We start from the raw sequence: 139636 nt of genomic DNA on the forward strand, positions 1-139636 counted from the left end.
ATATATTTAATATAATATACATAAAATATTATATATTTATATATAAATATATATATTTTTTATTTTCTAGGCTGTTTGTTGGATGAGTTGCAGATGCCCATCCAATGAAGCCTCAAAATGGAATGCTTCCTTGTTGGTATTTGATAAGATGGCTGGATCCAATTAAAATAGTCTTTCAATGAGCACTGCTAGTTTTAAAAATCTTTAGTTGTTCATGTTTTTTTCTGCAAGCTTTTTCCTTTTCTATTTTTTTTTAAATTTATATTTATTTTCCCCTTTTTTGCCCTTGTATATTTTATTGTTGTTATTGATGTCATCGTTGTTGGATAGGACAGAGAGAAATGGAGAGAGGAGGGGAAGACAGAGAGGGGGAGAGAAAGACAGACACCTGCAGACCTGCTTCACCGCCTGTGAAGCGACTCCCCTGCAGGTGGGGAGCCGGGGGCTCGAACTGGGATTCTTACGCCGGTCCTTGCGCTTCTCACCACCTGTGCTTAGCCCGCTCCACTACCACCCAGCTCCCTCTTTTTCTATTTTGACAATAATCTTTTGTTATTAATAGTTTGTTCCAGGATGGTAGGGTTACAATGTAGAGCTCCACACTACACCCACCACCCAAGTTGTGTGTGTCTACCCTCTCACCTCCCAAAGATCACCTCCAGAGTTCTCACAAGTCTTACGGTTTGCTCGCTATTTTTGGATTTTTTTTTTTTTTTTTTTTTTTTTTTTTACTAGTTCATGTGTATCAGATCTCTAGATTCCACATAGGTGGCGTGAGACCATCTGGTAGCTGTCTTTCATCTCTTTACTTATTTCGCTAAGCCTCATCACCTCCAATTCCACCCGTTTGATCCCAAAGGACACGATATCATCTTTAGGTGGTTTGTAAAAATTACAATCAGGGGAGTCGGGCCGTAGCGCAGCGGGTTAAGCTCACGTGGTGCAAAGCACAAGGACCTGAGTAAGGATCCCAGTTTGAGTCCCCAGCTCACCACCTGCAGGCAGGTCGCTTAACAAACGGTGAAGCAAACTGGGGAATGTTCTGCATGTACAAACGATTGTATTTACTGTTGACTGTAAAACATTAATTCCCCAATAAAGAAAGAAATTTAAAAAAAAACACAGTGAACCAGGTCTGCAGGTGTCTGTCTTTCTCTCTCCTTTTCTGTCTTCCCCTCCTGTCTCCATTTCTCTCTGTCCTATCCGACAATGAACGACATAAACAATAACAACAATAACCACAACAAGGGCAACAAAAGGGAGGGAAATGGTCTCCAGGAGCAGTGGATTCATGATGCAGGCACCAAGCCCCAGCAATCACCCTGGAGGCAAAAAAAAAAAAAAAAGGAAAAGAAATTACAATCAGAAGACAATAGTTGGGGCTTGGGTGGTAGCATGCCCACTTGAACGCACATGCTGCCAGGCACAAAGACCTGGGTTCAACCTCCCTCTCCCCATCTGCAGGGGAGAAGCCTCATGAGAGTAAAGCAGGTCTGTAGATGTCTCCCTAGTTCTCTCCCTCTCTACCTGCCCCCCTCCTGCTCAATTTCTCTCTGCCTCTAGCCACTAAATATATAAATTACTTTTGAAAAGAAGACTCTAGTTGACGGAGGATTCACCCATCAGAGCCTATCAGTGAGTGAGACCTCACCAACCCCTGCACCCCCTCAGCTGTGTCTCACTGATATGTGCCCTGTGGTGCAGGTACTAAAATAGAATGTGTTTAATAAGGGAGCACCTGGATTTGAACCATGGACCTCATGATCTGCAGTCAAATGCTCTGCCCTTAAGCTATACCCCCTGGAATGTTGCCTGATTAACACCTTTCACCTGTGGATTGACACTCAGCTCCACAACCTGAGCTCTGTGTTCTCTGGAAGATTCCAGAACATCTCATGGGGGAGACTCTTTCCTCAACCATGTCACCTTGCCAGCATGGGCTGGGGACCTGGGAGCACCCACGCAGCAGAAAGGGAGAGAAGTTTCTGAAGGAACCCCAGAGTCTTTCTCACTGTCTTCCTGTTTAGTCTAAAGCTTCTAAAGAGTCCCCACCCCACCCCACCCCTTCGTACCTCAGCCCTGAGAACCCCATCTTCCTGCTGGAGCAGCCAGGCCAGGCTTGGACCTGTGAGGGGGCAGCCCGTGGGGATGGGGGTGGGTTGAGGGGGCAGGAAGGGGCTCCCCCAGCAAACCTCTGTGTCTCCGGAGAGCTGGTCTTGTCAATTGTCCCCCTCTCCCCCCCACCATCCCATCTCTCAGCCTGTCTCCTGTCCCAGTGCCAGCTGCTGTGGGCAGGAGGGGGAGGTGGTGACTAAAGGTGGTGGCTGGCGTCTGTTTCTGGGCATCTGCTGACTCCATGGCTTCCTCACCTGACGCCTAACATGTGAAAAGGAAGCCGAATTTTGCCTCAGGGACAAAAAGGAAGCCGAATTTTGCCTTCTTTTTGAAGAGGCAATGCAGGTGCAGGTGCAGTGTCTATAGAGAAATAAACAAAACACATTAGTAGGGAGTCGGGCGGGTAGCGCAGCGGGTTAAGTGCACGTGGCACAAAGTGCAAGGACCGGCGGAAGGATCCGGGTTCGAGCCCCCGGCTCCCCACCTGCAGGGGCGTCGCTTCACAGGCGGTGAAGCAGGTCTGTAGGCGTCTGTCTTTCTCTCCCCCTCTCTGTCTTCCCCTCCTCTCTCCATTTCTCTGTCTTATCCAATGACGACGACATCAATAACTACAACAATAAAACAACAAGGGCAACAAAAGGGAATAAATAAATAAATATTTTTTAAAAAGCTGTGGTCTGGTGGGGGGCAGTGAATAAAGTATCGGACTCTCAAGCATGAATTCCTGAGTTCAGTCCCCCGCAGCACAGGAGTGATGCCTGGTTCTCTCATAATAAATAAACAAAAATGTTGGAAGGAAGGGAGGAAGGGAGGAAGGGAGGAAGAAAACTTTGGAACTGGGGAATATTTGCTTCACAACACAATATCACACCTGGCCTTTCTTCTTCCTTGTTTTATGCCTGTCTCTTATATGGAATCCTCTCTGTTTACAATTTTTCTTTCTTTTTTTGTTGCATAAAGAAATAAATGTTACCCCTTTGTGGGTCCCCATAGGACCTTGCCCTCAACTTGGATCCAAAACGGTAGAGAATGTTCCATCCTCCAAAGGGAGGCTGGACAACATACTCTATGCTACACCTGAGGAAGATGGGTCAATATTGGGGCAGCTTGAAATGTTCCTACTCATGACAGTCAACAATATTTATCAGATTTCAGGCTCAGGAAAAAAAAAAAACTAGTATAGTCATGGGCCCTTTGGAATATAACTAAAATAGGCCTACTAACTATCTGCAAAACAGAAACCTGAAATCTGATATATAGGTGGATCCAAGTTATTGTCTGGGAAGATGATGTCATGGCTGGAAAAAAGACCAGAAATCTGGATCAGGGAAGAGAGTAGCTCCCTAATATGGGAAAGGGGTATCAATATTGTTGACTGTAAACCCCATCGATTTGCTGTGATCTGGGGCCCATATTCAGCTTAGGAGCCTATGTGACCTCTGCATCCCCGTAGATCTGAGCTCACATTCCACTTCCCCAGAGCCCCACCCCACTAGGGAAAGAGAGAGACAGGCTGGGAGTATGGATCCACCTGCCAACACCCATGTTCAGTGGGGAAGCAATTACAGAAGCCAGACCTTCCACCTTCTGCATCCCACAATGACCCTGGGTCCATACTCCCAGAGGGATAAAGAATAGGAAAGCTATCAGGGGAGGGGATGGGATACAGATTTCTGGTGGTGGGAATTGTGTGAAGTTGTACCCCTCTTATCCTATAGTCAATGTTTCCTTTTTATAAATGAATTTTTTTTTTTTAAATAAAGAAACTTTCTATAAAAATGTTTTACTTTACGAGTGACAGAGAGAAGCAGAAAATCACTGTGGTTCATGGATGCTGGGGATACAACTTGGGACCTCATGCTCGAGAGTCCACTGCTCCAACCACTACGTCACCTCCTAGGCTACTGCCCCTAGTTTTTCATTTCCTAACTTTTGGACACTTTAAAAACTCTGTTCACAAATTAATTGCTAAGCTCAGGCCTAGCCTACCTCCCCTCCTCAGCCAGCTCCATCTCCTGGCACCCTGGGGCCTGGGGCAGGACCTCTCTGGGGTGAACTTGTGGAGGAATGAATTGTTGGTCTGAGCAGAAAGGAAGGAGAAATTGCTTTGTGCTCTAGGAGCTATGGGTGTGACAGTGACGCTGAAAGGTGCTTGTTAGACACACAGAGCAGGCAAGGGGGCATAGCTCAGGGGCAGAGCATTTGACTGCAGATCAAGAGGTCCCTGGTTCAAATCCGGGTGCCCCCTGTCACATTGATTTTCCTACTCACAGAGGCTGTTGCTCTAATCTCAGTTTCCTCCCTTCCCTTACCCTCAACCCCTCCCTGACAGGGGGCTTCCTGTCAGCCCAGCACAGCTGCAGGCTGAGGAGGGGGTAAGGCAGGTACCCCCACACCTCCCTGAAGTAACACTCTGGGAAACAGTCTTCCCTTCACATCTAGAATTGTTCCTCCTCTATCTGGCCACCAGGCAGAAGGCAGGATTCTGACCAGAGAGTTGCAAAGATAGCAGACCTCCCCCCGACACACACACATACACACACCTACCAGAGACAGACCCCAGACTCCAGGGAGAATGCCTGAGCAGAGAAAGGAAACTTCATAAAGGAAAGAAATAAAGAAATGCTGAACAGCACTGGTCTCTGGAAGACACCATGATGGTCGTGTTCAATGATGGACACACAGGATGGCCCCAAACACAGCTGTGGGGCAGACAGAGCTGGGATGAGGCTGTCTTGTTGTGAGAAGTTTTTAGAAGCTCTGCTGAAGCTGCTTCTCCACTTGGCTGCAGACAAGCTACCTGGGAGCTACCGTAGACCTGGGCTCAGCCCTGCCATTCTGGTTTAAATGGTGTGGGCGGGGCCTGGGAATGGGAGCTTTTAAAGCCTCTGCCAGTGATGTGAACTTCTATTTGGAGTTAACTATGCGTTAAGTCTTCATCATCTTATGGTTGAAAAAATAGAAAGGTCCAATCTTGATGTCTACTAAGGTAAAAGTAAAAACAGAACACTAATTGGGAGATCAAATGAACAATAAACAGGGGGCACCCGGATTTGAACCGGGGACCTCTTGATCTGCAGTCAAATGCTCTGCCCCTCCTTGTGTCGTCTGGCTTCATTAACATCTCCATGTGTGTGGACATACCCACACTCCCAGGCCTGACCTTTCTAGGACCTTCCTGACCCCTCCCACCTGCAGGGCCACCTCCCAATAGCCCAGGTCCCGTTGTAAAGAGGGGGCATTTCAAACTCCATCACAGGGTAGTGCTGCGACAATGACTCCGCTATCACACACCTTCCCCAGGAGCCGGGAACAGTGGGACCCTGGCAGCCTGGCAGATGATTCAACACATCACGACCAAGCCTTGGGACACAGTCTTAAGACACCCTCCCCTTTCCCCCTCAGGAGCCCATTGAGGGGGCTGGATGGTGGCACACCTGGTTGCACGCACCTATTACAATGCACAATGACCTGGGTTCAAGCCCCTGGTCCCCACCTGTAGAGGAAAAGTTTCATGAGGTGAAGCAGGGCTGCAGGTGTCTCTGTCTTTCTCCCTCTCTATCAGCCTCTCCCTTCTTGATTTCTGGCTGTCTCTATCCAATAAATAAATAAATATAAAGAAATAAAAAGAGCCCAGGGGCTGGGTGGTGGTGCACTTGGGTGAGCGCATCTGTTACAATGCTCAAGGACCGGATTCGAGCCCCTAGTCCCCACCTACAGGAGGAAAACTTTTCCAGCGGTGAAGCAGGGCTGCAGGTGTCTCTGTCTTTCTCCCTCTCTATCAGCCTCTCCCCCTCTTGATTTCTGGCTGTCTCTATCCAATAAATAAATAAATATAAAGAAATAAAAAGAGCCCAGGGGCTGGGTGGTGGTGCACTTGGGTGAGCGCATCTGTTACAATGCTCAAGGACCGGATTCGAGCCCCTAGTCCCCACCTACAGGAGGAAAACTTTTCCAGCGGTGAAGCAGGGCTGTAGGGGTCTCTGTGTCTCTCTCCCTTATCACTCCTTTCCCTCTCAATTTCTGGCTGTCTCTATTCAATAAATAAAATAATAAAATAAAGGTAGTTAAGTGGTCCGGGAGGTGGCACAGTAGATAAAGCACTGGACTCTCAAGCATGAGATCCTGAGTTCAATCCCCAGCAGCAGCACATGTACCAGAGTGATGTCTGGTTCCTTCTCTCTCTCCTATCTGTGGGGAATTGTGAGGCTGAGGCCACCTATGGAAAAACGGATGCCTGAAAGCACAGTCACCTGTCAGTCTCCCCCACCTCGGGGTCGAGCAGGGGAGGGCCTTGGCTTTTCAGGTTCAGTCCCCCTGTCAGTCTCCCCCGCCCACCCACATCCTTTCTATGTTAGCACAACAGTTCACTTCCTTGTTTTCAAACCTGTTGGTCTACTTACCCAACGGTTACTGGAAAAGACCCTGACCATTTCCTGTTTCCCGCTCTCCTGACCATATATGGTGTAAACAAGTAACTGTCTCTGAAGACCCCTAGCGGCCCCCTCCTCCCTTAACATTCCTGACTATGTAAGGCTAGGCCATAGCTGCCCTGTTCTTCCCCCTACCCCAAACTATAAAAACCCTTGCTTGCCTTACAACAAACGTGCTGTTCATAGGCAAATAGCGTCCTGGGGTGATCCTTGGCTTCGTCTCTTGCCGAGACCCCCAGGGAAAGACCCCCAGCTCGTACTCACCCCTGCTGCCCTGGGTCCTACCCCTTCAGCCCCTTCTCTGGTGCACAACAGAGTGGGTCAGCTGACTCGGTCGGACTGAGAAGTGGAGTCCTCGTCAGGACCCTGACACTATCTTTCTCATTAATAAATAAATAAAAAATATTTTTAAAAGGTAGTTAAAATATGCATTTAAAGAGAACCCATTGATAGCTGCTGATCAATAACTTGAAACCCCAGTACAACTGCGTTCTTCAAACACAGCTGCGTCTCCTGGCTAACCTCACGCACTGCCAGACACCCTCTTGAAGGCAGCTTCTCTGCTGTGTCTTCTGAACTTTTAAAACATGTTATTAGCGATTCAACTTCCGGAGGCGGAGCTACGAGCAGCAGATTGCTTTCTCTCTCCTCTCCTCTCCTCTCCTCTCCTCTCCTCTCCTCTCCTCTCCTCTCCTCTCCCGGATCAACTAGGAATACCAAAGGAGACCACCTGGGACCGAAACAAGACAGGACTAGAATGACCACAGGAACCCAGTAAATCACCCGTGAGTACAAACACGTGTGGCTGGTGACAGAGAGGAGAGAGGGGCCTAAGGAGAGATTAAGTGACTGCTTAAGGGAGGAGAGGACTCCCCAGAGACTCACCAAGTGCAACTCTGAGTCTCCATTGCTACTACCCTCAGAATCTGGAGCAGCAACAGGGAGGGACACCAGGGAACAGAGATCTAACCAGGAAACTCAGGAGAAGACCTATACCTCGGTGGCATAGCTGAGGGGCTGTGAAAGTCTTTTTGCATAACCACTGGATTATCTCTGCCACACCCTGGTTTATCTCTTGGTCAGGAGTCAGTGATTAAGCTGAAGCCTATTGATAGTTTAAAAGCCCTCAGGCTCCCATAGCCTACAGGGAAGAAAAAAAAAAAGAGGCTTTTAAACCACTGAGCTCCAACTCAAAGATTTAAATACTATTGAAACAACTGTTAACTTCCGCCACTGTGAACCCTTTAATTAACTTACTCAGACACAAGTCAATCCAGGCAATAGTGATCAATAATTTGAAAAGTACTGATAAAGGGAACTCATAACATAATATATAAAATGGTTAAAACAACAAGAAGAAATATTGGAGAATCGAACCAGGACAAGAGCCCAGCTAAAAGTCCTCCAGAGGGTGAAGCACAAAATAACGAGTTCAACATCCAAACATTAGCTAAGGAAATAATAATAGGAGTGAGTAAAGAATTTGAAAAAATTATAATCAGAAATACAGGAACAACAAATGAGAATATGGAAGAAAATACTAATTATCTCATGGTTATTAGAGAGCTAAAAGCTGAAATCGCTGAGCTAAGAATGCAACTAGCTGAACAAGCTAAAACAGTATCAGAGCAGGGCAACAAAATATATGAACTCCAGAAAACAGTAGAGGGCAGAGGGAATAGAATCTATGAGGCTGAAGACAGAATTAGCAAGATTGAGGATGAATTAGAGACAACTAAAAAAGAAATAAGAGATCTCAAAAAGAGATTAAAAGATGCTGAAATCAACAACAGAGTCTTATGGGATGACTTCAAAAGAAACAATATATGCATTATTGGCATACCAGAGGAAGAAAGAGAAGGAGAGGAAGAAAGCATTCTCCAGGCCATAATAGCTGAAAACTTCTCTAGTCTAGACAACATCAAAGACATAAAGATTCAAGAAGCCCAGAGGGTCCCAAACACAATTAACCCAGACCTAAAGACACCAAGACATATCATACATAGAATGGAAAGGAATAAGGATAAAGAAAGGATCCTGAAGGCTGCAAGAGAAAAACAAAGAGTCACCTACAAAGGAAAACCCATAAGATTAGCAGCAGACTTCTCCATACAAACACTACAGACCAGAGGAGTATGGCAAGATATCTATCAAGTGCTCAGTGAGAAAGGCTTTCAACCAAGAATACTATATCCTGCTAGACTGTCATTCAGACAAGATGGAGGCATCAAAACCTTCTCAGACAAGCAACAGTTGAAGGAATCAACTATCACCAAGCCTGCCCTGAAAGAAGTTCTGAAAGGTCTCCTATAAACAATCAGACCACCATAAATAGGACATATATCAGAACATTCTAAACTCTACAAGAATGGCATTAAAATATCTTCAATCTTTGATATCAATAAATGTGAATGGCCTGAATTCACCTATTAAAAGACACAGAGTAGGAAGATGGATCAGAAAACACAACCCAACAATATGCTGTCTACAGGAAACCCACCTAACTCAACAAGACAAACACAGACTTAAAGTGAAAGGATGGAAAACTATCATACAAGCCAATGGCCCACAAAAAAGGGCAGGAACAGCTATTCTCATATCTGACATGATAGACTTTAAAATAGATAAGATTAAAAAAGATAGGAATGGACACTACTTAATGCTCAGAGGATCAGTCAATCAAGAGGACTTAACAATTATTAACATCTATGCACCCAATGTGAAGCCATCTAAATATATCAAACTTCTACTGAAAGAGCTACAGCAATATATTAACAGTAACACAATCACAGTAGGGGACTTCAACACCCCACTCTCTCAACTTGACAGATCATCCAGGCAGAAAATCAATAAAGACATAAGGGAGCTAAATGAAGAGATAGATAAACTAGAACTAGTGGACATTTTCAGAGTCATTCATCCCAAGAAACTGGAATACACATTTTACTCAAATCCACATGGGTCATTCTCAAGGACAGACCATATGTTAGGCCACAAAGACAGCATCAGCCAATTCAAGAGCATTGAAATCATCCCAAGCATCTTCTCAGACCACAGTGGAATTAAACTAACACTTAAGAATCAACAAAAGATTAGTAACAGTGCCAAAATGTGGAAGCTCAACAGTACACTTCTTAACAATTTCTGGGTCAAAGAGGAAATAAAGAAAGAAATCAAAATGTTTCAAGAGTTCAATGAAAATGAAGACACAAGCTATCAAAATATTTGGGACACAGCTAAAGCAGTCCTAAGAGGGAAGTTCATAGCTATACAAGCACACATTAGGAAACAAGAAAAAGCACAAATAAACAACCTGATTGCACATCTTAAAGACCTAGAAGAAGAACAACAAAGGAATCCTAAAGCAACGAGAAGGTCAGAAATCACTAAAGTTAGGGCAGAAATAAATAACATTGAGAATAGGAAAACCATACAATAGATCAACGAAAGTAAATGTTGGTTCTTCGAAAGAGTAAACAAAATTGACAAACCTTTAGCCAGACTCACAAAATAAAAAAGGGAGAAGACCCAAATAAATCGGATAGTAAATGAAAGAGGAGATAACACAACAGACACTGCAGAAATTCAACATATCATGTGAGGCTTCTATGAACAACAATATGCCACCAAGCTAGAGAACCTGGAAGAAATGGACGATTTCCTAGACACCTACCAACTTCCAAAACTAAGTAAAGAGGAAGTGGATAACATGAACAGGCCCATCACAGCCAATGAAATTGAAAAAGTTATCAAAAATCTCCCCCAAAATAAAAGTCCTGGACCAGATGGTTTTACAAATGAATTCTACAAAACCTTCAAAGGAGAACTATTACCTCTACTTTTAAAAATCTTCCAGAAGATTGAAGACACTGGAATACTCCCTACCAGCTTCTATGAATCCAACATCACCCTGATACCAAAAGCAGACAGGGACACAACCAAAAAAGAAAACTACAGTCCAATATCTCTGATGAACATAGATGTGAAAATACTGAACAAAATTCTAGCCAATCGGATACAGCAGTATATCAAAAGATTGTTCATCATGACCAAGTGGGGTTTATCCCAGGCATGCAAGGTTGGTTTAATATACATGAATCAATCAATGTGATCCACCACATCAACGAAAGCAAGACCAAAAACCACATGGTCATATCAATAGATGCAGAGAAAGCCTTTGACAAAATACAACATCCCTTTATGATCAAAACACTACAAAAAATGGGAATAGATGGAAAATTCCTGAAGATAGTGGAGTCTATCTACAGCAAACCTACAGCCAACATCATACTCAATGGTGAAAAACTGGAAGCATTTCCACTCAGATCAGGTACTAGACAAGGCTGCCCACTGTCACCATTACTATTCAACATAGTGTTGGAAGTTCTTGCCATAGCAATCAGGCAGGAGCAAGGAATTAAAGGCATACAGATTGGAAGAGAAGAAGTCAAACTCTCCTTATTTGCAGATGACATGATAATATACATAGAAAAACCTAAAGAATACAGCAAGAAGCTTTTGGAAATCATCAGGCAATACAGTAAGGTATCAGGCTATAAAATTAACATTCAAAAGTCAGTGGCATTCCTCTATGCAAACACTAAGTTAGAAGAAATTGAAATCCAGAAATCAATTCCTTTTACTATAGCAACAAAAACAATGAAATATCTAGGAGTAAATCTAACCAAGGAAGTGAAAGACTTGTATACTGAAAATTATGAGTCACTACTCAAAGAAATTGAAAAAGACACAAAGAAGTGGAAAGATATTCCATGTTCATGGGTTGGAAGAATTAACATCATCAAAATGAATATATTACCCAGAGCCATCTACAAATTTAATGCTATCCCCATCAAGATCCCAAGCACATTTTTTAGGAGAATAGAACAAATGCTACAAATGTTTATCTGGAACCAGGAAAGACCTAGAATTGCCAAAACAATCTTGAGAACAAAGAACAGAGCTGGAGGCATCACACTCCCAGATCTCAAACTATATTATAGGGCCGCTGTCATCAAAACTGCTTGGTACTGGAACATGAATAGACACACTGACCAGTGGAATAGAATTGAGAGTCCAGAAGTGAGTCCCCACACCTATGGACAACTAATCTTTGACAAAGGGGCCCAGACTATTACATGGGGAAAGCAGAGTCTCTTCAACAAATGGTGTTGGAAACAATGGGTTGAAACATGCAGAAGAATGAAACTGAATCACTGTATTTCACCAAATACAAAAGTAAATTCCAAGTGGATCAAGGACTTGGATTTTAGACCACAAACTATCCAATACTTAGAGGAAAATATTGGCAGAACTCTTTTCTGCATAAATTTTAAAGACATTTTCAATGAAACGAATCCAATTACAAAGAAGACTAAGGTAAGTATAAACCTATGGGACTACATCAAATTAAAAAGCTTCTTCACAGCAAAAGAAACCACTACCCAAACCAAGAGACCCCTCACAGAATGGGAGAAGATCTTTACATGCCATACATCAGATAAGAGTTTAATAACCAACATATTTAAAGAGCTTGCCAGACTCAACAACAAGACAACAAATAACCCCATCCAAAAATGGGGGGAGAACATGGACAGAATATTCACCACAGAAGAGATCCAAAAGGCCCAGAAACACATGAAAAAATGCTCCAAGTCTCTGATTGTCAGAGAAATGCAAATCAAGACAAGAATGAGATATCACTTCACTCCTGTGAGAATGTCATACATCAGAAAAGGTAACAGGAGCAAATGCTGGAGAGGGTGTGGGGTCAAAGGAACCCTCCTACACTGCTGTTGGGAATGTCAATTGGTCCAACTTCTGTGGAGAACAGTCTGGAGAACTCTCAGAAGGCTAGAAATGGACCTACCCTATGATCCTGCAATTCCTCTCCTGGGGATATATCCTAAGGAACCCAACACATCCATCCAAAATGATCTGTGTACGCATATGTTTTTGGCAGCACAATTTGTAATAGCCAAAACCTGGAAACAACCCAGGTGTCCAACAACAGATGAGTGGCTGAGCAAGTTGTGGTCTATATACACAATGGAATACTACTCAGCTGTAAAAAATGGTGACTTCACCGTTTTCAGCCAATCTTGGATGGACCTTGAAAAAATCATGTTGAGTGAAATAAGGCAGAAACTGAAGGATGAATATGGGATGATCTCACTCTCAGGCAGAAGTTGAAAAACAAGATCAGAAAAGAAAACACAAGTAGAACCTGAAATGGAATTGGCGTATTGCACCAAAGTAAAAGACTCTGGGGTGGGTTGGTGGGTGGGGAGTATACAGGTCCATGAAGGATGCTAAATGACACAGTGGGGGTTGTATTGTTAAATGGGAAACTGGGGAATGTTATGCATGTACAAACTATTGTATTTAATGTTGAATGTAGAACATTAATTCCCCAATAAAGAAATAAATTTTTTTAAAAAACATGTTAATAGCAGTGAACAGGAGTATCAGGTTGTATCGGTCTAGTTCCAAACCACTCACACTGCCAAAGTTCTGTGCTCCCAGGATAACCACCATGGTTCTCCCAAGGGCTTAGAGATGGGTGGACTTTTTTTTTGGAAAGTTCTTGTGTTTCAATTCTCTGTATTTCTCATGAATGAAACCACTTGGTCGTTGTCTCACTTCTTTATGTCACTAAGGATAGTCCCCATCAGCTCAATTCGTTTTATTCCCAAGGACACAGTACCATCTTTTAAAATTGCTTACTAGTACTGTAGTGAGTATATGTCCCATAACTTTTTTTTTCTTCCCTCCAGGGTTAATGCTGGGCATTTGTCCAGTGGACACTCAAACACTAATTCAAAGGGACACTGCACCCCTGTGTGCGCCGCCCCGTCACAACCACCAGAGAGACTGGCAAAGTCATCTCCTCTGGACCTGCATTCAGACTTCAAAGAAGCTGGGCAGAAGGACGGGAATGGGTCAACGCATTCTCCCCCCGTTATTGCTACAAACAATTATACAGTCACAATTGATTAATAATGCTTTGGCAGTGCCTGGTGGGAATGGAGAGTCAGAAGCACCCCCTCTCCCTTACACAGGAGCATATTTGAAAGTTACATTATAAAAGTGGAGAAGGTGGGTCAGCATAGACAGACAAAACAAGTCATGTTATAACTTGCCCCTCATAGAAACAATACAGAGATTGAGGCCTCCCAGGTACAAGTTGACATATTGAAACAAAAAAAGATTAATAGTTAAACTGTACCAGACCTAGATGAGCAGTGGTCCACGACAAGGCAAAGATCTGTACGCCCCCATAGAAGATTAATGGTAGAGATAGCCCTCAGCAAAAGTCTAAAACAATTCAGGGTATGACCTCCCCTGGGAACAGAACAATACAAAGTATTGTACCCATTCTTTACAGTTATAGGGGAATAACATGTAGCTTGCCAAAGCCACAAGACTATTGTTACTTCTTTATGAGCTGGTTGCTTAGACAACCTGAATGTAACCTGAAAAAGGTATAAAAGCTAATGCAGTTTCACTATTAAAACGAGTCCAGATTCACCCTCCAATAGAGTGTGGTGTCTATCTGTTCTCCCTCGCCGACTCCTGACCCACCTGGGAGGTTGCCTTCAAGACCCCTGACCCTCCTGCTGCTCATCCACTGAGTGGTCCGCAGCACCTGTGTTCACAGCTGCATTATTCACAACAACCAAAGAGTGGAAGCAGCCTAGATGCCCATCATCAGCTGACTGGATAAAGGTGTTATGGGATATGTACTCCATGGAATACTACTCTGACATGAAAAAGATGATGTTGTGTCTTTTGGGACAAAATAGATGGAACTGGAGGTGATGAGGCTTAGTGAAGTTAGTAAAGAGATGAAAGACAACTACCAGATGGTTTGTTTCGCGCCTATGTGGAATCTAGAAGTCTGATTTACATGAACTTGTCGCCTCCAAAAAACAAACAAACAAAATAGAGGGAAGCAAATTGTAGGACTTGTGAAAACTCTGGTGGTGATCTTTGGGAGGTGAACATGTGGGAATACAGAGCTTTGGTGGTGGGTGTGGTGTACAAACTATACACTGTAACCTTACAAGCTTGTAACAAGCTATTAACAAAATAACAAAGTTCTCCGAATAATCCATTTGTATGCAGGGAAGAGATGTCAGGAAAAAGGTAATAAAAGGATAAGGTAATATACATTTTAAAAATAGAGGTGAGGCAGCTTCCCAGAAAGTGAACCAAATCACATGATAATTAATATTAAGAGAAGAGAAAAAAAAGATCAAATTCAAAGTAGAACCCTGGAGTCGCAAAAACCGTAATGGAAGTTCCAGATCAGGAACACAAGGAAGAAGATCTGCACGGGAAAAGGTCCCTCATGCAAGAGCGCGTCTCCTGGTTAGGACCCGACACCACAAATAAAGGGCTACCCGTAGTGCAGTGGGTTAAGTGCACATGACATGAAGCACAAGGACCGGCACAAGGATCCTGGTTCAAACCCTGCCCCCCACTCCCCACCTGCAGGGGAGTCGCTTCACAGGTGGTGAAGCAGGTCTGCAGGTGTCTGTCTTTCTCTCCCCCTCTCTGGCTTCCCCCCTCTCTCCATTTCTCTCTGTCCTATCCAACAGCAACGACAACAATAATAATAATAACAAAAGCAACAACAACAACAACAACAACAACAACAAATGGGGGAAAATGGCCTCCAGGAGCAGTGGATTCAAAGTGAAGGCACCAAGCCCCAACAATAACCCTGGGGGCAAAAAAAAAATAAAGTGATTCCTCCCAAGTGCACCATCTTGTAAACACAGAACGCCTGAGCTGTCTGGCAACTCTTTCAAGTTTCCAGAGTCAATGAAGGTGGCGGCCTGCTCAGGAGAGGGAATGCTGGGTGTTTTGAATTTTGACAGCAATGCCAGGCACTAGAAGGCCACAAGAAATACCCTTCACCTGAGGTCTCTTTGTGGAGGTTGCTGTGGGTAGATTTATTGGTCCAACCTACTCTCTAGAAGGAAGTAGAAACTTATAATGTGCTCTGCTTATGGGTGTGACGGTGATGCTGAAAGGTGCTTATTAGACACACAGAGCAGGTGAGGGGGCATAGCTCAGGGGCAGAGCATTTGACTGCAGATCAAGAGGTCCCCGGTTCAAATCCGGGTGCCCCCTTATTCAAGGGTGTTCTTTTTAGCATCAACACCAAAGGAGCTCTTCCAGCTCAGTTCCTGATTGAGGGGAGTGGTAGCTGGTGAGGGAGGTGGGGCTGCAAAGGAGCTGGGCTGGGTCATCTGCTGTGGGGAGCCTCAGAACTGCAGATGAGGGGTAGCTGGGTTTTGTAGCTCAGGTGACAGATGTGTGTGGGATCCAGAACATCTGGGGGGTGATCTCTAATGTGAACCTCCTTCCTGCAGCCCTGTCTGTGTGGTCTGAACTGGGGTTGAATGGGTTTACTTATTTATTTAAGATGTTATTTATTTGTTAATGAGAAAGATAGGAGGAGGAGAGAGAAAGAATCAGACATCACTCTGGTACATGTGCTGCTGATTGAACTCAGGACCTCATGCTTGAGCGTTCAATGGTTTATCCACTGCTCCACCGCCTGGACTACTTATTTTTCTAAACTTTATTTTATTTGATAGAATAGAGAGAAATCAAGGGGGGGAGAGACTGGGAAGAAAAGATAGGGGCCAGGTGGTGGTGCATCTAGTTAAGTGTGCATATTACACTGTGCAAGGTCCTACGGTCAAGCCCCCGGTCCCCACCTGCAGGGGGAAAGCTTCACGAGTGGTGAAGCAGGGTTGCAGGTGTCTCTTGGTCTCCCCACCCCTCTCAATTTCTCTCTGTCTCTAACCAATAATAAATAAGTAAAAATATATATAAAAGAGATAGAGAGATAAAAGGAGATAGTTACAGAGAGACACCTGAGATGTGCTTCACCGCTGGGTCATTGTGCATGGTAATAGATGCAGTTAACCAAGTGCCACCACCTGGCCCCCATTTATTTATTATTTGACGGAGAGAAATTGAGAGGAAAGGGGAAAGATGAGTTGGGAAGAGGAAGAGGGAGGGAGAGAGGAGAGCTGCTGTGTCACGTCTCTGCTCCTGGAGCATTCCCTCTGTGGACCAGGGGCTTAAACCCCAGTCCTTGCACATGGTGACATGTGTGCTCAACAGGCTATGCCACCTCCCAGGTTCTTAATTTTTAAATATTCTTGAGGGGTTGGGTGGGAATACACTAGATTGAACACATGTTACCATGCACAAGGATCCAGGTTCAAGCACCTAACCCCCAGCTGCAGGAGAAAAGCTACGTGAGCAGAAGAGCAGTGCTGCAGGTCTCCTCTCTCTCTCTCTCTCTCATTCTCTCTTTCTCTCTCTCTCTCTGTCCCCTATCTTCCCTTTACCTCTCAAATTCTCTGTCTTTATCCAAAATAAGTAAGTAAATAAAATACTTGAAACAGGAAAATTGATTTCTAGTAAAGATACAATATTAAAAAGAAGAGCTTAATTTTATTTAGCAAATAAGGATGAAGACAGAGAGACAGGATCCTGACTATCCTTGGCAGATGACCTTACCAGCGTGTCCTGGAAGCCCACCTCCCCAGAGCCCTGCCTTACTATGGTAAGATAGAAACAGGCTGGGGGTGTGGATCCACCTGCCAACACCCATGTCCAGTGGAGAAGCAATGACAGAAGCCAGAACTCCCACCTTCTGCGCCCCAAACAGAATTTTGGTCCACACTCCCAGAGGGGGTAAAGAATAGGAAACTTTCTGATGAAAGGAATGGGGCATGAAACTCCAGTGGAAGGAACTGTCTGGAATTGCAGCCCTGTTATCTTACAATCTTGTTAGTTCTTATTAAACCATTATTTAAAAAAAGTTAGAAAGAAAGGGAGGCAGGGAGTGTGGGCAGGAGAGAACCAGAGAATGAAAGTATCACTCTGGTACATGTTGAGCCAGGATTTGAACTCAGAACCTCACAGTGTCCTGGGCTCTACAGCTGAGCCATTTCCCTAAGCAAGAGAAACCTTATTGTACATTAATTCTCTCTTCCACCCACAGCACAGACTGGGCCTCCCTCAATGTCCACTGCTCTGGGGCATCTGAACATCTTTCTAGGACAAGTGCTGAGACTCTTGATGTCTTCACCTTGACTTGGGGGGCGGAACCAGAGGCAGCAGGTGGCCAGCTGGGAGGAAGCTGGGGGTGGGTGCTGCCTGCAGTGGACTGTCCTCCTGGGCAAGGACAGGCTGCTCAGGGCTCTCCAGGACCACAGTGCTGTGGCTGGTCCTGAGGGGTCCTGAGGGTTTCCCGCAGTGAAATGCCAAGACGCCGGTGTATTCCTTCAAGATGGTCTGAGACAAAGCAAGTGCCCCCATCCCACCAACTGAGAAGTTAATGTTACAATAATTCAAGAAGATTTTGCATCAGGCCCAAGGACAACCTCCTCCAGCCGGAATTAATAAATTTACTTACAGTCATGCTCATCAGAAAGAAATTGGAAAAACTCTTGTCACAATGAAGGCATTAAATGAAGTCATAGCCAAGACTTGGAGTCCAGGGAGGTGGGGTTTCCACCCAGGACAGAGGTGAGAAGCGTATCTTTGTGAGGCCTAGGGGGACAGTGGAATGGTTCTGCAGAAGACTCTCCTGCCTGTGGTTTTGAGGTCCCTGGTTTAATTTCCAGCACTACCATCAGCCAGACCTGAGCAATGCTCTGGTCTTTCTCTCTGTCTTTCTCATTAAAATTATATATATATATATATATATATATATATATATATGCATATATTTGCTTGTGAGGGTACTGCAGACTCCCAGAAAACCAGACCAGAGGAGCAGGGAGTTGAGTGGCTTCTGGAAAACAAGAGAGTTACTTATCTGAGAGCAGCTGGGAAAAAAAAAAGTAATTTTAAATATTTATTTATTTATTTATTACCTTTTGTTGCCCTTGTTTTATTGCTGTAGTTATTATTGTTGTCCTTGTTGTTGGATATAGGACAGAGAGAAATGGAGAGAGGAGGGGAAGACAGAGAGGGGGAGAGAGAGACAGACACCTGCAGACCTGTTTTACCACCTGTGAAGTGACTCCCCTGCAGGTGGGGAGCCGGGGGCTCGAACAGGGATCCTTATGCTGGTCCTTGCACTTTGCGCCACGTGAGCTTAACCCACTGTGCTACCACCCAATTCCCCAAAAATCATTTTAAAAGTTAGTGTGTGAAGTACAGTTTCAGCTACACATAGACACTAACAGATGAAACACAGGACAACTGTGAACTTCAGGACAAAAAAAAAAAGTTCCACCAAACATCATCTCTGCCATATGTACTATAAACCAGATAAGAAAAACAAGTCATTGTATGTAAAAAAAATTTTCATGTCCGAGGCTTCAAGGTCCCAGCTTCAATCTCTGGCATCACTGTCAGCCAGAGCTGAGCAGAGCTCTGGTCTCTCTCTCTCTGTGTGTGTGCGTGTATTTCTCTCATAAAAATAAAACAAAATGTTTAAAAAATAAATTGAAGGATGCTGGGCTCTTATAGTTAAATATGACACAGTGAGTGCTGCCCAAAGTAGCTGAAGGCTTGGAGGTAAGCAGCCCAGAGGGGTGGTCAGTGTGGGCTGCCTCTGACTGGGACAAGGGAGGCACAAAGGGCTAAGTTTTTATATAAGATTTTAAAAAGTCTTGAGTTAAAGTGTTTGCATAAAATACACATATTTACCAGAGCTTTGCTCAGCTCTGGTTTATGGAGCTGTTGGGAATCAGACCTGGGACCTTTGGTGCCTAAGGTTTGAAAGTCTTTTTGCATCACCATTGTGTTATTACCCCAGCCCTACAAGATATATGTACGTGTGTATGTGTGTATTTCTTTTAAAAATATTTATTTGTGAGGTAGGGGTATACAGCATAATGGTTGTGCAAAAAGATTCTCATGATTAAAGCTCCAGTGTCCTAGGTTCAGTCCCCCACAACACTATGAACCAGAGCTGAGCAGTGCTCTGGTTAAAAATATATCATTGAATAGAGACAGAGGGACACTGAGAGGGAAGGGGAAGGGGAGGCAGAGAGGCAGGGAGAGAGACACCTGCAGCACTTTCACCACTTGTGAAGCCTTTCCCCTACAAGTGGGGGCCAGGGGCTTGAACTCGGGCCCCTGAACATTGTAATACTTGTGTTCAAGTGGGTGTGCTACCACCCAGCCCCTTCTCTCTTCCCCCGCTCCTTTTTTTTTAATGAAAGCACTGCTCGGCTCTGGCTTGTGGTAGTGAAGGGGTATTTAACCTGGCCTGCAGCCTACAAGATATATATATATATATATATATATATATATATATATATATATATATATATATATATAATTTATTTATTTACTTTGGATAGAGACAGAGAGAAATTGAAAGAGAAGGGGAAAACACACACACACACACACACATACACACACACACACACACACACACACACACACACACACACTGCTTCATCACTTAAGAAGCTTCCTGCCCCCCGACCCCCTTCAGGTGGGGGCCAGGGGCTTGACCTTGGGTGCTGTAACACAGGTCCCCTCCTAGGTGCATTACCTCTAGGCCCCTCCTCGACATACTGATATAAAGAAAATAGCACGACATTGAGAGCATCTATGCATGAGGGTCCGGGATGCGGTGAGGGGGTGGACAGTAGCTCAGTACAGAGCATTTCCCTGTAGCTCGGAGTCTCTGGCTGAGTTCAGGCCCTGCAAAGCCGCTATCTCCCCGTCTAGGGCAGGAGGTGAAGTTCATCAGTCCCAGCAAGCCCCAAACTCAACTCGAGATGCTCAGGCTGACGATGCTCAGGCTGGGCAGGTAGGCAGGTGTTCAGATCCACTGCTGTATGTTCCTGGAAAGAGCTTGCTTGACAATTCTGCTCAACCTGTGGTTTAGTTCTGCATAACAGGATGAAGCAGATGAGTGAATGCTGAGGAAAATATCAGTCGCCCCAGCCTGCCCCTGCCTGCTGATGTCACCACAGACTAAGGAAAAGGGGGGGGTGCAGACATGTGACTGGGAGGTTAGGGGACCCTGGGCACTGAGGTAGAACCTCTCTGGGGTGAGGGGACAAGTTGCTGATGTGACTAACTTTCTAGAAGAAAGTAGAAATTGCCAAGTGATTTAGGAGCTGTGGGTGTGACTGTGATGCTGAAAGGTGCTTATTAGACATATGTAGCAGGTAAGGGGGTATAGCTCAGGGGCAGAGCATTTGACTGCAGATCAAGAGGTCTCTGGTTCAAATCCAGGTGCCCCCTATAACATAGTTTTCCTTTTTTTAAAAAAATTTTTTTGATTTATTTATTATTAGATACAGAGAAATTGAGAGGAGGGGGAGGTAGAGTGAGAGTCAGAAAGACACACCTGCTGCCCTGCTTCACCACTCATGAAGCTTCCCCCTTGCAGGTGGGGACCAGGGGCTTGAACCTGGGTCTTTGAGCACTGTAGTTTGTGTGCTTAACTAGGTGCGCCGCCGCCTGGGCCTTGTAACATTTTTTTTTCTTTTTATTAGCAATTCAATATCAATTTACAAAATTATATGTCAACAGGGGTATAATTCCACATCATTCCCATCACCAGTCCCTCCATTGCAAATTACTGCAGTTGTCCCAAGGCTGCAGACATGGGTTAACTATCTACTCTACAACTATCTGTCCGCATTTGTACATAATCGCCCCCTGTTTATTCCAGGTCCAGCCCTCTCTTCCCCTCTAAGCCACACATAACCCTATTACTACATCCAAATGTCCCTCCTTTTTTTCCTCCTCCTCTCTCTCTCTCTCACTCTCGGTCCTGATAGAGCTGGAATTCAGAGCCTTCTTATCCTGTTCCTCCTATCACTTCTTCCTCACTAGGAGTATGGATCAAAATTGTTTTTGGGGGGAGCAGAAGGTGGGAGTTTTGGCTTCTGTAATTGTTTCTCCACTGGACATGGGTGTTGGCGGGTGGATCCACACAGGGAGATTTCAGGACTCATTGGTCAAGTTGTCTGCCCAGGAAAGTCAGGGTGGAATCATGGTCACGTCCGCAACTTGGTATCTGGAAGGTGGCAGGACATAAAGTGAGATGAACAGGAACCACAAAGTAGGAACAGAGAAGATGAGAATAGGAATCTTAGGGTAGAAGAAAGCTTGGAAGTCCATTTTAGGTAGTAACATATTCTTTTCTTTTCTTTTCTTTTCTTTTCTTTTCTTTTCTTTTCTTTTCCCCAGAGCACTGCTCAGCTCTGGCTTATGGTGGTACAGGGGATTGAACCTGGGACTTTGGAGTCTCAGGCACGAGAGTCTCTTTGCATAACCATTATGCTATCCCCACCCATACCTTAATTTTTCTAGGCAGAAAGTGTTGTTCCTTTTCCAGTTTTGCTTCTCCCACAGCAATGAAGCTGCTCCCTGAAGCTGGATGCTACACGCAGCCTCGCGCTGTACCGGCTTGTGTCTTTAGGCTCTTTCCACCCGTTGTGTCCCTGAGTCCTCCCCGACTCTGGGGATCCGGAATTACTTGCCATCTAAGCATCATCTTTTCTTCTCTGCCATCATCTTCCAGGACCTGAACACCCCTACCCCAGAGTCTTTTACTTTGGCGCAGGATATCAAGTCCAGTCCAAGTTCTACCTTTCTACCTTCCTCCCTCCCTTCCTCCCTTCCTCCCTTCCTCCCTTCCTCCCTTCCTTCCTTCCTTCCTCCCTCCCTCCCTCCTTCCCTCCCTCCCTCCCTTCCTTCATTCCTTCCTTCCTTCTTTCCCTCCAGGGTTATCGCTGGGGTTCAGTGCCTGCACTACAAATCCACTGCTCCTGGAGACTATTTTTTTCCACTTTGGTGCCCTTGTTGTTGCGCTTGTTGTAGTTGTTATTGTTGCCATAGATGTCGTTGTTGTTGGATAGGACCGAGAGAAATCAAGAGTGGAGAGGAAGACAGAGAGGAGGAGAGAAAGATAGACAACTGCAGACCCATTTTACTGCTTGCAAAGTGACCCCCTGCAGGTGGGGAGCTGGGGGCTAGAACAGTGATCCATACACAGGTCTTTGCACTTAGAGCCATGTGCGCTTAACCCCCTGAGCTACCACCCAGCTCCCTCATGCTACCTTTTTACCCTTACTGTTCTTATTTCTAAACTACTGTTTATGACTGAACTCATCCCATCTTCATCCTTCTCTTTCTGGCTGATCTCACTTCATAGGATTTCTTCAAGCTCCATCCAAGATGAGAAAAAGAAGGTGAAATCATCATTCTTCATAGCTGAGTAGTATTCCACTGTGTATCTAGACCACAGCTTACTCAGCCATTCACCTGTTGTTGGACATCTGGGTTACTTCCAGGTTTTTGGCTATTATGAAGCGTGCTGCTATAAACAAGTATATGCAGTTCTTTCTGGATGGGTGTGTTTGGTTCCTTAGGATATATTCCCAGGAGTGGAATTGCAGGGGCATAGGGAGGCTCGTTTCTAAGCTGAGAATTCTCCAGACTGCTCTCCACAGGGGTTGGACCCATTTACATTCCCAGCAGCAGTGCAGGAGGGTTCCTTTGTCACTGTGTATCTAGACCACAGCTTTCTCAACCACTCATCTGTTGTTGGACACCTGAGTTGCTTCCAAGTTTTGAGTATTACAAATTGTGCTGCTAAGAACAGAGGTGTACACAGATCTATTTGTATGGGTGTGTTCAGCTCCTGAGGATCTATCCCCAGGAGAGGAGCTGCAGTAGACTTCATGTTTTCACCTCTACTGCAACCTTAGAGAGAAAGCCAGGACTCCGATGCTGAGATCCACTGGCCTTCTTATGTTCTTTTCTTTTGTTATTGAGAGAGGAGGGGGAGATAGAGAGGGAGAGAGAAAGGTAGACACACCTTCGGACCTGCTTTACCACTTGTGAAGTGACCGGTGAAGTGAGGGGACCAGGTGTAGTGATGCCCCTGCAGGCAGGGAGCGGCTGAAGTGGGGGCTAGAACTGGGATCCTTGCATGGGTCCTTGCTCTCCGTACTGTGTGCGTTTCACCCAGTGCGCCACCACCCGGTTCCCTTCTGCTGGCCTTTATAACACCAGACTAGTGAGCTGTAGATTCAGGGGATTTCCAAGAACTGACAGTGGGGGAATCGTGGGAGGAACCGCCCCCACACCCCTTTCCAAAGAACAGCTGCAGAGAGTGACAGCAGATCTGGAGGCCAGGGACAGATGCCAGTGTCAGGCTCTCCAAGAACACAGAGGTTTGCTGGGGGAGCCCCTTCCTGCCCCCCACAGGCTGCCCCCTCACAGGTCAAAGCCTGGCCTGGCTGCTCCAGCAGGGAGATGGGATTCTCAGAGCTGCTACCGCAGACTCAGCTCCAGGAGCTGGGTGACATCATGTGGATCAGACTCATTTCTGTCCTCACTGAGGGGCACAGGTGAAGGGCTGGGACAAACAGGAAGGCAGCAAGAAAGACGTGGGGCATCCCCTAGAGCCTCGTGCCCCCCCTTCTGCTCTGAGGAGCCCTCTCTGGGGCTGGGCTGAGCTGCAGGCTGAGGGCAGGGGTCTCCCAGGAGACATTCTGGAAGCTTCCAAGAGCAGCCCTGGAGGAGTCATGACTCAGGCTGTGGAGCTGAGAGTTGAAACACAGGTGAAAGGTGCTAATGAGGTGACACTGGCATCCCAGGGGGCATAGCTCAGGGGCAGAGCATTTGACTGCAGATCAAGAGGTCCCCGGTTCAAATCCGGGTGCCCCCTCATTGATGTACATTTTGGTGCCTCATTTATCCATTGTGGTGATGGTGATGGTGGTGGTGAGATCCCACCAATGCATTTCTAGGGGCACTCTAGCCCCTCTCAGGTATACATAGTCCCTGGAAGCTGTGCCTTTATGAGTGTGGGGTACACCACCCCCAGCCCATCGTTGGACAGTCATTTCCAAGGGCTCCAGGACCCCGTGCTCGTGCACACTGCAGGGCAGGGCACACACAGTAGGCCTCAGGGCCTCTAGGCTGGGTCTGTCTTCATCTCTCTTCAGCACAGATGAGGAAGCAGACAGACAGACCCATTCTGAAAGCCCCCCACCCCGCAGGAGAGTGTCAGAGGCCACTGGCTGAGGCTTTCACCCCAGAATGAAGTAAAGGGGCTGCAGGTGTGTGAGGGGGATGTTTAGGGGCCTGGGGACCAGGACAAGACCTCCAGGTGAGACTGTGTGGGAGGCCCCTTTGTTCTACAGAAACTTGCTCTGCACTGTGGGAGCCGTGGGTGTGATGGTGACGCTGAAAGGTGCTTATTAGACACACAGAGCAGGTGAGGGGGCATAGCTCAGGGGCAGAGCATTTGACTGCAGATCAAGAGGTCCCCGGTTCAAATCCGGGTGCCCCCTCACTGATGTGCATTTTGGTCCCTCATTTTTCCCCTTGAGCCTCTCTGTGCCTGAGGGGTGGGAGGAGGGTCATTCACTGAGTGAGGGCACAGTGGAGCATCTCCCAGGGCAGCACCAAGCTACAAGACGCTCCTTCAGGAGTGTGGGCTCCATGACCCCTCATGGCAGGTGGTCCAGGGCTCCGGGACCCGGGTAGCTCACACTGCAAAGTGCACATGGAGGGTCTCAGAGCCTCTCAGCCGGAGTCCCCCACCCGTCCAGGCCCACGTCCCCACCTTCTTCTGCCTAAGGGACCCAGTCTGGCTGGTCCAGGGCCTCAGTCTGGGCTGTGTTTCTGACCACCATTCTGCACTGGAAGGGGAGGTGTGGGTGGGGCTGAGCTGATGAGAGGCTGCTGACAGAACCAGCAGCAGATAGAGGGGACTCCAGAGCCCCCCAGCCTGTGGCGACCACACCCTCTGGCTCTGCAGGTTCAGGGGGCCTCAGCCCCAAGTCAAGGTCCTGGGTGGAGCCTCATCTCACCCACAGGAATGTCTGGGAGAGACCTGGAAACAGGGCTGGGGGCAGCATCCTGGTTCTGCAAAACACTCTCACACATGAGGCTCTGAGGTCCCAGGTTCAATCCCATGAACCATCATGAGCCAGAGCTGAGCAGTGCTCTAGTAGCTTTCTCTGTAAACTAAAACACGTGTGTGCTTACATTTTTAAAAAGAAAGAAAATAAAAATCAGGGGAAAGGAATGTAAAGCAACACTCCCCGGGAAAGCTGAGAGGTGGTGTCAGTGGTGGACACACAAAGGTCACCAGAGCCCAGGTGCTGGGCAGACTGGGCTGGACTGGGCAGCCGGGTCTGAAGCATGTGGTCTAAAAGGCAGAGGGAGGCCTGTTCTGAGTACAAATCTGAGTTTCGACTCCAACGCAGACGTAGAACCACAGGAAAGTCTCTTCTCAGTAGGAGGCACCATGACTCATACACACACACAGATAATCACGACGTGGGGAAACACGTGCATCTCTCCGGCGGGAAAGCTTAAAGTCACCGGCATTCTCCACAGAAAGCAGCTGGAGGACACTATCTAAAATAAGGAGTGAGCAAGGAAACCTTCAGGATTTGGAATCCCATAGAGCCAGGCTCCCCAAAAGGAGAGCAGGTGGAGAATGTTCCAGGATGTGCAGGCTTCTCATGCCACCACTGGCTGTGAAGGGAGGGGAGTGACCCTGCAGCAAGAGGTAGAATGTTTGGAGGTAGGGCTGTAGCGCAGTGGGTTAAGCACAGGTGGCGCAAACCGCAAGGATCGGCGTAAGGATCTCGGTTCAAGCCCCCGGCTCCCCACCTTCAGAGGAGTCGCTTCACAGGTGGTGAAGCAGGTCTGCAGGTGTCTTTCTCTCCCCCTCTCTATCTTCCCCTCCTCTCTTTATTTCTCTCTGTCCTATCTAACAATGATGACATCAATAACAATAGTAACTACAACAACAATGAAAAACAACAAGGGCAACCAAAAAAAAAGGGAAAAACAAAGAAATGGAGTGTTCGTGATCTGACAGTGGGACGCAGTCAAGAGAGGTTGTGGGAACTGCCAGGCGTTCAAAGTGCTCAGCAGTGAACACACAGGTGATCACTCACTTCAGACAAATCCACAAGCTCAGCAGAACTTTGTCCTTCTACTTAGTGTAATGAGTGAGCAATAGTAAAATACTAAACCTAGGATGATTTAACCCAAAGCTGACAGGGGCCGTCAGGCGTATCACACACGGAGCCACGGAACTAGTTAGTTGAGTCTCAGTGACTCTGCGGATCTCTTGTTGTTTTACGGGTGGGGTGGGGGTGTCACCGCGGTGGTGAGTCTGACGTGGAAGTCTATATGCCTTTTGCTGTTGTCAACCACAGCGGAGTCGCTCATACAGACACATGTCAGAAGAAGAAAGCCGGCTAGTTGATGCCGAGTCCCGACCACACGCTGGCACCACACAAGATCCCGTGCGATTTGAGAACAGAGCCAAATGGACGAGAAGTGGGAGCCTCTGGCTGGCCGCAGAGATTTCTAAGCACTGAAGGATTTCATTTGACTGAAATTAGTCCATGCGAAGGGTGCTGGGTGGTGGTGCACCTGGTGAACAGGATGCACTACAGCGCGAAGGTCCCAGGTTCAAGACCCCCTGATGAAGTCCAGAGCCCTGGGCAACCCTCACTTTGTGTTGTCACCACAATTATTCCAAAATGGCTCTTGACCCAGGTACCATCATTTCCCCAAAAGGGCCAGCTCCCCACCCCACCCGGGGTTCATTGTCAGAGCAGAGACCCACAGGTGTTGGAATGGGGGTGGCAGGCTGTCTGCAGCCTCCCCTTTGGTTCTGCAAACAGGGGAAGCACACAAGTGTGTCCTCAGTGCCCGCCCTCAGGACAATGTCACAGCCTCTGAGGTCTGCTGCTGTTACCTCAACAGATGAAAAGTGGAGATACAGGCATGTGGGGAGAGAGTTACGGGACCCCAAGGACAGGGGCAGGGTCTCCCGAGAGGACCTTGGAGGAATCATCTGATAGTCTGATCAGTTTTCTAGAAATAAACAAAAACTTACTCTGTGCTTCCACAGGTGTGGGTGTGATGATGAAGCAGAGAGGTGCTTACTAGACACTTAGAGCAAGTGAGGGGGCATAGCTCAGGGGGAGAGCCTTTGACTGCAGATCAAGAGGTCCCTGGTTCCAATCCAGGTGTCCCATACTTGATAAACTTTTTGTATCTACTTTATTCCAGGCAGCTCAGCGGGGTCCTGAGTGACAGGTGGGAACCCTCCATCACTGGGCTTGAAGGGATGAGCTAGAATCCCTCTGGGGCTGGACAAGGGCACAGAGCTGCCTCCTTCGGCAGCAGGGGGCTCAATGCCCATCTCTATCACCTCCCAGAAGGCCCAGAGGACCCCAGGCTACAGTGTCCACCTCAGGGCAATGCTCACAGCACCTCTTGACAACCCAGTGGGGGGCAGTTCCTCCTCAGGTCAAAGCCCACCAAACAGTGTCATGTATGTGACCTGACCCTTCACTCAGAATGGAAGATGTTTAGACTTTGTGGGGGCAGGGCTTGTGAACAAACCACTTCTAAGACTTTGGGAGAACTATGGTGGGGATTGTGGGCAGGTGACCAGGTGAACCAGGTCTGCTGGTGTCGATCTTTCTCTCTTCCTCTCTATCTCCCCCTTCTCTCTGTGTTTTCCAATAAAATGGAAAATATAGCACCTGGAGCAGTGAATGTGTAGTGCCAGCATTGATCTCCAGAGAGATTAGCCTAGAAGGAAAAAGAAGAAGGAGAGGGAGAGGGAAATGGAGAGGGAGAGGGAGAGGGAGAGGAAGAAGGAGAAGGAGAAGGAGAAGGAGAAGGAGAAGGAGAAGGAGAAGGAGGAGAAGGAGAAGAAGAAGAAGAAGAAGAAGAAGAAGAAGAAGAAGAAGAAGAAGAAGAAGAAGAAGAAGAAGAAGAAGAAGAAGAAGAAAGAAGAAGAGTAGCTCCTTGATACTTGATGCCAGATAATTGAGACATAGCTTAGCATAAGATGTTGCTGTCATGTGAAACCATAGAGGTGAATGAGTGAGAAAAAAGGTCCAACATGGCCACCTGGTCCTGCAGGAGGGAGACACAGTGAGGTCATCACTGAGACTTCAGCAATATCTGACTGCTACATCATCACATGGGCTACTTTGAGAAACACTGCCGGTCGCCTGATGCCAGGCTAGCTTCGTGGGCGGGAGAGAGATGACCAGTGACTCATGGCTGAGCCGGGATGCAATGCCATGCTGGCTTTATTCATCTGCATTTAGACTCTCCAGGAAGGAAGTGGCAGGGTGTAAAAACAGGGTGTGATGTAGAGGGGACAGAGTGGAAAAAGAGCGGGAACCAGTGGGGATTAAAACAATGAAAACAATGATTATGTAAATAGACTGCAGCGTTAAGCAATACAAGCAAACGTAACATGATGATTAAAACAGAAGGTCTTATAAGCAGAATTAGAAGCAGACCAACAAAATACAAACTGACATGACCGCAAAAACATCCATCATCCATGAGAGCAGAGGTATGATCCAAGTAGAGCTTGGCACGGCATCAGAGCCCAGTGGCCGGAATCCAGACCCTTCAAGGCCTTTGCATGCCATGGGCACCGTCAACATCCCCAGTGACCCCAGCCAGCCAGCCAGGCTCAAAGACAGACGCACAGACTGAGGAGACAGGCTGGAGCAAGGACAGCTTGAGTTTGGAGAGAGCTTGGCGGATTCTTCAGTCTGCATTTTTCTCTTGCATAAAACAGACAAACAGATACACACAAGTCATTCCTGAAGTCCACCACGGGGCAGGCCAGTGTCCCTACCTGGGGGCTGCTGCCAATCCCAGACTGAAAACAGAGAGGGGTGGGGTGGGAGAGATACAGGAGTGTGAGGGGAAGGGCTAGAAGGCCAGGGCCCAGGTGCAGGGCCTTTGTGCAGTGAGCTTGAGGAGGAGTCACTTGGTGGGTCTGATCTACTTCCTAGAGGTGGTAGAACTTGCTCTGTGCCCTAGGAGCTGTGTGTGACGGTGACGCTGAAAGGTGCTTATTAGACACACAGAGCAGGGGAGGGGGCATAGCTCAGGGGCAGAGCATTTGACTGCAGATCAAGAGGTCCCCGGTTCAAATCCGGGTGCCCCCTGTCATGTCTGTTTTCCTGCTCACAGAGGTGTTGCTCCTGGTCCAGTTTCCTTTCTCCATGACAGTGAGGCCCCTCCCTCCCGGGACAACACTTGGTATTTTCTTCTCTGTGTCTCATGACTTCAACTCTATTAATCCTCAAGGGGACAGAAAAGGCTTTGCTGCTGGATTGTGCTGGCCTCTCTGAGTCCCCCTATCAGTGACACAGAGACACCCCTGCCCCATGAGCACGCAGTGGTCACCATGCTCGCCCCTTCCTCAAGGGCAGCTGGCTCAGAGGTGGGTGTTCTGACCTGTGGTGGTTCTCAGCACCAGGCTCTCCATGGAGACAGGCTTCCTTGGGGAAGCGCGTCCCCTGCCCAGCGCTCGCCCATCGCCCAGGAGCTCAAGTCCTGGAGGCCACAGTCAGGCCCGGCTCCTGCAGGCCAGGAAGGAGTTCTCACCGTCCACACACACCCAGCTCCTGGAGCTCAGGGGTGTGTGTGCACTGAGTCCTTGTCTGTCTTCCCCCAGTGCTGCTATCTGCGGGGCTGAGCTCAGGGGAAGGGTTTTGACTGGAGACCAAGAGGCTCCTGGTTCAGATCCTGGTACTTGCTCTTATGCTGCATTTTGGTACCTAACTTTTCAAAAAATATTTGAAATGAATTTTAGTGGAAGAGGAAGATACAGAGAGAGAAGGAGACAGCAGAACACAGGGTCCGGGAGGTGATGCGGTGGATAAAGCACCGGGCTCTCAAGCAGGAGGGTCTTAGCTTGGTCCCTGGCAGCCTGTGTGCCAGAGAGACGTCTGGCTCCTTTTCTTTCTCCTCCTGTCTTTCTCCTCAATCAATAAATATTTCTTAATGAGAGAAAGAGAGAGAGAGGGCCGGGAGGTAGCACAGTGGGTTAAGCTCACATGGTGTGACGCACAAGACCCCGGCTCCCCACCTGTGGGGGGGTCACCTCACAAGCAATGAAGCAGGTCTGCAGGTGTCTGTCCTTCTCTCCCCTTCTCTGTCTTCCCCTCCTCTCTCCATTTCTCTCTGTCCTATCCAACAACAACAACAACAGCAATAAAAACAAAAATGGCAACAAAATAAAATAAATTGGCCTCTGGGAATAGTGGATTCCTCCTGCAGGAGCAGTGGGTTCACAGTGTAGGCACAGAGCCCCAGGAATAGCCCTAGAGGTAAGACAGAGAGAGAAAGAGAGAGAAAGAGAGGGAGAGGGAGAGGGAGAGGGAGAGGGAGAGGGAGAGGGAGAGGGAGAGGGAGAGGGAGAGGGAGAGGGAGAGGGAGAGAAACACAGAGCATCACTCCAGCAGCAGATCTCCACTGCAGGCTGGGGAACATTCTTGAGCCATCTCTGGGCTACAAAGCATCAAGCAGAGGAACCTCAGGAAGTTTGGGGTCACCTACTCTCCCCAACACCTGCACCACCTTGCTGAGGGACCCAGAGGATGTGTGGCTGGACACTCACCTCACTGACTAGCACACTGACTAGCAGCAGGGCTCAGGCCCACTCCGTGGAGGGTCCTTCCTTCCCCCTCAGACACACTTTCTGCCCACCTCCCACCCTCATGGCCAGCCCTGTAGGGTGACGACAGAGCTCCTGCAGCCCCTGTGCCCAGCCCTGTGTGTGAGGACAGAGCTCCCGCAGCCCCTGTGCCCAGCCCTGTGTGTGAGGACAGAGCTCCCGCAGCCCCTGTGCCCAGCCCTGTGTGTGAGGACAGAGCTCCCGCAGCCCCTGTGCCCAGCCCTGTGTGTGAGGACAGAGCTCCCGCAGCCCCTGTGCCCAGCCCTGTGTGTGAGGACAGAGCTCCTGCAGCCCCTGTGCCCAGCCCTGTGTGTGAGGACAGAGCTCCCGCAGCCCCTGTGCCCAGCCCTGTGTGTGAGGACAGAGCTCCCGCAGCCCCTGTGCCCAGCCCTGTGTGTGAGGACAGAGCTCCCGCAGCCCCTGTGCCCAGCCCTGTGTGTGGGGACAGAGTTCCTGCAGCCCCTGTGCCCAGCCCTGTGTGTGAGGACAGAGCTCCTGCAGTCCCCGTGACCAACCCTGTGTGTGAGGACACAGCTCCTGCAGCCCCTGTGCCCAGCCCTGTGTGTGAGGACAGAGCTCCTGCAGCCCCTGTGCCCAGCCCTGTGTGTGGGGACAGAGTTCCTGCAGCCCCTGCAGTGGTGAGGCACCTCAGTGTCCCCCGCCTGCCCAGAGGAGGGTCTGCCTGGCTTATCTGCCAGATTCCAGGGGTGAGCTCGCTGTCACCCTGCAGCTGTCTCTTATCTAGCTCTGTAGGTCTGTGGGGAGAACCTCAGGCAGCTTCCGATGTGCCAGGGCTTAAAAATCCCCCCAGACTTGCCGTTAAGAAGAAGCAACTTCTCTGTCACACAAGGGGGCAACTAGGGCACAATGCAGGTTTGGACGCAGGAACACACGCAAGGGAGAGAATGTTTCCTTCTGGGTCCGCGTCTCCAGAGCATCGAGGCCAGAGGGGCAGGGCGGCCACTTGGCAATCAGCCCTGCTATCTAGGTCACCTGACACTCTGTCTGTGGGAAACTGCTCTGTAGATTCATTTAATGGCCTCTTCAAAGCAGCTGGGACTCTGAGGTGCTCACAGAAAATGAAGCAGTGGAAACATGCAGCCATCACTAATCAGGAAAAGCAGGAAGTTCCTGACCATCCTTAGCTCATCCCTCTCACCTGATAATAGTAAAATCTAAGACCCAGGAATGACTTCCCTTAGAGGCGAGGTGTGCGAACACTATTCTAACAGCAGTCCTCATGGTAAAGGTCAGCCAATGGGTGCCTAAAGCTGAGTCAGTTACGTAGAGGAGACATTAAAATTATTTTATTTATTTTATATTTATTTTATCTTATTTTAATCAGATGCCATTCAGCTCTGACTGATGGTGGTTTAGGGATTAGACCTTGGACATGTGGAGCCTTAGGCATGAAAAGGTTTGTTTGGTTATTTGATTTGCGGTTGTCATTTATTTATGTGTTGATTTATTTACCAGCACTGATCAACTGTGGCTAGGGGTGGTCCTGGATTGAATCTGGAGCTCTGAGCCCAAGCATGAGAGTCTCTCTGCATACCCATTATACTATCTCCCCAGCTTTACATTTTAAATCACAGAGGCAAATAGACTGAAAGAAACAACTAAGTTCTAACCACTGCACAACAGGAGGGAGGAACAAACAATTGAGCCTTTTGTCATCAAATTGAAAAGTAGTATTTGGCCTTAATAAGTGTACAGGATCCCTGGATAAGAAGCCAGCAAGCAAGCACCACCAACAAAGGAATAATCCCGGAGGTCCCAAACATCTGCACACGGGTGTGTGTGTGTGTGTGTGTGTGTGTGTGTGTGTGTGTGTGTGTGTGGCTGAGAGAGGAGATGTCACTGCAGCTCAGGGACCCTGGGAGAGCCAGCCCTGGGCAGCCTGTCACAGTGTGGCCTCCATGAGCCTTTCCTTTTCAGAAAGACCCAGACCCGGGTCAGGACAGGCCCATGACTGCCCATCATTCCTGCTCCCACCTCTGCCCTGGGGCTGACTGACAGGCGCACAGATGACAATTGGTGTCACTTGTGCTGGGAAAGTGTTCACAAGGGCTCTTTAAGATTCTGCTTTTTTGTGCTGAGTAATAAGAGAAGTCAGGTGAGCAAACACTTCTGGTCACCTGGTAGTGTCAGTGCCCCCCGAGGCTGTGCTGCTGTGACCACACTGAGGCAGGGGGTGCAGACATGTGAGGGGGCCGACTGGAGCAGAGCCTCTGGGGTGGGACTGGAGCAGAGCCTCTGGGGTGGGAGTCGGTCTTCCAGCTCCCTAGGTGATGCTAAAAGGTGCATGTCAGACACACAGAGCAGGTGAGGGGGCATAGCTCAGGGGCAGAGCATTTAACTGCAGATCAAGTGGTCCCTGGTTCAAATCCGGGTGCCCCCTATCATGTCATGCCTGTTTTTTGATTTTTTGCTCACAGAGGTGTTGCTCTGAATACAGCTATGGCTTGTGAGGTGGATACAAGGGGATACAAGGTGTGTACCTTTCCCAGGATAATTACAGGCACTAGAAAGACACAGACCATTTCTTTTCAGTAGGAGGGGAATCAGAAACATGTTAATATATACAGACCTTAAGAAATGTTTGCACGGGAGTTGGGCCTTAACGCAGTGGGTTAAGCACAGGTGGAGTAAAGCACAAAGACCGGCATGAAGATCTGGTTCGAGCCCCCGGCTCCCCACCTCCAGGGGAGTCCCTTCATAGGTGGTGAAGCAGCTCTGCAGGTGTCTGTCTTTCTCTCCCCCTCTCTGTCTTTCCCTCCTCTCTCCATTCCTTCTGTCCTATCTAACAATGATGATATCAACGACAACAACTATAATAACTACAACAATAAAACAACAAGGACAATAAAAGGGAAAATGAATAAATATTTTAAAATGTTGGTCCCTGTTCAGGTGTCAATATGCTGGGCTAGCTTCACTGTGGGGAGTGAGATGACCAGGGACTCATGGCTGAGCTGGGAACGCAGTTCAATCTTTATTGATGAGCAGGAATGCAGTGCAATCAGTCTAATCTCTATTCATTAGAAAATCCTGTCCTTTATATCTCTTGAGGTGGAAGTGTCAGGGAGAGGAAGTACGTAGGATAGGGGGTGGGGAGAAGGAAAAAAAGCATGAGAACCAGTGGGGATTAAATGGTGGAAAACAGGGTGTGACTAGAAGAGGGGGCAGAGCGAAAACAGAGTGTGAACCATTGGGGACTAAGCCAGTGCCCTGCAGGCAGGGCGGGTGTCAGGTAAAACAGTGATTATGTAAATAGACCACAGCGTTAAGCAATGCAAGTGAACCTAACGTGATGATCAAAACAGAAGGGGTCTCAGGAGCAGAATTAGAAGTAGACCAACAACAACAAAAAAGGTATGTTTGCACATCGGGGAGTTCTGGCACATATACACAAGGAAGTGCTAGCTAGGCAGCTCTAAAACTGGTGAGATTGAAGCATGGCTATGGAGTAGGTGTCGTTTCAGATCTCACTTCTGATAAGCTAGAAAAAATAAGGGAGACAAAGTCACCTGAAACTTCACAAAATACAATACACACTCAACTAATCCACAGCCACCATGTTGCAGACGCTACTGTGATGCCATCTGACTTCCCTGGGCAGACACCCTCACCCATGTGTCCTGGAACTTCCCCTCCCCAGAGCTCTGCCCCACTAGGGAAAGACAGAGACAGGCTGGGGGTGTGGATCCACCTGCCAACACCCATGTCCAGCGGAGAAGCAAGAACTCCCACCTGCTGCTCCTCATAAAGATCTTTGCTCCATTCTTGCAGAAGGGTACATTTTAGGGAAAGGTAACTAGATGGTTCAGAACTGAATTCCACGTGGACCGAGAGAAAGAAGAAGTGAAAAAGAAGATTGGGGGGTGTGGGACACCCACTCAGAGTCTCTGTGAGGGTGTAAGAGTCTTCCCAGGACAACTGGACCAGAGAAGCAGGAGACACACGGCCCCTGAGCAACTGAACAGAGAAATCTACACTTTCTGATAATTTTCATGTTATGGAAAGTTTTGGGAAAGCTTTTCTAGAGTTGTTAAAGTCTGCAGAAGACCTGGCTAATTAAAAAAATGGCAGGTAAAACATAGGTGATCACTAAATTGAGGAAAAATGTAAGAATTGTTACTCCTGCTTCCTACTGTTAGCTGATAATAATGAAAAAGGAAGCAAAAATGATTATCTCACAGTTGACATGGGCAAAGACATACTAATTAAAATCCTTTTTTGGTAAATTATTTAAGTTTTTTCATCTTTATTTATTTATTGCATGGAGAGCCAGAAATTGAGAGGAAATGGGGTTATAGAGAGGGAGAGACACAGAGACACCACTCGTGAAGCTTTCCCCCTGCAGGTGGGGACCAGGGACTCGAACCTGGGTCCCTGCACACTATAATGTGTACATGTAACCAGGAGGGCCACCACCCAGTCCCTAATTATTGTCATTATGATAAAATAAGCTAGATGATGTCTAGCTCTGACCAAGGTAGACACTGCAAAATAGGAGAGTCTGATGTCACCTGAAATCACGAGGATTCATGCATGAGGTCATGGCAGTAGCAGCTTCCTGGCAGAAGGGAGACACGGATTTGAGCTTTTGTTTGAAGATGTAAATATAATATGACTTAAAATTAACTATATGTAGTATTTAGATTAAAATATATTGGGACACCAAAACGTCCATCTAGCTCAGAACAGAGCTTTGCTCTGTAGCTCACAGCTTCCCATCTGCATTCAAAGCCCGACTCAGTCCTTTTTTCCCTCAAAATTTAGTTACTGGGTCCGCACAATGGTGCACCCAGTTAAGCACACATAGTACTAAGTGCAAGGACCCACGCAAGGACCCAGGTGCAAGCCCCTGCTCCCCACCTGCCTGGCCGATGCTTCACAAGAGGAGACGCAGGTCTGCAGGTGTCTATCATTCTCCCTGTCTATCTCCCCCTCCTCTCTCAAATCTCCTTGCCTTGTCCAATAAAACAGCCTCCAGGAACAGTGGATTTGTAGTGCTGCCATCCAGCCCCAGCGAGAACCCTGAAAGGGGAAACTATTTCCTTACTAGTGAGAGACTGAGAGAAGCAGATTATTTCTCTGGGCACACAAATGCCAGGGGTCCCGTTTGGGACCTCCTGCTTGGGAGTGCAAATGCATTAACCACTGCACCACTTCCTGAGCCACTGAGCCACTTCCTCGGGCAATGTCCCCTGCCCCTCCAACTCCCAGGAAGACTGTTGGAGAGGCCTGGAAGAAAGAGGAGACGCATCACTTCCTTGCAGCCCCTCACTGCATCGCGGCGTTTGAAGAACAGGTGTGCAGGCTGATCAGACAGTCAGAGTCCACATGCCTTGAGGGTGGCAGCCACTCTCCAGCCTGCCCTCTTGTGCCTCATAACAGAGGGAAGCAGACAGTAAGCCCCAAGCCCAGCAGCATAAGTCAGAGCCGCTCTGGATAGCTGCCACCTTGAGCTGAGAAAAAGGCGGCGCTGGCAGGTGGTGGGGAGGGTTGGGAGACACTGAGCCCTGGGGCAGGAGCCCTGAGGGGACTTGGTAGCAGAAGCAGTTGCTGGTCTGACCAGCTCTCTAGGAGGAATCAGACTTGCCCCGTGCTCTGGGGGCTGCGGGTGCCACTGTGATGCTGAAAGGTGCTCCTTAGGCATGTGGGACAGGTGTGGGGGCATAGCTCAGGGGCAGAGCATTTGACTGCAGATCAAGAGGTCCCCGGTTCAAATCCGGGTGCCCCCTGTGTTGTGGGTTTTTGCATTCACAGCAGCTGCTGTTCTTGTTTCAGCTTTCTTTCTTCCGTGACATTTCCCATGTTCCTTGAAAGGAGACTATTTGAAACCCTGTCTAGCTGGCTGGCTGGTTGGCTGACCACACCATTCTTTTATTTATTTAGTTTTTATTAGCGATTTGAGATTGATTTACAAAATTACATGTCAACAGGGGTATAATTCCACACCATTCCCACCACCAGAGTTCTGAGTCCCACCTCCCTCCACTGCAAGCCACCAAGTTCTCCCAAGGTAGTAGGCATGGATCGACTGTCATCTCTACAGTTCTCTGTCTGCTGTGGGGCAGGCCCGCCCCCTGCTCTGCTCCATCCTCCATTGCTGACACTATGGTCTAGTCACACAATCACTGTTTTGCCTGAGACCCGCCTGCCTGCAGGGTATTTAGTAATCCCACAGGTTGAAACAGCTGCTAAGGGAGTCTCTACTTAGCTGCTCTTTTCTTTTCTTTTCTTTTCTCCACCCCCTTTCCTGGCCATTTCCTTTTCCAGCTTGCCACTTCTGGTGCTGATAGATAAAAGCGTTGTCTCTGATCAGTAAAGACACAATGAGTTCCTGCTCTGCCACGAGTTCCTGCATCTGGACCTGCCCCTTCTTCTTAGATGTGGTGACTTCAACTCTCTTCACTTACTACATGGAAGGAGGCTGCTGGAGCGGAATTCTTTTTCATTTTATTTTATTTTATTATTCCCTTTTGTTGCCCTTGTTTTTTTTTTTTTTTATTGTTGTCGTCGTTGTTGGATAGGACAGAGAGAAATGGAGAGAGGAGGGGAAGACAGAGAGGGGGAGAGAAAGACAGACACCTGCAGACCTGCTTCACCACCTGTGAAGCAGCCCCCCTGCAGGTGGGGAGCCAGGGGCTCGAACTGGGATCCTTATGCAGGTCCTTGTGCTTTGTACCACATGTGCTTAACCCGCTGTGCTACCGCCGACTCCCTAGTGTGGAATTGTAATGGTGTTCCCATGCTGACAGAGCTCTGTGAACACACATGCATGGTATTTATTCATCTATTTCTCTTCTTTCTTTCTTTCTTTCTTTCTTTCTTTCTTTCTTTCTTTCTTTTTCTTTTGCCACCAACATTACCCCTGGGGTTAGAGCCAGCAGTATGAAGCCATGGCTGCTGGAATTGATGCTTTTCCTCTCCCCTAAACCCCTTTCTCTTTGATGGGACAGAGAGAAATTGAAGAGGGGAGAGAGAGATAGAGAGGGAGAAAGAGAGATGCCTATAGACCTGCTTCACTGTTCCTGAAGCTCCCTCCCTGCAGGTGGGGAGCAAGGGCTCACACCTGGGTCCTCCAGCATGGTAAAGTGTGTGCTTAACTGAGTTCACCTCTGCCCAGCCTACACGCTCACCTGAAGTCCCAGCCTCTGCTCTCTCCCAGCAGAACAGCTGGCGCAGAGCAGTGACCGTCAGCCTGTGGGGACAGAGGACAGTGCCAGGCTCTCCAAGAGGCAGAAGTTTCTCTAGTGAACAGCTTTGTTTGGGAACCAAGTCCATCACCCCCTGCTCCAGCCTCAAATCTGTGTCCAGCCAGGTGGCAGCAATAGAAGCAACAAGCATTCTCTGTGCTGCTCCCTAAGCTGCCCTGGGCCCCATGAGGCCCTGCGGATTACAAGCCACTTTGGCATCACTGAGTGTAGACCCGGAGAGGCTCGGGGTGCAGGCAGAATGTGGTGGAGAACTAGAGGGCTGGCCAGCTCTGGGTTCAACTCAGAAAGGGCCTTGGAGTGCCTCTCTCCATGCTGAGCATGAAGCTGGAGGGCTGAGGGCAGCTGTTCCCTCGTGATGTTCCAGAAACTTCCAGAGAGCAGTCCTGACAGAGCAGAGCTCATGGCGTGAGTCGTGTTGCATCACACTGCTGAAAGGTGAAAGGTACTAGCTAGGTGGCACAGATATGCCAGGGGGCATAGCTCAGGGGCAGAGCATTTGACTGCAGATCAAGAGGTCCCTGGTTCAAATCCAGGTGCCCCCTCTTATTGTGCATTTTTGGAACCTGCCTCACGGTGTGCAGCAGCTGGACCTTCAGTGATGAGCAGGAAACTTCCTGTCACTGTGTTTGTGGGGACAGTCCAGGTGCCCTGCACTGATGCATAAGCCCCTTATGAGAAGGGACCGGCCTTCTGCACATCACCGTGCGATCGCTCTGAATCCCAGAGTCCCCGACCTCCAGTCCCACCTCCTGCACAGTGAGTGCATAGTAGGTCTAGGAGCACCCAGCGAGGCCCTGCACCCCCACCCGGCCCAGTCCATCCAATGCACCTGACCTGAGGGACAAAGAACAGCTGTGTCCCTGGGCCCTGACTCTTCGATGCATTTCTGATTTCAGGTGTTTCTCACTGTCTGCAAATGTCTGGGGTGGGGCCTGGGGCCTACAGTAAAAAATCATCTGGGAATTGGGCGGTAGCGCGGCGGGTTAAGTGCACATGGCACAAAGCACACGGACTGGGAAAACGATCCTGGTTCGAGCCCCCGGCTCCCCACCTGCTGGGCAGTAGCTTCACAGGCAGTGAAGCAGGTCTGCAGGTGTCTGTCTTTCTCTCCTCCTCTCTGTCTTCCCCTCCCCTCCCCATTTCTCTCTGTCCTATCCAACAATGATGCCATCAATAACAACAACAATAATAATCACAACAATAAAAATCAAGGGCTACAAAAGGGAAAATAAATACATTAAAAAATGAATACATAAAATCATCTTCAGTCACAGGGCAGATTCATAGATGGTGGAGAGCAAGCCGGGAGGAGCTGAGAGTCATGTTACAATGAGCAAGGACACAGGTTCAAGCCCCCTGTCCCCACATACTGGGGAAAGCTTTGCAAGTGGTGAAGCAGAGTTGCAGTTTCTCTCTCTCTCTCTGTCTCTCTCTCTCTCTCTGTCTCTGTCTCTGTTTCTCTCTCCAGGGTTATTGCTGGGACTCTGTGCAGACACTAAAAATCCACTGCTCCTGGAGGCCATTTTTTTTAAATTGGATAAGAGATAGAAATTGAGAGAAAGGGGGAAATAGAGAGGGGTCGAGGAAGATAGACACCTGTGCAACTGCTTCACAGCTTGTGAAGTTACCCGGGGGCTTGAACCAGGATCCTTGCACAGCTCCTCGTGCTCAGTACTATATGCACTTAACTGGGTGAGCCAACACCCAGACCCCTCTCTTTCCCTCTCTGTCACCCCCTTCCCTCTCAGTTTCTGGCTGTCAGTATCCAATAATGAAAGATAATACAAAAAGATAAAAAACTAAAGTAAGTCCACTGATTTCTAAGCCTGACTAGGTTGAGGCTATGGCATTAGGAGAAAATACTATTTGAAATCATGGAAGCCAAATCTTAGGAGAAACAACCACAAGTGTTTCTCTGGCTGACAAGAGACACGAAGAACAGAAATGTTTGTTCAAAGGTGTAAAGGCAGCAATTGACATAAAAACCGCTGGACAGAATATTTGGCTAGATTAAAAAGTCAACATGTGGGAGTCAGGCAGTAACGCAGCGGGTTAAGCGTAGGTGGCACAAAGCGCAAGGACCGGCTTAACAATCCCGGTTCGAGCCCCCAGCTCCCCACCTGCAGGGGAGTCGCTTCACAGGTGGTGAAGCAGGTCTGCAGGTGTCTGTCTTTCTCTCCCCCTCTCTGTCTTCCCCTCCTCTCTCCATTTCTCTCTGTCCTGTGCAACAACGACAACATCAATAACAACAACAATAACTACAATAATAAAACAGCAAGGGCAACAAAAGGGAATAAATAAATAAAATAAGTCAACATGTGTTGGCAACACTGACCCATTATGAGTGATATTTGTCAGAGCTGGAAATAAAGGAAGGCAGGGGCCACGTGGGTGTGATTAGCAAAGACATTTCAGCACCAGCACAGGACATGCCACACCAGTGCAATGGCGCGAGATCTGAAGAATGACTAAAGCGGGTCTTGCTCAGACAGCTCTCTGGGTATCTGGTCTCTTAAGATGCTCACTCTGGGGAGCTGGTGGCTGCGAATGGACGGAGGACTGAGCTGACTCTCGCCACGGGGGTTCCTGTCAGATTACGTCCTCAATGAAAGGTTGTTTTCCCTACTGTCCCTAAAGTCTGAACTCCGTGGCTTCCAGGGACCTAGTGGCAGCGCCACTGTTACCAGTGCAAACGGCTGCCTTTGCTTTGCAATAAACACGAAACGAAATACCACCACATCCTAGGGTGGAGGAGCAGCACAGGGGGCAGTGGTTCCTGGATCTCTGTGCTCCTGGGGCTTATTGCCAGCACTATGAATCCACTGCTCCTGGAGGCCATTTTTTCTTTTCTCTCTTTCATTCTCTCTTTCTTTCGTTCATTCATTCTTTCTCTCTTTCTTTTATTGGATAAGATAGAGAGAATTGAGAGAGAGATGGGGAATATAGAGAGGGGGAGAGAAAGATAGATACCCACAGACCTCCTGCACTGCTTGTGAAGTGACCTCTCTGCAGGTGTGGAACTGGGGCCTTGAACCAGAATCCCTGTGCTAGTCCTTGCACTTTGTACGAAGTGCGCTACTGCTCAGCCACCTCTGGAGTGAGTTTATGACACAATCAGATGTTGGTGTAACCAGCCCTAGAGATTCAGACTGGCCACAAGCAATGGTGACACTGAAAGGTGCTGATTAGGTAAACAGAGCAGATGGGGGGCAGAGCTCAGAGGCAGAGCACTGGATGCAGATCAAGAGGCCCCTGGTTCAAATCCAGGTGCCCGTTGCTGTATGTTTCCTGGTCCAGAGCTGTTATTCACACTCTGGTATGCCCACATTCCTGAGACCCACACAGTTGGCTCCCTTCCTAGGTGGGCTCTCTGCAGGGCACTGGTACAAGGGAGGTGGGTCCTTCCCTCATTATCCTGCTCCTACGCTCCGGACACCCTCCTCCTCTGGGTGTCCTGGTGTTTGTTTGATCTGCCCTGCATCTCGTGGTTCATCTCCACTGCAACCGCAGGAGGAGGCCAGGCCCAGGATGTGGACAGCTGCTCGCCATTTCCAGGTCAGGCTAGAGAGCTGAAGAGGCAGAAGACTCCCAAGGACCCATGGTCAGTGCAGTCAGGGGACCATCACCCTGCTCCCCACAGAAGGGCCAGCACAGTGGGCTGACAACATCCCTGGGGAGACAGATGCCAGCACCAGGCTCTCCGTGGACACAAAGGTTTCCTGGGGGAACCAGTCCCTCCCTCCCCCCAGAGCCCACCCCTCCTGCTTCACCCTCACACATGAGAGGCTGGTCTGGCGGCTCCAGCAGGGCCCCGGGGTTCCCAGTGCTGCTCTGCAGGGCTACCTTCACGGGCAGGAGAGAGAGACAACCAGGGACTCATGGCTGAGTGGTAAGCAGTTCAGTCTCTATTCATGTGGAACGCAGCGCAATCTAAGCTACCTCTAATCACAATCCTGTCCTTATATATCCTGAGGTGGAAGAGTCAGGTCCGAAGAGGACGTACGTAGGATAGGGGGTGGGGAGAAGGAAAAAGCGTGCAAAACAGTGAGGATTAAACCAATGCCCTGGAGGCAGGGCGGTGCTCAGTTAACAGTGGTTATGTAAATAGAATACAGTGCTAAGCAGGGGGGATTAAACCAATGCAACAGAAGGGTTCTTAGAAGCAGAATTTAGAAGCAGACCAACACTGCTCCCACTTTATGGCTCGTGTGGATTAGAGGCAATTTTGTCTTCTTGCAAGAAGTAAAAGTGGTTTCATTTTCAAAGTGTGAGATATAAAGGAATCAGAAAGGAACCCATGTTATCTTAGCATTTCACCTTCCCTCCAGGGGCCTAAGCTACGGAGTGGGTTCAGCAAGCTGGCACAAAGAGCTTGCACCTGCCCCCACCCGCCATTCCTGACCTCAGACCATGAGGACACAGAGACGACCCCCGCATCAGTGACTGCATAACTGGGAACAAGGACAGACAGGGTGAAATACTGTTTTCCTATCGGCATCCAGGCCGGTGGGTCACTGAGGAAACACCCAGCCATGGGGAGGGCAGGAGGGGCTCTGCGGTCAGGGGACGAGACGCTGACTGTGGCGTCCAGCAGGTGCCCACCAGCATGCTGGCCAGGCTGGGCGGGCGCCCATTCTGCACGATCAGCTGGAAACTCACTCCCCACTCCTCTTCAAGGGTCCTGAGTCTGCTCCTGGGGTGAAGGGGTTCCTTTCCTTCTCACACTCGCACAGAGGGCAGGGGAAGGGCTGGGCTGCAGGGAGCCAAGCCAAATTCCCAGAGAAAGGTGTCTAGCTCCCCAGCAGTCTCTTGTCACCCTTTTCCTGGATTTACCCCACAAGCCCCCTCTACAGGGAGCAGCTGGAACTGCAAGACAGAGGGCAGCCATCTCCCCCCAAAGACAGTCTGGAAGCTTCCAGAGAGCAGCCCTGGAGGAGTCATGACTTGGGCTGTGGAGCTGAGTGTTGGCAATGCAGGGGAAAGGTGCTAACTGGGTGACACTGGCATCCCAGGGGGCACAGCTCAGGGGCAGAGCACTGGACTGCAGATCAAGAGGTCCCCAGTTCAAATCCGGGTGCCCCTGCCTTCTGTGCATCTTGGCACCTAGTTTATTCCCATGCAGCTCAGATGGGTCCTCATGGACGGTGAGATATCCACTACCCCTTCTATTTGTGGAACGTTCTAGAGATGCCCACCCCTCACACACCTGCGCTTTATGGACACAGAACTCACTTCCCCACCCCCACCCCACCCCCACCATCCCTGATGATCCCCAAGGCTCCTGGCTGGGGTCTCTGTCTTATGGGACAGTGAGTACCTATTAGTACTAGAGCCACTCCGGGAGGGTCCTCCCCAGCTCCAGCCTCCTTCCCCCCACACTCCCAGCCTGACGGACATGGTGTTGGGAGTCCTGCCTACCCCATCCTCACTTTTTCTGAGCCCAGGGCTTTCTTGATGGCAGGAAGGCTGGGGCAGGGGCGGAGGTTGAGGTGTCAGGGAGCTGGGATTACAGGAAGTGCATCAGGGAGGGAACCCCGGAGGAGGGCCAGGGTCTAAGACATCACCATCCCTCAAGAACATCACTGGAGCACCCACGATTTATGGGGCTTGGAGAAGGGGGTCCCCACAGAGCCTGCAGGATCAGGAGACCCTCGGCTGGCCCCCAGTGTCTGCAGAGCCATGTGACAGAGCCACCAGATGGACGAGGGTGAGCTGCGTGTCACCCTGGATACGTGTCAGCTTCTGTGAGCCTGTGGGAAGATGAGCAGGCATATTCCCAGGGCCTGAGCAGATGGGCCAGAATCCAGCCTTCACAGAAAGCAGCAGCAGGGCCTCCTCTAACAATGGAGGTGAACTGAGTGGCGCTCAGGCTTCCGAAGCCGGGCTCATGTGGCGGGAAGAGGTGGGGGAGCCTGCTCGGGAGGTGGGGACGGCTCCCCAGGGCCGTGTGCTGAGGAGAGGAGACAGCTTGGCTACAGGTCAAGGAGACATGAGAGCTGTGTTCCTCTGACAGCTTCCACACTGTGCAGAACTGTTCTCAAAGGCATTTCATGGAATTGTTAAGGGGTCTGCTGTTACTGTTTATTTACTCATATTTGGTAGAGAGAAATAGAAGGAAGGGAAAAGGAGGTAAGAAGAACAGAGAGAGAGAGAGAGAGCACTACCTCACCCCCTGTGAAGCTTCACCCTCTCAGGTGGGGACCAGGGGCTTGAACCTGGCTCCTCGCTCAAGGTAATGTGAGTGCTCAGCCAGCCTCAGGCTGTGTCATCACGAAGGCTGTGGAGACTCTCAGGTATTCGTGGCAAAGTAAGTATCCGGGAGGTGGCTCAGCCAGGAAGGACCCAGGTTCCAGGCTCCAGCCACCACACAGAAGTGTCCTGTTAAGGAGACCTGAGAGGCAGAGGGGTATTGTGGTGGTTCTCTTTCTCCATCCCCCTCTCCCATCCCTCTGTTTCTCTGTCTCTCTGTCTCTGCACATGCACTTGTCATCCAGGCCAGCACAGAGGAAGGGATGTGTACATCCCAAAAGTGTACATAAGGAAGGGGGCACCCGGATTTGAACCGGGGACCTCTTGATCTGCAGTCAAATGCTCTGCCCCTGAGCTATGCCCCCTCACCTGCTCAGTCTGGCTAATAAGCACCTTTCAGCGTCACCGTCACACCCTCACACCCACAGCTCTGGCATCACAGGGCAAGTTTCTGCGACTCTCCAGGGAGCTGTCAGACCACCAAGGGCTCCCTGAGCACAGACTGCTCACGTCCCGCACATGCTCGAGAGAGCTGGCAGTTTGTCTGCAGAACAAGAGGAGTAAGGAGACAGATAAGCCCCCCGGTTCTCCCCACAGTAAATGTCAGAGCCCCTCTGGGCTGCCATCACCACAGACTGAGGAACAGGGGAGCTGCCGGCATGTGAGGGGCAGGGTGGGGACCCTGAAGCCCAAGTACAGCTGGTCCTCTGGGGTGTTTGTGGAGGGGTCACTTGTTGGTCTGACAGGTTCTGCAGGAGGAGGAAGCACCTTGCCCCGTGTCTAGGTGCTGTGGATGTGACGGTGACGCTGAAAGGTGCTTATTAGGCAAGTGTGACAGGTGAGGGGGTATAGCTCAGGGGCAGAGCATTTGACTGCAGATCAAGAGGTCCCCGGTTCAAATCCGGGTGCCCCCTCATTGATGTGCATTTTGGTGACTCCTGCACCCCAGCTTTTGTGCTGATCGGAGTAGTGACAAGTGCATCTGGGGGACTAGTGTGAGCTGATGCATCTCAGCCCCTGGGAGTTGACATTGCACCCCAACTCCCAGATATGAGCAGAGGCAGCTGGGACTCAGTCCTCAGACTCCCACCCCCAACGGGACCTGCTCTCTGGGGTATCTTTCTCCAGAAGGACAATAGAGTTGAGAAAAGGAAAAACCGAATTTTCAAGAAAAAGACGATAGAAAACCACCGTAGGGGGCTGAGGGCACGTGCCATGGATGCACGGGTGTCCACTCAGGCGGCACATGGGTTAGCGCACATAGTCAGAAGCGCAAGGACACATGTAAGGATGCAGGTTTGTGCCCAGCTCCCCACGTGCAGGGGGCACTTCACAAGGGATGATTTTTCTCCTTCCCTCTCTATCTCCTTTCCCTTCTCAATTTTTCTCTGCCTGTCCAATAAAATGGAAAATATGGCTGCCAGGAACCATGGATTTTTTAGTGCCAGTTTGAGCCCAAGCAATAACCAGAGAGAAAAAAAGGAAGGAGCGAGAGAGAGAGAGAGAGAGAGAGAGAGAAAGAAAGGAAGACAGAGTCAGGTGGTGGCGCAGCGGGTTAAGCACACATGGTGCAAAGCGCAAGGACCGGCGTAAGGATCCCGGTTCGAGCCCCCGGCTCCCCACCTGCAGGGGAGTCGCTTCCCAGGCGGTGAAGCAGGTCTGCAGGTGTCTGTCTTTCTCTCCCCCTCTCTGCCTTCCCCTCCTCTCTCCATGTCTCTCTGTCCTATCCAACAACGATGACATCAATAACAACAACAATAATAACTACAACAATACAACAACAAGGGCAACAAAAGGGAATAAATAAATAAATGTGTAAAAAAAAAATCCCAGGGAGTCGGGCTGTAGCGCAGCGGGTTAAGCGCAGGTGGCGCAAAGCACAAGGATCGGCGTAAGGATCCCGGTTCGAGCCCCCGGCTCCCCACCTGCAGGGGAGTCGCTTCACAGGCGGTGAAGCAGATCTGCAGGTGTCTGTCTGTCTCTCCCCCTCTCTGTCTTCCCCTCCTCTCTCCATTTCTCTCTGTCCTATCTAACAATGATGACATCAACAACAACAGCAATAATAATTACAACAACAATAAAAAAACAGCAAGGGTAACAAAAGGGAAAATAAATAAATATAAAAAAGAAAGGAAGAAAGAAAAGAGAAAAAAAGAAAGGGAAAGAAAACCCAGGGTCAGAGCACAAGACTTGCATCCTAAGGTATCCGAGGTCCAATTTCTGCCTCTCACACTCTTTCCTGCTTGCTCATAATAATAAGGCAGCTTTTTAAAAAAAATTATTTAATTTTATTTATTTTCCCTTTTGTTTCCCTTTTTATTGTTGTAGTTATTATTGTTGTTGATGATGATGTTGTCATTGTTAGATAGGACAAAGAGAAATGGAGAGAGGAGGGGAAGACAGAGAGGGGGAGAGAAAGACAGACACCTGCAGACCTGCTTCACCGCCTGTGAAGCGACTCCCCTTCATGTGGGGAGCAGGAGGCTCGAACCAGGATCCTTACTCTGGTCCTTTTGCTTTGCGCCACCTGCGCTTAACCCAAAGGCAGTTTTTTTTTTAAATTTATTTATTTAAAAAAGGAGACATTAACAAAACCATAGGATAAGAGGAGTACAACTCTACACAATTCCCACCAGCAGAACTCTGTATCCCATCCCCTTCCCTGAGAGCTCTCCTATTCTTTATCCTTCTGGGAGTATGCACCCAAGGTCATTGTGGGTTGCAGAATGTGGAAGGTCTGGCTTCTGTAATTGCTTCCCCACTGAACATGGGCATTGACTGGTTGATCCATACTCCCAGTCTCTCTCTCTCTTTCCCTAGTAGCATGGGGTTCTGGGGAAGCGGAGCTCCACGACACATTGGTGGGGTTGTCTGTCCATCGAAGTCTGGTCAGCATCATGCTAGCATCTGGAACTTGGTGGCTGAAAAGAGAGTTAACATACAAAGCCAAACAATTGTTGACCAATCATGGACCTAAAGACTGGAATAGTGCAGATGAAGTGTTGGGGGGTCCTCCATTTTGTAGATAGCTAATAGGCATATTTTAGTTATACTTCAAAGGGCCTGTGGCTATACTAGTTTTTTTTTTTCCTCTGAGTCTGAAATCTGATATGCAAGTGGATCCAAGTTATTGTCTGGGGAGGCGATGTCATGTGGGAAAGAGACGGAAAGCTGGATCAGGGAAGAGAGTAGCTCCCTAATATGGGGAAGGCGTATAAATATTGTTGACTGTAAACCCCATCGATTTGATGTGATCTGGGGCCCATAGTCAGCTTAGGAGCCTCTGTGACCTCTGCATCCCTGTAGATCTGAGCTCACATTCTGTGGTCATCAGTAGGAACTTTCCAAGCTGCCCCAATATCAGGACCCATCTTCCTCAGGTGTAGCATAGAGTATGTTGTCCAGCCTCCCTTCAGAGGATGGAACATTCTCTACCATTGTTGATCCAAGTTGAGGGCAAGGTCCTATGGGGGCCCACAAAGGGGTCTTTTATGTTGTTCCTGATAGAGATGACCTGTAACAATGGAGAGGGATTTATTTGAGGTCTAGGCCCATCATGTCTGTTTGGGAATCTCAGGACTCCCTGAATAGGGCCCCAGCTGATGGGGTGGTGGCCTGAAGGCAGTTTTATTTTTAAGCCATAGAAAGTGAATGTGAATGTTGAAATGCTGTCGTAAGAAGGCCAAGATGGTCTCTCATTCAGTGTAACCCCCTCTGAGTTCACAAGACGTGGTTAGGAAATGGTGAGGACACAGGCTGACTCAGAGGGAAAGGCCAGGAATGACCCACCCATGCCAATACCATGTGGCTTCAATGTGCCACACCAGTCAATGAGGCTGGAAATAGCCCCAGACAGAACAGTCCAGCAGTAGAATGCTTGATTCCTTGGGAGACCACACAAGCGTCCATTCAGTGCATCCAGCCACAGGCCTCAAAATGCACCGGGTGTAAGTCCTCTGAATTTAAGTAGCAGAAATAAACATCCAGTCACATGAGAAGTCTTACAACTCCTGAGTTCAGAGAACAAGCAGATGGCGAAGCTGGAGGACACAGAAACTTGAACATGAGGGAGTCAGGCAGTAGCACAGCAGGTTAAACGCAGGTGGCGCAAAGCGCAAGGACCAGCATAAGCAACCTGGTTTGAGCCCCCGGCTCCCCACTTGCAGGGGAGTCACTTCACAGGCGGTGAAGCAGGTCTGCAGGTGTCTGTCTTTCTCTCCCCCTCTCTGCCTTCCCCTCCTCTCTCCATTTCTCTCTGTCCTATCCAACAACGACGACATCAATAACAACAACAATAATAACTACAACAATAAAGCAACAAGGGCAAGAAAAGGGAATAAATAAATAAATATTTCTTAAAAAAAGAAATTTGAGTATACAAGTCACTTCTTTGGTTAGATTTATTCCCAGATATTTCATTGTTTTAGTTTCTATAGTAAAAGGAATTGATTTCTGGATTTCAATTTCTTCTAACTTAGTGTTTGCATAGAGAAATGCCACGGACTTTTGAATGTTAATGTTAATAGCCTGACACCTTACTGTATTGCCTGATGATTTCCAAAAGCTTCTTGCTGGATTCCTTAGGTTATTCCATGTATACTATCATGTCATCTGCAAATAGGGAGAGTTTGACTTCTTCTCTTCCAATCTGTATCCCTTTAATTCCTTGCTCCTGCCTGATTGCTATGGCAAGAGCTTCCAACACTATGTTGAATAGTAATGGTGACAGTGGGTAGCCCTGTGTAGTACCTGATCTGAGGGAAAATGCTTCCAGTTTTTCACCATTGAGTATGATGTTGGCTGTAGGTTTGCTATATATAGACTCCACTATCTTCAGGAATTTTCCATCTATTCCCATTTTTTGTAGTGTTTTGATCATAAAGGGATGTTGTATTTTGTCAAAGGCTTTCTCTGCATCTATTGATATGACCATGTGGTTTTTGGTCTTGCTTTTGTTGATGTGGTGGATCACATTGATTGACTTACATATATTAAACCAACCTTGCATGCCTGGGATAAACCCCACTTGGTCATGATGAAACATCTTTTTGATATACTGCTGTATCCGGTTGGTTAGAGTTTTATTCAATATTTTCGCATCTATGTTCATCAGAGATATTGGTCTATAGTTTTCTTTTTTGGTTGTGTCCCTATCTGCTTTTGGTATCAGAGTGATGTTGGCTTCATAGAAGCTGGCAGGGAGTATTCCAGTGTCTTCAATCTTCTGGAAGACTTTTAAAATTAGAGGTATTAGTTCTTCTTTGAAAGTTTTGTAGAATTCATTTATAAAACCATCTGGTCCAGGACTTTTATTTTTGGGGAGACTTTTGATAACTGTTTCAATTTCATTAGCTGTGATGGGCCTGTTCATGTTATCCACTTCCTCTTTACTTAGTTTTGGAAGTTGGTAGGTATTTAGGAAATCGTCCATTTCTTCCAGGTTCTCTAGCTTGGTGGCATATAGTTGTTCATAGAAGCCTCGCATTGTAAAAGGCAGTAGCCTTGAAATTCCCTTTTTATGCAGTTGTTTGTTAAGTGCTTAGTATGAGTTGCTTGTAGTATGAGGTGGAAAATTCCTTGCCCCTTCCCCCTTGAATAAACAGGACCTAATCAGTTAAGGCCACCCATTGTTCGAAGGACCCTGCCTGGGGACAAGCCTTATCAGGACCTCATCAGTGAAGGCCACCCATTGTTCGAAGGACCCTACATGGGGACAAGCCTTATCAGGACCTTTGAACAGACTTTGTGGTGTGCTGTCTACCGGATGGGTGGTCATAGCCGATGGCAGGAGGATGTGCCTGGTTGAATTCTATTGGTTGTGTGATCTTACTATATTTGAAACTAGCCCGCGCTTTGCTTTGAATGGATCATGCTTTTGCTAAGTTTGAAATGATTGGATCTTGTGTTTGCTATAGCCTGTTATTGGATGTAGGTTGATAAGGTGATGTGCTCCCCCTCCCTGAGTGTAGTCTGAATTCCTATAAATTGTATGGTTTGAGCCCTGTTCGGGGTCGAGCTTTGTAGACTAACACCAGTCACCATCTCGGCCCGGATTGCAATTCGTCAATAAACATCTTTGCTTCCTTACAGTGGATGGTGGTTTGATTTATGCTCGCTAACACGCATGATATGTTGAATTTCTGCAGTGTCTGTTGTGATAACTCCTTTTTCATTTAGTATCCGGTTTATTTGGGTCTTCTTCCTTTTTTTTTTTGTGAGTCTGCTAAAGGTTTGTTGATTTTGTTTACTCTTTCAAAGAACCAACATTTACTTTCGTTGATCTTTTGTATGGTTTTCTTATTCTTAATGTTATTTCTGCCCGAACTTTAGTGATTTACATACTTCTGGTTGCTTTAGGATTCCTTTGTTGTTCTTCTTCTAGGTCTTTAAGATGTGCAATCAGGCTGTTTATTTGTGCTTTTTCTTGTTTCCTAATGTGTGCTTGTATAGCTATGAACTTCCCTCTCAGTACTGCCTTAGCTGTGTCCCAAATATTTTGATAGCTTGTGTCTTCATTTTCATTGAACTCTCGAAACATTTTGATTTCTTCCTTGATTTCCTCTTTGACCCAGAAGTTGTTAAGAAGTGTACTGTTGAGCTTCCACATTTTGGCACTGTTACTAATCTTTTGTTGATTGTTAAGTGTTAGTTTAATTCCACTGTAGTATGAGAAGATGCTTGGGATGATTTCAATGCTCTTGAATTGGCTGATGCTGTCTTTGTGGCCTAACATATGGTCTATCCTTGAGAATGACCTATGTGGATTTGAGTAAAATGTGTATTCCAGTTTCTTGGGATGAATGACTCTGACAATGTCCACTAGTTCTAGTTTATCTCTTCATTTAGCTCCCCTATGTCTTTATTGATTTTCTGCCTGGATGATCTGTCAAGTTGAGAGAATGGGGTATTGAAGTCCCCTACTATGATTGGGTTGCTGTTAATATATTGCTGTAGCTCTTTCAGTAGAAGTTTGATGTATTTAGATGGCTTCTCATTGGGTGCATAGATGTTAATAATTGTTAAGTCCTCTTGATTGACTGATCCTCTAAGCATTAAGTAGTGTCCATTCCTATCTTTTTTAATCTTATCTATTTTAAAATCTATCGTGTCAGATATGAGAATAGCTGTTCCTGCCCTTTTTTGTGGGCCATTGGCTTGTATGATAGTTTTCCATCCTTTCACTTTAAGTCTGTGTTTGTCTTGTTGAGTTAGGTGAGTTTCCTGTAGACAACATATTGTTGGGTTGTGTTTTCTGATCCATCTTCCTACTCTGTGTCTTTTAGTAGGTGAATTCAGGCCATTGACATTTATTGATATCAAAGACTGAAGATATTTTAATGCCATTCTTGTAGAGTTTAGAATGTTCTGATATATGTCCTATTTATGGTGGTCTGATTGTTTATAGGAGACCTTTCAGAACTTCTTTCATGGCAGGCTTGGTGATAGTTGATTCCTTCAACTGTTGCTTGTCTGAGAAGGTTTTGATGCCTCCATCTAGTCTGAATGACAGTCTAGCAGGATATAGTATTCTTGGTTGAAAGCCTTTCTCACTGAGCACTCGATAGATATCTTGCCATTCTCCTCTGGTCTGTAGTGTTTGTATGGAGAAGTCTGCTGCTAATCTTATGGGTTTTCCTTTGTAGGTGACTCTGTTTTTCTCTTGTAGCCTTAAGGATCCTTTCTTTATCCTTATTCCTTTCCATTCTAAGTATGATATGTCTTGGTGTCTTTAGGTCTGGTTTAATTCTGTTTGGGACCCTCTGGGCTTCTTGAATTTTTATGTCTTTGATATTGTTTAGACTAGAGAAGTTTTCAGCTATTATGGCCTGGAGAATGCTTTCTTCCTCTCCTTCTCTTTCTTCCTCTGGTATGCCAATAATGCATATATTGTTTCTTTTGAAGTCATACCATAGGACTCTGTTGTTGTTTTCAGCATCTACTAACCTCTTTTTGAGATCTCTTACTTCTTTCTTAGTTGTCTCTAATTCGTCCTCGATCTTGCTAACTCTCTCTTCAGCCTCATAGATTCTATTCTCACTGCCATTTACTTTTTTCTGGAGTTCATCTATTTTGTTGCCCTGTTCTGATACTGTTTTAGCTTGTTCAGCTAGTTGCATTCTTAGCTTAGTGATTTCAGCTTTCAGCTCTCTAATAACCATGAGATAAGTAGTATTTTCTTTCATGGTCTCATTTTTGTTCCTGCATTTCTGATTACAATTTTTTCAAAATCTTTACTCACTCCTGTGATTATTTCCTTGGCTAGTGTTTGGATGTTGAACTCGTTGTTTTGTGCTTCACCCTCTGGGGGACTTTTAGCTGGACTCTTGTCCTGGTTCATTTCTCCAATATTTCTTCTTGTTGTTTTAACCATTTTATATGTTATGTTATGAGTTCCCTTTATCAGTACTTTTCAATTTACTGATCACTAATGCCTGTATTGACTTGTGTCTGAGTAAGTTAATTAAAGGGTTCCCAGTGGTAGAAGTTAACAGTTGTTTCAATAGTATTTTAATCCCTGAGTTGGAGCTCAGTGGTTTAAAAGCCTCTTTTTTTTTTTTTTCTTCCCTGTAGGCTATGGAACCTGAGGGCTTTTAAACTATAAATAGGCTTCTTAGCTTAATCACTGACTCCTGACCAAGAGATAAAGCAGGTTGTGGCAGAGATAATCCAATGGTTATGCAAAGAGATTTTCACAGCCCCTCAGCTATGCCATGGAGGTATAGGTCTTCTCCTGAGTTTCCCGGTTTGATCTCTGTCCCCCAGTGTCCCTCCCTGCCACTGCTCCAGATTCTGAGGGTAGTAGCAATGGAGACTCAGAGTTGCACTTGGTGAGTCTCTGGGGAGTCCTCTCCTCCCTTCAGCTGTCCCCTTGTTGGTGGAGCAGACTGGAGGTGGTGTCTCAACTGATAAACTGCTGGACTGTTACCAGCCACTTAATCTCTCCCTAGGGTCCTCTCTGTCACCAGCCACACGTGTTTGTGGGTTCCTGTGGTCATTCTAGTCCTGTCTTGTTTCAGGTCCGGGTGGTCTCCTTTGGTATTCCTAGTTGATCGAGGAGAGGAGAGCAAAAAAAAAAAAAAAAAAAGAAATTTGAACATGAGTAACAAACCTATGCTAACAACATAAACCACACATCCAGCAAAGATTCACCACAGCTTTGAGCTGGGAACAACCCAAGTGCCAAGTGGTGGATGGGCGGATAAAGAAGTTGTAGCAGACACATGTATGTCTGTAGGCGTGTATGCCTGTGGAGCATATTACTGAGCAATGAAAAATGAAACATCCGGCCATTACACCACCATGGTTGAAGGGAACTGGAGGATGCTGTGATCTGAGATAAGTCAGATGGAGAAAGACAAACACATGATCTCACTCACACGTGGTAGAGAGAAAACAAGCAGAACCAAGGAACACTGTCGGTGGGAGTTCCTAGAAGCTTGTTTCAGGGGGAGTGTCCCATGAACTGGGGGTCGGAGGCATCACAAACCCAAGCCCACCTGCAATAAAAATCCCTCTCTGTGGTCTTCAGACCAGTTTGGAAGTGTGGAGTCAGGCAGGGGGTAGATAGCATAATGGTTATGCAAAGAGACTTTCATGCCTGAGGCTCCAAAGTCCCAGGTTCAATCCCCTGCACCACCATAAGCCAGAGCTGAGCAGTGCTCTGGTAAAAAAAAAAAAAAAAGTGTGGAGTCAGAGCTTGAACCCAAGCCAGACAGCCAGCCAGCCAGCTGTGCTGACCTCAGCTCTGCTTCTCAGTTTTCCAAGTCTGGAATCCCATTTCATGACAGCAGCCCTCATGGGGGCTGCCCTGGAGAAGCTCTCCGATACGGTGTCTGAGACTTTGTCCCCAGCACTGTCTCTGAGTCCTGTGGCCCAGATTGTCACCTAGTAGGAAAGTCCTAGTGTCATCCACTAAGGGAAGAGCTTACTAAGGGGGTCTTACAGACTCTTGATCATGGTGGGCTTCTGTTTTGAGGTGCCCTCAGGAGGGGCACAGGCACCAAGAGGGATAGTCAGCATCCTAGCCAGTCTAGGTTGTTTCCACACAGATCCCACAGGTCATAAGGGCAGGACCCCAGGGCTGCCAGGAGGGACCCAAGCTCACGCCTCTGCTCCCCACCTGCCAAGGAGAAGCTTCACAAGTGTTGCAGCAGCGCTGCAGGTCTCTATCAATCTGTCTCCCTCTCCCTTCTCTGTATTTCTTTTTTTTTAAATATATTTATTTATCCCCTTTTGTTGCCTTTGTTGTTTTATCGTTGTTGTTATTGATGTCGTCGTCATTGGATAGGACAGAGAGAAATGGAGAGAGGAGGGGAAGACAAAGAGGGGGGAGAGAAAGGCAGACACCTGCTGACCTGCTTCACCACTTGTGAAGCGACTCCCCTGCAGGTGGGGAGCCGGCGGCTCGAACCGGGATCCTTAAGCTGGTCGTTGCGCTTTGCGTGACATGCGCTTAACCCACTGCGCTACCACCCAACTCCCTCTATTTCTCTTTATCTAACAAAACTACCTAAATAAATAAATGAGATAACACACCCTTTAAAAATTCCTTGAAATGCCTTTCATAACAATTCTGCAGTGTGGGCAGGGTCATATGGGCACAGCTCTCAGTAGCCAGGCTGTCTCCCATCCTCAGCTCACGGCCCTGGGGAGCCCTCCCCAGCCTCCAGAGAACGCTCTTCACACAAGTACTGACTGAGGTCTTTGGGATAGTCAGCATCACTGCCGGTCCAGCTGCCCCCACAGTAGATCCTGCAGGGACAGCCAGGCAGGACCCCAGAGCTGACAGGAGGGACTTTGTCCCTGCTCTAGGCAGGTGGGCAGGGCAGGAAGGGGCGAGAAAGGTCAGTCTTGAGGCAACGCACAGCTTTGAAAAGACCCAGAGAGCTGCATCAAGGTCCCCCATATTTCTTTGGAGATGCCATGAAAACAAAAACATAAACTAAATGCAGAAGGACAAAACTAGGTGCTTAAAGGAGGAAGGGTAACCATACAACACTGCTGGAAGGTTTGGACAACCTTTCCTCCAGACTGCTGCCAGAGAGGGAACAAAGAAGGAAGTGAGGAAGAAAGGAAGCGAGGGGAGAGGGAGGGAAGAAGGAAGAGGCACAGCAGTCTCTGAGAGTAGGAAAACTAACAGGACAGGGGGCACCCGGATTTGAACCGGGGACCTCTTGATCTGCAGTCAAATGCTCTGCCCCTGAGCTATGCCCCCTCACCTGTCACACTTGCCTAATAAGCACCTTTCAGCGTCACCGTCACACTCACAGCGCCTAGACACGGGGCAAGGTGCTTCCTCCTCCTGCAGAACCTGTCAGACCAACAAGTGACCCCTCCACAAACACCCCAGAGGACCAGCTGTACTTGGGCTTCAGGGTCCCCACCCTGCCCCTCACATGCCGGCAGCTCCCCTGTTCCTCAGTCTGTGGTGATGGCAGCCCAGAGGGGCTCTGACATTTACTGTGGGGAGAACGGGGGGGGGGGGGCTTATCTGTCTCCTTACTCCTCTTGTTCTGCAGACAAACTGCCAGCTCTCTCGAGCATGTGCGGGACGTGAGCAGTCTGTGCTCAGGGAGCCCTTGGTGGTCTGACAGCTCCCTGGAGAGGCGCAGAAACTTGCTCTGTGATGCCAGAGCTGTGGGTGTGAGGGTGTGACGGTGACGCTGAAAGGTGCTTATTAGCCAGACTGAGCAAGGGAGGGGGCATAGCTCAGGGGCAGAGCATTTGACTGCAGATCAAGAGGTCCCCGGTTCAAATCCGGGTGCCCCCTTCCTTATGTACACTTTTGGGATGTACACATCCCTTCCTCTGTGCTGGCCTGGGGTGACAAGTGCATGTGCAGAGACAGAGAGACAGAGAAACAGAGGGATGGGAGAGGGGGATGGAGAAAGAGAACCACCACAATACCCCTCTGCCTCTCAGGTCTCCTTAACAGGACACTTCCGTGTGGTGGCTGGAGCCTGGAACCCGGGTCCTTGCACGTGGCAAAGTGTGAGCCTTCCTGGCTGAGCCGCCTCCCGGATACTTACTTTGCCACGAATACCTGAGAGTCTCCACAGCCTGAGGCTGGCTGAGTACTCACATTACCTTGAGCGAGGAGCCAGGTTCAAGCCCCTGGTCCCCACCTGAGAGGGTGAAGCTTCACAGGGGGTGAGGTAGTGCTCTCTCTCTCTCTCTCTCTCTCTCGCTCTCTCTCTCTGTTCTTCTTACCTCCTTTTCCCTTCCCTCTATTTCTCTCTACCAAATATGAGTAAATAAACAGTAACAGCAGACCCCTTAACAATCCCATGAAATGCCTTTGAGAACAGTTCTACACAGCGTGCAAGCTGTCAGAGGAACACAGCTCTCATGTCTCCTTGACCTGTAGCCAAGCTGTCTCCTCTCCTCAGCACACGGCCCTGGGGAGCCGTCCCCACCTCCCGAGCAGGCTCCCCCACCTCTTCCCGCCACATGAGCCCGGCTTCTGAAGCCTGAGCGCCACTCAGTTCACCTCCATTGTTAGAGGAGGCCCTGCTGCTGCTTTGTGTGAAGGCTGGGTTCTGGCCCATCTGCTCAGGCCCTGGGAATACGCCTGCTCATCTTCCCACAGGCTCACAGAAGCTGACACGTATCCAGGGTGACACGCAGCTCACCCCCGTCCATCTGGTGGCTCTGTCACATGGCTCTGCAGACACTGGGGGCCAGCCGAGGGTCTCCTGATCCTGCAGGCTCTGTGGGGACCCCCTTCTCCAAGCCCCATAAATTGTGGGTGCTCCAGTGATGTTCTTGAGGGATGGTGATGTCTTAGACCCTGGCCCTCCTCCAGGGTTCCCTCCCTGATGCACTTCCTGTAATCCCAGCTCCCTGACACCTCAACCTCCGCCCCTGCCCCAACCTTCCTGCCATCAAGAAAGCCCTGGGCTCAGAAAAAGTGAGGATGGGGTAGGCAGGACTCCCAACACCATGTCCGTCAGGCTGGGAGTGTGGGGGGAAGGAGGCTGGAGCTGGGGAAGACCCTCCCAGAGTGGCTCTAGTCCTAATAATGGCACTGTCCCATGAGACAGAGACCCCAGCCAGGAGCCTCGGGGATCATGAGGGATGGTGGGGGTGGGGGTGGGGGTGGGGAGGTGAGTTCTGTGTCCATAAAGCGCAGGTGTGTGAGGGGTGGGCATCTCTAGAACGTTCCACAAACAGAAGGGGTAGTGGAGATCTCACCGTCCATGAGGACCCATCTGAGCTGCATGGGAATAAACTAGGTGCCAAGATGCACAGAAGGCAGGGGCAACCGGATTTGAACCGGGGACCTCTGGATCTGCAGTCCAGTGCTCTGTCCCTGAGCTGTGCCCCCTGGGATGCCAGTGTCACCCAGTTAGCACCTTTCCCCTGCGCTGCCAACACTCAGCTCCACAGCCCAAGGCATGACTCCTCCAGGGCTGCTCTCTGGAAGCTTCCAGACTGTCTGTGGGGGGAGATGGCTGCCCTCTGTCTTGCAGTTCCAGCTGCTCCCTGTAGAGGGGGCTTGTGGGGTAAATCCAGGAAAAGGGTGACTAGAGGCTGCTGGGGAGCTAGACACCTTTCTCTGGGAATTTGGCTTGGCTCCCTGCAGCCCAGCCCTTCCCCTGCCCTCTGTGCGAGTGTGAGAAGGAAAGGAACCCCTTCACCCCAGGAGCAGACTCAGGACCCTTGAAGAGGAGTGGGGAGTGAGTTTCCAGTTGATCGTGCAGAATGGGCGCCCGCCCAGCCTGGCCAGCATGCTGGTGGGCACCTGCTGGACGCCACAGTCAGCGTCTCGTCCCCTGACCGCAGAGCCCCTCCTGCCCTCCCCATGGCTGGGTGTTTCCTCAGTGACCCACCGGCCTAGATGCCGATAGGAAAACAGTATTTCACCCTGTCTGTCCTTGTTCCCAGTTATACAGTCACTGATGGGGGGGGCGTCTCTGTGTCCTCATGGTCTGAGGTCAGGAATGGCGGGTGGGGGCAGGTGCAAGCTCTTTGTGCCAGCTTGCTGAACCCACTCCCTAGCTTAGGCCCCTGGAGGGAAGGTGAAATGCTAAGATAACATGGGTTCCTTTCTGATTCCTTTATATCTCACACTTTGAAAATGAAACCACTTTTACTTCTTACAAGAAGACAAAATTGCCTCTAATCCACACGAGCCATAAAGTGGGAGCAGTGTTGGTCTGCTTCTAAATTCTGCTTCTAAGAACCCTTCTGTTGCATTGGTTTAATCCCCCCTGCTTAGCACTGTATTCTATTTACATAATAAATAGTACCAGTGCCCTGCAGAGAGCCCACCTAGGAAGGGAGCCAACTGTGTGGGTCTCAGGACTGTGGGCATACCAGAGTGTGAATAACAGCTCTGGACCAGGAAACATACAGCAACGGGCACCTGGATTTGAACCAGGGGCCTCTTGATCTGCATCCAGTGCTCTGCCTCTGAGCTCTGCCCCCCATCTGCTCTGTTTACCTAATCAGCACCTTTCAGTGTCACCATTGCTTGTGGCCAGTCTGAATCTCTAGGGCTGGTTACACCAACATCTGATTGTGTCATAAACTCACTCCAGAGGTGGCTGAGCAGTAGCGCACTTCGTACAAAGTGCAAGGACTAGCACAGGGATTCTGGTTCAAGGCCCCAGTTCCACACCTGCAGAGAGGTCACTTCACAAGCAGTGCAGGAGGTCTGTGGGTATCTATCTTTCTCTCCCCCTCTCTATATTCCCCATCTCTCTCTCAATTCTCTCTATCTTATCCAATAAAAGAAAGAGAGAAAGAATGAATGAACGAAAGAAAGAGAGAATGAAAGAGAGAAAAGAAAAAATGGCCTCCAGGAGCAGTGGATTCATAGTGCTGGCAATAAGCCCCAGGAGCACAGAGATCCAGGAACCACTGCCCCCTGTGCTGCTCCTCCACCCTAGGATGTGGTGGTATTTCGTTTCGTGTTTATTGCAAAGCAAAGGCAGCCGTTTGCACTGGTAACAGTGGCGCTGCCACTAGGTCCCTGGAAGCCACGGAGTTCAGACTTTAGGGACAGTAGGGAAAACAACCTTTCATTGAGGACGTAATCTGACAGGAACCCCCGTGGCGAGAGTCAGCTCAGTCCTCCGTCCATTCGCAGCCACCAGCTCCCCAGAGTGAGCATCTTAAGAGACCAGATACCCAGAGAGCTGTCTGAGCAAGACCCGCTTTAGTCATTCTTCAGATCTCGCGCCATTGCACTGGTGTGGCATGTCCTGTGCTGGTGCTGAAATGTCTTTGCTAATCACACCCACGTGGCCCCTGCCTTCCTTTATTTCCAGCTCTGACAAATATCACTCATAATGGGTCAGTGTTGCCAACACATGTTGACTTATTTTATTTATTTATTCCCTTTTGTTGCCCTTGCTGTTTTATTATTGTAGTTATTGTTGTTGTTATTGATGTTGTCGTTGTTGCACAGGACAGAGAGAAATGGAGAGAGGAGGGGAAGACAGAGAGGGGGAGAGAAAGACAGACACCTGCAGACCTGCTTCACCACCTGTGAAGCGACTCCCCTGCAGGTGGGGAGCTGGGGGCTCGAACCGGGATTGTTAAGCCGGTCCTTGCGCTTTGTGCCACCTACGCTTAACCCGCTGCGTTACTGCCTGACTCCCACATGTTGACTTTTTAATCTAGCCAAATATTCTGTCCAGCGGTTTTTATGTCAATTGCTGCCTTTACACCTTTGAACAAACATTTCTGTTCTTCGTGTCTCTTGTCAGCCAGAGAAACACTTGTGGTTGTTTCTCCTAAGATTTGGCTTCCATGATTTCAAATAGTATTTTCTCCTAATGCCATAGCCTCAACCTAGTCAGGCTTAGAAATCAGTGGACTTACTTTAGTTTTTTATCTTTTTGTATTATCTTTCATTATTGGATACTGACAGCCAGAAACTGAGAGGGAAGGGGGTGACAGAGAGGGAAAGAGAGGGGTCTGGGTGTTGGCTCACCCAGTTAAGTGCATATAGTACTGAGCACGAGGAGCTGTGCAAGGATCCTGGTTCAAGCCCCCGGGTAACTTCACAAGCTGTGAAGCAGTTGCACAGGTGTCTATCTTCCTCGACCCCTCTCTATTTCCCCCTTTCTCTCAATTTCTATCTCTTATCCAATTTAAAAAAAATGGCCTCCAGGAGCAGTGGATTTTTAGTGTCTGCACAGAGTCCCAGCAATAACCCTGGAGAGAGAAACAGAGACAGAGACAGAGAGAGAGAGAGAGACAGAGAGAGAGAGAGAAACTGCAACTCTGCTTCACCACTTGCAAAGCTTTCCCCAGTATGTGGGGACAGGGGGCTTGAACCTGTGTCCTTGCTCATTGTAACATGACTCTCAGCTCCTCCCGGCTTGCTCTCCACCATCTATGAATCTGCCCTGTGACTGAAGATGATTTTATGTATTCATTTTTTAATGTATTTATTTTCCCTTTTGTAGCCCTTGATTTTTATTGTTGTGATTATTATTGTTGTTGTTATTGATGGCATCATTGTTGGATAGGACAGAGAGAAATGGGGAGGGGAGGGGAAGACAGAGAGGAGGAGAGAAAGACAGACACCTGCAGACCTGCTTCACTGCCTGTGAAGCTACTGCCCAGCAGGTGGGGAGCCGGGGGCTCGAACCAGGATCGTTTTCCCAGTCCGTGTGCTTTGTGCCATGTGCACTTAACCCGCCGCGCTACCGCCCAATTCCCAGATGATTTTTTACTGTAGGCCCCAGGCCCCACCCCAGACATTTGCAGACAGTGAGAAACACCTGAAATCAGAAATGCATCGAAGAGTCAGGGCCCAGGGACACAGCTGTTCTTTGTCCCTCAGGTCAGGTGCATTGGATGGACTGGGCCGGGTGGGGGTGCAGGGCCTCGCTGGGTGCTCCTAGACCTACTATGCACTCACTGTGCAGGAGGTGGGACTGGAGGTCGGGGACTCTGGGATTCAGAGCGATCGCACGGTGATGTGCAGAAGGCCGGTCCCTTCTCATAAGGGGCTTATGCAGGGCTTATGCAGGGCACCTGGACTGTCCCCACAAACACAGTGACAGGAAGTTTCCTGCTCATCACTGAAGGTCCAGCTGCTGCAGAGCATGAGGCAGGTTCCAAAAACGCACAATAAGAGGGGGCACCTGGATTTGAACCAGGGACCTCTTGATCTGCAGTCAAATGCTCTGCCCCTGAGCTATGCCCCCTGGCATATCTGTGCCACCTAGCTAGTACCTTTCACCTTTCAGCAGTGTGATGCAACACGACTCACACCATGAGCTCTGCTCTGTCAGGACTGCTCTCTGGAAGTTTCTGGAACATCACGAGGGAACAGCTGCCCTCAGCCCTCCAGCTTCATGCTCAGCATGGAGAGAGGCACTCCAAGGCCCTTTCTGAGTTGAACCCATAGCTGGCCAGCCCTCTAGTTCTCCACCACATTCTGCCTGCACCCCGAGCCTCTCCGGGTCTACACTCAGTGATGCCAAAGTGGCTTGTAATCCGCAGGGCCTCATGGGGCCCAGGGCAGCTTAGGGAGCAGCACAGAGAATGCTTGTTGCTTCTATTGCTGCCACCTGGCTGGACACAGATTTGAGGCTGGAGCAGGGGGTGATGGACTTGGTTCCCAAACAAAGCTGTTCACTAGAGAAACTTCTGCCTCTTGGAGAGCCTGGCACTGTCCTCTGTCCCCACAGGCTGACGGTCACTGCTCTGCGCCAGCTGTTCTGCTGGGAGAGAGCAGAGGCTGGGACTTCAGGTGAGCGTGTAGGCTGGGCAGAGGTGAACTCAGTTAAGCACACACTTTACCATGCTGGAGGACCCAGGTGTGAGCCCTTGCTCCCCACCTGCAGGGAGGGAGCTTCAGGAACAGTGAAGCAGGTCTATAGGCATCTCTCTTTCTCCCTCTCTATCTCTCTCTCCCCTCTTCAATTTCTCTCTGTCCCATCAAAGAGAAAGGGGTTTAGGGGAGAGGAAAAGCATCAATTCCAGCAGCCATGGCTTCATACTGCTGGCACTAACCCCAGGGGTAATGTTGGTGGCAAAAGAAAAAGAAAGAAAGAAAGAAAGAAAGAAAGAAAGAAAGAAAGAAAGAAAGAGGAGAAATAGATGAATAAATACCATGCATGTGTGTTCACAGAGCTCTGTCAGCATGGGAACACCATTACAATTCCACACTAGGGAGTCGGCGGTAGCACAGCGGGTTAAGCACATGTGGTACAAAGCACAAGGACCTGCATAAGGATCCCAGTTCGAGCCCCTGGCTCCCCACCTGCAGGGGGGCTGCTTCACAGGTGGTGAAGCAGGTCTGCAGGTGTCTGTCTTTCTCTCCCCCTCTCTGTCTTCCCCTCCTCTCTCCATTTCTCTCTGTCCTATCCAACAACGACGACAACAATAAAAAAAAAAAAAAACAAGGGCAACAAAAGGGAATAATAAAATAAAATAAAATGAAAAAGAATTCCGCTCCAGCAGCCTCCTTCCATGTAGTAAGTGAAGAGAGTTGAAGTCACCACATCTAAGAAGAAGGGGCAGGTCCAGATGCAGGAACTCGTGGCAGAGCAGGAACTCATTGTGTCTTTACTGATCAGAGACAACGCTTTTATCTATCAGCACCAGAAGTGGCAAGCTGGAAAAGGAAATGGCCAGGAAAGGGGGTGGAGAAAAGAAAAGAAAAGAAAAGAGCAGCTAAGTAGAGACTCCCTTAGCAGCTGTTTCAACCTGTGGGATTACTAAATACCCTGCAGGCAGGCGGGTCTCAGGCAAAACAGTGATTGTGTGACTAGACCATAGTGTCAGCAATGGAGGATGGAGCAGAGCAGGGGGCGGGCCTGCCCCACAGCAGACAGAGAACTGTAGAGATGACAGTCGATCCATGCCTACTACCTTGGGAGAACTTGGTGGCTTGCAGTGGAGGGAGGTGGGACTCAGAACTCTGGTGGTGGGAATGGTGTGGAATTATACCCCTGTTGACATGTAATTTTGTAAATCAATCTCAAATCGCTAATAAAAACTAAATAAATAAAAGAATGGTGTGGTCAGCCAACCAGCCAGCCAGCTAGACAGGGTTTCAAATAGTCTCCTTTCAAGGAACATGGGAAATGTCACGGAAGAAAGAAAGCTGAAACAAGAACAGCAGCTGCTGTGAATGCAAAAACCCACAACACAGGGGGCACCCGGATTTGAACCGGGGACCTCTTGATCTGCAGTCAAATGCTCTGCCCCTGAGCTATGCCCCCACACCTGTCCCACATGCCTAAGGAGCACCTTTCAGCATCACAGTGGCACCCGCAGCCCCCAGAGCACGGGGCAAGTCTGATTCCTCCTAGAGAGCTGGTCAGACCAGCAACTGCTTCTGCTACCAAGTCCCCTCAGGGCTCCTGCCCCAGGGCTCAGTGTCTCCCAACCCTCCCCACCACCTGCCAGCGCCGCCTTTTTCTCAGCTCAAGGTGGCAGCTATCCAGAGCGGCTCTGACTTATGCTGCTGGGCTTGGGGCTTACTGTCTGCTTCCCTCTGTTATGAGGCACAAGAGGGCAGGCTGGAGAGTGGCTGCCACCCTCAAGGCATGTGGACTCTGACTGTCTGATCAGCCTGCACACCTGTTCTTCAAACGCCGCGATGCAGTGAGGGGCTGCAAGGAAGTGATGCGTCTCCTCTTTCTTCCAGGCCTCTCCAACAGTCTTCCTGGGAGTTGGAGGGGCAGGGGACATTGCCCGAGGAAGTGGCTCAGTGGCTCAGGAAGTGGTGCAGTGGTTAATGCATTTGCACTCCCAAGCAGGAGGTCCCAAACGGGACCCCTGGCATTTGTGTGCCCAGAGAAATAATCTGCTTCTCTCAGTCTCTCACTAGTAAGGAAATAGTTTCCCCTTTCAGGGTTCTCGCTGGGGCTGGATGGCAGCACTACAAATCCACTGTTCCTGGAGGCTGTTTTATTGGACAAGGCAAGGAGATTTGAGAGAGGAGGGGGAGATAGACAGGGAGAATGATAGACACCTGCAGACCTGCGTCTCCTCTTGTGAAGCATCGGCCAGGCAGGTGGGGAGCAGGGGCTTGCACCTGGGTCCTTGCGTGGGTCCTTGCACTTAGTACTATGTGTGCTTAACCGGGTACACCATTGTGCGGACCCAGTAACTAAATTTTGAGGGAAAAAAGGACTGAGTCGGGCTTTGAATGCAGATGGGAAGCTGTGAGCTACAGAGCAAAGCTCTGTTCTGAGCTAGATGGACGTTTTGGTGTCCCAATATATTTTAATCTAAATACTACATATAGTTAATTTTAAGTCATATTATATTTACATCTTCAAACAAAAGCTCAAATCCGTGTCTCCCTTCTGCCAGGAAGCTGCTACTGCCATGACCTCATGCATGAATCCTCGTGATTTCAGGTGACATCAGACTCTCCTATTTTGCAGTGTCTACCTTGGTCAGAGCTAGACATCATCTAGCTTATTTTATCATAATGACAATAATTAGGGACTGGGTGGTGGCCCTCCTGGTTACATGTACACATTATAGTGTGCAGGGACCCAGGTTCGAGTCCCTGGTCCCCACCTGCAGGGGGAAAGCTTCACGAGTGGTGTCTCTGTGTCTCTCCCTCTCTATAACCCCATTTCCTCTCAATTTCTGGCTCTCCATGCAATAAATAAATAAAGATGAAAAAACTTAAATAATTTACCAAAAAAGGATTTTAATTAGTATGTCTTTGCCCATGTCAACTGTGAGATAATCATTTTTGCTTCCTTTTTCATTATTATCAGCTAACAGTAGGAAGCAGGAGTAACAATTCTTACATTTTTCCTCAATTTAGTGATCACCTATGTTTTACCTGCCATTTTTTTAATTAGCCAGGTCTTCTGCAGACTTTAACAACTCTAGAAAAGCTTTCCCAAAACTTTCCATAACATGAAAATTATCAGAAAGTGTAGATTTCTCTGTTCAGTTGCTCAGGGGCCGTGTGTCTCCTGCTTCTCTGGTCCAGTTGTCCTGGGAAGACTCTTACACCCTCACAGAGACTCTGAGTGGGTGTCCCACACCCCCCAATCTTTTTTTTCCCTTCTTCTTTCTCTCGGTCCACGTGGAATTCAGTTCTGAACCATCTAGTTACCTTTCCCTAAAATGTACCCTTCTGCAAGAATGGAGCAAAGATCTTTATGAGGAGCAGCAGGTGGGAGTTCTTGCTTCTCCGCTGGACATGGGTGTTGGCAGGTGGATCCACACCCCCAGCCTGTCTCTGTCTTTCCCTAGTGGGGCAGAGCTCTGGGGAGGGGAAGTTCCAGGACACATGGGTGAGGGTGTCTGCCCAGGGAAGTCAGATGGCATCACAGTAGCGTCTGCAACATGGTGGCTGTGGATTAGTTGAGTGTGTATTGTATTTTGTGGAGTTTCAGGTGACTTTGTCTCCCTTATTTTTTCTAGCTTATCAGAAGTGAGATCTGAAACGACACCTACTCCATAGCCATGCTTCAATCTCACCAGTTTTAGAGCTGCCTAGCTAGCACTTCCTTGTGTATATGTGCCAGAACTCCCCGATGTGCAAACATACCTTTTTTGTTGTTGTTGGTCTACTTCTAATTCTGCTCCTGAGACCCCTTCTGTTTTGATCATCACGTTAGGTTCACTTGCATTGCTTAACGCTGTGGTCTATTTACATAATCACTGTTTTACCTGACACCCGCCCTGCCTGCAGGGCACTGGCTTAGTCCCCAATGGTTCACACTCTGTTTTCGCTCTGCCCCCTCTTCTAGTCACACCCTGTTTTCCACCATTTAATCCCCACTGGTTCTCATGCTTTTTTTCCTTCTCCCCACCCCCTATCCTACGTACTTCCTCTCCCTGACACTTCCACCTCAAGAGATATAAAGGACAGGATTTTCTAATGAATAGAGATTAGACTGATTGCACTGCATTCCTGCTCATCAATAAAGATTGAACTGCGTTCCCAGCTCAGCCATGAGTCCCTGGTCATCTCACTCCCCACAGTGAAGCTAGCCCAGCATATTGACACCTGAACAGGGACCAACATTTTAAAATATTTATTCATTTTCCCTTTTATTGTCCTTGTTGTTTTATTGTTGTAGTTATTATAGTTGTTGTCGTTGATATCATCATTGTTAGATAGGACAGAAGGAATGGAGAGAGGAGGGAAAGACAGAGAGGGGGAGAGAAAGACAGACACCTGCAGAGCTGCTTCACCACCTATGAAGGGACTCCCCTGGAGGTGGGGAGCCGGGGGCTCGAACCAGATCTTCATGCCGGTCTTTGTGCTTTACTCCACCTGTGCTTAACCCACTGCGTTAAGGCCCAACTCCCGTGCAAACATTTCTTAAGGTCTGTATATATTAACATGTTTCTGATTCCCCTCCTACTGAGAAGAAATGGTCTGTGTCTTTCTAGTGCCTGTAATTATCCTGGGAAAGGTACACACCTTGTATCCCCTTGTATCCACCTCACAAGCCATAGCTGTATTCAGAGCAACACCTCTGTGAGCAAAAAATCAAAAAACAGGCATGACATGATAGGGGGCACCCGGATTTGAACCAGGGACCACTTGATCTGCAGTTAAATGCTCTGCCCCTGAGCTATGCCCCCTCACCTGCTCTGTGTGTCTGACATGCACCTTTTAGCATCACCTAGGGAGCTGGAAGACCGACTCCCACCCCAGAGGCTCTGCTCCAGTCCCACCCCAGAGGCTCTGCTCCAGTCGGCCCCCTCACATGTCTGCACCCCCTGCCTCAGTGTGGTCACAGCAGCACAGCCTCGGGGGGCACTGACACTACCAGGTGACCAGAAGTGTTTGCTCACCTGACTTCTCTTATTACTCAGCACAAAAAAGCAGAATCTTAAAGAGCCCTTGTGAACACTTTCCCAGCACAAGTGACACCAATTGTCATCTGTGCGCCTGTCAGTCAGCCCCAGGGCAGAGGTGGGAGCAGGAATGATGGGCAGTCATGGGCCTGTCCTGACCCGGGTCTGGGTCTTTCTGAAAAGGAAAGGCTCATGGAGGCCACACTGTGACAGGCTGCCCAGGGCTGGCTCTCCCAGGGTCCCTGAGCTGCAGTGACATCTCCTCTCTCAGCCACACACACACACACACACACACACACACACACACACACACACACACACACACACACACACACACACCCGTGTGCAGATGTTTGGGACCTCCGGGATTATTCCTTTGTTGGTGGTGCTTGCTTGCTGGCTTCTTATCCAGGGATCCTGTACACTTATTAAGGCCAAATACTACTTTTCAATTTGATGACAAAAGGCTCAGTTGTTTGTTCCTCCCTCCTGTTGTGCAGTGGTTAGAACTTAGTTGTTTCTTTCAGTCTATTTGCCTCTGTGATTTAAAATGTAAAGCTGGGGAGATAGTATAATGGGTATGCAGAGAGACTCTCATGCTTGGGCTCAGAGCTCCAGATTCAATCCAGGACCACCCCTAGCCACAGTTGATCAGTGCTGGTAAATAAATCAACACATAAATAAATGACAACCGCAAATCAAATAACCAAACAAACCTTTTCATGCCTAAGGCTCCACATGTCCAAGGTCTAATCCCTAAACCACCATCAGTCAGAGCTGAATGGCATCTGATTAAAATAAGATAAAATAAATATAAAATAAATAAAATAATTTTAATGTCTCCTCTATGTAACTGACTCAGCTTTAGGCACCCATTGGCTGACCTTTACCATGAGGACTGCTGTTAGAATAGTGTTCGCACACCTCGCCTCTAAGGGAAGTCATTCCTGGGTCTTAGATTTTACTATTATCAGGTGAGAGGGATGAGCTAAGGATGGTCAGGAACTTCCTGCTTTTCCTGATTAGTGATGGCTGCATGTTTCCACTGCTTCATTTTCTGTGAGCACCTCAGAGTCCCAGCTGCTTTGAAGAGGCCATTAAATGAATCTACAGAGCAGTTTCCCACAGACAGAGTGTCAGGTGACCTAGATAGCAGGGCTGATTGCCAAGTGGCCGCCCTGCCCCTCTGGCCTCGATGCTCTGGAGACGCGGACCCAGAAGGAAACATTCTCTCCCTTGCGTGTGTTCCTGCGTCCAAACCTGCATTGTGCCCTAGTTGCCCCCTTGTGTGACAGAGAAGTTGCTTCTTCTTAACGGCAAGTCTGGGGGGATTTTTAAGCCCTGGCACATCGGAAGCTGCCTGAGGTTCTCCCCACAGACCTACAGAGCTAGATAAGAGACAGCTGCAGGGTGACAGCGAGCTCACCCCTGGAATCTGGCAGATAAGCCAGGCAGACCCTCCTCTGGGCAGGCGGGGGACACTGAGGTGCCTCACCACTGCAGGGGCTGCAGGAACTCTGTCCCCACACACAGGGCTGGGCACAGGGGCTGCAGGAACTCTGTCCCCACACACAGGGCTGGGCACAGGGGCTGCAGGAGCTGTGTCCTCACACACAGGGTTGGTCACGGGGACTGCAGGAGCTCTGTCCTCACACACAGGGCTGGGCACAGGGGCTGCAGGAACTCTGTCCCCACACACAGGGTTGGGCACAGGGGACTGCGGGAGCTCTGTCCTCACACACAGGGCTGGGCACAGGGGCTGCGGGAGCTCTGTCCTCACCCTACAGGGCTGGGCACAGGGGCTGCGGGAGCTCTGTCCTCACACACAGGGCTGGGCACAGGGGCTGCGGGAGCTCTGTCCTCACACACAGGGCTGGGCACAGGGGCTGCGGGAGCTCTGTCCTCACACACAGGGCTGGGCACAGGGGCTGCGGGAGCTCTGTCCTCACACACAGGGCTGGGCACAGGGGCTGCGGGAGCTCTGTCCTCACACACAGGGCTGGGCACAGGGGCTGCGGGAGCTCTGTCCTCACACACAGGGCTGGGCACAGGGGCTGCGGGAGCTCTGTCCTCACACACAGGGCTGGGCACAGGGGCTGCGGGAGCTCTGTCCTCACACACAGGGCTGGGCACAGGGGCTGCGGGAGCTCTGTCCTCACACACAGGGCTGGGCACAGGGGCTGCGGGAGCTCTGTCCTCACACACAGGGCTGGGCACAGGGGCTGCGGGAGCTCTGTCCTCACACACAGGGCTGGGCACAGGGGCTGCAGGAGCTCTGTCGTCACCCTACAGGGCTGGCCATGAGGGTGGGAGGTGGGCAGAAAGTGTGTCTGAGGGGGAAGGAAGGACCCTCCACGGAGTGGGCCTGAGCCCTGCTGCTAGTCAGTGTGCTAGTCAGTGAGGTGAGTGTCCAGCCACACATCCTCTGGGTCCCTCAGCAAGGTGGTGCAGGTGTTGGGGAGAGTAGGTGACCCCAAACTTCCTGAGGTTCCTCTGCTTGATGCTTTGTAGCCCAGAGATGGCTCAAGAATGTTCCCCAGCCTGCAGTGGAGATCTGCTGCTGGAGTGATGCTCTGTGTTTCTCTCCCTCTCCCTCTCCCTCTCCCTCTCCCTCTCCCTCTCCCTCTCCCTCTCTTTCTCTCTCTTTCTCTCTCTGTCTTACCTCTAGGGCTATTCCTGGGGCTCTGTGCCTACACTGTGAACCCACTGCTCCTGCAGGAGGAATCCACTATTCCCAGAGGCCAATTTATTTTATTTTGTTGCCATTTTTGTTTTTATTGCTGTTGTTGTTGTTGTTGGATAGGACAGAGAGAAATGGAGAGAGGAGGGGAAGACAGAGAAGGGGAGAGAAGGACAGACACCTGCAGACCTGCTTCATTGCTTGTGAGGTGACCCCCCCACAGGTGGGGAGCCGGGGTCTTGTGCGTCACACCATGTGAGCTTAACCCACTGTGCTACCTCCCGGCCCTCTCTCTCTCTTTCTCTCATTAAGAAATATTTATTGATTGAGGAGAAAGACAGGAGGAGAAAGAAAAGGAGCCAGACGTCTCTCTGGCACACAGGCTGCCAGGGACCAAGCTAAGACCCTCCTGCTTGAGAGCCCGGTGCTTTATCCACCGCATCACCTCCCGGACCCTGTGTTCTGCTGTCTCCTTCTCTCTCTGTATCTTCCTCTTCCACTAAAATTCATTTCAAATATTTTTTGAAAAGTTAGGTACCAAAATGCAGCATAAGAGCAAGTACCAGGATCTGAACCAGGAGCCTCTTGGTCTCCAGTCAAAACCCTTCCCCTGAGCTCAGCCCCGCAGATAGCAGCACTGGGGGAAGACAGACAAGGACTCAGTGCACACACACCCCTGAGCTCCAGGAGCTGGGTGTGTGTGGACGGTGAGAACTCCTTCCTGGCCTGCAGGAGCCGGGCCTGACTGTGGCCTCCAGGACTTGAGCTCCTGGGCGATGGGCGAGCGCTGGGCAGGGGACGCGCTTCCCCAAGGAAGCCTGTCTCCATGGAGAGCCTGGTGCTGAGAACCACCACAGGTCAGAACACCCACCTCTGAGCCAGCTGCCCTTGAGGAAGGGGCGAGCATGGTGACCACTGCGTGCTCATGGGGCAGGGGTGTCTCTGTGTCACTGATAGGGGGACTCAGAGAGGCCAGCACAATCCAGCAGCAAAGCCTTTTCTGTCCCCTTGAGGATTAATAGAGTTGAAGTCATGAGACACAGAGAAGAAAATACCAAGTGTTGTCCCGGGAGGGAGGGGCCTCACTGTCATGGAGAAAGGAAACTGGACCAGGAGCAACACCTCTGTGAGCAGGAAAACAGACATGACAGGGGGCACCCGGATTTGAACCGGGGACCTCTTGATCTGCAGTCAAATGCTCTGCCCCTGAGCTATGCCCCCTCCCCTGCTCTGTGTGTCTAATAAGCACCTTTCAGCGTCACCGTCACACACAGCTCCTAGGGCACAGAGCAAGTTCTACCACCTCTAGGAAGTAGATCAGACCCACCAAGTGACTCCTCCTCAAGCTCACTGCACAAAGGCCCTGCACCTGGGCCCTGGCCTTCTAGCCCTTCCCCTCACACTCCTGTATCTCTCCCACCCCACCCCTCTCTGTTTTCAGTCTGGGATTGGCAGCAGCCCCCAGGTAGGGACACTGGCCTGCCCCGTGGTGGACTTCAGGAATGACTTGTGTGTATCTGTTTGTCTGTTTTATGCAAGAGAAAAATGCAGACTGAAGAATCCGCCAAGCTCTCTCCAAACTCAAGCTGTCCTTGCTCCAGCCTGTCTCCTCAGTCTGTGCGTCTGTCTTTGAGCCTGGCTGGCTGGATGGGGTCACTGGGGATGTTGACGGTGCCCATGGCATGCAAAGGCCTTGAAGGGTCTGGATTCCGGCCACTGGGCTCTGATGCCGTGCCAAGCTCTACTTGGATCATACCTCTGCTCTCATGGATGATGGATGTTTTTGCGGTCATGTCAGTTTGTATTTTGTTGGTCTGCTTCTAATTCTGCTTATAAGACCTTCTGTTTTAATCATCATGTTACGTTTGCTTGTATTGCTTAACGCTGCAGTCTATTTACATAATCATTGTTTTCATTGTTTTAATCCCCACTGGTTCCCGCTCTTTTTCCACTCTGTCCCCTCTACATCACACCCTGTTTTTACACCCTGCCACTTCCTTCCTGGAGAGTCTAAATGCAGATGAATAAAGCCAGCATGGCATTGCATCCCGGCTCAGCCACGAGTCACTGGTCATCTCTCTCCCGCCCACGAAGCTAGCCCGGCATCAGGCGACCGGCAGTGTTTCTCAAAGTAGCCCATGTGATGATGTAGCAGTCAGATATTGCTGAAGTCTCAGTGATGACCTCACTGTGTCTCCCTCCTGCAGGACCAGGTGGCCATGTTGGACCTTTTTTCTCACTCATTCACCTCTATGGTTTCAGATGACAACAATATCTTATGCTAAGCTATGTTTCAGTTATCAGGCTAGACATCAAGTAGCTTCTCCTTCTTCTTCTTCTTCTTCTTCTTCTTCTTCTTCTTCTTCTTCTTCTTCTTCTTCTTCTTCTTCTTCTTCTTCTTCTTCTTCATCTCCTTCTCCTTCTCCTTCTCCTTCCCCTTCCCCTTCTCCTCCTTCTCCTTCCTCTCCCTCTCCCTCTCCCTCTCCCTCTCCCTCTCCCTCTCCCTCTCCCTCTCCCTCTCCCTCTCCCTCTCCCTCTCCCTCTCCTTCTCCTTCTTTTTCCTTCTTGGCTTATCTCTCTGGAGCTCAGTGCTGGCACACAAATTCACTGCTCCTGGTGCTATATTTTACATTTTATTGGACAAGACAGAGAGAAATTGAGAGAGAAGGGGGAGATAGAAAGGAAGAGAGAAAGATCAACACCAGTAGACCGGGTTCACCTATGCACCTGCCCACAATCCCCACCATAGTTCTCCCAAAGTCTTAGAAGTGGTTTGTTCACAAGCCCTGCCCCCACAAAGTCTAAACATTTTCCATGCTGAGTGAAGGGTCAGGTCACATACATGACACTGTTTGGTGGGCTTTGACCTGAGGAGGAACTGCCCCCCACTGGGTTGTCAAGAGGTGCTGTGAGCATTGCCCCAAGGTGGACACTGTAGCCTGGGGTCCTCTGGGCCTTCTGGGAGGTGATGGAGATGGGCATTGAGGCCCCTGCTCCTGAAGGAGGCAGCTCTGTGCCCTTGTCCAGCCCCAGAGGGGTTCTAGCTCATCCCTTCAAGCCCAGTGATGGAGGGTTCCCACCTGTCTCTCAGGACCCCACTGAGCTGCCTGGAATAAAGTAGATACAGAAAGCACATCAAGTGGGGGACACCTGGATTGGAACCAGGGACCTCTTGATCTGCAGTCAAAGGCTCTCCCCCTGAGCTATGCCCCCTTACCAGCTAGAAGTGTCTAGTAAGCACCTCTCTGCTTCATCATCACACCCACACCTGTGGAAGCACAGCGCAAGTTTTTGTTTATTTCTAGAAAACTGATCAGACTATCAGATGATTCCTCCAAGGTCCTCTCAGGAGACCCTGCCCCTGTCCTTGGGGTCCCGTAACTCTCTCCCCACATGCCTGTATCTCCACTTTTCATCTGTTGAGGTGACAGCAGCAGACCTCAGAGGCTGTGACATTGTCCTGAGGGCGGGCACTGAGGATGCACTTGTGTGCTTCCCCTGTTTGCAGAACCAAAGGGGAGGCTGCAGACAGCCTGCCACCCCCATTCCAACACCTGTGGGTCTCTGCTCTGACAATGAACCCCGGGTGGGGTGGGGAGCTGGCCCTTTTGGGGAAATGATGGACCTGGGTCAAGAGCCATTTTGGAATAATTGTGGTGACAACACAAAGTGAGGGTTGCCCAGGGCTCTGGACTTCATCAGGGGGGTCTTGAACCTGGGACCTTCGCGCTGTAGTGCGTCCTGTTCACCAGGTGCACCACCACCCAGCCCCTTCGCATGGACTAATTCCAGTCAAATGAAATCCTTCAGTGCTTAGAAATCTCTGCAGCCAGCCAGAGGCTCCCACTTCTCGACCCTTTCTTCTCGTCCATTTGGCTCTGTTCTCAAATCGCACGGGATCTTGTGTGGTGCCAGCGTGTGGTCGGGACTCGGCATCAACTAGCTGGCTTTCTTCTTCTTCTGACATGTGTCTGTATGAGCGACTCCGCTGTGGTTTACAACAGCAAAAGGCATATAGACTTCCACGTCAGACTCACCACCGCGGTGACACCCCCACCCCACCCGTAAAACAACAAGAGATCCGCAGAGTCACTGAGACTCAACTAACTAGTTCCGTGGCTCCGTGTGTGATACGCCTGATGGCCCCTGTCAGCTTTGGGTTAAATCATCCTAGGTTTAGTATTTTACTATTGCTCACTCATTACACTAAGTAGAAGGACAAAGTTCTGCTGAGCTTATGGATTTGTCTGAAGTGAGTGATCACCTGTGTGTTCACTGCTGAGCACTTTGACCGCCTGGCAGTTCCTACAACCTCTCTTGACTGCGTCCCACTGTCAGATCACGAACACTCCATTTATTTTCTCCCCTTTTTTGTTGCCCTTGTTGTTTTTCATGTTGTTGTAGTTACTATTGTTACTGATGTCATTATTGTTGGATAGGACAGAGAGAAATGGAGAGAGGAGGGGAAGACAGAGAGGGGGAGAGAAAGATAGACACCTGCAGACCTGCTTCACTGACTGTGAAGCAAACCCCCTGCAAGTGCGGAGCCGGAGGCTCAAACCGGGATCCTTACACCTTGTGCCACTGGTCCTTAACCCGCTGCGCTACAGCCCTATCTCTGAACACTCCACTTCTTGCTGCATGTCACTCCCCTCCCTTCATAGCCAGTGGTGGCATGAGAAGCCTGCACATCCTGGAACATTCTCCACCTGCTCTCCTTTTGGGGAGCCTGGCTCTATGGGATTCCAAATCCTGAAGGTTTCCTTGCTCACTCCTTATTTTAGATAGTGTCCTCCAGCTGCTTTCTGTGGAGAATGCCGGTGACTTTAAGCTTTCCCGCCAGAGAGATGCACGTGTTTCCCCACGTTGTGATTATCTGTGTGTGTGTGTGAGTCATGGTGCCTCCTACTGAGCAGAGACTTTCCTGTGGCTCTACGTCTGTGTTGGTGTCGAAACTCAGATTTGTACTCAGAACAGGCCTCCCTCTGCCGTGTAGACCACGTGCTTCAGACCCGGCTGCCCAGTCCAGCCCAGTCTGCCCAGCACCTGGGCTCTGGTGACCTTTGTGTGTCCACCACTGAGACCACCTCTCAGCTTTCCCGGGGAGTGTTGCTTTAACATTCCTTCCCTCTTATTTTTATCTTCTTTCTTTTAAAAAATGTAAGCACACATGTGTTTTAGTTTACAGAGAAAGCTACCAGAGCACTGCTCAGCTCTGGCTCATGATGGTTCATGGGATTGAACCTGGGACCTCAGAGCCTCATGTGTGAGAGTGTTTTGCAGAACCAGGATGCTGCCCCCAGCCCTGTTTCCAGGTCTCTCCCAGACATTCCTGTGGGTGAGATGAGGCTCCACCCAGGACCTTGACTTGGGGCTGAGGCCCCCTGGACCTGCAGAGCCAGAGGGTGTGGTCGCCACAGGCTGGGGGGCTCTGGAGTCCCCTCCATCTGCTGCTGGTTCTGTCAGCAGCCTCTCATCAGCTCAGCCCCACCCACACCTCCCCTTCCAGTACAGAATGGTGGTCAGAAACACAGCCCAGACTGAGGCCCTGGACCAGCCAGACTGGTTCCCTTAGGCAGAAGAAGGTGGGGACGTGGACCTGCACAGGTGGGGGACTCCGGCTGAGAGGCTCTGAGACCCTCCATGTGCACTTTGCAGTGTGAGCTACCCGGGTCCCGGAGCCCTGGACCACCTGCCATGAAGGGTCATGGAGCCCACACTCCTGAAGGAGCGTCTTGTAGCTTGGTGCTGCCCTGGGAGACGCTCCACTGTGCCCTCACTCAGTGAATGACCCTCCTCCCACCCCTCAGGCACAGAGAGGCTCAAGGGGAAAAATGAGGGACCAAAATGCACATCAATGAGGGGGCACCCGGATTTGAACCGGGGACCTCTTGATCTGCAGTCAAATGCTCTGCCCCTGAGCTATGCCCCCTCACCTGCTCTGTGTGTCTAACAAGCACCTTTCAGCGTCACCATCACACCCACAGCTCCCACAGTGCAGGGCAAGTTTCTGTAGAACAAAGGGGCCTCCCACACAGTCTCACCTGGAGGTCTTGTCCTGGTCCCCAGGCCCCTAAACATCCCCCTCACACACCTGCAGCCCCTTTACTTCATTCTGGGGTGAAAGCCTCAGCCAGTGGCCTCTGACACTCTCCTGCGGGGTGGGGGGCTTTCAGAATGGGCCTGTCTGTCTGCTTCCTCATCTGTGCTGGAGATGAAGACAGACCCAGCCGAGAGGCCCTGAGGCCTACTGTGTGTGCCCTGCCCTGCAGTGTGCACGAGCACGGGGTCCTGGAGCCCCTGGAAATGACTGTCCAATGATGGGCTGGGGGTGGTGTACCCCACACCCATAAAGGCACAGCTTCCAGGGACTATGTATACCTGAGAGGGGCTAGAGTGCCCCTAGAAATGCATTGGTGGGATCTCACCACCACCATCACTATCACCACAATGGATAAATGAGGGACCAAAATGCATATCAATGAGGGGGCACCCGGATTTGAACCGGGGACCTCTTGATCTGCAGTCAAATGCTCTGCCCCTGAGCTATGCCCCCTGAGATGCCAGTGTCACCTCATTAGCATCTTTCACCTGTGTTTTAACACTCAGCTCCACAGCCTGAGTCATGACTCCTCCAGGGCTGCTCTTGGAAGCTTCCAGAATGTCTCCTGGGAGATCCCTGCCCTCAGCCTGCAGCTCAGCCCAGCCCCAGAGAGGGCTCCTCAGAGCAGAAGGGGGGAGCATGAGGCTCTAGGAGATGCCCCACGTCTTTCTTGCTGCCTTCCTGTTTGTCCCAGCCCTTCGCCTGTGCTCCTCAGCGAGGACAGAAGTGACTCTGGGGAGGCGGGCGGTAGCACAGCGGGTTAAGGGCAAGTGGTGCAAAGCACAAGGACTGGCGTAAGGATCCTGGTTCGAGCCCCCGGCTCCCCACCCGCAGGGGAGTCGCTTCACAGGTGGTGAAGCAGGTCTGCAGGTGTCTGTCTTTCTCTCCCCCTCTGTCTTCCCCTCCTCTCTCCATTTCTCTCTGTCCTATGCAACGACGACATCAATAACAACAATAATAATAACTACAACAACAATGAAAAACAACAAGGGCAGCAAAAGGGAAAATAAATAAATATAAAAAGATAAAATAGAAACAGAAAGTAAGAAGTGACTCTGATCCACAAGGTGTCACCCAGCTCCGCGAGCTGAGTCTATGGGAGCTACTCTGAGCACCCCGTCTCCCTGCTGGAGCAGCCAGGCCAGGTTTGGATCCGAGAGGGGGCAGCCTGTTGGGGTGGAGTGGGCTGTGGGGGCTGGAAGGGGCTCCCCCAGCCAGTCTCTGTGTCCCTGGAGAGCCTGGCACTGTCATCTGCCCTCAGGCTGGCCTCCTGTCTCTGTCCAACTTTTGTGAACAGGACGAGGTGGTGGCAATTGAGGGTGACGTGTGTCTGACCTGGGAGTCTTCTGTCTCCCTGCTTTCTGGTCAGCCTTGGAAAATTCCAGAATTTTGCTCCAGACACCTACCTTCTATTCATTGACTCAGTAGAGTTGAAGCCATGAGATTGATAGAGAAGGAAACAAATAAATTCCAATGTAGCAAAGAGGAAGGGTCTCAAGTATAACCTCAGGGAGATGGAAGGGGAGCTGCCCACCACCTGCAGCTGGGCTGAGCTGACAGGAAGCCTCCCTTACCCCATCCCCAACCCCCACCCCACTCCCACCCCTGTCATGGAGGAGCCTTGGGGTCAGGGAAAGAAGGAACCTGGGGTGAGAGCAACAGCTTCCATGAACAGGAAAATGAATGAGACAGGGGGCACCCGGATTTGAACCAGGGACCTCTTGATCTGCAGTCAAATGCTCTGCCCCTGAGCTATGCCCCCTCCCCTGCTCTGTGTGTCTAATAAGCACCTTCAGTGTCACCGTCACACACACAGCTCCTAGAGCACAGTCAAGGCTCTGCTTCCTCTAGGGAGTATCACATCAACACCTAACTCTTCCGCAAACTCACCTCAGGCAGGTCTTATTCTGCTCCCCTGGGTGCCCCGTCTCCCACTCACATGTCTGCAGCCCTTCCCTCTGCCTCAGCTTGGACAGCAGCCCGATACATGGGGGGTGGGTCTTATTAGAAGCGCAAGGTAGGGAGTCGGGCTGTAGCGCAGCGGGTTAAGCGCATGTGGCGCAAAGCGCAAGGACCGGCTTAAGGATCCCGGTTCGAGGCCCCGGCTCCCCACCTGCAGGGGAGTCGCTTCACAGGCGGTGAAGCAGGTCTGCAGGTGTCTGTTTTTCTCTCCCCCTCTCTGTCTTCCCCTCCTCTCTCCACTTCTCTTCGTCCTATCCAACAACAAGCCACATCATCAACAACAATAATATCCACAACAAGACTACAACAACAAGGACATCAAAAGGGGGAATAAATAGCATCCAGGAGCAGTGGATTCATGGTGCAGGCACTGAGCTCCAGCAATAACCCTGGAGGCAAAAAAAAAAAGAGAGAGAGAGAGAGAGAAAGAAAGAAAAGTCAAGTACAAGCAACAGTTGTCTGTTGACAAGAAAAACCCTAAGGCAGGGGGCACCCGGATTTGAACCAGGGACCTCTTGATCTGCAGTCAAATGCTCTGCCCCTGAGCTATGCCCCCTTGCCTGCCATGTGTGTCTAATAAGCACCTTTCAGCGTCACCGTCACACCCGTGGCTCCCACAGAACAGGGCAAGTCTACTCCCTCCTAGGGCAGCGGTCAGCCCTGCCCCATTCCACAGGGTCCCCTCTCTCCCCCTCACGTCTTTGCATCCCCCTTTCTCTTCCGCCTGTGCTGATATCAGCCCAGAGGCGCCCTAGTTTTGGCTGTCTGCTTCCTCTTGTTACACAGCAGAAAAAGGGCGCTCATGAAGAGAGCCTGTCAGCACTTTGCAAGGGCTCAGCTCCATCAGCCCACCCGTGCATTCCGAGCAGCCGCCATTGAGCCTGGAGGGTGTGAGGTGGGGGGGAGCTGGGCACATCCCCTTCTCAGCTGGGTCAGGGGGCCTTGCTGGGACACTGGTGAAGACCACCAGCATGGGGCTTAGGGGGCTCTGTGCCCGGACCTGGAGCTCTGAGCTGCGGGAGAATCCCGGGATGGGCCTTCACTCCTAGTGCCTGTCAGCTTGTCTACTTTAGACGTTTTGCATCCTGTGAGACTCGGTGCCTTCCTGACAAATCCACCACTTCTGGCCATTTTGTCCTTTCTTTTTTTGTTTTCTTGTTCTTTCTTTCTATTTTATTTAATAGAACAGAGAGAAATTGAGAGAGGTGGGGGATGCCTAGGGGGGGAGAGAGAAAGAGAGACACCTGCAGACCTGCTTCACTGCTCATGAAATTCCCCCCTGCAGGTGGGGACTGAGGACTTAAACCTGGATTCCGGAGTCGGGCGGTAGTGCAGTGGGTTAAGTGCACTTGATGCAAAGCGCAAGGACCAGGGTAAGGATCCTGGTTCGAGCCCCCAGCTCGTTGGGGAGTCGCTTCACAAGCGGTGAAGCAGGTCTGCAGGTGTCTATCTTTCTCTCCCCCTCTCTGTCTTCCCCTCCTCTCTCCATTTCTCTCTGTCCTATCCAACAATGACGACATCAGTAACAACAACAGTAATAACTACAACAATAAAACAACAAGGGCAATAAAAGGGAATAAATAAATAAATATTTAAAAATAACAACAATAATAACTACAACAGTAAAAAAAAGGACAACAAAAGGGAAAATAAATAAACATTAAAAGAAAAAAATATTAAAAAAAAAAAAAAACCTGGCATCTCGCACAGGGTAACACATGTACTCAACTGGGTGTGCCACCACCAAGCCCTCTCTCTCTATCTGAAAAAGTTGGTCCAGAATGGTAAAGATGCAATGAGAAAAATATATATTGTTTAGATCAGGAGAGATAGCAGTGGTTATGCAAAAGGGCTATAAGCCTGAGACTCTGGAGTCCCAGGTTCAGTTCCCAGCATCACCATCAGCCAGAGCTAGTCTATCTATCTCTTTCTCTCTCTTTGTGTCTCTCTTATTAAAATAAAACATTTTAAAAACAAAAGCACCCTGGGAAATAATATCTGAGTTGAGAATTATTTTTAACAGGTAACAAATATCCCAAGGCTTTGTAGCTTCTCCTGTCGCTCAGAGGCTACCACCTTTGGCTCTTTGTTCTGGTCTGATTGCTTCCATGATTTCCAGTAACATAAGTCTTTCATAATGCATTCTATCCAACTTAGTCAAGTTTAGGGGCCACCCAGTTGAACACACATGTTACCACCTGCAAGGACTGAGGTTCAAACCCCTGGTCCCTACACATGAGGAGGAAGCTTCACAAGTGGTGAAGCAGGGCTGCAGGTATCTCTCTTTCTCTTTCCCGCCTCTCTCTATTTCTCTCTTCTCAACATCTTGTTGTATTTTTTAAAAGGAAAACAAACACCCAAACTTAGTCAAGTTTAGACGTCAACTGACTTTCTTTCCCAAGGATTAGAACTCATGTTCCTTGTTCTCTATCTGGACTTTTGATGATTGATTTCTGTATTTCTTTTTCTCAGTGTCATGCTATTACTAGCTGCAGTCCTGAATAGTACTGAGTATTGAGGTAGAACTTACTGTTCATTTGCTAGTGATCGCCTCACATTTCAACTGTTTAGAGTCTTGGAATATCTAATCTTTTCCACTACATGTGTTCATTCCAGAAAAATACATTTTTAAATATTTTTTCTCCACACAGTGAAAAGTGTCAGATAATGAACATCTTTACTTCTTGTTATGTAATTGCTACCCACCCACCTGCTCCTCTGGTGCTGCCCTGGAAGCTGGGTATATTTTCCACTCAGATAAAAAGACCAGGAGAAAGAAAGAAAAAGGGAGAGATGCCACGGTCATAAGTTCCCACTTGACATGTGGTGCTGGGGCTCAAACTTGGGTCAAGAGCGTGGCACCTTGGTTCAAGCTCCCATTCCATACCTGTGAGGTGGGGGGAGATGAAGCAGGTCTGCAGGTGTCTCTCTATACCTCCTCCTCCCCTCTCAATCTCTCTCTGGCCTATCAAAAGAACATAGAAGGAGGGGACAGCGGTCACTGGAAATGGTAGGTTCATAGTGCAGGCACTGAGCCCCAGTGATAGCCCTTGGGGGGGGGGGGAAGAAAGAGATAGAGAAGATATAGATACGGTATAGATGCAATCTATAAATATAGATTTGGATATAGTTTGATATGTTATTTAAAAGTAGGTTGTGTTAAAGATTACTCTGTGCTGAACTTGTTTCCCTGAGCTGTGCCCACCGAGTACTGTCTCCTCAGCACCCGCCATGCCCTCCACTGTCAACATGGAGCCTGGGAGCCCAACAGGAAGCACAGACTCAGAGGCTCAGGACGGTGTTCCCTGGGCTGGAAGCCTGAGATAAGAGGTAGAGGAGGCTGTAGGGATGGAGCAGACCCCTCTCCCCACTGGAAGACTCTACCACCTGCTATAAACACGCTGTCCAGGGTGGTTGTGTTCCAGGTCAGGGAGGCTCTTCAGAGACCATGATGGGGTGAGGTGAGCACCCTTGTCACAAAGGGACCTCTGTGTGACCTTGAGCAGATGTGCTGGGATGGCTCTAGGTGGCTCCCCCACACAGCAGGGGTGGATCTGTCCGCACCATCACTGAGGGTGTGCACATAATTAGGCACCAAAATGTACATCAATGAGGGGGCACCCGGATTTGAACCGGGGACCTCTTGATCTGCAGTCAAATGCTCTGCCCCTGAGCTATACCCCCTGAGATGCCAGTGTCACCTCATTAACACCTTTCACCTGTGTTTCAACTCTCAGCTCCACAGCCTGAGTCATGACTCCTCCAGGGCTGCTCTTGGAAGCTTCCAGAATGTCTCCTGGGAGACCCCTGCCCTCAGCCTGCAGCTCAGCCCAGCCCCAGAGAGGGCTCCTCAGAGCAGAAGGGGGGCATGAGGCTCTAGGGGATGCCCCACGTCTTTCTTGCTGCCTTCCTGTTTGTCCCAGCCCTTCACCTGTGCCCCTCAGCGAGGACAGAAGTGACTCTGGTGTCACCCAGCTTCAGGAGCTGAGTCTATGGGAGCAGCTCTGAGAACCCCGTCTCCCTGCCGGAGCAGCCAGGCCAGGCTTTGACCTGTGAGGGGGCAGCCTGTGGGGGTGGGCTGTGGGGGCAGAAAGGGGCTCCCCCAGCAAACCTCTGTGTCCCTGGAGAGCCTGACACTGACATCTGTCCCTCAGGCTGTCCTCCTGTCTCTGTCCAGCTTTTGTGAGCAGGAGGGGGCGGTGGTGATTGAGGGTGACGTGTGTCTGTCCCGGGCATCTGCTGTCTCCCACTCTCTAGTCAGCTTTAGAAAATTCCAGAATTCTGCTCCAGACACCTACTTTCTTTTTATTTTTTAAAAATTATTTAATAATTATTAAGAAGACTAATATAAGAGTACAATTCTACATAATTCCCACCACTAGAGTTCTGTATCCCATCCTCTCCATTGGAAACTTGCCTATTGTTTATCCCTCTGGGAGTATGGACCAAAATTCTTTTTTTATATATTTATTTATTTATTTATTTATTCCCTTTTGTTACCCTTGTTTCTTTTTATGATTGTAGTGACTATTGTTGTCATCATTGGTGGATAGGACAGAGAGAAATGGAGAGAGGAGGGGAAGACAGAGGGGGAGAGAAAGACAGACACCTGCAGACCTGCTTCACCGCCTGTGAAGTGACTCCCCTGCAGGTGGGGAGCCGAGGGCTCGAACCGGGATCCTTCCCCCAGTCCTTGCGGTTTGTGCCACCTGTGCTTAACCCGCTGCGCTACTGCCTGACTCCCTGGACCAAAATTCTTTATGAGGTGCGGAAGGTGGAAGGTCTGGCTTCTGTAATTTCTCCTGCACTAAGCATGGACGGTCCACACCCCCAGCCTGTTTCTGTCTTTCCCTAGTGGGGTAGGAGAGGTGAGATTCAGGACACACTGGTGTGGAGGTCACACAGGCTCCCGTGCTAAATATGAACAGATATGACCTTAGATCAGATCAATGAGGTAAACAGTTAATGGTATTTATAGACTTTTCTCATGTTTGGGAGCTACTCTCTGCCCTAATCCAGCTTTCTAGTCCTATTCTCAACTCTGACACCATCTTCCCAGACAATACTTTTAGTCCACCGGCACGTTAGCTATTGTGCTCAAGCAAAAATCACTAAAGACATGGGGGTATTGAAACATACCTAAAATAGACTTGCCAGCTCCTTCCCACATGAAGACCCTTAGTTCCATCTGCTCTATGCCTACCTTTAGGTTCCTGATTATTAATCAGTTTGCCCTGCTTTGTATCTTACTGCCTGTCAGCCACCAAGCTGCAGGCTCTACCCATGCTGCCAACCTGACTTCCCTGGGCAGACGACCTCACCAATGAGACACCTACCTTCTATTCGATGACCCACCTCTAAGGCACAGAGAGGCTCAAGGGAAAAAGTGAGGGACCAAAATGCACTTCAATGAGGGGGCACCTGGATTTGAACCAGGGACCTCTTGATCTGCAGTCAAATGCTCTGCCCCTGAGCTATGCCCCCTCCCCTGCTCTGTGTGTCTAACAAGAGCCTTTCAGCGTCACCATCACTTCTGTGTCCTTCTGAGGAGCTGTCATAAGAACACCTAACTCTTGCATGAACTCTCCTCAGAGAGCTCCTGCTCTTCTCGATTACTGCTTTGTCTACATGATTTTCTTCCTTTAAAAAATTTTTGTATTAGCTATTTAATATTGGCTTACCAAATTGTCAGATAACAGGGGTCTAATTCCACACCGTTCCCACCACCAGAGTTCTGTGTCCCCATCCCCTCCATTGGAAACTGCAGTGGTTCTCCCATGATCACAGATATGGGCTGACTCTAATATATATATATTCTTTTATTATTTTTTTAGTAGTCTTGCCTTCACTTCCTTCCTTTATTTCTTTTAAATGTTTATTTATTCCCTTTTGTTGTCCTTGTTGTCTTTTTATTGTTGTAGTTATTGTTGTTATTGATGTGGTTGTTGTTGGATAGGACAGAGAGAAATGGGGAAGACAGAGAGGGGGAGAGAAAGACAGACACCTGCAGACCTGCTTCACCGCCTGTGAAGCGACTCCCCTGCAGGTGGGGAGCCGGGGGCTTGAACTGGGATCCTTTTGCTGGTCCTTGCACTTTGCACCACGTGCGCTTAACCCACTGCGCCACCGCCTGACTCCCTTCACTTCCTTCTAAGTCACCCTTACACCTGTTACTACTTCCGAGTGTCTCTCTATTTTCCCTCTTCTCTCTCAGATAAGAGAAGCAGTGCCTGGCTTCCTCTGGTGTTCTCCAGATATGCTTCCCTGTCAGTGAGGGTATAAAAATAAAATTCCTGGGCTGGGTGGTGACAACAGCTGCTTGAATGCGTGTTATAATGAGCAAGGACCTGGGTCTAAGCCCCCAGTCCCCACCTGCAAGGGGAAAGCTTTGCGAGTAATGAAGCAGTGTTGCAGGTGTCTCTGTCTGTCTCTCTCCCTCTCTATCACCCCCTTCCTTCTCGATGTCTGGCTGTTTCTATCAAATAAATAAAGATAATTAAAAAAATAAGATTCCAGGTGACAAATACTTCAGGTCCTAGTGGAATGGGGGTTCAGAGCCCTCTGGTCATCTTCCCTTAACATTTATCCCTCTGGGACTATGGACCAAAATTCTTTATGGGGTGCAGAAGTTGGAAGGTCTGGCTTCTATAATTGCTTTTCCATTGGACATGGGTGTTGGAGATGGATCCATACCCAAACCTGGTTTTGTCTTTCTTTAGTGGTGTAGGACTCTGGAGAGGTGGGGTTCCAGGACATATTGATGAGGTTGTCTGCCCAGAGAAGTCAGATTGGCATCATGGGTAGCACCTACAACTTGGTGGCTGAAAGGCAGTTAAGATATAAAGCAGGACAAATTGTTTAATAAACAGGAACCCAAAGATAGGAATAGAGCAGATGAAATTGGGGGTCTTTGTGTGGGAAGAAGCTAGCAAGTCTATTTGAGGTTTGCTTCAAGAGGCCCATGTCTCTAGTAATTTTTGCCTGAGCCTAACAGCTAACATGCAGGTGGACTAAAAGTACTGTCTAAGAAGATGGTGTCAGAGTTGAGAATAGGACTAGAAAGCTGGATTAGGGCAGAGAGTAGCTCCCAAACATGAGGAAAGTATATAAATACCATTAATGGTTTACCCCACCACTTAGATCTAGGGCCCATATATCTGCTTGAGTCTTGAAGGCAATTTTATCTGATTCAAAGCAAACTTCTGCAGAAGACTCCAGAATCTTTTTTATTGGGTGAATTAATTTTTTAAATCAATAATAAAATACAGTAACAAAATACAAAACACTGCAGTTTGTACATGTGTGTAACATTTCTCAATTTTCCACATAACAATTCAACCCTGTCTAGGCCCTCCTCCATCATGTTCCAGGACCTGAACTCTCCCCACACACACACACCCCAGACTCCTTTCCATTGGTGCAATACACCAAACCCGGTCCAAGTTCTGCTTTGTATTTTCTTATTTTTCAGCATTTTAAAACTTTATTATTGGTGATGTATTAGTGATTGACAAGATTGTGGGATAAGAGGAGTATGACTCACACAGTTCCTACCACCACAGTGTCATATCCCAGCCCCTCCATTGGAAGCTTTCCTATTCTTTATCCCTTTAGGAGTCTGGACCAAAGATCTCTAAGGGGCGCAGAAGGTGGGAGTTCTGGCTTCCGTAATTGCTTCTCCGCTGGACATGGGGGTTGAGAGACGGATCCACACCCCCAACCTGTCTCTCTCTTTCCCTACTGTGGCTGGCCTCTGGGGAGGTGGGATTCCAGGACACACTGGTGAGGTCGTCTGCCCAGGGAAGGCAGGTTGGCGTCACGATAGGGTTTTCAACTTCTGCCTATGAGTTAAATTCATCCTTCTCTTTCTGACTTATCTCACTTGACATGATTCTTTCAAGCTCCATCCAAGATGAGGTGAATGAAGTGAAATCACCATTTTTAATAGCTGAGTAATATTCCAGTATGCATATAGACCATAGCTTGCTCAGTCACTCATACCTGGCTTGCTTCCAGGTTGTAGTACAGAATCTTTTTGCATAACCATATGCTGTCTTTCCAGAATCCCCAGATAACGATAATGGTTCTGGGTTGAATTCTTTTACTGATTTATTGATTTATTTATTTATTTTACCAGAGCCCTGCTCAACTCTGGCTTATGGTGGTGTAGGGGATAGAACCTGGGACTTTGGAGCCTCAGGCATGAGAGACTGTTTGCATAACCATTATGCTATCTATCCCTGCCCGATGGGTTGAATTCTATCAATCATCTCAACATTCAGGGCTTTCTGTGCCGGGAGAAGAGACAACAGTGAGTTTTGTAAAGATACACGTGATTCAGAAGAGCAGCCCATGGTTTTCACTACGCCTTCTATGAGTCATCTTTTACGAGCTTTCTCAAGGCAACTTCAAATACTTACAGTGCTCCTTCAGGCCGATAGACACAACAGAAGGTCAGGCTTTGGTGAGGCCCAAACTGGTTCTTGAGACAGAGTGTTTCCGTGACCAGCACGTCTTGGTGGCTTTATGTAGTGGCTGAAAAACACAAGAGAAATAGCCACTGAAATTGAGCAGGCTCTTATCTTGTCTTCTTGGGCATTTTTTTTTATCATTCTCTTTATTTATTGGATAGAAACAGCCTAAAATAGAGAGGGAAGGGGGTGATAGAGAGGGAGAGAGACAGAGAGACACCTGCAGCCCTGCTTCAACACTTGTGAAGCTTTCCCCCTTCAGGTGGGGATCGGGGGCTCGAGCCTGGGTCCTTGCACACTGTTAACATGTGCATTCAATGAGGTGCACCATCACCTGGCCCCCTTCTTGGGCAGTTTTAAAATATTTTATTTGTTTTAGTTTAATGAGAGAGAGATGCAAAAGGAAAAAGAGAGAAACCAGATCACTGCTCAGCTCTGACATGCGATGATATAAGGGATTGAACCCAGGACGTGGAAACCTCAGGAATGAAAGTCTTTTTTCACTTCTATTTATTTGTTTGTTTATTTTCAAATATTTTATTTATTTATTAATGAGAAAGATAAGAGGAGAGAGAGAGAGAAAGAACCAGATATCACTCTGGCACATGTGCTGCTGGGGGTTGAACTCAGGACCTTATGCTTGAGAGTTCAAAGCTTCACCCACTGCTCCACCTCCCGGACCAGGTATTTATTTTTATTGCCACTAGGGTTGTTGCTGGGGCTCAATGCCTGTCCTGAGAATCCACTGTTCCTCCTGGCAGACTTTTTTTTTTTTTTCCTGTTTTATTTGACAGGATGGAGAGAAATTGAGAAAGGAAGGGGAGACAGAGAGAAAGAGAGACACCTGCAGACCTGCTTCACCGCTCGTGAAACGTCCCTCACCTGCAGGTGGGGATGGGGGCTCTAACCCAGATCCTTGCTCAGGGGAGTGTGTGCCCTCAACTGGGTGCACCACACCCTGGCCCCAGAAGGCCTTTTTGCATAACCATTATACTGTCTCCCTTGCTACTTCCTTGGCATTTAGTCCCAGCTGATAGGTTCACATCTAGCCCTTAGCTTCCTCCTGGGAGCATGCCTTGGCTCACCCCTCTTCCTGGGCCTCAGAAGGGTTTTCCAGTGACAGCTCCCACCAGAGTGACCCTCTCTTACAGGGGCAAGGCCTGACCTTTCTCATCTGAGTCAGACTCTGTTGTTTCTTTGATCACCGTGCTCTGTGTAGGATTACAAAGCTTTCCTCTGCTTTGAGAAAGCATTATTACTATTATTTATTTTCCCTTTTGTTGCCCTTGTTTTATTGCTGTTGTTATGGATGTCGTCATTGTTGGATAGGACAGAGAGAAATGGAGAGAGGAGGGGAAGACAGAGAGGGGGAGAGAAAGACAGACACCTGCAGACCTGCTTCACTGCCTGTGAAGCGACTCCCCTGCAGGTGGGGAGCCGGGGGCTCAATCCGGGATCCTTACGTGGGTCCTTGCACTTTGTGCCACCTGCACTTAACCTACTGTGCTACCACCCAACCCCCAGAAAGTTTTTATAGCAACTTCTGCCACCCTGGAGCTGTCTGGGCCTTTCATCATCTCCAGTTTAGATGTTCCAGTGTGTGTCTCACTCCACCATGGGCCTCGGAGACCTCAGGGAGGTGGCAGGAGGTCAGGGGGAGAAGAATGACAGGTGAGGTGGGGGAGCCCACACAGAAAAGACAGATAGTGAACAACTTCCGCAAAGTATTAATAATAATAATAATAATAATAATAATAATAATAATAAAGCTTTCACTCCACCAGGACACTCTTGGGTGCTGTCTTAACTAACTCAATTTTTAAAATGTTTACCCTTTTGTCCTGCTTCATATCTTAACTGCCCCTCAGCCACCAAGTTGCAGGTGTGACTCCTTCCTAACTTCCCTGGGCTGACGCCCTCACCCATGTGTCCTGGAACCCCATTTCCCCAGAGCCCTGCCCCACTAGGGACAGACAGAAAAAGGCTGGAGGTGTGGATCCACCTGCCAACACCCATGTCCAGCAGAGAAGCAATTACAGAAGCCACAACTCCCACCAGCACCCCCCCCCAAAAAAAAAAAAAAAAGAAATTTGGCCCATACTCCCAGAGGGGGAGAAATATTAGGGGGAAGATAACTAGAGGGTTTGGAAACCCAATTACATCAGGACCCCCCTGAGAGAGAAGAAGAAATAAGGAAAGATATTTTGGAGGTATTAGTAAGTGTAGGTATGACTCAGAAAGGAAGAGAGGGCAGAACCATGGAAAAAATGGGCAAAGATAGATAGATAGATCCTTATAGAATTAATAGTACATAGTCAACGACTGCCACCTCTCCAGATTCAAAGGAGGTCTCGAAACTTTACATCAGGCTCAACCTGACGCTGTTGACTGGCTGCGGAAGAAGGGCAAATGCTAGAAGAAGAAGAAGTAATAGTCAACTCATATCTGTGACCTTGGGAGAACTATTGCAGTTTTCAATGGAGAGAATGGGGACACAGAACTCTGGTATTGGAAACAGTGTGGAATTGTACTCCTGTTATCTTGTAATTTTGTTAACCAATACATCACTACTAAAAATTATTTTAAAAGTTTGTTTATGGAACTCGGGCAGTAGCACAGTGGGTTAAGCACACATGGTGCAGAGTGCAGGGACCAGCGTAAGGATCCTGATTTGAGCCCCCGCAGGTGGGGAGCCACTTCACAGGCAGTGAAGCAGGTCTGCAGGTGTCTGTCTTTCTCTCCCTCTGTGTCTTCCCCTCCTCTCTCCATTTCTCTCTGTCCTGTCCAACAACAACAACAACAAGGGCAACAATAAGAACAACAACAATAACTACAACAAGAAAACAACAAGGGCAACAAAAGGGAATAAAGAAATAAATAATTCTTTAAAAAAAAAAGAAATTGATAAACTGGGTTAAACGAAGATTCTCACTCTCCATGCTTTGTTTATAGGGACCAGTTTCATTTGTTTTGTTTTGCTTTGCTTTTGCTTTTGCTAGGAGGAGTGAATGTGTTGACGCTGAATTAGAAAACAGAAGAAAAATTATGAGAGACTTACTCCCCAACACATACACACACACACACACACACACACACACACACACACACACACCTTCTGTTCACCCAGACCTTCAACATAATCAAGATGAGTTAACACTGGTCACAAGCTTCATTTTACTTTAAAGATTTACTTATTTTTTTTACTTGTTTATTTGCTAGAGAAAGAGGACTAGAGCATCACTCTGGCCCATGCTTGTGACTTGGGATGTCTTGCTTGAAAGTCTGGTTCTCCAACCACTGCACTGTCTCCCAGGTCACATACATTTCTGTTTATTTATTTATTTATGATACAAAAATTGAGAGGAAAGGGTAAGATAGAGAAGGAGAGAGAAAGACACCTTCAGCCCTGCTTCACCGCTCATGAAGCTTCTCCCCTGCAGGTGAGGACAGGGGTTGGGGGGGTTGAAGCCATGGTAACCTGTGTGCTGAACTTGGTGTGCTACCGCCTAGGCTCCACACTTCATTTTAGAAGGAAATTCACAGGAAGTCCATCAGGATGCGGAGACAAGAAGACCTGGTAACCTCTGTCCTCATGCTGTGTGTCCACAACACATGCCCTGGTTTCCCAGCTTCGACTCCCACCTGTATAAATGGGCCCTGGGGTGAGGGGAGCAGGGAGGTCGATTCCGAACCACTCCTGCTTCCACTGCACATTCAACCCCCTTTGTCCTTCCCTGAAAAGGCTGGTGAGACAGTGTTTCACTTGATTACTATGACTGCTGCTGCTGCTGTTGTTGTTATTATTATTATTGGATAGAGACAAGGACAAATTGAGCAGGAGATAGAGAGGGAGAGAGACAGAGAGTCACCTGAAGCCCTGCTTTACCACTCGTGAAGCTTTCCCCCTGCAGGTGGGGACCAGGGGCTTGAACCTGGATCTGTACGCACTGTAATGTGAGCACTTAACCAGGTGAGCCACTGCCTGGCCCCCTCAGTGTTTGACTTTCTGCGACAGAGGGCACACTGCCCTGTGGGTTCACTATCCACATCTGACTTCAAGAGGAGGGTCTGTTACGCATGTACAAACTATTGTATTTTACTGTTGACTGCAAACCATTCATCTCCCAATAAAGAAATTAAAAGAAGAGGAACAGGAAAACAAAGAGGGCAGTGAACCTCCCGGAGGAGGTTTCTAGTTCCTTTTTATTTTGGATAGAGACTGAAGTGAAGAAGGAAGAGAGAGAGAGAGGGAGTGAGAGAGAGAGAGAGAGAAGAGGAGAGGAGAGGAGAGGAGAGGAGAGGAGAGGAGAGGAGAGGAGAGGAGAGGAGAGAAGAGAAGAGAAGAGAAGAGAAGAGAAGAGAAGAGAAGAGAAGAGAAGAGAAGAGAAGAGAAGAGGAGAGAAGAGAGAGGGAGGCCTGCAACATCATTCCATCATTCCACCACTTATGAAGCTTCCTCCCTGTAGGTGGAGACCAGGGACTTGAACTTGGGTCCTTATGCACTGTAATGTGTGTGCTCCACTGGGTACACCACTACCCAGCCCTTCTCTCTTTAATTTCCAATCACTCAGTATCCGGAGGGCTAGAAACATATGCACGTGTGTCATGACAGAGTACCTGGGAAAAGAACCTCACCTCTCCCGGAAGGTCGCTCCTGTGAACTATTTGGTCTGTTTCCTTCCCCAAGTTCCTCAGAAGTACAAACTCAGTTTGCATTCACAAACCTCTCCAGATGATTTAAACACAGAGTCCAGTTTGCAAGGTGCAGACCTCTGGGTCCTCCAGTCTCCGGGTCTTACCTCCATCTTTCCCTGGAACTCAAATCTCCCCAGATCCAATGAGGTCTCCACATGGTGCATCTTCAACTCCTGCCTATTCTTAGAGCATCCTCAGTGGGCTATAACTCTTTTAAATAATCCAAGAAAGCAGCATGTACCCCCAACAATGGGCTAGCTGCTGGACTTTCTGAAATCAAGATACTAGAATGGTGGTCAGAGGCTCTGGACTTATGATCTGTGTCCATTAAGTCCTAGTGAACTCACGGAGTCTTCCCCAAACTCACAGACCCACCTGCTCTGCCCAGACCAGGACTCAAAGAAAGAAAGAGCAGGAATTCTACTCTGTGACACTCAGACCAAGAACTGACAGCATCAGGTCTGTGAAGATGTCACTGGGGGATTCCCAGAAAGACTGACCTGACCCTCCATGAACCCCTTCCCTGCCCCTACTGCCTCTTTTCTCTCTCTTTCTTTTTGGTGAAGGATGTTGGAATCTAGTGAGAAAAAGGATGCTGGAATGACATTCTAAATTTGAGGAATAAGAGCAGTTTTTACACATCTGCCCTTAAAAGCTCATCTCATTGCTAGTGTCTAACACCAATGCCCTCTGACCTCTGTGATTATGTGCAGAACACTGAGCTAGTCACGTATTTCTCGCCAGTCCAGGAGACCCTCACTACACCAAACAAAAAGCATCCCTGCTCACCACCCTTTCCTGCACAGCATCTGCACACACCTAGCTGTTCATGACCAAGGACTTCTGTGTAATAGCCGCCCATGACTTTGTCCATGGAAGGTTGCCCACCACAGCATCTGGTGTGTGGCAGGAGCTGGAGAGTGTTTGTTTCATGGCAGTAAAGTTCCCAGGCTCCAGGAGAAATGTCCTGAGTTAGAACAGCTGGGAGCGGGGCCAAGGGACAGCTTTTAACAAGCTCTTCAGACTCCCTCATTGAAAAGACAGCCCTGGGAACTACCAACGTGGATGGTTGCCTCAGTGTCAAAGGCTTAAAAAGAGGCCCTAATTAAGGGGTGTGAGCATGCTGGTGTACACACACACACACACACACATACACGCACACATCTGGTTAATAACAGGTTGGCACTGGACCCAGCAGGCCTGGCCTGGGCTTCCTCCTACTTCCCCTGGAGCCAGACCCCACTTGACCTGCATTCTTCGCCTGCTTCCACTGTCCATAACTGAGTCCTCAAACATACCACAGGGACCTCCCAAGAGATGACTGGAATGACATCCATCTGGGGCGGCATGCCATCAGTTTACAGGGACTGAGTCACAGAGACCACAGGTCTGAACCACGGACCAGAGAACAGTTGCCCAGAGAATATCTATAATCAGGTGTGGAGCAAGCAACACAGACAGACAAACTTCAGATCCCACCGAATCCCCTGGCAGCTGGAACAGCCCCTCTTAGTCCTGCTGAAACAGCTGCCCGCAGAGTCCAGCAGCCCTGGCCTCACCCGGTGCAGAGGAAGTAACTGAAATTGCCTGGGTGGAGAGAGGCTTTTCCGTCAGAGTCCCCGAACTTCAGGTTTGGAATGCAGACTCCGACTTCAGCACAACTTGTGCTGACAACTCTCAGTTCCCACGACCCGCCATTTCTCTCGTTTGCAGACCACTTAGTGACAGTAGCTGTCCCAGTGCACAGGTGCAAGACCAGCCCCAAACTGTCTACGGGCAGGAGGGAGCCATTAGCTGTGGGGTTGTCAGGAGTAATGACGAGGGGGAAATGCGACAGCCAGGGACTCAGGGACAGTCAAAATTAGAGAGAGAGAGAGAGACCAAGCAGACAGGGCACAGCACAAACCCACTGAAACCTCAAGAGAAGGACTGACCTGCCCCCAGGAAGTGGCTGGTAGAACCCACGGGGGTCGGTTTCAGGGGAATAAAAGCAGACATGCCAGGGGGGCACCCGGATTTGAACCGGGGACCTCCTGATCTGCAGTCAAATGCTCTACCCAAGTACCTAGGTTTAAGCACTCTTAACCCACTTTGTCATCACGCACGCATCAGAGACCACCATCCTGTCCACTTGTCCCTACTGTCCTCTGGGTACCTGACCAATGGCCTTCACTCTGGACAGCTCCTTCCTGGGGTTCTTTGAGGATGTGTCTATTCTGTCTAGTTCTCCTGTCATTGTTTCTTGTTTTCTTTTTTGTCATCAACAAGGCTTCACTGCTTTGGAGTGACCTTTTCAGATAGAAAGGAAACTGACAGAGAGAGAGAGAGAGAGAGAGAGCAGTACCACAGCTTCCTGTGTCCTCAAGTACTTCCATGTCTTGTACTGGGTGCTCAAACCCGGGTTGCACCTGTGCCGACTGGGTGCCCTGCCTCCCCAGTGAGCCATCTCACCAGCTCTCTGTTCACTGTTGAATGGAGTTGCTTTATTGTCACTGAGCCATGTGTTCTTTATCTAGTTTGGGTGTCAAGCCCTTGTCATATGATGTGCGCAGTTTTCTCTTGGTAAGGTGGCTTTAAAAAAAAAAAATGTAGAGATGTTTTATAAGACTGTTGTCCAAAAGGACCGGCGTAAGGATCCCGGTTCGAGCCTATCCAACAACGACGACATCAGAACCCTCAGTTTTCATGCTGGGGAAGCGTGAATGAAACTGGCATCTCAATTCAACTGTCTCGAGGAATCATTTTTTGTAAAGTTACTAGGCTTCTAGAGACAAGTTGTTTAGATTTTGTAACAGGGAGAACTCACACACCCCCGCAAATAAATTAGGCCCTTGGTTATATTAGTATAAACAGCACTAATTAGACTTCCTGGCTTCTTCCCTCACGAAGACCCCCTAGTTTCATCTGCTCTATTCCTACGTTTGGATTCCTGTTTATTGAACAATTTGTCCTGCTTTATATCTTACTACCTTTCAGCCATCAAGTTGCAGATGCTACCATGACACCATCCTAATTTCCCTGGGCAGACGCTCTCACCCATGTGTCCTGGAATCTCCCCTCCCCAGATCCCTGCCCCACTAGGGAAAGACAGAAAAAGGCTGGGGGTGTGGATCCACCTGCCAACACCCCTGTCCAGTGGAGAAGCAATTACAGAAGCCACAACTCCCACCTGCTGCTCCCCATAAAGAATTTGGGTCCAGACTCTCAGAGGAATAAAGAACAGGAAAGCTTCCAATGGAGGGGAGGGGATATGGAGCTCTGGTGGTGGGAGGAAATACACATATAGACATGAGAGAGAGGGAGAGAGAGAGACAGAGAGAGAGAGAGACACAGAGAGAGAGACACACACACACAGAGAGAGAGAGAGAGAAGGAATCCTGAGTCTCCTGATCTTCCAACTTTTAAAGTTGTGTTCCTGTAATCCTGAGTTGGATCCTAAGGCTCTAAGGTCCCAGGTTCAGTTCTCCACACAACCATACACCAGGGCTGGTTAAAAAAAAAGGGGGGGGTGGTGGGGCACACTTGGTTGAGCACACATGTTATAGTGCACAAGGACCCAGGTTCAAGCCCCCAGTTCCCATCTGCAGGGGGAAAGTTTTGTGAGTGGTGAAGCAGTGCTGCAGGTGTCTGTCTCTCCCTCTCTATCACCCCCTTTCCTCTTGATTTCTGGCTGTGTCTATCCAATAAATAAAGATTTTTTTTAATGTCAAATTGTTAAAAAAAAAAAAAAAAAAGAACAGGTAGGGGGCACCCGGATTTGAACTGGGGACCTCTTGATCTGCAGTCAAATGCTCTACCCCTGAGCTATACCCCCAGCTGGCTATAGGCTATTGTCTAACAGGCCTCTTAAACCTGTAGAGCCACACCTAGCTTGTCATTATCTCAAGATGTCTATTGGCTAGACTCTGCCATCACACATTCCTGTCCACCCCTCCCCACCTCAACACAATTGTTTTTCTTTCTTTCTTTCTTTCTTTCTTTCTTTCTTTCCTTTCTTTCTTTCTTTCTTTCTTTCTTTCTTTCTTTCTTTCTTTTTTTTCAGTCCGAAAGTACTTGCTTTCTTATCTTTTTTACCAGAGCACTGTTCAACTCTTATGTTGGTGCAGGGAATTGAACCTGGGACTTTAGTGCCTCAGGCAAAAGAGTCTCTTTGCATAACTATTGTGCTATCTACCCCCCCACCCTCCAGAAGTATTTCTACAGAGGAAAGCATTTAACTGAAAGAAAAGCCAGTCTTCTGGGGGAACCATTTACAATTGTTCATCTCAATGAACCCGAGAACATAGCCTCAAAAAACCTGGAAGACCAGTGGACAGAAGTGAGAGGAGAAGCAGTTCCTTCCTCCAGCACAGATCTGAACTGGGGACCCACTGGCCTGCAGCCTAACGCTCTAGCCCTGAGCTCTGCCCCTCGCCCACACAGAAGTCCTCCCCAGTCTCCTTCATGCGGGTCACCACCCCCAGAGACCCATAGCCACAGCCAAGCTCAGGACCCCACAAGGACCTTGTACATTCCATTCATTCCCACTCCAGGGGCTGAACCTCCACAGAACCGGCCTCTCTGCCCCACCCCCAGGCACTTTCCTCATCTGTAGCTACTGTGAAGCCTCAGACAGCAGTGTTTTTTCTCTCTCTCTCTCTTTTATTTTCCTTTTGTTGCCCTTGTTTTTTATTGTTGTTGTAGTTATTATTGCTGTTGACGTTGTCGTTGTTGGATAGGACAGAGAGAAATGGAGAGAGGAGGGGAAGACAGAGAGGAGGAGAGAAAGACAGACACCTGCAGACCTGCTTCACCGCCTGTGAAGCGACTTCCCCTGCAGGTGGGGAGCCGGGGGCTTGAACCGGGATTCTCATGCCAATCCTTGCGTTTTGCGCCACCTGCGCTTAACCCGCTGCACTACCACCCGACTCCCTTGTTGTAGTTACTATTGTTGTTGTTATTGATGCCGTCGTTGTTGGATAGGACAAAGAGAAATGGAGAGAAGAGGGGAAGACAGAGAGGGGAAGAGGAAGATAGACACCTGCAGACCTGCTTCACTGCTTGTGAAGAGACTTCCCTGTAGATGGGGAGCCGGGGGCTCGTACCCAGGATCCTTATTCTGGTCCTTGCGCTTTGTGCGCTTAATCCGCTGTGCTATGCCCCGCCCCCCCCCCCCCCCCCCTTAGCATTCTCTCTTCTCTCCCCTGTGGCTCCTGGCGGGCTGTCAGCTGTGTCCGCAAGTCACCACAGAGCCCACCATGGGAATGCTTGCTGTGCTGCGCCTATATTTGCACAGTCATGGGCCAGCAGCACAAGCGCCAATCAGCAGATCTAGGCGACCTTTACCTGGTAGCCCAGCTCCGAGATGCGGCCCGTCTGTCCTCCTCCAGCGTTATGTGCACCTGTTCCGTAATGGCAGGTACAGGGGAACTTTCCTCACTGCGAATGTGCAGAATGAAGGGCCAGGCGTGGTGCCCCTGACTAAGTGCACACATTACAGTGTGCAAGGACCCAGGTTCAAGCCCCTGCCCCCCCTGCAGGGGGAAAGCTTTATGAGTAGTGAAGCAGGGCTGCAGGTGTCTCGTCCCTCTGTCTCTCTCCTTCCCTATCTCACCACCCCCCCTCAATTTCTCTCTGTCTCTACCTATCCAATAATGAATGAATAGAACTGCAAGTTGGGGTCTAGGTACACAATGGAATACTACTCAGCTATGAAAAATAGTGACTTCACCATTTTCAGCCCATCTTGGATGGAGCTTGAAGAAATCATCTTAAGTGAAATAAGTCAGAAACAGAAGGATGAATATGGGATAATCTCACTCTCAGGCAGAAGTTGAAAAACAAGATCAGAAAAGAAAACACAAGTAGAACCTGAACTGGAATTGGCGTATTGCACCAAAGTAAAAGACTCTGGGGTGGGTGGGTGGGAAGAATACAGGTCCAAGAAGGATGACAGAGGACCTAGTGGGGGTTGTATTGTTATATGGGAAACTGGGAAATGTTATGCATGTACAAACTACTGTATTTACTGGTGACTGTAAAACATTAATCCCCAAATAAATGAAAAAATGTTAAAAAAATATTTTAAAAACCCAGCAAAAGTAAATAAATAAATAAAACTTAAAACTTAAAAAAACAGAACTGCTATACCTACAATAGACCTACTAGCTTTTTCCAAAATGGAGACCCCAAATCTTCAACTGCAATTTTCCAGCCTTTAGGGTCATGATTAAGCAACCATGTGTTTGGCTTTATATGTTAACTCTTTCCTCAGCTGCCAGATTCCAGATGCTACCATTATGACTTCCCTGGACAGACAACCCCACCAATGTGTCCTGGAGCCCCACCTCCCCAGATCCCTGCCCCACTAGGGAAAAAGAGAAACAGGCTGAGAGTGTGGATCCACCTGTCAACACCCATGTCCAGTGGAGAAGCAATTACAGAAGCCAGACCTTCCACCTTCTGCACCCCATAATGACCCTGGTTCCATACACCCAGAGGGATAAAGAATAGGAAAGCTGTCAGGGAAGGGGATGGGATATGGAGTTCTGGTGGTGGGAATTGTATGGAGTTGTACCCCTCATTCTATGGTCTTGTCGGTGTTTCCACTTTATAAATAAAAATTATATATATAAAGAAAGAATGCAGAATGACCATCCCGACACGCAGTAGGGCATCAGCTCTATACTTGTACCATGTGTGCTAATATTCCCTCTGTCTAAACAGATCACAAGACCAAGTCCTGAATCAAGGACAGGAGAGATGGGAGTCCGGCAGTAGTGCAGCGGGTTAAGTGCACCTGGCGCAAAGCACAAGGACCAGCTTAAGGATCTTGGCTCGAGACCCCAGCTCCCCACCTGCAGGGGAGTCGCTTCACAGGCGGTGAAGCAGGTCTGCAGGTGTCTATCTTTTTCTGCCCCTCTCTGTCTCCCCTCCTCTCTCGATTTCTCTCTGTCCTATCCAACAACAGCAACAACAACAATAATAATAATAACCACAACAATGATAAAACAACAAGGCAACAACAAAAACAGAAAAAATGTTCTCCAGGACCAGTGGATTCGTGGTGCAGGCATCGAGCTCCAGCAATAACCCTGGAGGCAAAAAAAAAGAAAGGACAGGAGAGAGATCCCACTTCCTGAGGGAGCTCTGCAGAAGCTACACAGATACCATAGTGAACCCACCATAAGTGAAGAGGGGTGAGAGTCCAGTGCAGTGGTGCAGCTGATCAAGTACACAAAGTACTAAGCATAAGGACCTGCGAAAGCATCCGGGTTCGAGCCCCCTGGCTCCCCACCTGCAGGGAGTGGGTGAAGCATGTCTGAAGGTGTCTTTCTCCTTCTCTATCTCTGCCTCTTCTCTCAGTTTCTCTCTGTCCTATCCAATAAGATGGAAAAAAGTGGCCTCCAGGAGCAGTGGATTCGTAGTGCCAGCACCGAGCCCCAGCAATAACCCTGGAGGCAATAATAATAAGTCAGTCTGGGTTCAGTGATTAAACCAGCATGCCCTGCCTTCTTTCTTGGTCATAATTACCTACATCTCTCCTATGGGAAAACTATACTCTACTTTGCCCCAATGCCTCTGAGTTTATTTATTTATTTATTATTGCACAGAGACAGAGAAAAATGGAGATGAGAGTGGGAGATAGAGAGGGAAAGAGACAGAGAGACACCTGCAGCTCTGCTTCACCACTTAAGAATTTTTCCTCCAGCAGGTGGGGGACCAGGGGCTTGAGCCCGGGTCCCTGTGCACTGTAATATGAGCGCTTAGCCAGGTGTGCCATCACCCTCCAAATTTTCACTCATTCAAAGTCCTGCATCTTCTGATCTTTTAGACTCAGGTTAGGCTTCTTATTGACCCAGAGACATATCATCTTAAAAGACAAGTTATCGGGAGTCGGGAAGTAGCTCAGTGAGTTAAGCACAGGTGGTGTAAAGCACAAGGACCAGCGTAAGGATCCTGATTCGAGCCCCTGGCTCCCCACCTGCAGGGGAGTCGCTTCATAGGCGGTGAAGCAGGTCTGCAGGTGTCTATCTTTCTCTCCCTCTCTCTGTCTTCCCCTCCTCTCTCCATTTCTCTCTGTCCTATCTAACAACAATGACATCAATAACAACAACAATAATTACTACAACAATAAAACAACAAGGGCAACAAAAGGGGAAAAATAAATAAATAAATAAATATTTTTTAAAAAGACAAGTTATCTACCCTTCGCACACCCAAATCCAGTGGCAGTATGGAAATAGGCTGAGCACAGAGCTCTGGTAGCTCATAATTTTGTAAATTGATATTAAATCACTAGTAAAAAAATTTTTTTTAAAGCACTAATGAGTGGCATTGAGTGGTCTGGGAGGTGGCGCAGTGATAAAGCTTTGGACTCTCAAGCATGAGGTCCCGAGTTTGATCCCCGGCAGCACATGTGCCAGAGTGATGTCTGGTTCTTTCTCTCTCCACCTATCTTTCTCATAAATAAATACAATCTTAAAAAAAAAAAAGTGGCATTGACAACAACCCTACACACAGCCAGGACACTTCAACCACGGAACAATTGAAGAAACGACAGCTTTACATGATGAAATGGACCAGATGAATCCCACAGTCGCTTACAGAATTGTTCACCCCCAGAACTACTGGATTTACATGTTTTGAAATAAGCATGGGACATTCTCAAGGACAGGACATATTTTGGGAAGCAAAACAGTTACCAATAAACTTAGGAAAACGGAAAACCACATGGTGGTGTACCTGGTTGAGCGCACATGTTACAATGTGCAAGGACTCAGGTTTGAGCCCCCTGTCCTCTCCTGTGGGAAGAAAGCTTCATGCGTGGTGAAGCAAGTCTGTAGGTGTCTCTCTTTCTCTCCTACGCTCTCAATTTCTGGTTGTCTCTAGCCAATAAATAAATAAAGGTAATTAAAAAAACTAAAATGGGGGTCAGGTGATGGCACAGGGGTTAAGCGTATGTGGTGGGAAGTGCAAGGACTGGCACAAGGATCCCGGTTCGAGCCCTCTGCTCCCCACCTGCAGGGGAGTCGCTTCACAGGCGGTGAAGCAGGTCTGCAGGTGTCAAACTTTCTCTGTCCCTCTCTGTCTTCCCCTCCTCTCTCCATTTCTCTCTGTCCTATCCAACAATGACAACAATAACAACAACAACAACAACAAAATGGAAACAGTGGCCACCAAGAGCAGTGGATTCATAGTGCAGGCACCAAGCCCCAGCAATAACCCTGGAGGATATATATATATATATATACACATACATATATACATACATGCATACATACATACATACATGCATATATATATATATTTTGCTAAAAAAATATTTTAACACAGGAAACTTGAAATCATACCAGGATGTCAAATTATCCTGATCACAAAGCTAGGACACTAGAAAGGGACAGGAGGTGGGGCATCAGAAAGACAGCTCAGCACGTAGGGTGTCTGCCTTGTGACGTGCATTGTGTAGGTTCAAGCCCCAGCACCACATGGAAGGCCCTGAGGTAAGGAGAGAAGCCATGATGCTAAGTACCCCCTCTTTCTCTCTCCTGTCTCTCTATCTGAATGAAAAGAAAGGTGGCCTGGAGCAGTCAAATTGTTCACAGGTGAAGCCCCAGTTCCACACAAGAAAAAGAAAACAAGACCTGACAATGATCCACAAGAAGTATCTCAAATGTGGAGAGAAAAACAGCGTCTCTCAGAAAGGACTGAGCCAAGGGGGGGTTTCAAAACAGAAAAACAAACAAACAAACCTTAAACACAAATAAAATTCTGCCGATGATGTTTTTTGAGGAGGAGTTTTCTAGAATAAAAGGTCACTCATGCTCCTAGAATAGAACTCAAAACAAACAAACAAAAAAAATCAAAAAAGCTACCCTACCCAGAAAAAAAAAAAATCATCAACCTCCCCACACAGAGCCAAGTAGGAAGAATACCTGAGTCATTGGTATTTTTCTTCCTTTTTTTATTTCTAATATTTATTTAATCACTTTTGTTGCCCTTGTTTTATTGTAGTTATTATTGTCATCGTTGTTGGATAGAACAGAGAGAAATGGAGAGAGGAGGGGAAGACAGAGAGGGGGAGAGAAAGACAGACACCTGCAGACCTGCTTCACCGCCTGTGAAGCGACTCCCCTGCAGGTGGGGAGCTGGGGGCTCGAACTGGGATCCTTATGCCGGTCCTTGAGCTTTGCGCCACCTGCACTTAACCCGCTGTGCTACTGCCCAGCTCCCGTCTTTGGTATTTTTACAAACTTGTTGGTTCCTGAGCCCACACACCTTGCTTCGACAGCGTTCAGTGGCTTGTGCTGTCCCATCACTGGGGATGGTTCTGGGGCTCCTCTTCCCCACTGCAGGGCTCTTGGGGACTTATTATGAGAGTAGAAAGGATGACCTTGGGCACAGGAGACAGCATAGTGGTTCTGCAAAAGACTCTGCTGCTCAATCCACAGCAGCACCACCCTAAGTCAGAGCTAAGCAGTGCTCTGATCCCTCTCACTCGCTCACTTTTCCTTTCCTTTCCTCTTCCTCCTCTTCTTCTTCCTCCTTCTCTTCCTCTTCTCCTCCTTTTTTTTTTCTTTCTTCTAACCAGAGCACTGTTCAGTTCTGGCTTATGGTGGTGCGGGGGATTGAACCTGAGATCTCGGACGCTCAGGCATGAGAGTCTGCTTGCATAACCATTATGCCGTCTTCCCCACTCTAACTTTCTCCCTAGAGCTCTCATCAAAATAATAAGGACCATCGCGTTAGGAGGAAGTATGGTGAGCCCTGACACCCTACTCTCATGGGAAGAACTCATCTCACTGAAACAGACTGAGAGGGGACATGCAGCGAATAAGCAGACCCCTGACCTGGGCAGGATGGTTTACCCCTGCCTGCACCAGACACCTCTGACCAGAAATGGGTCATAAATCCTGAGACCCTACTGACCCCCATACCAAAAGTTAAATAAGCCCAGAAGAGTATAAAATGCCCCCAGCCTAGCCTGAGGCATGGCCCTCCCTACTTGGGTCTTTACCCTGCCAGGAGGGTCACCACCTTTTACTATTTGCTTGATTAAATTTTCCTTTGTCTACTCTCTGGACAATAACAACAACAGCAACAGCAACAATAACAGTAATAATAATAGACAAACTTGAACTTGGAGAGCAAAGTGTCTCCCTTAAAACAAATCAGACTTTTTCCAGCTATGACACCATCTCCCCAGACAATAACCTGGGTCCACCTGCATATTAGATGTCAGGCTCAGGCAAAAACTAGTAAAGTCACGGGCTCTCTGGAATAAACCTAAATTAAACCTACTAGCTTTTTCCAAAACAGAGACCCCCAAATCTTCATCTGCACTATTCTTGCCTTTCGGTACATGATTAGTCAACAATTTGTTCACTTTCTATCTTAACTCATTTTCAGCCACCAGGTTCCAGATGCTACCATGATGCCAACCCGACTCTCCCAGACAACCTCACCAATGTGTCCTGGATCCCCACCTTCCCAGAGCCCTTTCCCACTAGGGAAAGAGAGAGACAGGCTAAGAATATGGATCTACCTGTCAACACCCATGTTCAACAGGGAAGCAATTACAGAAGCCAGACCTTCCACCTTCTGCACCCCACAATGACCCTGGGTCCATACTCCCAGAGGGATAAAGAATAGGAAAGCTGTCAGGGGATGGGATGGGATATGGAGCTGTAGGGGTGGGCATTGTGTGGAAATGTACCCCTCTTATCCTATAGTCCTGTCAATATTTCCATTTTATAAATAAAAAAAATTTTAAAGTCAGAGTTCCACCCAGATCCTCGGCCGTGAGGACTTCTGCCCCGCTGAGGGAGCTGCTAGGGATTCCGATGGAATTGGGGAGACGAAATAAAGCCAAGGGAAACACCCTCTTGCCTTGGTCTCCTGTCCCTCCTCTGAGGGCGCGATACCAACGATTGCCGGCAGAGGGCGCGGGAGGGCGCCGTGATGGAGGGAAACGGGGCTTGGGGCCTTGTTTCCAGCAGCCTCCGCCCTGCAGGTGCGGCCCCTCCCACACCCCAGTTCTGACACTTTTAAGGGGCTCCCTGGAGTGGGGAGGGAGCTTCCAGCCTGCAAATGTAAACAGGGGCTGGTAGGCTGCCCCAGTGAGGTCTGAATTCTAGTGTGGGGAGGGGACCCCTTCCAAATGCAGGGTCCTCCGCCTCCAGAGCCCTGCAGCTTTACACCCCTTGAAAAGCACACTAGCTATTCCTGTTTGCAGCACTGTGGTTTCTGCCTCCTGGTCACCCCACTCCCATGCACAGGGGTGCAGGCATGCTGGCCAGGGAGCTTGGGGGGACGAAAAGCCACTACGCAAAATGCATGTGCATGGAGGAAAAAAAAAAAAATTAAGGTGAAAAAGAAATAAAGTCAAGGGCCCAGCGGTGGCACATCTGGTTAAGTGCATCTGTTACCAAGTGCAAGGACCTGGGTTCCAGACTCTGGTCTTCATCTGCAGGGGGGAAGGTTTCACGAGCGGTGGGTGAAGCAGTGCTACTGGAGTCTCTCTCTTTCCTTCTTTCTCCCCCTTCTCTCTTAATTTCTCTCTGTCCTAACAAATAAAATGAAGAAGGAGGAGGAGAAAGAGGAGGAGGAGGAGAAGGAGAAGAAAGAGGAGGAGGAGAAGGAAAAGGAGGAGAAGGAAAAGGAGGAGAAGGAAAAGGAGGAGGAGAAGGAGGAGGAGAAGGAAAAGAAGGAGGAGGAGAAAGAGGAGGAAGAGGAGAAAAAGGAGGAGTAGGAGAATGAGGAAAAGAAGAAGGAGAAAGAAGAAGGAGGAGGAGGAGAAGGAGGAGGAAGAGGAGGAGGAGGAGGTCAAAGAGGGTCAAAGAGAGTCTTAGCTCTCACACCCCTAGTGGCCACAGAGAGGGTGAAAATCTGGCAAGAAAGCCAAGTACCCTGACTTGAACCCAGGACCTCCTGGTCTGCAGTCAGGCGTCTGCGCCGCATTACCCACTCTGCCTGAGGGGACCCTTGGGGGGGGAGGGTGCTTCCTCACCTGCTTTCACCTGAGTTGCCGCCCCCACTTCATCCGTTCTGTCCACTTCCGGTCAGTGCTGCGAGGGCAGCCCTGTCTCCCCCTCACCCGAGACCCTGCTCTGGGCCTTCACCCCCCCCCCCAGCCCATTCCCTAGTCTAAGGCAAAGAGGTGTGTATGGGGGAGGGGGAGACATTAAGTTTGAGAATAAGGTTTACTATTTTGTTTCATCTGAGAATAAGGAATTTTACTATTTATTTACTTATTTTACCAGAACATTGTCTCAGCTCTGGCTTGTGGTGCTCCTGGAGCTCGAACCTGAGAATCTGGAGCCTCAGCCTTGAGAATCTCTTTCTATAACCACTATGCTAACTCCCCCCCATCGCCCAGTTTTACTATTGATTTCTGTGTTTCTATTTTAAACATTCTTTTTTATCTTTATTTATTTATTGGATAGAGACAGCCAGAAGTCGAAAGGGAAGGGGGAGACAGAGAGGGAGAGAGACAGAGAGACACCTGCAGTACTGCTTCACCACTTGCAAAACATTCCCCCTGCAGGGGCTAGAACCCGGGTCCTTGAGCATGATAACATGTGCGCTCAACCAGGTGCACCACCACCCGGCCCCTTTAAAAAAATTTTTTTGTTATCTTTATTGGATAGAGATAGCCAGAAATTGTAGGAGGGAAACTAGAGAGGAAGAGAGACAGAGAGACACCTGCAGACCTGCTTCACCACTTGCAAAGCTTTCCCCCTGCAGGTGGGGATGGGGGACTCAAACCCAGGTCCTTGCACACTGTAGCATGTGCACTCAACCAGGTGCACCATCACCTAGCCCCCCCTTTAAAAAAATATTTATTTTCCCTTTTGTTGCCCTTTTTTATCGTTGTAGTTACTATTGTTGTTCTTGATGTCATCATTGTTGGATGGGACAGAGAGAAATGGAGAGAGGAGGGGAAGACAGAGAGGGGGAGAGAAAGACAGACACCTGCAGACCTGCTTCATCGCCTGTGAAGCGACTCCCCTGCAGGTGGGGAGCCGGGGGCTCGAACTGGGATCCCTACACTGGTCCTTGGGCTTTGCACCATGTGCGCTTAGCCCGCTGCGCTACCGCCCAACTACCTTGGCCCCTTTTAAAAATATTTTTAAATTGTATTTATTTTCAATAGAGACAGAGAGAAATCCAGTAGGAAAGGGAAGAGAGAGAGAGAAAGACAGACACCTACAGCACTGCTTCACTGCTTGTGAAACCCCCCTTCCCCTGCAGGTGGGGACCACCACCAGGGGGCTTGAACCTGGGTCCTTGTCCACCTGCTAATAAACGAGACCTGAGACCTGAGACTTGAGATCTGAGGTCTGAGCACGCTGAAGGTCTCCCCGGTGTCTTTTATTTCGTGTCATCTCTTGCGCGAGCGAGAAAGAACCGGTCCGTTACCTTTCCTCTGGAGATCACCCTGCCAGAGACCAGACAGACACCTACCAAGTTCTGGGTTATCCGGGAAGCGAAGGCTGGACCACCATCTGAACTTAATTGAAGGGGCATACCAAACCTGGGAAAATCTCTTCAAGTAGTTTCTTCACCATTGTCTGCACTGTCTTCTCCCTCTTGGTCGGGAGTTAGTCCATCCTGAAAAGGCGTCTACAAATACTAACATATTTATACCCATACCCTCCAGGTTTTACCTCAGTGAAGTCTGTCTCCCAGTAGGCACCGGTCTGGTTCCTTTTTTTTTTTTTCCTCCAGGGTTATTGCTGGGCTCGGTGCCTGCACCATGAATCCACCGCTCCTGGAGGCCATTTTTCCCCCTTTTTGTTGCCCTAGTTGTTGCAGCCTCGTTGCGGTCATTATTGCCATCGTTGATGTTGCTTTGTTGTTGGATAGGACAGAGAGAAATGGAGAGAGGAGGGGAAGACAGAGAGAGGGGGAGAGAAAGATAGACACCTGCAGACCTGCTTCACCGCCTGTGAAGCGACTCCCCTGCAGGTGGGGAGGCGGGGCTCGAACCGGGATCCTTACGCCGGTCCCTGCGCTTTGCGCCACATGCGCTTAACCCACTGCGCCACCGCCCGACCCCCACCGGTCTGGTTCCTTTCTCACGCACCACACCCCAGGAGTTCTAGGCCGCTCGCTAGCATTTACAAGTCTGCAGGCTATGCATTCTGCAACTATTTCCTTAATCACTGGGTAATTGTTGCAGACGACCCGAACTGCCCCTGCGGCTCCAGACAGACTATGACCCACATAGTCAACGACTGCCACCTCTCCAGATTCAAAGGAGGTCTCGAAACTTTACATCAGGCTCAACCTGACGCTGTTGACTGGCTACGGAAGAAGGGCAAACGCTAGAAGAAGACCGGCTTTTTGTAAAAGTTCAGCCATTTTTCTTCATCCCAGGTGGGTAGTTCTGTGTATCTGCTGTAGCAGGTGTTCAGCCACGGCTTGAGGTAAGATGAGTTTACTATCAGCTGTTACCCACCAATTACCTCACTTGTCATTGAGTAACTTTTTATCTGGAGTTCATCATCTGATGTATATTCTGGCTCATCAGGCAGGATGGGTTCTCCAGGGTTTGCAGGTCGCCTCATAAAGGAGTTTTGCTATTTCAGCAAAACTGGGGATCCACAGCTGGCAAAATTCCACCGACCCCAAGAATTCTCTTACCGCCCGTCTGGTCATGGGAGTAGGTATCTTAAGTATAGTCTCTTTTCTTGGTTCAGACAACCATCTTTGCCCATTGCTGAGGATGTATCCCAGGTAGGTCACTTTCTCCTGGTACAGCTGAGCCTTCTTTGCAGAGGCTCGGTATCCTAGATCTCCCAGCACTTGAAGGAGATCTTCAGTACTGTTACGGCACTCTTCTATTGTTCTGGCTGTCAACGTACTGTAAAAGGGAGGTCTTGGGGTGTGCCTGTCGGTACTCACTCAGGTCCTGGCACAGCGCCTCATCAAAGATGGTGGGAGAGTTTTTGAAGCCCTGTGGTAGCCGGTCCAAGTCAGCTGTTCACTGAATCCTGCCTCAGGGTCTTGCCACTCAAAGGCAAATACTGGCTGGGCCTTTGGTGTTAAGGGGAGGCTAAAGAAGGCATCTTTTAGGTCCAGGACTGAGTACCATACTTGGTCAGGATCTAAGGAACTAAAAAGTGTGTGGGGGTTGGGTACTGTAGGATGTATGTCTACAACTCTCTTATTTACTTCTCGTAGGTCTTGGACGGGTCTGTAGTCCCCCATGCCCAGTTTTTTTACCAGTAAAAGTGGGGTGTTACAGGGTGATTGGCTGGATACCAGAATGCCCAATTCCCGTAATCTCCTGATATGGGGGGCAATGCCCTTACGGGCTCCTATAGGGAGAGGATATTGTTGAACCTGGATTGGCTCTACTCCAGGTTTGAGTTCTATCCAGATAGGATCTGGTGTTCTGCCAGACCCATTCCTCCTGTTTTGGTCCATGCAAGTGGAAATTTACTCATCTAGACTATCATCTGGGGAGGAGGCTCTGAAGGGCCAGGTTTCTGGTAAAGTCGGTATTCATTGGCCCAATTTAAAGTCAGGATAGGCACTGGCATGGAGTCAGTGGTCATAACTACTGGTCCTTGGGGTTGGAAAGTAATGGTTGCTCTCATCTTGGAAAGCAGGTCTCTCCCAAGAAGGGGGCAGGGGCATTCGGGAAGAAGCATAAAAAAATGAGATGCCTATCCCTTCCCCAAGTCCACAGTCCTCTGAGTAGTCCAGGAATATTGTTTCACATCAGTCGCTCCTTGTACCCAGGTCTTTTGTCTGGATGGTTTTCCCATGGACTGGGTTAACACTGAATGTTGAGCCCCTATATCTACTAGGAAGTTAACAGGTTTCCCCTCTATTTTTAAAGTTACCCTGGGTTCGGGGAGGGGACCCGAACCCTGTCGTCCCTAGTCACCCAGTTCTAGCATTTTTGTCTCAGTGTCTTTTTGTCTCCCCTTTCTTCTCGGACACTCTCTGGTGCAGTGACCCATTTCCCTGCAATATGCACACGGACCTTCAAGGAGCTTCCTCGTTTTCTCCCCGTATAGACCTCTGCTTTTTTCAAACCTTTGGGGAGGATGGGCCTTTTGGCCTCTCCACTATGGGCATTCTGCGGTGGCTGCCAACAATACCTTAGTGAGGTTGCGAGTCTGTCACTCACAAGCTGTTATCATTGTCCATAATTGGCATTCTTCAGGTGTTTCTCGGTCGTTAAAGACGTTCTCTGCTACTGCCAGTAGTTCCTGTAAAGACTTATCTACTAATTTTTCTATTTTCTGAAGTTTTTTTCTGGATATCAGGGGCAGCTTGATTTATAAAAGCCATAATTACTGCTGACTTGTTTTCTGGAGCTTCTGGATCTAGGGGAGTGAACATTTGATATGCCTCCATAATTCTTTCTAAAAAAGCAGCTGGGGTTTCTGTCTTTTTTGTTGCACACTACTAACCCTTGCTAGATTAGTGGGTCGGCATGCCGCCGCCCAAAGACCACCTATCAGAGCCTGGCGATAGACCCGTAGCTTCTCCTTACGTTCAGGTGAGTTAAAATCTCAGGTGGGTCTTATCAGAGGGAAACCAGCATCTATCAAGGCTGGGTTTAAGGTGGGGTTCCCGTCCACCCCAGGCACAAGTTTTCAGGCTTCCAAGAGGATCCTTTCCCTTTCCTCTGTGGTAAAAAGGATGTGTAAAAGCTGCTGGCAGTCATCTCAGGTTGGCTGATGGGTAAAAACAACAGAATCTAATAAATCAATGAGCGCTGCTGGTTTTTCTGAAAACCCAGGGTTCTGCATATTCCAATGATAAAGATCACGAGTGGAAAATGGCCAATACCACATCAATTGTTCGCCAGTCTTATTCGGGGGTCCTGGGGCTCGGAGGGGCAGGACCACCGAATCAGGGGTTCTCTGGGCTGTACGGGCTCTCGTATGAAGAGGGCTCCATAAGTCCTGGCCTGCAGAGGGTGCAGTGGGTTGACAACGAGAATCCCTCAAAACAAGAACGGCCGGTCGCGAACCCTGTGGAGGAAGAAAAAGTTTTAGCCAAGGGGGGGGGGGGTTCTCTACCAGATCCTGCCATGCAAGGATATAAGAAATCTGGTCCCAAGATGACGTCCTTGGTGGCATAGATAGTAGGCAAGTCCCAGGTTCCTTCTGGGGCCCAATTGGTAGAGAATACAGAGACAACTCACACAATGAAAATATAGGGACACATACTCAAAGAAAACTCCAGCGGCCCAGTCACCAACACTCTGAACCAACAAATGGGAGGACAGCCTCTCGCTGTCCCTTCCCTACAGATGGGAGGACAGACAGCCTTTCGCTGCTTCATTTGCATGACTCACTCTCCCCTTCCAAATTTGTGCGGGGGATCCAATCCCCTACAGCATGGCCTGAGATGTCTCCCAGGACCCTGGACCCGGAGCTGCCAGCGTGTCCGCCTTCAACTCCAAGGGTCTTTCACTACAGACCGGTCCTGAAGGCTCAGTGAAGCTGGCGCTCTTCTAGTGAGAGGCCCCATATGTTGTGCCGAGAAGTTTGAGTCCCCATCTCACGCAAAGAAGACCAGAATCACATGCAATAGCAAGAGCCTTTATTATCAAGCTTAAGCTTGGACCGCCGACACCCTTCCAAGCAAAGGGAGAGTCTGCGAGCCCGATCCCTTCTTGTCCCACCTTTTTATGGTTGTTACAGGGTGGGCACAGGTGCAAATATCCACATGAAACAAGCAATAATTGGCCTTGGGCCAACAGCTGCTCTCAATATTTGGGGCCCCCCTCCAACCCCACGAAAGAAAGAAAGAAAGAGAGAAAGAGAGAAAGAAAGAAAGAGAAAGGGAGAATTTTTTTAAAAAATTGAAGAGGAGAACTTGGGTTTAGCTCAAGTGAGGGGCAGAGGAACTCTGCTCATTTCTTATTATGAATTCTGAAGTTCTGAAATTAAAGTACCAATGAAAAATAGTTGACAACAATGCTGACCAACCACACACAACATTCATAGAATTGAGAGAATCTTGAACAATGAATGAAGAAAAGAAAAAAAAACAACTTTTTTGCAATGTCAGTGCACGAATCTAGAGTTCTGACTGTGCATGACACCAGCACTGAGTGGTCTGTCGAGGCTGACTTTTTCATTCCTTATTTTAGAAAGAGATAGGCAGACAATGAAAGGGAAGCACATCTGGAAAACACCAGGAGAAGCCAGGCACAGCTTCGTTTATCTGAGAGAGAAGAGTAAGAAAGGAAAGAGACTTGGAAGTTGTAATAGGTACAGGTGTGAACTCAAAAGGGAGTGAAGGACCACTGGAAAAATGGGAATACATAGACACACAGACATAGACAGACAGTCATCGAATCAGCCCATACTGTCTGTGACCATGGGAGAACCACTGCAGTTTCCAATGGAGGGAACGGGGACACAGAACTCTGGTGCCGGGAACTGTGGGGTATTATATCCTTATTATCTTTCAATTATGTAAATCAGTATTAAATCACTAATCAGAAAGAAATTGATTGCATTTTTAAAAAGAAAGAAAAGGGGAGTCGGGAGGTAGCTCAGTGGGTTAAGCTTAAGTGGCAAGAAGCGCAAGGACTGGAGTAAGGATCCTGGTTCAAGCCCCCGGCTCCCCACCTGCAGGGGAGTCACTTCACAGGCGGTGAAGCAGGTCTGCAGGTGTCTGTCTTTCTCTCCCCCTCTCTGTCTTCCCCTCCTCTCTCCATTTCTCTCTGTCCTATCCAACAACGACAACATCAACAACAACAATAATAGCTACAACAATAAAACAACAAGGGCAACAAAAGGGAAAATAAATAAAATATAAAAAAAATTAAAAAAGAAAAAGAAAGAAAGGATGAGAGACACCACAGAATCACTCCACCATCCATGGAGCCCCACTATGCATGGTGCTGGCCTGCAGTGCTAGAACTCAAACGCAGAGCCTCGTGCCTGCTAAGACATGCACCCTACCTGGTAGCAATCTCCAAGCCTTGGTCAAGGAATTTTCCAGTTAACTCACTTGTGAATCAGAACATGACTTTACCCACTCTCCCTCCCTTCTCCTGCCTCTTCCCCTTCCTGTCTGCCAACCCCTCCATAAGAAATTAGTCCACATTTAAAAGCCAGCTGAGACAAGGAAGAGCCATTAATTGGTGGTTGAAGAAGGCTAGGGAGACCACTTGTATAGCATGGGGGGAAAAATAGCAGGGGGCACCCAGATTCAAACCGGGGACCTCTTGATCTGCAGTCAAATGCTCTGCCCCTGAGCTATACCCCCTCACCTGTCATGACCTCCCAACAGGTCTCATTTCACCCTGTTGCAACGCCCAGAACACAGTGACTACATCTCAATGAGCCGAGAGAACCTGTGTGGCCACCCCCTCTTCATTTCCCACAGACCTGTGCATCTCCTGCTGCCCGCTCCTGATACTTTGTATTTCAGCTGGGCTCTTCCTGCTTTTGCACAAAAATAGTCAGCACCCAGCCACCTGCTTTTGTCCATTGCGTTTGTGCCTTTTTTTTTTTTTTAATTTATACACTTATTTTTTTGCCTCCAGGTTTATTGCTGGGGCTCGGTGCCTGCACTACGAATCCTCTCTTCCTGGAGGTCATTTTTTTTTTTTTTTTGCCCTTGATGTTGCTCTTGTAGTTGTTGACACAGCTGTTGTTATTGTTGGATAGGACAGAGATAAATGGAGAGGGGAAGGGAAGACAGAGAAGAAGGGAGAAAGATAAACTCCTGCAGACCTGCTTCACTGCTTGCGAAGCAACTCTCCTGCAGGTGTGTTGGTCTGCTTCTAAATTCTGCTTCTTTTTTTTTAAATTTATTTCTTTATTGGGGAATTAATGTTTTACATTCAACAGTAAATATAATAGTTTGTACATGCATAACATTCCCCAGTTTCCCATTTAACAATACAACCCCCACTATGTCATTTATCATCCTTCATGGACCTGTATTCTCCCCACCCACCAACCCACCCCAGAGTCTTTTACTTTGGTGCAATACGCCAATTCCATTTCAGGTTCTACTTGTGTTTTCTTTTCTAATCTTGTTTTTCAACTTTGGCCTGAGAGTGAGATCATCCCATATTCATCCTTCAGTTTCTGACTTATTTCACTCAACATGATTTTTTCAAGGTCCATCCAAGATCGGCTGAAAACGGTGAAGTCACCTTTTTTTTACAGCTGAGTAGTATTCCATTGTGTATATATACCACAACTTGATTAGCCACTCATCTGTTGTTGGACACCTGGGTTGCTTCCAGGTTTTGGCTATTACAAATTTTGCTGCCAAGAACGTATGTGTACACAGATTTTTTTTGATGGATGTGTTGAGTTCCTTAGGATATATGCCCAGGAGAGGAATTGCAGGGTCGTAGGGTAGGTCCATTTCTAGCCTTCTGAGAGTTCTCCAGACTGTTCTCCACAGAGGCTGGATCAATTTACATTCCCACCAGCAGTGCAGGAGGGTTCCTTTGACCCCACACCCTCTCCAGCATTTGTTGCTGCTGTTACCTTTTCTGATGTATGACATTCTCACAGGAGTGAAGTGATATCTCATTCTTGTCTTGATTTGCATTTCTATGACAATCAGAGAATTGGAGCATTTTTTCATGTGTTTCTCGGCCATTTGGATCTCTTCTGTGGTGAATATTCTGCCCAAGTCCTCCCCCCATTTTTGGATGGGGTTATTTGTTGTCTTGTTGTTGAGTCTGGCAAGCTCTTTATATATGTTGGTTATTATACTCTTATCTGATGTATGGCATGTAAAGATCTTCTCCCATTCTGTGAGGGGTCTCTTGATTTGGGTAGTGGTTTCTTTTGTTGTGAAGAAGCTTTTTAATTTGATGTAGTCCCATAGGTTTATACTTGCCTTAGTCTTCTTTGTAATTGGATTCATTTCATTGAAAATGTCTTTAAATTTTATGTGGAAAAGAGTTCTGCCAATATTTTCCTCTAAGTATTTGATAGTTTGTGGTCTAACATCCAAGTCCTTGATCCACTTGGAATTTACTTTTGTATTTGGTGAAATACAGTGATTCAGTTTCATTCTTCTGCATGTTTCAACCCATTGTTTCCAACACCATTTGTTGAAGAGACTCTGCTTTCCCCATGTAATAGTCTGGGCCCCTTTGTCAAAGATTAGATGTCCATAGGTGTGGGGCCTCATTTCTGGGCTCTCAATTCTATTCCACTGGTCAGTGTGTCTATTCATGTTCCAGTACCAAGCAGTTTTTATGACAATGACCCTATAATACAGTTTGAGATCTTGGAGTGTGATGCCTCCAGTTCTGTTCTTTTTTCTCAAGATTGTGTTGGCAATTCTAGGTCTTTTCTGGTTCCAGATAAACATTTGTAGCATTTTTTCTATTCTCTTAAAAAATGTGCTTGGGATCTTGATGGGGATAGCATTAAATTTGTAGATGGCTCTGGGTAATATATTCATTTTGATGATGTTAATTCTTCCAACCCATGAACATGGAATATCTTTCCACTTCTTTGTGTCTTTTTCAATTTCTTTGAGTAGTGACTCATAATTTTCAGTATACAAGTCTTTCACTTCTTTGGTTATGTTTACTCTTAGATATTTTATTGTTTTTGTTGCTATAGTAAAAGGAATTGATTTGTGGATTTCAATTTCTTCTAACTTAGTGTTTGCATAGAGGAATGCCACTGACTTTTGATGTTAATTTTGTAGCCTGACACCTCACTGTATTGCCTGATGATTTCCAAAAGCTTCTTTCTGGATTCCTTAGGTTTTTCCATGTATACTATCATGTCATCTGCAAATAAGGAGAGTTTGACTTCTTCTCTTCCAATCTGTATGCCTTTAATTCCTTGCTCCTGCCTGATTGCTATGGCAAGAACTTCCAACACTATGTTGAATAGTAATGGTGATAGTGGGCAGCCCTGTCTAGTACCTGATCTGAGTGGAAATGCTTCCAGTTTTTCACCATTGAGTATGATGTTGGCTGTAGGTTTGCTGTAGATAGACTTCACTATCTTCAGGAATTTTCCATCTATTCCCATTTTTTGTAGTGTTTTGATCATAAAGGGATGTTGTATTTTGTCAAAGGCTTTCTCTGCATCTATTGATATGACCATGTGGTTTTTGGTCTTGCTTTTGTTGATGTGGTGGATCACATTGATTGATTTACATATATTAAACCAACCTTGCATGCCTGGGATAAAACCCACTTGCTCATGATGAACAATCTTTTTGATATACTGCTGTATCCAGTTGGATAGAAGTTTGTTCAATATTTTCGCATCCATGTTCATCAGAGATATTGGTCTGTAGTTTTCTTTTTTGGTTGTGTCCCTGTCTGCTTTTGGTATCAGGGTGATGTTGGCTTCATAGAATCTGGCAGGGAGTATTCCAGTGTCTGCAATCTTCTGGAAGATTTTTAAAAGTAGAGGTATTAGTTCTTCTTTGAAGGTTTTGTAGAATTCATTTGTAAAACCATCTGGTCCAGGACTTTTAGTTTTGGGGAGATTTTTGATAATTGTTTCAATTTCATTGGCTGTGATGGGCCTGTTCATGTTATCCACTTCCTCTTTACTTAGTTTTGGAAGTTGGTAGGTATCTAGGAAATTGTCCATTTCTCCCAGGTTCTCTAGCTTGGTGGCATATAGTTGTTCATAGAAGCCTCGCATGATATATTGAATTTCTGTGGTGTCTATTGTGATATCTCCTCTTTCATTTACTATCTGATTTATTTGGGTCTTCTCCCTTTTTTGTTTTGTGAGTCTGGCTAAAGGTTTGTCAATTTTGTTTACTCTTTCGAAGAACCAACATTTACTTTCGTTGATCTTTTGTATGGTTTTCCTATTCTCAATGTTATTTATTTCTGCCCTAACTTTAGTGATTTCTCTCCTTCTGGTTGCTTTAGGGTTCCTTTGTTGTTGTTCTTCTAGGTCTTTAAGATGTGCAATCAGGCTGTTTATTTGTGCCTTTTCTTGTTTCCTAATGTATGCTTGTATAGCTATGAACTTCCCTCTTAGGACTGCTTTAGCTGTGTCCCAAATATTTTGATAGCTTGTGTCTTCATTTTCATTGAACTCTCGAAACATTGTGATTTCTTCCTTGATTTCCTCTTTGACCCAGAAGTTGTTAAGAAGTGTACTGTTGAGCTTCCACATTTTGGCACTGTTACTAATCTTTTGTTGATTGTTAAGTGTTAGTTTAATTCCACTGTGGTCTGAGAAGATGCTTGGGATGATTTCAATGCTCTTGAATTGGCTGATGCTGTCTTTGTGGCCTAATATATGGTCTATCCTTGAGAATGACCCATGTGGATTTGAGTAAAATGTGTATTCCAGTTTCTTGGGATGAATGACTCTGAAAATGTCCACTAGTTCTAGTTTATCTATCTCTTCATTTAGCTCCCTTATGTCTTTATTGATTTTCTGCCTTGACTTTCTGTCAAGTTGAGAGAGTGGGGTGTTGAAGTCCCCTACTATGATTGGGTTGCTGTTAATATATTGCTGTAGCTCTTTCAGTAGAAGTTTGATGTATTTAGATGGCTTCTCATTGGGTACATAGATGTTAATAATTGTTAAGTCCTCTTGATTGACTGATCCTCTGAGCATTAAGTAGTGTCCATTCCTATCTTTTTTAATCTTACCTATTTTAAAGTCTATCATGTCAGATATGAGAATAGCTGCTCCTGCCCTTTTTTGTGGGCCATTGGCTTGTATGATCGTTTTCCATCCTTTCACTTTAAGTCTGTGTTTGTCTTGTTGAGTTAGGTGGTTTTCCTGTAGACAGCATATTGTTGGGTTGTATTTTCTGATCCATCTTCCTACTCTGTGTCTTTTAATAGGTGAATTCAGGCCATTGACATTTATTGATATCAATGATTGAAGATATTTTAATGCCATTCTTGTAGAGTTTTAGAGTGTCTTGATATATGTCCTATTTGTGGTGGTCTGGTTGTTTATAGGAGACCTTTCAGAACTTCTTTCAGGGCAGGCTTGGTGATGGTTGCTTCCTTCAACTGTTTCTTGTCTGAGAAGGTTTTGATGCCTCCATCTAGTCTGAATGACAGTCTAGCAGGATATAGTATTCTTGGCTCAAGCCTTTCTCACTGAGCACTCGATAGATATCTTGCCATTCTCTTCTGGCCTGTAGTGTTTGTATGGAGAAGTCTGCTGCTAATCTTATGGGTTTTCCTTTGTAGGTGACTCTTTGTTTTTCTCTTTTAGCCTTCAGGATCCTTTCTTTATCTTTATTCCTTTCCATTCTAAGTATGATATGTCTTGGTGTCTTTAGGTCTGGGTTAATTCTGTTTGGGACCCTCTGGGCTTCTTGAATTTTTATGTCTTTGATGTTGTCTAGACTACAGAAGTTTTCACCTACTATGGCCTGGAGAATGCTTTCTTCCTCTCCTTCTCTTTCTTCCTCTGGTATGCCAATAATACGTATATTGTTTCTTTTGAAGTCATCCCATAGGACTCTGTTGTTGTTTTCAGCATCTCTTAATTTCTTTTTGAGATCTCCTACTTCTTTTTTAGTTGTCTCTAATTCATCCTCAATCTTGCTAATTCTGTCTTCAGCCTCATAGATTCTATTCTCTCTGCCCTCTACTGTTTTCTGGAGTTCATCTATTTTGTTGCCCTGTTCTGATACTGTTTTAGCTTGTTCAGCTAGTTGCATTCTTAGCTCAGTGATTTCAGCTTTCAGCTCTCTAATAACGATGAGATAATTAGCATTTTCTTCCATATTCTCATTTGTTGTTCCTGCATTTCTGATTACAATTTTTTCAAATTCTTTACTCACTCCTGTTATTATTTCCTTAGCTAATGTTTGGATGTTGAACTCGTTATTTTGTGCTTCATCCTCTGGAGGACTTTTAGCTGGGCTCTTGTCCTGGTTCGATTCTCCAATATTTTTTCTTGTTGTTTTAACCATTTTATATATTATGTTATGAGCTCCCTTTATCAGTACTTTTCAAATTATTGATCACTATTGCCTGGATTGACTTGTGTCTAAGTAAGTTAATTAAAGGGTTCACAGTGGTGGAAGTTAACAGTTATTTCAATCCCTGAGTTGGAGCTCAGTGGTTTAAAAGCCTCTTTCTTTTTTTTTTTTCCTTCCCTGCAAGCTATGGGAGCCTGAGGGCTTTTAAACTATCAATAGGCTTCTTAGCTTAATCACTGACTCCTGACCAACAGATAAAGCAGGGTGTTGCAGAGATAATCCAATGGTTATGCAAAGAGACTTTCACAGCCCCTCAGCTATGCCACCGAGGTATAGGTCTTCTCCTGAGTTTCCCAGTTAGATCTCTGTCCCCTGGTGTCCCTCCCTGTTGCTGCTCCAGATTCTGAGGGTAGTAGCAATGGAGACTCAGAGTTGCACTTGGTGAGTCTCTGGGGAGTCCTTTCCTCCCTTCAGCTGTCCCCATGTTGTGGAGCAGACTGTAGGTGGTGTCTCCACTGATAAACTGTTGAACTGTTAGCAGCCACTTAATCTCTCCTTAGGCCCCTCTCTCCTCTCTGTCACCAGCCACGCGTGTTTGTACTCACGGGGTGATTTACTGGGTTCCTGTGGTCATTCTAGTCCTGTCTTGTTTCGGTCCCGGGTGGTCTCCTTTGGTATTCCTAGTTGATCCAGGAAAGGAGAGCAGAGGAGAGAAAGCGATCTGCTGCTTGTAGCTCCGCCTTCGGAAGTCCCTAAATTCTGCTTCTAAGACCCCTTCTGTTGCATTGCTTGCCACCATGGTCTATTTACATAGTCACTGTTTTGCCTGCACTGGTTTAATCCCCACTGGTTCGCACGCTTTTTCCTTCTCCCCACCCCCTATCCTACGTACATCCTCTTCTGACCTGACATTTCCATCTCAGGAGATATAAAGGACAGAGTTTTCTAATGAAGAGATTAGATTAGAGAGCTCGCACTGCATTCATTCCTCATCAATAAAGATTGAACTGCATTCCCAGCTCAGCCATGAGTCCCTGGTCGTCTCTCTCCCACCCGTGAAGCTAGACCGGCATCTGGCGCTCGAACAGGGACTGGCACAGGTGGAAAGCCGGGGGCTCGAACCGGGATCCTTACTCGGGTCCTTGAGCTTTGAGCCATGTGCACTTGACCCACTGCGCCACATCCCGACTCCCTTTTTTTTATGTTTATTTATTTCCTTTTGTTGCCCTCATTGTTTTATTGTTGTAGTTATTATTGATGTCATTGTTGTTGGATAGGACAGAGAGAAATGGAGAGAGGAGGGGAAGACAGAGAAGGGAAGAGAAAGACAGACACCTGCAGACCTGCTTCACCACCTGTGAAGCGACTCCCCTGCAGGTGGGGAGCCGGGGGCTCGAACTGGGATCTTTATGTCGATCCTTGTGCTTTGCGCCACATGCCCCTTTTTTTTACTCCTTTTTTTAAAAAAAAATATTTTATTTATTTATTAATGAGAAAGATAGGAAGAGAGAGAGAGAACCAGACATCACTCTGGCACATGTGCTGCCGGGATCAAACTCAGGACCTCATGCTTGAGAGTCCAAAGCTTTATCACTGCACCACCTCCCGGACCACACTGCTTTTTTTTTTTTTTAAAGAATTTATTCATTTATGAGAAAGATAGGAGAGAGAAAGAACCAGGTATCATTCTGGTACATGTGCTGATGGGGATTGAACTCAGGACCTCATGGTTGAGAGTCCAACACTTTACCCATTGTGCCACCTCCCAGAGCGCACGCTGCTTTTTTTATAAGTAGGAAAATGTCCTTATTTTTCCAAGTTGTCTTCCCTCCCACCTTGTGGGGGGGAGTTAATGGTTTACAGAAAAGCTCTTGACACATGGGCCAGCCTCTCATCTGCCGTGACAGGTGTGTGTCAATGCTCTCTCCCCACAGCCTAGGCGCCTCTCCACCATCACGCACCAGGAGAAGCTGGTTTAAATTTTTATTATATTTATTATTATTATTATTGGATAGAGACAGAGAGATTGAGAAGGGGAGAGAGGGAGAGAGACAGAGAGACACCTGCAGCCCTGCTTTACCACTCATGAAGCTTTTCCCCCTGAAGGTGGGGACCAGGGGCTTGAACCCGGGTCCTTGGGCGCTGTACTGTGTGTGCTCAACCAGGTGCGTCACCACTTGGCCCCGATCAAATTTTATTTTTAAATATTTTATTTACTTTGGTTAGAGACAGAGACACACTGAAAGGGAAGAGGAGCTAGAGATACAGAGAGAAGGAGATAGACCCCCAGAACTCATTCACTGCTCTGGAAGCCTCCTCTGTGCCATGGCTCAGCACTGTCTGCCTGTCTGTCTGTCTGTTTGGTGTGTGAGAGAGGTCAGACAGGTAGGAAAGCTTCCCATGTAGGAGATGGGATGCAGAACTCTGGTGGTGGGAATTGTATGGAATTATACCCTTTTTATCCCACAATCTTGTCAATCATTATTAAATCACACTAAACAAAACAGAAAGAAAAAAAGAAAGGAAGGAAGGAAGGAAATAAATAAACAAAGAAAGAAAGAAAGAAAAATACAGTTGAGGCTTGTGTAGATTTAGGATATCATTTGAGTTTCTCTCTTCATTTCTTTTCTTTCTGAGATGTGGATTTTTTTCCCCCTACTAAAACACGAGTCTGTCTGCTAGCCATATTGAATTTTGATTTAAAGTAAGATTTTCAGGAGTCGGGCGGTAGCACAGTGGGTTAAGTGCAGATTGCATGAAACGCAGAGACCGCAGAGACCAGCTTAAGGATCCCAGTTTGAGCCCCCGGCTCCCCACCTGCAGGGAAGTCGCTTCACAAGCAGTGAAGCAGGTCTGCAGGTGTCTGTCTTTCTCTCCCCCTTTCTGTCTTCCCCTCGTCTCTCCATTTCTCTCTGTCCTATCCAACAAGGATGACAACAACAACAGCAATAATAACTACAACAATAAAAAAAACAAGGGCAAAAAAGGGGACAATAAATAAATAAATATTTAAAAAACTGAAATGCGTACAAAACACAGGAAGAATATTACCAAAATGTGAGCACGTACTGACTTCTGCTCAGGGACTGTTCTCAGAGATAGGCAGAGACAGAGAGCGCAGGTCCCAGGTTCAAACCCTGGCACGGTAGCCAGAGCCGAGGAGTGCTCTGGTTAGATGAGTCAATCGACAAAAGCCAATGAGGTGTGTGTCTGGTCGAGAAACCGTGTTCAGATGCCCACAGGGGACTTCCCTCTGCTGTGTCGGCAGTGAGAACCTGCTGCTGGTTCTGCATCTGAGAAATAACATGTTAACGAGACAGCTTCTGGGAGTCCCTGCCGGCAGGCACATAGGAGACAGGTTTACAGGTATGTCTGGCAGAGCTGCACAGGTAAAAGGTACAACTCACACCCACCTCTCTGTCAGGGGGTAGAGCTCGGGGGTAGAGCATTTGACTGCAGATCAAGGGGTTCCCGGTTCAAATCTGGGTGCTTTCTTCCTTTTCACTTTTTGCCCGGCTGGAGCTGAGCTTGAAGATTCAGTTTCTCCTTCAAATCTTGGGGTCTCAGAAGACTGACTGAAATCTAGGGGGAAAAAAAAACCCAAGGGGTGATTCGAAACTGTCCCAGAGTGCCACAGCCCTGGGGTGACTGCTTCTTCTAATTCTGAGTGGCTTTTTCATTTCTGAGGGTCTGGTTCTTCATGGGCTGGCCTATAGACTCACTTGTTCTCCAAGCTTTTGTGACCCCAAATCACTGGGGAAGTGCTCGACAATGGGCAGGGAGCACTGGTTTGAATCATTTTCCCAGCTTCATGCTGGCATCTCACCAGGCCCAATTGCAAACCGCAAACGCAAGGTCACCACACGTGGACGGAGGAGCCACTTGACCGGTGACCCTGGTGGAAGCTGCAGCACATCTCTGCTCCCCATGATGACGCGATGACCTCCGAGCAGAGGCTCACACATCCAGCCATCCGAGGAGTCACCAGTGTCTCAGACAAGCTGGCCTCACCCCTTCATAGGAAGTTGTGTGGCTAAGGACTCCTCTTGCACTGCTGGTGGAAATGTCAGTGGGTCCAGCCCCTGCAGAGAGCAGTCTGGAGAACTCTCAGAAGGCTAGAAGTGGTCAAACACACCCATCCAAAAATATCTGTGTGCACCTGTGTTCATAGCAGCACAATTTGTAACAACCAAAAACCTGGAAGCAACCCAGGTGTCCAACAACAGATGAGCAGCTGAGCCAGCTGTGGTCTAGATACACAATGGAATACTACTCAACTGTGAAAAATGATGAATTAACTTTCTTTACCTCATCTTGGAGGGAGCTTGAAGGAATCCTGTGAGAAGTGAGATCAGCCAGAAAGAGAAGGATGAAGATGGGATGATCTCACTCGTGGACAAAAATGGAAAAATAAGAACAGAAGGGAAAGCACAAAGCAGAGCTTGGACCGGGTCTGGTGTATTGCACCAAAGTAAAGGACTCAGGACGGAGGAGAACTTTTGAAGTAAAGTATATAGAAAATAAATGCTCCTTCAAGCCACCTGTAACTCCTAAACCTAACCCTCTCTCCCTCCTGGTGTCTGTAAGAGGCCTGGCAGATTTGAAGCCAGCTTCTGGTATTTGTAAGAGTCTTGACAGCCTTTGACCTTTATGACCTCTGTCAACTTTTCTTTATGTATAAAAGGGAAATTCAGCACATCAGAGGCCAGAAACTTTTGGCGTCAGCCAATTCTGGGTCTGGTGCTCCAGAAATAAAAACTCTGTTTTCCAGTAACCCCAAGGTGTCGTAACTTTGTTTACCAACTTCCAGCTTTACACTGTCAGGTCCTGGGAAAGGAGACATGATGGAGCCTGATGGTGGAGGAGGACCTTGGCCTGGGGAGTGATTGTGTTTTGCAGAAAACTGAGCCATTTTACACATGCAGTCCTAATTGTATTTACTACAAACCACTTATCCTCCCAATAAAATAAAATCAAAACGACTAGTTAGGAAGCTCTCCTTGCTTCATCTGGGGGGAAGAGTTTGTGAAGGGTGGGCATTCAGCTATCTTTGTGTTTGGTAGACTCCATCAGGTGAAACCACATGGTCCTGGCTTTTCGTTTTTGGGGGGAGACTTTACTGTTTCAATTGTCTGACTAGTGAGTCCTACTTCTTGCTGATTCAGTCTTGGGAGGGTGTAGGATACTAAGGATGGATCTCGTTATTTGAGATTGTCCAACCCGTTAGCTTGTAGCCAGTCACAGTATTCCTGGGCTGGGGGAATAGCATAACGACTAGGCAAAAAGATTTCCAAGCTTGAGGCGCCAAAAGCCCCAGGTTCAAGCCTCAACTCCATCGTTAGCCGGGAGTTGAACAGTGAGTGCTCTGGGGAAAAACAAAAACCCAAGTAGAACCTGAACTGGAATTGATGTATTGCACCAAAGTAAAAGACTCAAAAATAAAAACAAAAAGGGGGGAAGAGTACAGGTCCTGGAAAAGGATGACAGAGGACCTAGTGGGGGTTGTATTGTTATGTGGAAAACTGAGAAATGTTATGCAAACTATTGTATTTACTGTCAACTGTAAAACATTAATCCCTCAATAAAGAAATTTTAAAAATAAATAAAAAATAAAAGAAAAAAAAAGCCACCAATCCCTTCTGGTTTTTTGGATGCCTATGCTACAAGGTGTGACTTATTTCTGATTCTGTTTGTTGATGTTTTGTTTTTCGTTGCTTAGCAAGTCTCCCTAAAGATTTCCCCGTCTTGTTCATCTTTTCAAAAACAACAGCTCTTGGCTTCATTGGTCGTTTGTGTTGCTTTCTTCCCCTTCAATACAGTTGGCCTCTCGTTCATTTCTGCTCTACTTTCATCATTTCTTTCCTTTCCCGGGCTCCATTCTGAGTGAGATTCGACTGTTTCCTGGAGATTCCTTCTTGTTTCTGGAGGTGGGTCCGAGTTACTCTAAACTTTCCTCTTGGAATAATCCTTACCGCAGCCCCTAGACCCCGGGAGCTCAAAATCTTCATCCCCTCCACCCCCAAGGGTTTAAACCGTCTCCTTTGATCCGCTCCACGGTCCAACAGGCATCCTGTCGTCTACCTGTTTCATCTCCACCTACTTGGGCTTTCCCCCAACTCCCTCTCGCCAGTTCTTTTAGTTTCCCGCCATGGTGATGCGAGAGGATTCCCGTCTTCACGTGTTTGTAAGACTTTCTTCGGGGGTCGGGCGGTAGCGCAGCGGGTTAAGCGCAGGCGGCGCAGAGCGCAAGGACCGACGTCAGGATCCCGGTTCGAGCCCCCGGCTCCCCACCTGCAGGGGAGTCGCTTCACAGGCGGTGCAGCAGGTCTGCAGGTGTCTGTCTTTCTCTCCCCCTCTCTGTCTTCCCCTCCTCTCTCCACTTCTCTCTGTCCTACCCAACAACGACATCAATAACAACAACAATAATAATAACCACAGCAACAATAAAATAACCAGGGCAACAAAAGGGGGGGGGGGAAGCCTCCAGGAGCAGCGGGTTCATGGTGCAGACACTGAGCCAGCAACAACCTGGAAGCAAGAAAAAAAACACAAAAAACTTGTCTTCTTCCCCAACGCACGCTCTTCCCTGCAGAATGTTCCAGTGCACTTGAGAATCCTGTGTATTTTACAGTTTTTCCATTTACAGGTGGAATGTGTGTTCGAAACCCATCAAATGTGTCCTCTAAGGTCGCAGCCCCATGGTTGATGTCACACCTGCAATGGGTGTTGCAGACTCTTGCTGTGAACTTCTATCTCGGTCCGGTTTGCGTTTTGCCTGCGGTGTCCAGCGCGCGGGGGTCAGTGGTCAGGCCCGGCCGAGGCCCCGCCGCAGCTCCGCGAGGCCCTGGAGGAGCAGGTGAGGCGTCGGTGATGCAAGTACAGGTAGCAGCGCCCCAAGCCGGGACCACCCGGCTCCCGCGGCGCCTTCTGGGAAATGTAGTTTGCACCTGCACCTCCCCTCAGACACGCCCCCTCGCGTGCCGCGGTGCCTTCTGGTAAATGTAGTCCTACTCTCTGGGACCGCCCCAGAGACGCAGCCATGACGCGCCGCGGTGTCCTCTGGGAAATGTTGTCCGCACCTGCGTCACCCGGGATACACCACCATGATCCGCAGCGGTGCCCTCTGGGAAATGTCCGGACCTGCGCCACCGACTATACGCTGCCATTACCCGTCGCGGTGCCCTCTGGGAATTGTAGTCCGCGCCTGCGCCTTCCCCGGCACGCCCCCCTCTCCGCCCGCCGCGGAGTCCTCTGGGAAGTGTAGTCCGCGCCTGCGCCGCGCGCGCTGCCGAGGCTGGGGGGTCTCCGGGCGGAAGCAGGACCACCCTCCCTTGATTCGCACAGCCCGCAGCCGGGGTCCCCGAGGTGGCCGTCCTGCCCGGAGGGCCGCGGGCTGTGTCAGGCGGAGCCGGGCTGGGCCCGGAATGGCGCGGCAGGTAAGGAGGAGGCGGACCTACGCACGACGACGGACGCCCGACCCTCGGCGTATTGGGGTTCCTGGGGGGAGGGGGCGGGGGGGGACCCCGACTTCCGATCACCTGTGCGGGGTGCGCGGGGCCGTGTGCGGAGAGGTGAGGGTGGGAGGCGGCACTCCCGGGCCAGGTGCAGCTCGGCTGCGGTTGGGGGGAATCCCCGGAGCTCAGCATCACCCTCTGCGGCTCCTGTTAGTTCCTGGGGGGCTAGGGGTGGTAGGGAGCTGGGGGGGGCGGGGGAGGAGCTGGGGGCTGGGGAGAGGGGGCGGGGCCTTGGGTGGGGCGGGGCCTTGGCGGGGCGGGGCCTGTGGGGGGAGGGGGAGGGGCCTGTGTGGTGGTAGGGGCGGGGCCTGGTGGTGGAGGGGGCGGGGCCTGGTGGTGGAGGGGGGCCTGGTGGTGGAGGGGGAGGGGCCTGGGTGTGGCGGGGGAGGGGCCTGGGTGGTGGAGGGGGCGGGGCCTGGGTGGTGGAGGGGGCGGGCAGGTCGCCTGGCCAGGTGCACCTTCCAGGTGGGGGCTGTGGACCCCCAGGGAGGAGGGACACCATTGTCCTGCAGTCTGGCGGCTGGGCGGGTGCCCGGCACCCAGGGCCCCGGGTGGCTGTGGCTGTGGGTGGGTGCGATTCCCACTCGCCTCTGCACCCAGCTGGCTCCCCGGGCCTGGGTGACACCCTCAGGCAGGTGTGCACCGCCCCGAGAACCAGAACCAGGGCCCAGTGGCCCTGGTCCCCAAGGGTGCCCCCCACCCAGGCGGTGTCACCCCACACGGGCCTCTGCTGCCCAGGCCTCTGGTCTTCCAGACCCCGGACAGGGTGGCCGCTGTCTTCTCAAGACGTATGCCGCCTCTTCTGGCCGGCGACGCGCAGAGCAACAGAGAAAGAGAATCGGGTAGCGGCAAAGGTTTTACAAAGTTTCTGTATTTTTTTTTAATTATTTTTTAATGATTTTTAAAAAAACTTTTTAAAATATGTATTTATTTTCCGTTTTGTTGCCCTTGTTTAACATTGTTGTGGTTATTGTCGTCGTTGTTGGATAGGACAGAGATAAATGGAGAGAGGAGGGAAAGACAGAGAGAGGGAGAGAAAGACAGACACTTGCAGACCTGCTTCACCGACTGTGAAGCGACTCCTCTGCAGATGGGGAGCCTGGGCCTCAGACCGGGATCCTCACACCGATCCTTGCAAAGCATGTGCACTTAACCCGCTGTGCTACCGCCAGACTCCTGCTTTTTTTTTTTTTTTTTTTAATGGCTGACAAAAATCACAAAATAACGGGTATAAATTCCACCACCAGAGTTCTGTGTCCCCATCCCCTCCATTGAAAACCGCAGTGGTTCTCCCAAGATCACAGTCATGGGTGGACTATCATTTCTAGAACTATCTATCTATATTTATACATATTGGCCCTTTTTTTTTCTATGCTTTGGACCTCTCTTCCTTTCCAAGCCACACCTACTCCTGCTACTACATCCAAATGTTCTTCCTTTTTTTCCTCTCCTCTCTCTATGTCCTGATGGAATTGGGGTTCAGAGCCCTCTGGCCATCTCCCCCTTTCTCCCCCTCTGTGAGTATGAACCAAATCCTTTATTGGGTACAGAAGGTGGGGGTTCTGGCTTCTGTAATTGCTTCTCTGCTGGACTTGGGCGTTGGCGGATGGATCCAGACCCTCAGCCTGTTGCTGTCGCTATCTTGCCAACCTGGCAAAAGCCTTCTTTTTTTTTTTAATTTTTAATTTTTATTTATTTATTATTGGATACAGAGAGGAATTGAGAAAGGAGGGGAGATAGGAGGGAGAGAGACAGAGAGACACCTGCAGCCCTGCCTCACCACTCATGAAGCTTTCCCCTGCAGGTGGGGATCAGGGTCTTGAACCTGGGTCCTTGTGCACTGTAGTGTGTGCACTGAACCGGGTGCGCCATCGCCTGGTCCCCCTGCAAAAGCTTTCTTTATAAATGATTTTGTGACCCAGCAGCTGCCTGGAGCCAGTGGCTGGGGGTTGGCCTTGGGCAGTGAAGGTGGAGGGGGCACGGAGGGAGGCTTCCTGATGTGCTGTCAGGTGGGCACAGCTGGAGCCTGAGCACTGAGAACGGCGGTGGTGAGGGGGTGCCTGGGGGCCCTGTGGCTGCAAACTGGGTGCTGTGCTGGGGTAGAAGGTGAGTTTCTGGAGGCCTGCATGGCAGTGGTGGCCTGGAGCCTGCACAGTGAGAACTTTTTCCAGCAGCACCGGGATAGACCACTGAGAGCCACCAAGGGCCCCCACGGCCTGGCTGGCCGGGAGCCTCACCGAACCACGTGTTTGCACGCTCAGCCTTGCACACCTGCCTTCACTGGGCAGCGGAGGAGGCCTAGGGAGTCTTCACTCCTGTCCCAGGTGAACTTGGCCTCAAGGAGCTCCCCATGCAGCCAGGATGGTGACAGGTCTGAAGCTGTGGTTCTTCTAGAGCTGGGCACATGTAGCCAGGACCCCTCGGTCCCCACTGAGTGTGCAGGAGGTGGCAGCCGTCACCCACAGGTGACCGGAGGTGGCAGGTCTGCTGCACTAAGTCACAGCCCCTCCTGCACCCCAGCCTTCGCCCTGGGCACCCCGAGTCTTCAGGGTGGTCAAGGCCCTGTCCCTGATCAGAAGCAGAGCCGGCTGGGGGCTCCAGAAGCCCGTCCCCACTGTCCCCCACACACATCGGGCCAGGATGGGGTCCGTCTGCTGCTGGAGCATGCAGGCCCCCAGCTCCACCACTCCCATGGATGACCCCACAGGGACAGAAGGGCCCCAGCACGTAGGTAGAGTGCAGGGTCTGCATGCATGAGGTCCCAGGTTCAATCCCCTGGCATATCACATGTTGGAGGTGTGCTCTGGTCTCTCAGCCCCTTTTCTCATGAGCAGAATAAATAGATGCGTACTAAAAAAAAAAAAAAAAGTCAGTTTTATTTAACTCGATAGGACAGAGAGAAATTGAGAGGGAAGGGGGATAAAGAGGGCGAAAGAGACCAAGAGACACCTGCAGCCCTGCTTCAATGCTTGTGAAGCTTCCCTCCTGCAGGTGGGGATCGGGGCTTGAACCCAGGTCCTTGTGCCTGGTAACGTGTGTGCTCAACCTGGTGTACCGCTGCCTGGCCCCGACAGTTTTAAGGACCTGGAGAAGGAGCAAGCTGTGCAGCCTTGGCCATGGGGGTCCGGGTCACAGACCGTAGAGGGCAGGGCAGAGCTGGGTGACACTCCCCCTGCCCTGTGGGGGTGACGGGGCCGGGGGTGCTGGCTGCCCCCCCAAGGAGCACTTGGGCAGTGGGCGTCCCTCGGTCCCCACCCGCAGGGTCGTCTGCTCTGCTCTTCTGGGTGAGACGGGCCTACGTCCTCCAGACTGGCAGGGCTGTGTGAGGTCCTCTGTCTGTCTGTCTCTCTGTCCCTGTCTGCCTGTTAGGGTAGAAGCAGCGACATACACGCAGTGCCTTCAGTGCCAGGGCTCCCCGCCTATCCTTGCGTGTTAAGGGGCCATCTGCACGTGAACCCGGAAGAGTGTCTGGAGGGTGAGGCTGGGGTTGGCCAGGGTCCCCAGGGGGCTGCTCTCGCTGGGCTGCTCCCCAGTGCAGTCGGCAGACCAGGCCTTCCTTCACCAGCCACCTGCTTCTCTCTGGGTGAAACACTGGGGTGGGGGGCTGGCAGCCGGTGCCTCCTCTCTGCCTCACTGGGATGCAGGGCCTCGCCTCTGTCTGGTGAGCGCCCACCCCTGAGAGAGAGAGCCCCCTGCCCCAGCCGACGTGTCCGCCCCCCCCTCCCAGGCTTCCATCGCCTTCCAGGACCTGGCCGTGCGCTTCTCCCCTGAGGAGTGGCGGCTCCTGGGAGCCGGGCAGCGGGAGCTGTACCTGGACGTGATGCAGGAGAACTACCAGACGCTGGTGTCCCTGGGTGAGGGCGCTCGGTCCCTGTCACTCCCACCCCTGCGCTTCCCCCTCTCCCACCCCCCCGCCGTCCTGTGACCCTGCCACCATGTGACCCCGGGAAGGGTAGAAGCCGACCTCCGTTCTGGGGGCAATGACCGCCTTCTCTCTCTCTCAGGCACAGCTGAGCCTCTCCCCCTCTCTGCCTTCCTGTCCCCCTCGGAGCCGGGGGGCGTTTCGGGGAGCCGGAGCCCCACCCAGCAGGGGCAGGAGCCCCCCAGAGCAGGAGTGCCCCTGGGTGAGTGGTCCACAGCCCCGGTGTACCCTGAGGCCTCTCACCCCTGTGGGCTGGGGACCCGAGACCCCACTGCTGGGAGGGAAACTGGGGTCCCCCCCTGGACTGAGCCCCCAGATAGGGGAGTCCCCGGGCCCAGCACCTCTAAGACATGTCCCGGCCCGCTGGGAAGATCCGGCCTGGACAGTGTCCCCTGGGGCCCCCACACCCGCCGGGTCTCTCCCTGCTGTTCCTATGGGAGGGTCCCCCAAGATGCTGGGCCAGCGGGGGGTTACCAGGGACTCTCACCCGCAGGGGGCACCGCCCAGCACAGCCTGCACCTCAGCGCCCTGGTGCAGCTGGTGAGGGAGATCCCAGAGTTCCTGTTGGGAGGCACCAGCCCCGAGAGCGGAGACGGGGAGCAAGCGAGCCCCAAGGGTGAGAGACAGCCGCCCCCCACCATGTGGGCCCCCAAGCCCTGGCAGAGTCCCCCATGGGTTTTTTGTTTTTAATTTTTTTATTTATTCCCTTTTTGTTTTTGTTGTTGCCCTTATTTTGTTGTTGTTGTTGTGGTGGTGGTGGTTATTACTGTTGTTGCTGTTGATGTCGTCGTTGTTAGATAGGACAGAGAGAAATGGAGAGAAGAGGGGGAGAGAAAGACAGACACCTGCACACCTGCTTCACTGCCTGGGAAGCGACTCCCCTGCAGGTGGGGAGCCGGGGGCTCGAACTGGGATCCTTCCGCTGGTCCTTGCACGTTGCGCCACCTGCACTTAACCCGCTGTGCTACCGCCCGACCCCCATGGGAGGTTTTTCTTTTAATTGTTTTTTATTTATTCCCCTTTTTTTTGTTGTTGCCCTTATTTTGTTGTGGTGGTGGTGGTGGTTATTATTGTTGTTGTTATTGATGTCGTCATTGTTGGATAGGACAGAGAGAAATGGAGAGAGGAGGAGAAGACACAGAGGGGGAGAGAAAGACAGACACCTGCAGACCTGCTTCACCGCCTGTGAAGCGACTCCCCTGCAGGTGGGGAGCCAAGGGCTCGAACCAGGGTCCTTGCGATTTGTGCCACATGCACTTAACCCACTGCACTACCACCTGACTCCCATGGGAGGTTTTTTTTTTTTTGGGGGGGTGTGGCCCCTGGATTTACTCCTGGTGTCATCACCCACACACCTGGGGGAGGGGACCGCATCCTGCAAACTCCCCCCACACACACACAGGTCTGGCCTCTGGGGACTGTCCCCAACAGCCCCCACCCCTCAGAGAGGCGGTGACCATGACCCTGAATCCAGAAGCCTGAGGGACAGGCAGAAGCTGCTGGGCACTGGGTGGACCTGGACAGGGAGGTGGTATCTGCACCAGGCTGTAGCTTTGACCTCCATTCGGCCCCCCAGCCCCCTCTGTCCATCTTGTCCCCCCCATAGCCATGACTGGGACCCCAGACACCTGCCCCCCAGTGGGGCCCAAGGGCTGCCTTCCACACCCGCCCCCCAGCCTGGCCCCCACACCTGGTGCCGACTCCTCGTCCAGCAACTTGACCGCAGCCGGGGGACGGGAAAGCCCCCTCCCCACCAGTGAGTGTGACCCCCCCATCCCATCTGAGGTTGGGGACCTGCCCCCCCACACACACACACAGACACATTCCCTGGGGGACCAGCATAGTGACTGGCCACAGGCATGTCCAGTGGGAGGGGCTTATCCACCTTACTTAGTGCTGGTTCATGCTTTTTGTGTGACCCGGCTTCGAATCTGACCCCTGCCACACTGGGGGATGCTTCAGGGCTATTCTTTCTCTCTCTCTCTCTCTCTCTCTCCCCCCTCCCCTGTTTCCATCCGTTTCTGATCTTTCTTGATCACAGCAGTGATGACAAAAAAAAAAAAATAATAATAGTTGGCATTCGCATGGGATAAAAACCAAGTCCCCAGAAAGGTGCCCCCATGTCACTTGTCCCTCTGCTGGGCAGCCCTGTGTCCCTTGGGAGGGAGGGAGGGGGCCTGCTGGACCACTGAGCTAAAGCAGAGTCCGGGTGGGTCCCCGGAAGGAACTGGGGACTGGGGAGATGCCCCAGGCTGCTCTGGGTGCCGGGACCTGGCTGCCCCACTAGGGCTGGGGGGGGGGGGCAGATCTGGGGCGTCTCCCAAGGCCAGGGCTCTAAAGGCTTGGCACACGCTCTCTCCTCTCCTCCTCCCTTTTCTTTCTCTCTTCTCCCTTTCTTTTCTCTCTTCCTCCTTCCCTCCTCCTCCCTCTCCCTCCCTCCCTCTCCTTTCCTCCTCCTCCTTCTCCTTCTTGCTCTCCCTCTCTCTCCTTTCCCCTCTCCTCTCTCTCTTCCTCTTTCTCTGCTTTCTTACTCTCTTTCCCCCTCTCCTCTCCTCTCCTCTCCTCTCCTCTCCTCTCCTCTCCTCTCCTCTCCTCTCTCCTCTCCTCTCTCCTCTCCTCTCTCCTCTCCTCTCTCCTCTCCTCTCCTCTCTCCTCTCCTCTCTCCTCTCCTCTCTCCTCTCCTCTCTCCTCTCCTCTCCTCTCTCCTCTCCTCTCTCCTCTCCTCTCCTCTCTCCTCTCCTCTCCTCTCTCCTCTCCTCTCTCCTCTCCTCTCTCCTCTCCTCTCTCCTCTCCTCTCTCCTCTCCTCTCCTCTCTCCTCTCCTCTCTCCTCTCCTCTCTCCTCTCCTCTCCTCTCTCCTCTCCTCTCTTTTCTCTCTCCTCTCCTCTCCTCTCCTCTCCTCTCCTCTCTCCTCTCCTCTCCTCTCTCCTCTCCTCTCTTTTCTCTCTCCTCTCCTCTCCTCTCCTCTCTTCTCTCTCTCCTCTCCTCTCTTCTCTCTCTCCTCTTCCTCCCCCTCTCCTCTTCTCTCTCTCCTCCTCTTTCTTCTCCTTCGTATTCTCTCTCTCGTCTCCCTTTCCATCTCTCCCCCTCTTCTCCTCTTTCTCCTCCTCCTTCTCTCTCCTCTTTTTCTCCCACCTCTCTCTCCCTCTCCCCTCTCTCCTCCTTTCTTCTCTCTGCCCCTCTCTTCTCTCCTCCTCCCCCTGCCCCTCCTTACCCTCCTCTCTTCTCCCTCTCCCTCCTTCCCTCTCCCCCCTCCCCCAGCTGCAGACACAGTGGGGCGTACAGAACAGGGAAATCAGGGAGCAGCACCAAGCGGGGTGCCCAGCCCTCCCACCCGGATCCCCTGCATGAGGAAGGACCTCAGGAAACAGGAAGCGGGGGACCCCAGAGCAGGTGAGCACCCGCTCCCTGGGCGGGTGAGGAGACGGGCGAGGAGACGGAGCCGTGCAGGGCCTGCAGGGCCTGTGGGGGCGGATCCTGTGGCTGTCTCTCTGGGCCTCCCCACCTCCCTGCAGGATATGGGGGGTCTCACCCCCGAGTGCCCAGTGGGGCAAGGCCCCCACGCTCGGGGTGCCCTGACCTCGGCTGCCTTGCAGGCTCAGCGGAACTTCCCCCGGGGGGCAGCCCCCTGCAGGGGTTCATCGACTGCCTGAGGGACATCCTGGTGCCGGAGGCCACCCCCGGCGCGCAGCCTCCCTTCCCCGGCATGGGCGCTTCTCGGCTTTCCAAGGTGGAGCTGCGGCCTGGGAGCCCCTGGGGAGGTGAGTTCTAGACTGGCTCCTGCTGGGGGTACAGGACCCTAGGGTTTTGGGGTATCTCAGCCAAGTGGGGACTGCAGTCAGACATGGTGGGAAGGCCGCAGCACAAGAGCTTCCGCCAGTGCAGTGGGAGCTGGGCTCGAACCCAGGGTGAGCTCAGGCAGACCTGGCGAGTTCCCCTGCTGTCCGTTTTGTTTTTTCTTGGTTTTGTATTTCTGTGTTTTCGTTTGTGGTTATAGTGGTTTATAAGCTTGTAGGATCGCAGGGCCTACCTACTTCCACACCACACTCACCACCAAAGTTCTCTGTCGGCAGCCTCCCAAAGACAAACACCAGAGTTCCTCCAAGTCTTAAAGTTTCCTTGCTTTTTTTTTTTTAATGTTTATTTTTCCCTTTTTGTTGCCCTTGTTTTTTATTGTTGTTGTAGTTATTGTTGTTGTTGATGTTGTTAGGTAGGACAGAGAGAAATGGAGAGAGGAGGGGGAGACAGAGAGGGGGAGAGAAAGACAGACACCTGCAGACCTGCTTTACCGCCTGTGAAGCGACTCCCCTGCAGGTGGGGAGCTGGGGGCTCGATCCGGGATCCTTGTACCGGTCCTTGCGCTTTGCGCCACGTGCACTTAACCCACTGCGCTACCACCCGACTCCCAGTTTCCTTGCTTTTTTTTTTTTTTTTTGGCAAGTTCATGTGGTGAATCAGATCTCTAGACTTCACATATGAATGAAACCATCTGATAATTGTCTTTCATCTCTTGACTTTCACTGAGCATCCTCACCTCTAGTTCCACCCATTTTGATCCCAACATCCTCTTTTTGATGGCAGAGTAGTATTCCATGGAGTACATATCCCATCATTTCTTTAGCCAGTCATCTGTGGATGGGCATCTAGGCTGCTTCCGCTCTCTGACTGTTAGGAATATTGTGGCTGTGAACACAGGGGGGCACTGTCCCTTCTAGTTAGTGCTTGAGTGTCCACTGGGTAAATGCCTGAGAGTGGGATTGCTGGGTCGTAAGGTAAGGATCCTTTTCATTTGTTTTGTTTTTGGTGGCACCAGGGAACAAACCCTAATGATCACACTCATGAAGTGACACCACTAACTAGCCTTCAACCCCAGAATAATTGTTTCATTCTTTATTTTAGACAGAGAGAGCAGGGGTGCAGGGGAGAGGGAGAGAGAGAAGAAAGAGAAGGAGAGAGTCCACAGCCCTGCTGCACCGTCCACGGAGCTTCCCCAGTGCTGTCTGTGGCACTAGCATGTGGTGCTGGGGCTCAAGCCCATGGCCTCATGCACTCATGGTAAGGCAGGTGCTGTACCAGTGAGCTCTCTTTCTCTCTGATGCTCTCTTTTTCTTTTGTTTGCCTGTTTAACTTTGGCTTATGTTGACAGGGGAGATTGAACCCATGGCTTTGGCATCTCAGGGTTGAAAGTCTTTTTTTTATTATTATTAATATTTATTTATTCCCTTTTGTTGCCCTTGTTTTTATTGTTGCTGTTGTTATTGGTGTCCTCATTGTTGGATAGGACAGAGAGAAATGGAGAGAGGAGGGGAAGACAGAGAGGGGGAGAGAAAGACAGACACCTGCAGACCTGCTTCACTGCCTGTGAAGCGACTCCCCTGCAGGTGGAGAACCGGGGGCTCGAACCGGGATCCTTATGCTGGTCCTTGCGCTTCGCGCCACCTGCGCTTAACCCGCTGCGCCACCGCCCGACTCCCAGGGTTGAAAGTCTTTGCAGAACTATCATGTTATTCCCCAGCCCCCCCCCCCACTTTATTTTTTTTGTTAAAGAAACCAGAGCGTTACTCACCTCTGGTCTGCATGCAAGTTGTGTGCTCAGCTTCTGAGATCTCCTCCTTGCCTTTTTCTTTTAAAATAGAGACAAAGGGGCAGAGAGAGAGAGAGAGAGGAGGGAAGAGACTGCAGCACCAAAGCTTCTTCCTTCAGTGCAGTAGGGGCTGGGCTCGAACCGGGGTCCCACACATGGCAAAGCAGTGCACTGTCTGTGTGAGCTGTGCCCTTATGGATGTGCTAAGAGGGCCGGAGCCCAGGGCCTCGGATGTGCAGGCCACGTGTTCTAGCCCCGAACGCCTCCCCAGCACAATTGCTCCTCTTGCGAGAGACATAGAGAAAAGACCCTCCTCCTTGGAGACCTTCCTGCTGCTGCCTGTGGTGTGCTCACGCGGTGCCAGGAACGGAACCCAGACCCCCATGTGTGTCAGACCCCCTCCACCCGGAGGTCCCCCGGCCCCTCTGTACAGACCAGGGGCTCAGGCTTGGGTGTCACCCCTCGTCCCCGCAGTGAAGACAGAGCCGGCTTCCGGGGACTGCCCCCTGCAGGGCCTGCTCAGCTGCCTGAAGGACATCCCAGGCCCCCCCCACAGACGCCCCTCAGGAGTGGGGGGCGCTCGGCCTCAGCAGGAGCCGGGGCCCTGGAAGAGGAACCCAGGCGGTAAGGCTGCCGGCACCGCCTCCTCCCTCCCCTGGGCCAAGGGTCAAGCACGCGGGTGGGGCGGTGGGAGCCCGGGGGGAAGCGCAGCTGACCTCTGAGTGCCTGGGGGCTCCCCGCAGGGCCCCTGTGGCCCCTCCCGCCCGGAGCAGGGGCCCCAGTGGTGAAGACAGAGGACGCCTGGACCCAGAGCCCGCCTGCACCTGCCTCTTGCCGGCTCAGCAGGGTCCCCCGCAGCCCCGGCCACCGAAGGGACAGCAGAGGTGGCCCACTGCCCCACTGGGGCCCTGCCGCTCCAGGTGAGGTTGGGGGGGGGGCTCAGCCCTGGGACAGCACAGTCACACGCACCACTGCATGCCGCACACGCATGTACACACAACACAGTCACACGCACCACTGCATGCAGCACACACATGTACACACAACACAGTTACACCACTGCATGCAGCACACACGTGTACACACAACACAGTCACACACTCCACTGCATGCAGCACATGCATGTACACACAACACAGTCACACGCACCACTGCATGCAACACACGCATGTACACACAACACAGTCACACGCACCACTGCATGCAGCACACACATGTACATACAACACAATCACATGCCACGTCACCACTACATCCAACATACATGAACACACCACTGCACATAACATGTATGTACAGTGCACAGCACATACATGTACACAACCCAACGACACAATGCCACACCACACATGCCATATGCACCACTGCATGCAGCACACACGTACACACACAGCTTCAGCACATGCCACACACAGCACACGTGTGCTACACAGTACAAGCACACACACATGTAGTCACATACCACTCCATGAATCACACGTGTGTTCGCACACCATCACCCACGAGCACAGTCCCCACAGCAACGCCACAGCACCACACACACTGTACATGATCCCCCCACGCGTGTACACGGCGCTAGGGCACACACCATAGACACACGCAGCTCACAGACTATACATGCCACGTGCATATATAGCCCCACCCCACACAGCACATGCCACAGACACACAGAGCACACACCTTGTGCACCGCTTCACACGCACACAGCCCCCACACTGTTGGTCTGCTTCTAAGACGCCTTCTGTTTCATTGGTTTAATCCCCCCTGCTTAACACTGCATTCTGTTTACATAACCACTGTTAACTAAGCACCGCCATGCCTGCAGGGTACTGGTTTAATCCCCCCTGGCTCACCATGTCTTTTTGCTCCGCCCCCCATCCTTGTCACATCCTGTTTCCACCCTACTTGGCGAGTATACATACATACATACATATATATATATGCAGGATTGTGATTAGAGATAGCTTAGCTTAGATTGCGCTGCGTTCTGCATGAATAAAGAGATACTGCTGCCCAGCTCAGCCATGAGTCCCTGGTAGTCTGTCTCCCGCCCGCGAAGCTAGCCCATGATGCCGGGCTAGCTCGCTTTGCGGGCGGGAGAGAGAGAGGACCAGGGACTCGCAGTTCAGTCTTTATTCATGCAGAACGCAACACAATCTAAGCTAAGCTATCTCTAATCACAATCCTGTGTATATATATACTCGCCAAGTAGGGTGGAATCAGGGTGTGACAAGGAGAGGGGGCGGAGCAAAAAGACATGGTGAGCCAGTGGGGATTAAACCAGTGCCCTGCAGGCAGGGCGGTGCTCAGTTAACAGTGGTTATGGAAACAGAATGCAGTGTTAAGCAGGGGGGATTAAACCAGTGAAACAGAAGGCGTCTTAGAAGCATACCAACACCACACCACAAGCACACACCACAAACATTGCACACAGCACTCATGTGCCACATACTCCGCACATGCAGCCAGCCACATGCCACACACTACTACATATAACGTGTACACCCCCACTTGTACACCGCCCCCACAACGCACCGTACACGATACATGTGTGTACTAGCCCCAGCGTGGTACATGCTGCACAGATCACACGTGCACACAGCCGTCCACCTTACGCACAGCACACAGTACATGCACCACATATGTACAAAGCCCCATACCACAAGCCGAACACAACACCACACGCAAACACACCACATACAGCGCACGCATGGACACCACCCCCACACACGTGCCCCGCGGTGCATATAGTCCCACAGCACACAGAACACGCACATTCACCACTACACACCCCCCCACACACAAATAGCACAGAGGGGGCTTGGCCTGCCCACCGGGGACCACCCCCCATATTGACTTAGTCCTCGTCCTCCTCAGTCGAGGCCAACCCAGCCTTCCATTCCTTCCAGGGGTTTTCTGAGGTGGGAGCTGGCCCTCTCTTCCCTCCATGCCCCGAGACCCCAGCCCAGTGAGGCCCCGTCACCTGCAGGCGGTGGTCGGGAAGCCCAGTGTGACGGGCGTCTCCCCTATCCCAGCCGGCAGTGCCTCGAGCTCGCCCCTGGAAGCCCTGGAGGCCTGTCTGAAGGGCATTCCCCTGAGTGGGTCGTTACCTCCCCAGCCGCCGGCTGCCCCCCGCTTCCGGAGCCCCCAGCCAGGACCCCCCGGGTCCCCGAGGCCCGAGCCGCAGCCCCGTGGACCTCACAGCCAAGGTAGAGTGGGCCCCCACCTCACTCGGGGTGGCCCGCATCCCCGCCGAGGGCACCCAGGGGTCTCCCTCCTCTCCCTGGGTCTCCTGGGGGGATGGGGATGCCCCGCTCCCCCAACCTCCCCCTTCCAGGCCTGCCCACGCCCCCCCCACTCACACATCGGGGGAGGGCAGGGAAACCCCCCTCCCGTCTCCTACCTTCCCCAGAGCCAACTCAGTTTACCCAGCCCACAATCCTGCAGTGTCGACATCATGAGCCCAGAGCTCAGGGGGACCTCAGGAGCCGCCCCCCACTTTTCCTGTGACTCCGGTTCTACTGTCTCCCACAGAGGGTCCCCTCGGGCCCCCACTGGGCCTGCAGGGCTGCGGCAGAGACGGCCTCGCCCTGCCCCCCGGCCCACCAACCACCCCCAGCAGCTTCTCTTCCTGCAGTGATGGGGACCTAGACCTGCAGAGCCCCGAGGTTGGCCGGGGCCGCCTGCCGGGCGGAGGTGAGCCGGGCGGGGTCGCGGGGCCCCACCTGGGTGAGGGGCCTGGGGATCCGGGTCACTCCAGGATCCTCGGTGGAGGCCCAAGCTACCACCTCCAGAGATGCCCCTGTCCACTCTCATTTGGGGGCCGGGGAGGGCTCTAACCCAGGGCCTCACACCTGTAAGGCCTGGGCCCTGCCACTGAGCTACCACCCAGCCCTGCCATGTGCCCTTCCTTACTTCCTTCAGAAAGTTATTTATAGATGTCAAACAATCAGCGGCTTCGTCGTCTGTGGTCACTGGGGCTTCACTGCCCTGCGTCAGCTGCCTCAGAAAAGGAGAAGGCAGCCTGGGAGGTGGCTCGGTGGGTGAAGCGCTGGACTCTCAGGCATGAGGTCCTGAGTTTGATCCCCGGCAGCCCGTGTGCCAGAATGAGGCTCTGCTTCGCTCTCTTCCTTATTCAAATTAGCGATGACCCAGGTGACAATTAAAAAGTGTGTGTGTGTGTGTGTGTGTGTGTGTGTGTGTGTGTTAATTGTCACCTGGGTTATCTATTGCTGGGGCTCAGTGTGTGTGTGTGTGTGTGTGTGTGTTGTCACCTGGGTTATCTATTGCTGGGGCTCAGTGTATGTGTGTATGTGTGTGTGTGTGTGTGTATGTGAATTGTCACCTGAGTTATCTATTGCTGGGGCTGTGTGTGTGTGTGTGTGTGTGTGTGTGTGTGTGTGTGTGTGTGTGTGTGTGTTTAATTGTCACCTGGGTTATCTATTGCTGGGGCTCAGTGTGTGTGTGTGTGTGTGAATTGTCACCTGGGTTATCTATTGCTGGGTGTGTGTGTGTGTGTGTGTGTGTGTGTGTGTGAATTGTCACCTGAGTTATCTATTGCTGGGGCTGTGTGTGTGTGTGTGTGTGTGTGTTTTAATTGTCACCTGGGTTATCTATTGCTGGGGTTCAGTGTGTGTGTGTGTGTGTGTGTGTGTGTGTGTGTTTTAATTGTCACCTGGGTTATCTATTGCTGGGGCTCAGTGTGTGTGTGTGTGTGAATTGTCACCTGGGTTATCTATTGCTGGGTGTGTGTGTGTGTGTGTGTGTGTTTTAATTGTCACCTGGGTTATCTGTTGCTGGGGCTCAGTACCCACACTACAAATCCACTGCTCCTAGTGGCATTTTTATTTATTTATTTTCCCTTTTGTTACCCTTGTTTTTTATTGTTGTAGTTATTATTGTTGTTGTTATTGATATTATAACAACATCAATAACATTGTTGGATAGGACAGAGAGAAATGGAGAGAGGAGGGGAAGACAGAGGGGGAGAGAAAGACAGACATCTGCAGACCTGCTTCACCGCCTGGGAAGTGACTTATTTCTATTTTTTATCTAACTGGACAGAAATTGAGAGGGAAGGGGAAGATAGAGAGACAGAGACACCCACAGCCCTGCTTCACTGCCCATGAAGCTTCTCCCTGCAGGAAAGTGGGGAGCGGGGGCTTGAGCCCTGCCTGGCCCCTCCCCTTACTCTCCCTCCTTTGAGAAAGTTAATAGCCATAGAAAACATTAATTAATAAGTTATTTATCTATCATCACTGGAGCTCCACCACTCTGCGTCAGCTCTGGCAGACAGAAAGAGAGAAGGCAGGAGTCGGGTGGTAAGGATCCCGATTCAAGCCCCTGGCTCCCCACCTGCAGGGGAGTCGCTACAGAGGTGGTGAAGCAGGTCTGCAGGTGTCTATCTTTTTCTCCCCCTCTGTCTTCCCCTCCTCTTTCCATTTCTCTGTCCTATCCAACAACAATGACCACATCAACAACAATAACTATAACAACAATAAAAAACAAGGGCAACAAAAGGGAAAATAAATAAAGTGAA

At 49.3% G+C, this 139636-nt stretch overlaps 1 protein-coding gene and 26 non-coding genes across 27 annotated transcripts in view; 12 read left to right on the forward strand and 15 right to left on the reverse strand.

The window, feature by feature from the left end:
- The first annotated feature begins 4291 nt into the window (after window positions 1–4291).
- Window positions 4292–4363, forward strand: TRNAC-GCA (transfer RNA cysteine (anticodon GCA)). The gene has a single exon. It is a non-coding gene; the product is annotated as a tRNA-Cys (tRNA).
- An 11254-nt stretch (window positions 4364–15617) lies between these two features.
- Window positions 15618–15689, forward strand: TRNAC-GCA (transfer RNA cysteine (anticodon GCA)). The gene has a single exon. It is a non-coding gene; the product is annotated as a tRNA-Cys (tRNA).
- A 5037-nt stretch (window positions 15690–20726) lies between these two features.
- On the forward strand, window positions 20727–20798 carry TRNAC-GCA (transfer RNA cysteine (anticodon GCA)). The gene has a single exon. It is a non-coding gene; the product is annotated as a tRNA-Cys (tRNA).
- Window positions 20799–24168: 3370 nt separating this feature from the next.
- TRNAC-GCA (transfer RNA cysteine (anticodon GCA)) lies at window positions 24169–24240 on the forward strand. The gene has a single exon. It is a non-coding gene; the product is annotated as a tRNA-Cys (tRNA).
- A 556-nt stretch (window positions 24241–24796) lies between these two features.
- On the forward strand, window positions 24797–24868 carry TRNAC-GCA (transfer RNA cysteine (anticodon GCA)). The gene has a single exon. It is a non-coding gene; the product is annotated as a tRNA-Cys (tRNA).
- A 4596-nt stretch (window positions 24869–29464) lies between these two features.
- TRNAC-GCA (transfer RNA cysteine (anticodon GCA)) lies at window positions 29465–29536 on the forward strand. Its single transcript has one exon. It is a non-coding gene; the product is annotated as a tRNA-Cys (tRNA).
- Window positions 29537–33379: 3843 nt separating this feature from the next.
- On the forward strand, window positions 33380–33451 carry TRNAC-GCA (transfer RNA cysteine (anticodon GCA)). The gene has a single exon. It is a non-coding gene; the product is annotated as a tRNA-Cys (tRNA).
- Window positions 33452–36728: 3277 nt separating this feature from the next.
- On the forward strand, window positions 36729–36800 carry TRNAC-GCA (transfer RNA cysteine (anticodon GCA)). The gene has a single exon. It is a non-coding gene; the product is annotated as a tRNA-Cys (tRNA).
- A 1949-nt stretch (window positions 36801–38749) lies between these two features.
- Window positions 38750–38821, forward strand: TRNAC-GCA (transfer RNA cysteine (anticodon GCA)). The gene has a single exon. It is a non-coding gene; the product is annotated as a tRNA-Cys (tRNA).
- A 6000-nt stretch (window positions 38822–44821) lies between these two features.
- Window positions 44822–44893, reverse strand: TRNAC-GCA (transfer RNA cysteine (anticodon GCA)). The gene has a single exon. It is a non-coding gene; the product is annotated as a tRNA-Cys (tRNA).
- A 477-nt stretch (window positions 44894–45370) lies between these two features.
- Window positions 45371–45442, forward strand: TRNAC-GCA (transfer RNA cysteine (anticodon GCA)). Its single transcript has one exon. It is a non-coding gene; the product is annotated as a tRNA-Cys (tRNA).
- A 10229-nt stretch (window positions 45443–55671) lies between these two features.
- On the reverse strand, window positions 55672–55743 carry TRNAC-GCA (transfer RNA cysteine (anticodon GCA)). The gene has a single exon. It is a non-coding gene; the product is annotated as a tRNA-Cys (tRNA).
- A 483-nt stretch (window positions 55744–56226) lies between these two features.
- Window positions 56227–56298, forward strand: TRNAC-GCA (transfer RNA cysteine (anticodon GCA)). Its single transcript has one exon. It is a non-coding gene; the product is annotated as a tRNA-Cys (tRNA).
- A 5326-nt stretch (window positions 56299–61624) lies between these two features.
- Window positions 61625–61696, reverse strand: TRNAC-GCA (transfer RNA cysteine (anticodon GCA)). The gene has a single exon. It is a non-coding gene; the product is annotated as a tRNA-Cys (tRNA).
- Window positions 61697–63649: 1953 nt separating this feature from the next.
- TRNAC-GCA (transfer RNA cysteine (anticodon GCA)) lies at window positions 63650–63721 on the reverse strand. Its single transcript has one exon. It is a non-coding gene; the product is annotated as a tRNA-Cys (tRNA).
- Window positions 63722–66998: 3277 nt separating this feature from the next.
- On the reverse strand, window positions 66999–67070 carry TRNAC-GCA (transfer RNA cysteine (anticodon GCA)). Its single transcript has one exon. It is a non-coding gene; the product is annotated as a tRNA-Cys (tRNA).
- A 4045-nt stretch (window positions 67071–71115) lies between these two features.
- Window positions 71116–71187, reverse strand: TRNAC-GCA (transfer RNA cysteine (anticodon GCA)). The gene has a single exon. It is a non-coding gene; the product is annotated as a tRNA-Cys (tRNA).
- A 1920-nt stretch (window positions 71188–73107) lies between these two features.
- Window positions 73108–73179, reverse strand: TRNAC-GCA (transfer RNA cysteine (anticodon GCA)). The gene has a single exon. It is a non-coding gene; the product is annotated as a tRNA-Cys (tRNA).
- Window positions 73180–75826: 2647 nt separating this feature from the next.
- Window positions 75827–75898, reverse strand: TRNAC-GCA (transfer RNA cysteine (anticodon GCA)). The gene has a single exon. It is a non-coding gene; the product is annotated as a tRNA-Cys (tRNA).
- Window positions 75899–76450: 552 nt separating this feature from the next.
- TRNAC-GCA (transfer RNA cysteine (anticodon GCA)) lies at window positions 76451–76522 on the reverse strand. Its single transcript has one exon. It is a non-coding gene; the product is annotated as a tRNA-Cys (tRNA).
- A 1237-nt stretch (window positions 76523–77759) lies between these two features.
- Window positions 77760–77831, reverse strand: TRNAC-GCA (transfer RNA cysteine (anticodon GCA)). Its single transcript has one exon. It is a non-coding gene; the product is annotated as a tRNA-Cys (tRNA).
- A 684-nt stretch (window positions 77832–78515) lies between these two features.
- Window positions 78516–78587, reverse strand: TRNAC-GCA (transfer RNA cysteine (anticodon GCA)). The gene has a single exon. It is a non-coding gene; the product is annotated as a tRNA-Cys (tRNA).
- Window positions 78588–81643: 3056 nt separating this feature from the next.
- On the reverse strand, window positions 81644–81715 carry TRNAC-GCA (transfer RNA cysteine (anticodon GCA)). Its single transcript has one exon. It is a non-coding gene; the product is annotated as a tRNA-Cys (tRNA).
- A 1728-nt stretch (window positions 81716–83443) lies between these two features.
- On the reverse strand, window positions 83444–83515 carry TRNAC-GCA (transfer RNA cysteine (anticodon GCA)). Its single transcript has one exon. It is a non-coding gene; the product is annotated as a tRNA-Cys (tRNA).
- Window positions 83516–94939: 11424 nt separating this feature from the next.
- On the reverse strand, window positions 94940–95011 carry TRNAC-GCA (transfer RNA cysteine (anticodon GCA)). The gene has a single exon. It is a non-coding gene; the product is annotated as a tRNA-Cys (tRNA).
- A 16346-nt stretch (window positions 95012–111357) lies between these two features.
- On the reverse strand, window positions 111358–111429 carry TRNAC-GCA (transfer RNA cysteine (anticodon GCA)). Its single transcript has one exon. It is a non-coding gene; the product is annotated as a tRNA-Cys (tRNA).
- A 12428-nt stretch (window positions 111430–123857) lies between these two features.
- KRBA1 (KRAB-A domain containing 1) overlaps window positions 123858–139636 on the forward strand; it is a 23203-nt gene continuing 7424 nt past the window's right edge. Inside the window, exons 1-11 of the mRNA XM_060196772.1 lie at window positions 123858–124514; window positions 128320–128446; window positions 128597–128716; window positions 129008–129130; window positions 130091–130270; window positions 131775–131906; window positions 132110–132274; window positions 134572–134721; window positions 134841–135017; window positions 137133–137306; window positions 137632–137793. Of these exons, the coding sequence (XP_060052755.1) occupies window positions 124182–124514; window positions 128320–128446; window positions 128597–128716; window positions 129008–129130; window positions 130091–130270; window positions 131775–131906; window positions 132110–132274; window positions 134572–134721; window positions 134841–135017; window positions 137133–137306; window positions 137632–137793 (1843 nt within the window). The 5' untranslated portion in view covers window positions 123858–124181. The remainder of the gene's footprint in view (window positions 124515–128319; window positions 128447–128596; window positions 128717–129007; window positions 129131–130090; window positions 130271–131774; window positions 131907–132109; window positions 132275–134571; window positions 134722–134840; window positions 135018–137132; window positions 137307–137631; window positions 137794–139636) is intronic.

This window comes from Erinaceus europaeus, chromosome 8, assembly GCF_950295315.1.
Source record: "Erinaceus europaeus chromosome 8, mEriEur2.1, whole genome shotgun sequence".
Taxonomy (NCBI): domain Eukaryota; kingdom Metazoa; phylum Chordata; class Mammalia; order Eulipotyphla; family Erinaceidae; genus Erinaceus; species Erinaceus europaeus.